The sequence below is a fragment of the Toxotes jaculatrix genome, chromosome 5, assembly GCF_017976425.1.
Source record: "Toxotes jaculatrix isolate fToxJac2 chromosome 5, fToxJac2.pri, whole genome shotgun sequence".
Lineage (NCBI taxonomy): Eukaryota > Metazoa > Chordata > Actinopteri > Toxotidae > Toxotes > Toxotes jaculatrix.
This window is the reverse complement of record NC_054398.1, coordinates 13,101,476-13,240,351: the sequence shown is the minus strand read 5'-3', so window position 1 is coordinate 13,240,351 and position 138,876 is coordinate 13,101,476. Positions and strand designations below refer to the sequence as shown.

Genomic DNA, 138,876 nt, shown 5'->3' with positions numbered 1-138,876 from the left:
CTTCTCTTTATCTCTCTGTCTCTGTGCCCTGCGTTCTCCCTCATGCACAGACAAGACAAAAGCCATGCTGACACTGTTTTCTGTCTAAATTATTAATGTCAAACCCTGATCTGGAAAAATCACTGTCTGAAGCACAGGTGCCTGTGGATAGGAAAGCTTCCATGGATCTAAATCGAATGTGCACAATGTGCACACATGGACACCCCTTTCATTAAGCGAGCTGAGGTGTATTTACTCATATCCCATGCTGCCTTGCTTTTCCAGCCGGCATCGATAGGCGCGGTCTGCTCTCCCTCTCTGCATTTCTATTGCTCTCACCCCTCCCTCTTCTCCACCCACCTTCATTTACGCTCAGCACAGTGTGGACCTCTCTTACCAGGGGCTGCTCTCTACACTACATCTCTCTCCTCCTGGTTTCCTTTGCTTCATCCTCTGTCCTTCTGAAACCATTTATAATACTCTCCTTTATTTGCTTCTCACTCTGCCCTTGTCTCACGCTGATGATATATGAGACGGGGGATTGGTGTAAAGGAGAGCTCTCTGCGCTGGATCTCTGAGTGGAGAGGTGAGGTGAGCGTCTGTCTTTCTCACCACAGTGGAGGAGTGCTTCAGGCTGGGGAGCATCACGGATGCAGGTTGCAGCCTTGGAAGCAGCGTCTGAACAGCCTCCGGCGAAAGGAGATAGACCCACGTGCATGCCTGGATGTGCTTTGTGTTGGGAGGCAGAAGGCAGCAACTGAGGGAGGAGAGCATTTAGCGAGAGGCACTCGAGTCACAGGGGTCTGGGGGAGGTGGGTGTGGGGTCTGCAGGGAGTGTTTTAAAAGTGCAAGGAGGAGTGGGGGTGTCTGCTGTGCTCTGAGATCAAAGAACTGGAAGGAAGGAAGACTGATTTTCACTCAGTCTGGAGAGACTGGGGAGTCTCGGGCTCTCCAGAGACTGTGGCATTACAATTAGAGACCAGAGGCTGTCTGCAGCACTGACTGAAAAGCAGAGGGAGGTGGTTAAGGACATACAGTGGGAGGACCAAGTCCAAGGACTTCTACTGGGCAGGGGTGAGCCTGCTTCCTGACTGAAGACTCAGAATAAGAGGACAGAGGAAGAGGATAACGAAGAGATTCCATCCAGGAAACTGGCGACGTTCCTGCTTTGCAAGAATTTATAAGAGGATCCCATCATGGCTGTCCAACTCATCCCCGAATCAGCCGTGTGTTTGCTCATGGTGAGTCTCGGAGGGGTATAGTATTGCCTGCGCTGTCTACAGGCTGTCTTTGTTTCTTTCTTCCTCTGCTGTGCCTTTCTCTCATCACTCTCTCCTCGTGCCAAATGCCCATGCAGCCACTAAAGCAAGAAGTGAGCTGTCATCACGTTAAAAAGAGATGGTGCTTGTTTGCTCCTCCCCTTTTACTACCGTCTACCAGTTTGAAATCCTCTGATAAGTTCTTAGTGATGATCAGAAGCTGCTTTCTGTACAAAAGAAATGTCTGTCTTTTGCATCAAACTCAGAAAACTCTAGCTTTTGTCTAACTCCTCCACGTGTTCAGCTGCTGCAGTGGTCAAGTGTGGGACAAATCCCTGACAGACTATTGCAGCCATGGGGGTGCGATGCTGAACATGGTGTGAGTGCATATATTATATACAAATGTGTAAGCAAAATGATTTGTGTGTGTTGCAGTGCATGTAAATGAGTTCCTAAAAGGTTGTGTGTGTGAGAGAGACAGTGATCAGCCTGTGATCATTTCCCAGCTTCGAGACAGTTCAGTTCAGTTACACATTGTAGAGAGAACAGTTTTGCTGCCTTCCGCTGCAGAGGATTTGTAGGATCTTGTTAGCGTAGAATCCAGTGCCTCATTGACATGAAACAGATTGGCTTGGCTTTCCCTGGTTCAGGCTGGTTGAGATCTGGCCATAGAGAGCGATGAAATAGAAACACACAACATGCTTAAATCCATTGAACTCCCCTTTCTCCTCTGTCCACTTGCACACTGAAACAATGGCAGTGTGGCTTTGCTGCATGTGTAGAATACAGATGAGGCACAGACCCCTCAGAAGATAAGCTTCAATGAATTGAATGGACACCCAGTACATGGGGTGATTTTGTATAAGAGGACGTGTTCTGCTCATTCTCATTCTATAGTGTTGGCATTCTGCAGTCCCAGGGGGAGTCATGCATCGCCACACTACCTGCTATCTCCACCTGTCATGGCTGTCTGTTACTATGGCGATAGGCCATGCACCCTACTTGGGTGAGAGGCAGCAGTAGAAATAGCAGGGTGGGAGAAGAGTGCAAGAGATGATGGACAGGGCAGGGAGAAGAATATGAAAAAGGAAGTGTGAGTGACGAGGGCTGCAGATTTCTGCAGAAACTAGCTCACTAAAGCAGATACTGTGAGATTTAAGATCGTCTCACGTTTCAGACAGTTGGTGTCCCTTGACTCCATTTTGCACTGCCTCTGCATATGTTAGCATTAGCATACGGGGCGTTACTTTACAAGTGCTTTTACTGTCATAGCTGACAGGCTTAAATTTCCTTGCTGTCACCGCAGATTTTTTTCCTGTCACCCCAGCTCGCACAGGAAAACTATTCTACTGTCACAACTTTTTACTGTCACTGTTGTCACCATTCTGAGCCAATGTGGTCTCAGCCACTTTGCAGTGAGCAAGACACTTCTCTGTGGACATCACTGGCCCTCTCTGTGTTTTTTTTTTTTTTTTTTGGGGGGGGGGGTGGAGGGGGGCCAGAGATTTAAATATGCTTGTTTAGCTCACCAAAGCTAAGGAATTACATGACTTAAATCTGTTGTGGAGGATTTTCCACATACATACATGCTGAACAAGATTGACATCAGATAACTAATTTCAGAGCTCAGTGATTTGTTCACAAAATCCATGGCATTTGTATTCAGGCTGACATGTTCGGAGCTTGAACCGATCTTAATTATTAATGGGAGTTTATGCAGCACATGTGTGTGTGTTCACATGTGTTTGTGTGTGAGCCAAGATTAATATTGATCATGCTTCCTGCCTCTGTGTTTATTAATATTTCAGGTGTATGAGTGATTATCTCCTGCAGTAATTACAGGAGGTGCTTTAAATAATTTGCACTGACAGCACAACAAATAACCTGCAAGATAGGTAGATAGGTAGATAGATAGATAGATAGATAGATAGATAGATAGATAGATAGATAGATCAGCAAGACTCTCATCAAGCTCAATAGAATATTTGTCAGGAAGTGTCTTGATTCAGTTACCACAAACAGGAAAAATTACATTTTCTCATCTTCTGTCATGCTTCCATTGTGGCTGCTACTAATATAAAAATGCAGTAAATTATGTTTTAGTTCTCCTCCGGGCTCTGTTGGTCTGGAACTAATGTGATTGGCCGAGACTTACACTAGCCCAGCAGTGAAATTGAATGGTCTCGTGTCAGTCATAGAGAATGGGCCAAGTGGGGGGAGACAATTGTATGAGAATTATGGCCACTATCCTAATGTTGTTATGAATGGGTTAGATCATTAAAATAGTATGACTGGGGGAAGAAACTGATGAATGAGTCCTGGAGGATTTATAGTCTTTTTTTTTTAGTGCAATTCATTTTCATAGATTAATTAAATACGGGCACATTTAATAAATGTAGGGGGATTTCACGCCAGTTGTATCTACATGGACAGATATAGCATCACTCAGACAGAGGGATGACAAGGCAGAAGAGATCAATAATAAGTCTGTCTCCACCGAAGACACACAGGGACATGATGTCATCTGATATAGGAACAGATCGCAAACTAGATGCTATCATTTGACCTCACTGGGGCACGCTATAGCTTACTCTCGATCACAACGAGTTCCCTTGTCTCCAGGCTTTATCCTTTACCTAAACTGGAACAAGCGACTACTGCATAAGTCAGACATCTATTTTGATCCCGGGGTTGTGTGACTGCGTATAATTCTTTTCTTTTGTGGTTCAAACTAATGCGTGTGCTCTTGATTGCAGGATTCCTTCAGTGCTTTAAATAAGAACTGGAGCAGCTATAGTCTTTGCCACCACGCTCATCACTTAGCTGATTAGCTCCATGCAGCTCTTAGCTATCTCCAATGGATACATCCTGGGAGGTGCCCTAAAGTGCCAACAAAAAGCAAATTAAATATGGGTTTTATAAAGAGTTGCTTTAAATCTGTACCTTTTAATACCTACAGGTAAATGACAGCAATGATCACAGTCTAAATTCAACAAGCTCCAGTCAGAAGGTTTATCATAAATTCAACACATCCTGATAAAGTGTCACATAGAATTATAATTAGAGAAGGGGATAAGGCTGCAAAAAATGGGAACACCGTTTTGCAGATCTCTTGTTCTGTCAGAGTGGTTGTCTTCTTTCCATATGCAGGGGCAGTTGTTCAACATGCACTGTGCTATCTGATACCTTGGGCTCTGCAAATACAGTTGAAAGAAAGCAGGGCAAGTTGGTATCTTGACACACACACACACACTGGTTAAGTGGATTATCTTCATATTGCCAGAGGGTTCTGATCTGCATACAGTGAGGAAACAGCAGCTCACAACTTTGTGTTCCTCAGTGATGGAGCAGTAGACATGTTGGAGGTCTTCTGTCGGCTTCCTGCATGAAGCAGCTCTGGTGTGGTAGATGACATCATCGCACACCTGCCAAAGCAATTATCGCGTCCATTAAACTCTAAGCGCGTGGATTGCACTCTGCCTTGTGTGAAGTCATGTTGATAACCTCATAATGGAGGTGTTATTTATACTCAGGCAAGCATCCAACTACAAACCTTTAGCTACGCAGAAACCCCAAAACAAAGACCTCACGTTGCCCTTCATGTTGGCGTCCATGTCTCTTCATTACTGTCCCTCATTAAATTATCCTGTCACTGAGGATGGAGACCAGATGACTCAGTGTGATCAAGCCAGAGGACTCATTCAACGCTAATCAAATCACTGCCCTATGACGTGATGTACTGAATGTTGGCCACATACATGTGACTTAATTGCAATGTGCATTAGCTTCTGCTTATCCATGTAAAAATCCCTTTGGAATATCTGCATAGTAGTACAGACAATGAAACATGGGTTTATTATCAATGTTTAGAGGTTATTTTTTTCCCAGTGTAAGGTTATTACTGCATTTTCCATTCCTGGTCTAATGCACACTACAATTGAGCAGCCAGCGTACAGGAGGGCAGAGCACCATGGGGGAGGGTTAGCAGAATGACATCATACTGAGATAATTGATTAATGTCCTGTAACAATGGCAGAAGAGGAGAGGCAACATTGTGTGTGTGTGTGTGTGTGTACATAAGTGTAGAAAGAGTATTTTGGACTTTTGGTTCACCTGGATGGAGCGTACACAGAGGAAATCCGCATATCCTTTTAAATCAAGATCTGATTGTGATTTCAAAGTTATTCTGCTGAGCTGAATTCCAGCCTGACTAGATTTCTATCTCTTATGGGCGATTGGTATAAATGAGAAGCACAGGCACAGATGGTACTTCATTCCTGCATATTCATTTTTTTATGCTGTTGTCTTACTTTCTGCCCCTTTATGTTCTTGTCCTTTTCCAGTGCTCTTGCACTTCCTCTTCCTCTCAACTTCCTTTTTTTGCTCATCTGAACACTTTTTTCCCCCCAATGATGATAATTAAAAAAAAAAAAAATGAGTTTACAGTTCATCATTTCCTTAATGCTGCAGTCTGACTGCAGCACAGTCATGCTTGAATGATGTTAGGAGCCAGTTCTGCTGATGTCAGCTAACTAAGCTCTGGAGTTTCTGCAGGGGAAAAGGAACACTTTCACTTTACAAAAGCTTTTTCTCTCCTCACCATGCTAGTTGTGCTCTCACTCTGCTCTTTGAAAAGTAATAGTCTGGCTATAGTTCTAATGTATATTATCTCAACACAAAAACAGCAGCTGTTTGATCTTGTCATTAGTCATTTGGCCACAAAGGGGCAGAAGACTTTTTATAAGACGGTATAACAGACACACCTCCTGACTGGGCTCCATATTTAACATCACCTGATTATCTCGTTTTTACTTTATAACATTATGGCTAACGTGTTAGCAAATCATCACGCAGAAATGGAGCAACACTACCGTCCCTCAGGAGTCGTGTTTTTGGACACCCGAAGAATGTAAGTCCAATTTCCACTCTCCTTTTAGCTCTGGTTTAGTCTCCGCCAACTCCTGGGGTTTGGGATAGCTAGCGAGCTAATGTTAGCTAGCAGCTAACTTTGCGTGCCATTTGTTGCTGGGCAGGTGCACACAGTGGGTTTAGTTTTAGCTTTCTGACAGAAACAAGGCTGTTGTTGTTGTTGTCTCATCAAACAACAGCCTTGAAACAAGGCTAGGTAGTGAGGTTGAGGCGTACATTAGCTACGGTACAAGTGAAGATGTTTAAGCTAGAACAATGAAATGTAAACAGGCTCCACACAAACAGAGAGATGTAATAACAAAATATTAGTAATGCAGGTTTATATTGTTACCTGGATGTTATATAATTACTTTCTTCAAGGTTGAATGTAAACATATTTGCTGAGTCCACAAAGTCACGGCTCAGCTTTGATTTGGACTGGAGCTTTGATTTTCTGGTGTAGAGCTTTGAAAGTTGTCCATGATCACAGTATTGATTGGCCCGTCTTTGATCAAAGGGGCATCATCAAGAAATCTTGCCTTAGGCTGGACCTGGACTTTGGTTGTAGTCTTTGTGAAATTTGTACATCACAGATTTTTTCCAAGTGAGAAGATGAGGAAATGTATAAAGCATGCAGGAGTAGCCAGCAGGAAGTGATGAAAGTGCATGAGTGTAAGTGAGAAATCGTTCTTACATCTAGCCATATGCATAAATGTATAGGAGTTAGTGTGTGGGAGGGAGTGTGAGTGTGTGTCTGTGAGAGAGAAACCGCAGCATACCATTAAATCTTTTGAGCTGTTTACACTGCAGCCTGTTTAAGGACTATTGATGAGCTGCAGAGGTGAAGGCGCCTCAATTCTAATTGACTTCACCGGAGTATCTGCTCGCTCAGCTGTGGTCATCTGTGTGTTTGTGTGTAGCCAGGGGAGGGTCTCAGGTGTGAATATGTGAAGTGATTTTAGTGTGTGTGTATTTGTGTGTGTGTGTTCTGCAGTCCTGCATTTTAATGCATGCGGCAGGCTTGCAGTGGAGTGTGACAGCGTTCCTTGTGTGTCTAATGGCCGACCGGCCGTGAGGATGGTTATCAGCTGAGTTTAGCTTGTGTAGGTGAGGTGAGGAATGGGTTAATGAAAGAGGGCTGTTGGCCATGCCTGTGTACCCTGGCAGATGCTCATCAAAGTCTGCTAGTGCTTCCCTGTGCTGAGCCTCTCTGCCTTCATCCTGATGTTTATTAGAGCTGTGCAGGTCTGTCCGGGCTGCCTCTGCAGGTGAACTGACGTGCACTGAAATTGCTCAGATGAAACATGGCTTGGTAATTATGCGATTCTTGAATCGATGCAGTTTGTGAGTGTGTGCATAAACATGGGCTGAGATGTGTATTTGCATTCACTGTAAGATAGTGGCCTTTTCATTGATTGAACCGCAGCATGAGAAAGAACTCGTTCTTGTCTTATCGCCCACACACACTCCTACGTTTACACACAACCCGTATTACTCACACATGACCTACTATATGGTGCAGTCAATCAATACTTTCAGAGCAAACAAAATGTTTAGATGAAATTCCTGCAGCAGCTTTAAGAGATTCCCATCTTATTTCAGTTGGCTTGCAGGATATTGTCCACAGCAAAACCTGCGTATGACATTTATCTGACGGCTGTCCCCTTTAGAAGGTCAAGCTGCCGTGGAAATAAACCTTTCAGGGTAGATAAATGAGGGTTTTCTCCTCGGTGTTGCAGCATCAAAGCACAATAAGCTCAGTGTATTCCAGTTTAATCAATCATGACAAAATCTGAGGCAAGCCTCTGGGTATGGTAGAGGCACTGCATTTACCAGCAGACAGGGGGTCAATAATTGTTCTCTGTCTACTGCTTTTTGTTATTGGTTTTGGGTGTTGTATCTTGCCTTTCATCAATGTGAACTGTCTTTAAACTAATTTGTTGTGAATTTTGGTTGTGAAGAAAAAGTAAAGCAGTCTGGGTTGGATTCATATTTTATCTGCTGCATGCTGGTGTTCATGTAATGAATACAGAAATTATTTTCCAGAGCAGTGGCTGTGTCACATTTGCAATGTGCCACCTCTCATATGTGCCAGGACGCAGGTTTAGGGGAGGGGCAGCAGGGTGGCATGGGAGGCGGGGAATAACAGAGGCACCAGGCGGTCTGATTGGCTCACCATCTGTCTCTGGGACCGAACAGATGTCTGAGTAGAAAGACCAGTCTCTGTTCGCTTCCAAATTCACTTTCTCTCCGTTTGTGTGCATGTCTGTTGCGGTGATTGTAATTGAACATGTATGTGTGTGTATATTTTTGTGTGTGCACTTGCTTCTGACGTTTCACACTCTGGTTGACATAGGTCCCAGTGGGGCTGATTGTCCTCCATATGGAGTGAGTTAACGGAGAACAGGTCCTTGTCATAATGAAGAGCTGTCTTGTTAGCAGTTTACAGGATAAACAGAAAGAGCCAGTGTGATGGGTCAGTCACTTTGCACATGTACCATATTATGTAAGGTTTATTGATGATCTTTTTCTTGAGATATGGAGTTAGAACTGTCACCTGCTTTCAAGAAGAAAAAAAAGTAAAGTATAGAGATTGACTTTGTTTTAATTCTGTTTTCACTTCACCCATTGCACCTGGGTTCTACCGTCCATCAGGATTAACTGCTTACTTAATTGCTTGTTAAAATTTTAGCTGTCAAAGCTGCACACAGGCAAAGAATTATGACATACTGCACACATTCCATATATACACACACTCCTGTCAGCTGAGCATGTGCACTTCTTCTTCCTCATTTTACCTCACTGGTAAAGAGAGGTAAAATGAGGTAAAATGGCCTGTTTTTACTATGCATTTTTTTGTATTCTGTTTTATTTCAACAATTGCAGTTTCTTTAATCTGTAATGTGAGATTGCATGTAGACAGTGGCTTACACTGTCTTTTGCCATTGAAAAAGAGCTATCCTAGATAATAATAATACCCATGATTACTCAAATATTCAGTGAAAAGTAACTGCACATTCTGAAAAGACAGCATTTTTGATATTTGTGTGTCTGTGGCAATGTCCATTGTGAACCTGTTATATCCACAGAAGTTGCTGAAGTATTGGTCTGCCACCTACCCTACCCCTAGTAGGGGTAGGGTAGGTGGTGGGCTTTCCATTTCCATTGCTTTACTGAGGTAAAGCTTGTGCATAAATAGTGAAACCAGGAGCAGGAAGGGAAAGTAGAAGCATCCTGTTTGCAAGAAAAAGCTATATGTTTTCTGAGAAATGTGTGTCATTTGTGGCTAAAGGTAGGAAACGAACACTTGCCATGCACCACTTCAAACTGCTGTTGTCTCATCAGTTTCTACAGTGAATGTATCACCGTGAATTACACAGTGAAATTTTTACACCAGTTTTTTAAATTACACTTTCACTGTATCATTGAATCACCAGTGAATGTGGTCCAGCTCAGAGACTGACTTTACAGTATCTCTTCTGTCTCTCACTTCCATTGACAAAAGTGTGGCCTTGGTTGTCCTAGCAACAGCTTCCTTAGTGCAAAGCATTTTGAAAAGACTTTTTTTTCTCCTTTTAATGCTCAGCACAAAGTTAATAAATAAAATCATCCTTAAATATACTTAAAGCAAAAATTATTTTCTGATTTCAAATTCATTGTTCCAGCTATATTAAAAAAAGAAAGAAAAAACAAAAAAGGAAAAAAAAAACCTGGAAATGTAGTTTCAGGAATAATGTGTGAAACTGACAAAATATCAGGCACATCCTAAAAATACAGAGACAAATAGAAAATACTTGGTGTATGTTTGCATTAGAAATCTGATTTTGAGTTCAAGTAAATGCACCTAGAACAAGGTCAGTATGTATGTATACATATGTAGAGATATATATACATGTGTGTGTGTGTGTGTGTGTATATATATATATATGTATGTATATATATATATATGTGTATGTGTGTGTGTGTGTGTGTGTGTCTGTGTGTATGTGTGTATGTGTATATAAAACAGCACCAACAATGACATGAGGCTGATTTGACCTACAAGAAGGAATGGTGTTTTTTTGTGGTTTTAAATACGGAAGTGGCTCAACTTTGTCACATGATAGCAGAGCTATGACAAGATTGAGAAAAGTAGGGCGTATATTACCACAATGCACATTTTACAGAAGACTGACTGTGGAGCAGTGGCGGAAGGAAGATTATGAAAGAACAGTACACAGCAGAGAGGAGGAGGAGGGACACATGCAGTAAACTGTGTATTGTAGCTTCTCTTGTCTGCCTCTAGAGGGAGATCAAAACTACTAAATCAGATCCAAATAAAGTCTCTCCAGAGGCTAAGAGGAAATTATTCTTGTGTGATTTTTTGCATGTAGTCTGTCTTGGCATTTATTCAGTTGGTCTGAGCACAGTTGCTCAGTTAAAATGCGAAACCCCTGCGGTTATGAGCAGGCCAGGGAGCAGGAAGGTCAGCAGTGGATGCTTCCTCTCAGCGTGTTACTGTAAATGGCATCTCCCCATGAGTCTCTTTGCATTTGTAAACACACCACATGCGGGGTAAAAGCAGTTCTTGATTGTAACTGTTCAGTGAAAGGTTTTTTTTTTGTCCCAGTTAACACAGCTGTGTGTTGCTAACAGGCTGATATGACTGATATCAGAGCTGCTGATTTTAAGCATTACAAGACCTTAGCCACACTAATCCCCTCTGTAATGCATAATATATTACCCAGCAGACACACACTAGGCAGCAGCCTGTAATGCCTCATAACCACAGCACATCTAAGCAAATCCACCTTTTTTTTTTTTTTACCAGCTCTTCTTTCATAATTATTGAAGCAAAATTTAAATGAAGTTAATCTGTAAATGCTGAGTATTAAAAACAACCTACATAAATCACATTATTCATGTCTGGTTTTGCTCCCTTCCTGTCTCTATGGGTTTTCTTCTGAGGGACTGAATACGGATGCTCATTTAAGGTCCTTTTTCTCGCAGACATTCACATGGAGAATATGTCCAGCCCACAGTCACAGAGCACAGGCCACTGAGCAGCTTTCTTTGAGCCATCAGGGGTCATGTTGACACATAGAGTCATCTTAGTAGCAGCTGATGAGGGAGGAGAGAGCATTTTATCCTTCTGTTCTCATCATCCCTTTATCGGGCCAGGCCAGGGTTGAAACCTGCAAACTGTCTGAATCCAGTGTCTGCTTTTCCGGCCTCTAGGTCTCTGCTGCTGGTGAAACTTGCCTGTTTTTCCCCACCGACAACAATATCTTGCTCATAACTTTGATGTTAACAGATGAATTCAGAGCACACGTATTATAATGTTTATCTAAACATTATAATACGGGTAATAATGTTTATCTAAACCTTTTTAAATTATTCCTTTAGTTGCAGCTCTGCCTCCAACAACAGTGGCATTTGTAGACAAAGCATTTTTATTTTGAAGGTAATTGACATTCCTTGCCATACCCTGCTGTTTGACTATCAGTGGAAACCAGTTAATACCATTTGCCATCGATGCCATTTTATTTTCCTTTTTGAATTGTGTCACCTTCTTTTGCACATCCTGAAACAGAAGAGCAATTTCACTCCAAGGAATCCCATTAGTATCTTCATGGCACATTAATGGGTGTCTGTTAGTGCTACGGACTCTTGGACTAGAATTCAATTATAGTCAGATCAAAGATACAAGACAACAAGGAGATGAATGTGATAAATAAAAATGGGTTTTTCTGTATTAATATTCCGGGAAGTCATGGGAAACCAAATCTGAGCTCGGTGTTTTCAGTATCTATCCTATTACTGTATCTGCCTTGCATGTGTTTTTTTTTCCACATTATTCATGATGACAGCAAAAATCAACTTTTGCCAAACAATATGCTCATTGATTTGTAATCCACTATATTGCATTTGTGATGTCAAATCATTGCACACTTTGTCATATTTTACTTGAGCTTGGGAAAGACCTGCATGCTTTGTTTGAGGATTAGCAGTAGAGGGCAGTGTGTGAATGCAGGTGGGCGATATGTAACAGGACTAGTCCATGCAGTACTGTGTGCCTGGCCATGCTGTGAGTGCAAGTGTACAGCATGTGTCAGAAATATAGAAATAGGTCAGATTTCTGTGGGTGTTTGTGCTTGAAAACGAAATCAGTATGTTGAACATGCGAAGCCAGAGCTGTGCGAATGGGAATCGGCTTTTCATGAGCCATTATATGAGTAATGACACGTGGTGGTGGACGATGAATCTGGATTAGGGGTGCAAAGATTGTGTGACCGTTAATGTCACAAAGACACAGAAAATGGTAATTTAGCCACGGTCACCCCTCAACCATGCTGTCACTCTATATGTCTCTCTCTCTCTCTCTCTCTCTCTCTCTCTCTCTCTCTCTCTCTCTCTCTCTCTCTCTTTCTCTCTCTCTCTCTGCAAGGCTCGCTGTGCTGTCTGCAGAGAATGCCGGTTGCCCCTGACAACAGTTGCTAGGAGACCACTCTGGAGTGACTTCATAGCATCGTGCACGCTTGCACCGTGGCTCAGGATGAATAAAACCAATTCACTTTTCCTTTCTCACACAAATGTACATTTAAATAAGGGCAAAATATGTAATAGCACCGAAATCAATACATCAGTGCACACGTACAGTATAGGATGGTGTGTAATGTTCTCAAATCAGTGCTGATTTGTGCTTGTAGTTATATGGAAGAGAAGCTTCTAAGCAGCTATGAGGTGTGTTCTTGTGGAAGAAATGTGAATGTAGTCGTTCCAGTGGTTATGTTTTTTGTTGAATCAGGGTAGAACAAGTCATTTCTAATCAGTGGGACCACAAAGGCTGTTTCTTTGACGCATGAAAGTTATGGAAATGAGATTGATTAAATATTCTCACTCTCTCACTTTCTATTGCTGCTGTTCTCTCTTGCCCACTGTCTCTCTCTCGATCCCTTATGTCCTTCTACTACAAAACCCTTCTCACATTACCCTCTCCCATCCATCTTTCTCCCTCTCTAATTCTCTCTCTCTGCAGTAGTGAGATAAGATGTTCCTCCCTCTGAGCTGTGGTGAGGTGTGAGAGAAGAGGGGGCTTTCCTTCTCTCCCTTTAACTACCTCCAGGACTGCAGGCCAATGAGGGCAGCCACACATAGCAAATGTATATGTCTGTGCATATTGGAGGACATTTTCTGTGTGTGTGTGTGTGTGTGTGTGTCTGCACTGGCGTATCAATGTGCATGTGCAGCATGTTTCCTGGGATTGCTGTTTAATGAACTTTAGATTGGATGTCAGACAAATTCCCTCTGGCAACAATCAGCCCAGCTCTCTCAAACATGGCCAGGACCCTTGGCTCTGGGAATGGGCTAAAGTTGTTTCGCACACCAATATATCATAGTAAATCTCAGCCTTGGCCATGACACCAAACAGCAGTAACCAATTGCGCTAAAATCTTGTTGAAAGCTCTTGGAGCAGGCACACACCTCTCTCAGTCTTTAGAAGTACGTAGTATGTGTGTGAGTTGTTAAGATATCACCGCCTATTACGGCTTGAGTAATTCCCGGATTAACCCATCCACTGTACCGCAGCTTACCTTAAGTCTCCACCAGGAATGAGGATTTTAAATATTTAATGATAATAATGTGGTTAATTGATTTAGATGGTAATTAACACTCTTCTTGGCTTCACAGAGACATACCTCACAGATCTGTCAATATTAATTTAGCAGATTTCTTCTTTTGCCTCAGTAAATAGCTTAATCTGGATGTTGAAATAAAAGGTGAAAGTTGATGCTGACTAAAAAAAAAAAAAAAAAAAAAATCACACTGTGTAACAAAGCAAACCGTGAATTGTTTTTCCGTTCCAGCACAGTGAAACATGGATGCCGCCAACTGAAATATATGCCCAAACATGTAAAACTTGCAACAGCAGGTTCCAGTCTATCTGTTTTTCCATCAGGCCACCCACAGTATTGACAGTGATTGTTAACAGGCACTCATGTTGTCTCTCCAACTCCCTCCTGAGTTGATGCCATTGGTCTGTGTAGAGAAGAAATCCCAGTCCGGTGCATGAGAGTCAGCAGCAGTTCCCTCTCTCGTGGCATTGATTTAGCTGTAATACTGTGGCAGGGTCACACACTGACTTATGGGTCCCTCTATTCCCAGACAGACGCCTGGGCGCACACACAGTGAATAGTGATGGATACGACTTCTCTCTTTCTGTTTCTTTCTCTCCCGTTATTTTGTCCCACTGGGCCGCCAACCTGCTCTTGTTCAGTTTGGTTACCTGGGTTGCTGGACCAGGTAAGTTTTGATACAGTCTTGTTTAAAACCACACATACACGCAAGTGGATATTCCCTGGATGAAATTCCACTATTAAATATCAAAAGCAAACTAAATAAGCTAACTAGAAAAAAAAATAGTGTCTGGCTAAATAAACAGCAAAGTATTGGAACAGTCACAATAGCAGATGGGACAACAGATTAAAAGACAAAAAGACATCAGGTTGAAGGATGGAGTTGGAGCAGCTCTAAAAGAAAGAAGAGAACCTCTTATGCTTCTTTTTCTTGCTGTGATGTAGTTTAATTGATAATCATTGCAATTAATTCCTTTGTTTCCCCATGAAGTTACAGTCTGTTTTAGCCGCGGCTAATTACCTCAGCCCATTGGACGTCTGCTTTCTGCTGTGTAATTGCAGCTCTCAGTAGAAAGACAAACAGCCCGAGAAAATTACACACCATTTTCACATTTGTCCATGATGCGGCCCTCCTATATGTACTTAATACAAGTACTGTTTATACAGTAACATTTTCATCTGGCTACACGAGACAGAAAAGACTGTAACTGGCTAAGCGAAATACCACCGAATATAGAAATCAAAAAGATAAAAGCAAGCAAGAACCACACAGAGTTAGAGCAATAAATCAACAGTCTCCGACCAGCGTGTGTCAGTTCACATCTGTGTGATGTAAAAACTCACAAGGGATTCATTTTGGGGGTCCAGCTGGGGACAGGAGTGAGGAGGAGGTGAGGGGAATGGGAGAGGGGGGATGGGGAGACAGAGGGGGTGGGGATGGGTTTAAGGGCAATGTGCAGTATATTGCTGTGTGCACTGCGCTGTGCAGTATTGTCCTGTGAATGTAATGGTTATCACCCCCTATATCCCATCCACCCATTCTCTCCTTTATGTGTGGCTATGTGCAGGTTTAATAGTGACTGGAAGAGGTTGGGGGCAGGGACAAGGTGTGTGTCTATGTGTGTGTTGATGTGTGTATATGTGTGGGATTCGCTGACAGGTTAACATTCACTGTCAGCAGCAATGTGTGATGGTGATATATGGGGTTGTATGTTAGTGTGGCTTGCCAAACACATGCACATCCAGCCTGGTAAAAAAAATAAATAAATAAAGAGCACACTTTCAACCTCGCTTCACCCTAAAACAATATCCTCGCTGGCAAAAGAACAGTTCTACTGAAAAAAAAATAAAAGCATCATTGTTCTCATAAGCGCGCTGTAGGCCAAGCTAAAGTAGCAATATATATTCAGCCAAGATTCGAGAAAAGAGAGAGTAACCAAATACAGAAAGGAACAAATGAAGCACTGTTTGAAGAAAAATAAGAAAAGACATTCTGGGAATTGTGAGGGGGTAAAGGTGCTCTAGGTTTATTTATAGGCTCACATTTAGGAGACTACCTTAGATCTACCACTGCTCTGAGGTCAGAGGTCAGCTGAATAATGGGACTTGAGCTCTTCCCACTGCCTCCCTATAAAGAGCTCTGCGGCACTTATCCAATTTTTACATCGTCAGTAAGTGTGTGAGAGAGAATTAGGGGTTGATATTGTGTGTGTCTGTGCCCATGTGTGTTTATCCATCTGTGTCTGTTTTGTGTCCTTGATGTGTGTGTGTGTGTGTGTGACATAATCATATGGTCTGATGGCAATGTTCTGTGTGAAGAGGTAAATTGTCTGATGTGAAGTGAACCATGGAATGTTCTCCTGTGGGAAATCTCCTGTTTAAATCTGCTTTATAAATGAAATACATGACTATGAACCCTGTTCATGGAGGTTCATTTTAATTAGATGTTAATTAGCTTAGTGATAATGAATATAAAGCATCAAATTTCACCTTCTAGGCCCCTGAGCAGTGTTTCAGTTCATAGGAATACATCAGCGTCTGATCATGCAGTCCTGAGTGTGTCCAATTAAAATTAAGACTTAAAGTTTTCATGTTTGATACAACATCAGTGTTTAAAGAACTCAACTTGGCACTACCTTTGTTATATCAGCACAAACACACACATATAAGGCCACAGTGGCCATGCCACCCGCAGGTTGAATGTTATTGATCTCGTCCACGCATTGTTGTGCTGAGATGTCTGTGTTGTCCAGGCCAGTCTGCGATCAATGCTGTTGTGCGACAGCAGGTTCCAGTCTATCTGCTTTTTTTCAGCGGTGCGATGGTAATGTGACGGTGTAACAGTCGCCATATGTTTTCAGCTTGTCAGCACGAATCAATCGGCAGGCAACTCAGCACCAGCTATGGGTATTCAAATGTATGTTAACACACACTTTAACACCAAATCATCATCAGACCCATTTGTGTTTCTCATGTAAAAGAGGTACTGATGTTTTTCCGTGACTGAACGTGGTCTGAGTAAGTGTTAAGTATGGATTCATTTCATTTATTGCTGCTTTACTCTGTGTGTGTGTGTGTGTGTGTGTGTTGTTGTTGTTGTTTTTTTTTTTAATAATCTTACGTTACCATGATAGGAAGATAGAGTTATTTGTGAATTCACATTTAGGGTGACATTTAAGGGTCATTGCTGTTAGTGACTGGTGTATGATAAATATGTGTGTAATGGTCTATGGTGTGTGGCATAGTATGTTATTCCGTGCATAAAAGCTAATGAAGGAGTCCGCTGTGGCTACTTTGGTTAATTTAATGCTTTTTTTGTCTTATCTGGGTCAATACAGAGGAACCAGGCTAAAAATAATTGAGAGAGAAAGAGGAGGATGGAAAGAGAGAGAGCAGAGAGAGACCTCTTCACTTGGTGTCACGCAGTCCACGCAGTGAGGCTTGTTGCAGTCATAAGACCTGAACCACGAGTGCCTTTTCACTACATAGCTACATCTAACCGCTTCGACTGAGAAAGGCAACGGGCACAGGAATGCACCGATTTTATTTATTTATTTCCGTTTCTAATGGTCTCACTGCTTCTCTGTGCTCCTACCCTAACGGGCATTGTTGCCACGGCAACGGCACACAGAGGTGATGATTTGTCCGTGTTTTCGTCCACTTATAAGGACGAACATTAACACACGCTTAACACAAACAGACACACACGCAAAGATGCACTTCCAGTGGCACTCAGCCATCACCCTTCAGTTTCAAGTCTTATCTTTAATGGCAGCTCTGTTGCACGGAACAATTCAGTAGCCTTTAGCGAACGATGTGAACATGGCATCCAACCACTATTATAACAGCCTACAATATGCCAGAAAACCTGCCACTTGTTAGGAATATATACATTAGGCTGTGGTGCAGCTGTAGCTTTGTGAGCGTGGCTATTTGTACGGGACAAGGTTTGTGTGAGTGTGTGTATTTGTGTGTTTGAGAGGGTGACTCATGCCTTGTCTATTAAGAGAATAGAGGGTGATCAGGTTGCTAGGCGATTAAGAGCCACTATTGTCTGGAGGGACAATAGTGGCCCCGAGAGTGCCCTCTCTTCTCTTTCTCTGTCTCTTTTAAAAATGTACATTTTGCCTGACCTCCCAGCTTGGGGCTTGGGCGGGAACAAGGAGCTGACAGTGAGCAGGAGGACTGAGAAAGAAGGATTGTGGGAAGCTGAGTGGATGAGCAGGGACAAAGTGGGAGGGAGAGGAAGAGAGATACAGAGAGAGAGGAGAGTGCGAGCAGAGGGAGAGCACTAGCAGGAGAGCCGTACCAAGAAGAAAAAAAAAAAGACCTGCAATCATTTGCCACATTGAAGGGAACAAATGTAGCTGGAGGCAGTGAGGGAGTGTGTGAGAGAAGGGGGACAGGCAAAGAGAGAGAGAGTGGGGGAGAGAGAGAGTGAGAAGGGAAGAAGAGAGAGAGAGAGAGAGAGAGAGAGAGAGAGAGAGAGAGAGAGAGAGAGAGAGAGAGAAAGACCTTTCATGGACATTGCACATTAAAACCACAGTGCTTTGTAGAGGAAGATCACAACCAACTGACAGGTCACCGGAAGGAGGAGAAGCACAGGAAGTTTGGCACTGCCCTCTCTCCTCCTGCTTCCCACTGTTTGTGCCTATGTTTGTGTGTGTGTGTGTGTGTGACGGACATACACACACACACACACACACACACACAGACTCTCTCTGTGTGCCTGTCAGTTCGCCGGGCTCTCTGGGTGGGTAGGGAGCTGCGTTGTAGAGGAGATGTTCGCTCTGAGGATGAGACAGCGTTTCTAACAGGATCTATTTGCGGACTGGGATAATACACTGACACAGCTGAGGGGATCCGAGCCCACCGGAACCAACCGAATCAGCCATGGAGGGACTGCTGTCTCCAATGAGGACACGGGTGGGTTGCCATGGGGATTGCAGAGCATCCTAACTACTGTTTCCTCCACAGGAATCCAACACCAGAATAGTAGGGAGATAGCAAGCCTTGCAAGCTGGTGGACTGCTGAAATGAATCAGTCTGTGCTGCGGTCGCCGTGGTGATGCTAGAACTCGAGCTGAGAAGTTTCCGAGCTGCCGGCGTTGCTAGGGGCGATGGGCAGAATGCTGGGAGAGAGTGGGAGACACAGAAAGTCTCAGTATAGAAAAATGTTAAAGCAGTGCAGAAAACTGAAATAGCGTAACAGTTTGCATGCAGTGTGTGAGTGTGAGTGCATTTATGTGTGCGTCTGTGCACAGATTAAAAAGCGGGTTGCTCTGAAAGAATGACTCAGTGTTCCAGAGTGGTGCCTATCTCCCTTCAGTACTAATCACTGGCCTTTTGATTTAGGGTAGAGAAAGAAGGAGCGGAGAAAGAGGTGCAAGGGAGAAACTGGTCTCAGTTTGTGCAGTGAATTGGGTGAATGTCTGAAAGTCTCAATTCACTATTGTTCTTATTATACATGACCTACTGTGTTACATACCCATGTCTGTCCAACATGGGTGCTTTTAGGTTGGTGTCTCAAAGTACACTGTGCTGGGCATCTGTGATTGTCTGTGTCTGTACCATACAGAAAAGGCTAATGAAAGAAGAAAATTATGTGTGTGTGTGTGTCTGCCTGGGTTGGTGAATGTGCGTTACTGTCAGAACACGCGAGCTTATTTTTCTGCACCCATGTGCTTGCGTGTGACATCCAGCACAATTGTGTGGACAGTAATGGACCCTGAGAGGTGTCTCCCTCCTAGCTGAGATTCGAGATGAAAACCTGTTTGTTCTGGCCGGGATTTTATGTTTGAGATATATCATAGTGATATTCAGTGTGTGTAATGTGTTGGAGAGGGAGAGTTAGCTGGATGTGGTAAGCACCGTAATATAGGAGCTGAAATGGTGTTATTAATATTTATAAAGATATGATTGCATTTTTGGAAGGAGAGGAGAGTGATTTTGTGACTGTAACTTATAGTTACAATCGTATTCAGACATTACTGTAACATTAGATTGACTCTGACATATAGTCCCGATCTGACATCAGCTTCGTGCACTAAAATAATATTCTTTTGCCTTTTTTTTTTTTTAGTCTCAGCTCATTCTTATTTCTTCTCTCCCTCCCTGTTCTCCCCAAGAGGACAGAGCTGATTTAGCAACCTGACTCTCTCTCATACATTCCTCCCTTCCCCCCTCCTTGTTTTATTACCACTGGTACAGACCTATACAGCCAAAAATAAATTTTCAATGCAACCTCCACCAACTGTATATGTGAAAATTTGCATATATTTTTAAAGTCTGTTTGATTGTATTCCAACACGTGACATTAGCTCAAAACTATATACAAGCTTGGATTTGTGAGGATGCTGAAAGGGTTAATCCACTGGGGTGACCTGATGGTGCTGTCACACATGAGTACACCCCTCTGTTCACCTCTCCTCTCTCACCTTTGCAATTCCCTCTTCTTCTGCTCTTTTGTTTCACTGTAGTTTTCTTTTTTTCTTTTTTTTTTTCCTTGTGCATCATGTGCCACACACTTTTTGCTTTTAAGCCAAGAGCGTGTATATCTCTTTCTCGCTTCTCGGCCCTGTTTGTCTGCCCACCTGCCCGTCTGTCTGTCTGTCTGTCTGTCTGGCCCTCGCTGTGTCTTTGGCAGTTAATATGAGCGCTGTAATTGGTATTTGCAGATCGGCCCATGATCTAATCCAAAGAGGAGTGTTAGCGGGCTGTTTGGAGATAGACTTGGCTTCAAAGATATGGCGTGGAATCAAGCCTGCTATATCTGTGCTGTCTGCCACCCTGACCAGATTTGCCCAAGAGCTGTGGGAATCATTTCCAGTGACTAAATGACTTTTGCATTTATCTTCATCAGCCACATTGAGCTTCACATGCCCCACAGTCGATCTGTGCATCTCAGCTTTGGCATCAAAGTCACTTTGGTAGATTTATGTGAATGAATCACAGCATGATGTGCCAGAGCAGGAGTCTCTCAAAGTTTACACTGCATAATCTCGCTTTAATGCGCTATTTCTCACTCCTGGAGATAAAAGGTGGAATCTAGTGAAAACAGTGACTTTGATTTGTGAATTTTTTTTTTCAGCCAATCTTTCTGTTCACTTGTAAACTGCAGCAGAGATGAGAAATGTAAAGAGGGAAACAAACCCCTGATACACAAACTGTTATAGTGCTTTCACAGTGGAAGCAGAGCAGTGTCAGGGTCTTTCTCAGTGGAGTGGAGCAGTGTGCACTCACAGCCAAAGAGCATCTGTAGTAAATCTGAGAAAATGACTCCAAAGTTCATCCCCTACCTTGATATAAAAAAAGTTGTGGCAGCATTCCATTAATAGCTTTTGTGGGATATTTTCTGTTCATATAAAACCAAAACCCAATTCGGTACCTTTCACATATCAAAAGACAAAAAAGATGATAGAAAAAAAATCAATTTCTTCTTGTCTTTGTAAGGCGTTATGCTTCTGGGTCCTGCTTCAAGGATGCACAAAAGGTGACCTCAACTCAAGATAACAGACATGAAAGAGGAAAAGCCTGTTAAACCTGCACCATTCCTAATCCTCAGCTCACTAAAGTAGGAAAAATTGTGCTGAGATGGCTTTGTAGGCTATCTAGTGAACTTTTAAAGAGTTGCACCCGTATCGCCTCTGCCTCACTCTGGCACATTTTCTATTTTTTTTTTTTCCCCTGTGCTCTGTATCGCTCTTCCTCTCTTTTTCTTTATTCAGGATGACAATAATGGGCAGTGAAGCAGGAAAATGAAATAAAACAAGCATCAATGAGCTGCGCGTCTGTGTTGCCACACAGTGCGTGCAGAATATCGTGAGCAAAGTAATCCCGTGGGAATCTGAAAGAAGTGGCCAATTTGTTGTCTTCAGTCTCCATAAAAGTATATTCCTCATTATTGTATATAGTGTCTCTTTAGGAAAGATGGCAGGGAAAGGACGTATCCAGACGAACAGAAAAACACACACACTGAAGAGAAAGATCAAGTTCCCTGTTGATATCCCCAGTTGTGTGTAATATATGCATATAGGTCAGTAGAGCAAGGAGCTCTAGCTTCACAGAAATCTTGAAGTGTGTGTGTGTGTGTGTGTGTGCGCGCGCATCAGTTCTCCAGTCAGCTCCTCTTGTGTGTCAGTGGATCAATAGGGAGTTGTTATCAAGAGATTAACCCTGTCAATGCTCTATCAGTCTAATCAAAGAGACTCCCCTGCTCTTCCTCTCTCACTCCTGTCATTTATCTGCTGTCTCGCTTTTTCTTTCGGCAGAGCATCGCTGCCTGTCTCGTCTCAAGGCTCCTTCCTCTTCAGGTCATGTTTGTGCACATGAGAGTATGTGTGTGTGTGTGTGTGTCTGTCCAGCTGCCCATGGCAGATGGAGCCATTATGGAAATGGCCAAGGGCTTGGACATACATGCACACTTGCCCACAAGTACATATTTATTACATTAAGGAATGGGCAGTTTAAACAACATACACACTTCTCACCTTCTCCTCTACTGTGTTGTCACATTAGCTCCAGTGCATCGCATCCGTATATGAAAACCATCCCAACTTGACATCGACCTGACACATCGTTCTCCCTCCCCCCAAAATCTCTCTCTAGCCTTGGGTACCACATGTTTTATTTGCCCCCCCTGCCCCTTTGCTCGTTTTTTTTCCCCCCGCCATCCATCCATCCACCTGGTTCATTAGCAGGCAGACGGCTGTCAGGACAGTTAAGGTCAGGGTGGCATGGAGGAGAGGATGGAGGAGCCAAAAGGGAAGTGACCAAACCCACATCCCTGAAGCCGACCGCCTCGCTGCTTGGATGAAAATAATTAGGAGAGAAAGGCAGGGCTGGTGGGGTTTGGATTTGCAGCACAAGGTGGGTCTGCCTTTGGCAGCCCACTCAGACACAGACACACACAGACACACACACACATTCAATACACAGCAGGTTGGCTGGCAGCATTTAAAGGCCAAAGTAAGCAGCAGAGGGGTGGGGGTGGGGGGGGGTTGTCTAGTGACTGGAACCACATGGGGCACATGCTAACAAACACACATGCTGATGCACAGACACACATACACACACTGATTGGATGTAGAGCCCCATCTCCCAGCTGTCATCTTAGCCTAATAAGTGCACTGTCAAGGGTAGTCTCTATTAGGGACAGTGCAACAATAGATTTTATGTTGCAAATGTAGTCACATCTACTGTGATTTAATTTAAAATAAAAATAACTGTAACCCAGCTGTCCCATTTGGGAAGAGAGCATATTTTTTTCATAGATTATTTATATTTACACTTGAGCTACAATAGAGATACATTCATTATTTGGTTTTGGCAATTCAGTATGGTGAAAATGATAAAAACTTTTTTGATTAAAAGCTAATTATAGTGAATGATATTTATTCACTTTATTATCTTCTGGTCTCTTGATAGAGAGGATAAAGACAAAGATCAGAAGTGTTGCTTTGCTGTGTAAGACGACACCAGTGGGATGCCGTGTAGACAGCGAGAGACTCCTACAGTTCCCTGTTTGAGGCTTTTCCTCTATGCCGCACATCTCCACTTTCCCCGTTTGAAGATGTGGCGCCGCGTGTCGGCCATACGCCATCTCTGATCCTGTCTTTATGAGTGTTTTTTTTTTTTTGAGCGTGCGTGTGTGTCCGCACATATGAGCGTGCCCTGCTGTGTCAAGCATGTCAAATGTGCTCTTGTCCCCTTGAAGAGGCCCGAACGATGAGATCAATCAGAGCTCAATTGAGCAACCAGAGAAGAAAACCAGTGATGCACTTAATGTTAGGTGTTGTCATGGAAACACAGGGTGCAGATTTTCCACTTCGTTGGCTGCCATCAGTCTACAGGCATTTTTAAAATTATTTCCAAGAAAGGCAATAGAAAAGATGGGAGGGGAAAATTAGTCAAGTGTCCACAGAAGACACAGCAAGTATCGTAATGAAAATTTCACACCATACTTAAATGAATGCATTTGCGCTTGTGTGCCAGCGTTAAAACCATGCACTTTAAAGAGCCTCTAGCAGTCGTATTATGTATATTGATTTTATCTGTGTAATTGCATAGAATAGATCGTCCCAAGAGATTTTTCTCTGTGCTGCTTTTAGCCTTTAGAGAATCAGAGCGGCAATTACACTTTCCTATACTGGGATGTAATTGCAAGCGTGCACACACACGTGCACAAACAGAAACACACACAGAGACACACACAGACACCTTTGATGAACGAGCAGAGGATTGGGGATGTCAACCCTGCTACAAAGGGTGACCCTGCATTGCACAGGTATCATACATCACCCTATCAGTAGATCTACGCAGCACAGACAATTTTACGCATACACAAATACACGTACATGCACTCACTCAAATACCCATTATTCTCTTATCTGCCTCAGCCACACGCACTTAAGAATTTCCTCCCTTTTTTATTCCGCCATTTTCACCTCAACCCAGCAAGAGACCCACCATTTCTAGCCCATTTGACCCTTCTTTTAAGCCATCATACCTCCATCACCATACGTCATCCCCCGGGCTCTGAACTGTGACCTCTTTACATAAGCAGAGAGGAGGCTGGCAGCAGTCAGTAGCACAACTCCTCGCATTTGATTGGCTGACCAAGACCTGGACCTGATGTCCATATTGTCCTGAGGGGAGAGAGAGAGAGAGAGAGAGAGAGAGAGAGAGAGAGAGAGAGAGAGAGAGAGAGAGAGAGGTGTTGTTGCAGAAGAGAGAGGAAAGAAGAGCATGCATTGTGGTACCCAGTATCAAATATACTAATTGCATCCATATCAAAAGAAAGGAAAAGAGAAACACACCGTAAAGCAACTTTTAATCCTCACAGTTGCTCTCCAGCAGCAACTGCCACTGTAGGGACTCAGGTTTAATCCCTGGCTGTGGTGTTTCTGGCTTCTAGCTTGGGCTCTCCTGTGAGCGTAATTGGCAAAGTAGCAAAGGATCATATCTCTGTATCTGTGTTGATGGCTAATACTGGTTGGCTTTGGAATTCATTTAGAGTCGATCACATGAACATTGTGTTAGTGCTTCCTGGTGAAGCTCCGAGCCGGCAGATGAAAAGAAGCAACCTGCAACTCCACGTGTATCAGTTGTCTACACCCCGTCCAGGCCAACAGAGGAGGTTAGCAGCAACAGAAACTACAGTGCAGAGGAAATATATAGCAATTGAACATTTTTGACCGTGTTGTGTTATGGATTTTCTGAAATATATTTCTTTTGTCTTTTTCTGTAGAAAAGCCTCCTGGCCCTCTTTTTTCAGAGTTCAGTCATTTCAGTTTAAAACGTGTTCAGAGCAAACAGCATGCACAGATTTTACATTTGCACTTTTTCTGCTCTAGTGCTCCAATGTCTCATTCATGATTTACATACACGACTGAGCAAGGGGACAAAGACACGCAACACTTTCACATACATACCTACAGATGCATTGCAGACACAAAATGTGCATACCCACAAACACATGCATGCACAGTGGTCAATTTGCATGCTCCATAACATCTACATGCTCAGCTCCAGACGTATGGACCCATATGCTGCTACCAGACAGCCTTATTGATGTTGCCTTGTCAGCCTCCCAGCAGCGAGGCTGAGGCAAGCAGGTTCAGAGCTGCTAGAAGAACGGATGGATAGATGGATGGATGGATGGATGGATAGGAAAAGGGGAAGCAATAGAATGAGAGATGCTGATGGTGAAGGTGCAAGAAAGAAGGAGGAATAAATCTGTTCAGAGGCAAATTGGACTTGGAGGGGGAAGGAGAATCTTTAAAGCCGTTCTTGATTTCCAGCTCTTGATTTTCTGAAGCAGTAGTCCATGACACCACTGGCAGTTTACCAATCTCCTCTGGCTTTACTGATCTTATTGGGGCTTCTCAGGGGGGAAATGCAGCAGAGAGGAACATGCTTTTAATAAATATTTCTGTCTAAAAGGGACCTACATCAGGGGATTGCTTCCAGTACGTGTCTGCACATATTGGCCGTCATTTCCCTAAATATTTTTCAGCTGGTGTGAGGAATCAAAATTTGATTTTCTACAATTCCAAGCTCACTCTCTTTCTTGCTTCATTTCCAAAGTATAGGTAGTACTTTGTGCTTTATTTGATCAGTTTTTTTTTTCCTCCCACCACCAATCCAGTTTTCTAGTTTCAAACACTGGGCAGTGGTTGCCAGGTATCCTATTATCACCCTTCTCCCATGTGTAGACAGCTGCCATTACGCTGAATTGAACCCAAATATGAAATCAAGGTTGCCAGATTGATGCTTATCCATCCTCTGAGGAATACTTACATCATCCTAAGCCTCTCGCTGACCCTCGTTGTTCTCATTACTGCTTGTTAGAACAATTAAATGTGACGTGTGTCAGATTTATAACTCACCCCTGTGTGTGTGTGTTTGTGTGTGTGTGTGTGCGTGCATGTACGTGTGTGTTGTATTCAGAACAGATGTGAGCATCTGCCATTGCAGTTAAGGCCATTAATACATGTCTAGAGGTGTTTGTATGTGGATGTGTCTGTGTTTTGGCAACAGCTGTTCTTATGTATTGTGTACTCTCTTTGTGCGTGCACCTCTGGAAGTTGTCTGACATGCCGGATTTTAAATATGCTTTTCTATTTATGAGTCAGTGTCAGTGTCTGTTTTCAGTTTAGAAATAACTAGTTCCTACTCTTAAAAGTTTGATTTGTTGGAGTTGGAGACTTAAACACATTTAACACTTACTTAAAACACACCAAAAAAGCTACAACAGCAGAACAAAAAATTCCTACATTGCATTGCATTAATCACATGTTGGCCTCCTGAAAAACTGAGCATTGTTCCCACATATAATCCTCCTTAAACTTTGAAACTTTCCACATTAGACACTTGTTTTTCCCAAATGCAGGACATACCTCAAGCTGCATGTTGACACATGTAGGGGTTGAACAAAGCTAAGGAAGTGCTTAATAATACATAAATACAAAGCAGATAATAAAGAGGAGGCTGACTCCTTTCATTCAGTACAACATCAGTCTCACATGGAACAAGTCCTGAACTGGGTGCAGTTGGGTGTAGGTGATTATTACGTTACTACAGTTTATATTTAATAACAGTTCTGCAGAAGTACCAGCTTTGTGAATCATAACATGTTTTTTGGAGAGACAAAAGTTTGTTGCTTCCCAGCAAACCAGGTTTGTGGTAACCAGTGTGTTGCAACTTTACTATTAACTCTTATCTCTATGAGCTTTCATCTACTGTTGTTCTGTTGCCTCCTTTGAAGTCATGGCCTGTTTTAAGGTCTTCTAAATGTGTTCAGTTCCCTTTCATGAGCAGTTTCTGTTATTTTGTCCACCTCCTGGAGCCTTTTCTCTGAGCCTTTCCCCAGCGAGACGTGTTCCACACTCTGACCACCAGAGTGCGCTGTGTGATGGGATTCCCTTGCCTTGCCCAAGGCTTCCTTTAATCATGAGCCTCATTACTGAAGTGTCCACCTCGGTTTCATTCATTGACGAAGAGCGGGTCCTCCTGGCCCTGCTGTTGAAGTGGTGTCTGTACTCCTTCTCGTGGCTCCTTGAGTAAAGTGTTGTGCTCAAAGAATCTCCTCACTGCTGTAAGTGAGCATTAGTCAGCACTGGTGGAGAAAAACTCCTGCCATCGCGTAAGATTCTTGGCTGTTAGATGTAACTGGCCACCTCCTCTTCGCCATGTCCTGTCTGATGTATGGAGCCAATAAGTGGAGGCCTTCAGCTCTAATGAGCAGAGATCTGCTGCTCTGCTGCTGTGTGTCAGTGCTGGTCGTTTGGCCCCAATAAACACCAAGCTTTATTGGACAACTCCACAGTTCCTCTCATCTGTCATCACAGACATGAGGGCTATAGTGGAGGGGACCAGGTGGGGAAGGAGGAGTGTGTGTGTGTGTGTGTGTGTGTGTGTGTGTGGTGTGTTGTGACCAGGGAACTGTATAATTAATGACCTCATCCTGCTCCTCCTGCTGTCCGAGAAGGGGACAATGAGACAGAAAGCAGGGGCAGAAAGTGAAATCAGAAGAGGGAAAATGGCAAGAAGGATGGAGGGGAGGACAGGAAGGGACAAAGAGATTGAAGGAAGGAAGCATATGTTAAAGGCTGCACTTGATTAATAATTATGAGTTTTGTCAGTGACCAAGTGGCCATCTCATTGCCCCCTGCTGTCTACTGGAGGGGCAATTATGTGGGATTTACCCCCCCATGCTCCATTCCACATCAAACCTCCTCCGCTACCCCCAGACCTTCATTTTTCATGTGTCCAATCGTCTGCTCTTTTTTGCTTCCCTTCCCTGTCGCGGCTTCAGCCGCTCCACTGTTCCCATGGCAATAACGGGAGCTGAATGTAAATAAGTGGCAAATACCAAGGGACGGGACCTTGACTTGGAGTGAGACCTGGGACTGATCAAGCCCTGCCTGTCACAGATCACATCTTTTTTCTGACTGCGGTGGAGGCGAGGAGGTGTAGCAAGGACAAAGGCAAGAGAAAGGTGGGAGGTGCACTGGTCTGTCTAACAGGGGAGCCCAGTGGAGACTGTGGCCCCGGGGGGAAGGGGGTCAGTCTGGCTTCACTCTGTCAGCCCACTCCCTCTCTGGACCCCCCCCCCCCAAAAAAAACAAAAAAAAAAAACAATAAACCCACTAACTACATTGCTGTGAATTTACATTTTACCTTCACAATAATGAGAGAAATGGCCTGGAGTAATGTCAGGAGGTGGAGACGATCTCCTCAAATTACATCCTTCTTTCCTTGAACCCTAAGGGCTCTCCTCCTTCTCCTCTTCCTCCTCCCCCTCCTCCTCCTCCTCCTCCTCTTCCTCTGTATGCTAACAAAGACAATCTGCCCGACTCGTTTGGCTAGCATTCGCCATTGGTTTGCTTGGCAGTGGAGGAGCCGGTACACCTGTCATAGGTGTGGGGCCCATCTGTACAGTAACAAGCAGCTTAGCCTCATGCCTGCAGCAAGAGGTGGAACTGGCACGGCCTGGCTTACTGCACTCCTGGGAGAGAGCACGCAAGTGTGTTGTGGATCATAGAATGAGTAGGTCATGTTGGCTCATTAGAAGAACGAGGAAATACAAGCGTGTATGAGTGTGTGTCTTTTGGCACGGTGTGCACAGGTGCATCCTCTTTGTACTTTGCATTTGTTTGTGCGCATACTTTGTTAGAGGTATCATAATGATTCATTGTCTATAAAGGAGAGTTGTTTAGTTACGAGGAGCTGAAAGGTTTATGGGGGTTACAAGCGCAGCTGCATCCTGCCTGTAGACAGATGAGTCTGAGGCAAAGGTCTAAGGGATGAAAATTGTTTGGCTTGAGTGTGAGGAATACAGGAAAACTTACATTAGTTAATGGGTTATTCAGCTGCTAGCTTCAGTGCAGAAACCATTCATCATTGTGCAATCAGAACAGCAACTGAAACAAGAACAAATGAGATTTTACAAGCATCACGGTAAACTGAATATCTTTACGTTTAGGATTGTTGGTTGGACAGCACAAGCAATTTGAGATGTCACCTTGGCCTCTGGGAGATTGTAATTGGCATTTCATCTATTTTTTGACATTTTATAGAATAAATGATCAGTCAGTTATTTGGAAAAGTAATCAACAGATGAATCAAAAAATGAATAATGAATAATTCATGGTTGCAGCCACATATGATGTTTTATTGGATATTTTGTAGGTGATGCACTCTTTAATCTGAGTACAAACAACCATATACTCTGTCCACATTATTAAAATGCACATATACAGATATGCACACACATTTACGCTAAAAAGTGTTAACCCATGTTTCCCCTCTTTTCCCAGTATCCCAGTGTTGTCCCCTGGGAGTACGATCATGTATAACCCATTTCCCCACATGATCCGGCCTGTAAAGATTAAATATGTATCATCAAACATTTAACGCTCACGCTGCTACAAACCAGATTCCTAATCGCATGTGGACTCAGGGTCAGGGGACTCACGTGCATGTCTTGATCCTAAGTTGATGTGAGTGTGCTGCTTGCACGCTAGAGTAATTCATAAAAACTGCGCAGGCTTGCAGGCAGACAGGCATGCCTGCTTACCAGAGTGTTAATTGTTAAGTCAGTGTTAGGGAAACAATGTTTTCTCATCCACTTAATGGTGTTGCTGGGTATGTGTGCGTCTCCCTGTGTCTATTTCTGTGCATGGCGTAGGCTGGGAAGCCTCCTCAGCACTGGGTAAAGTGGGCTAAGTTTACTGGGGCAGAAAATGCTGGAGCGTGACTCAATCCAGCGCCTTCATACAACCAGCCTCTAAAATATGCCTCTGTCGCATTCTGTCTGCTCACTGCCTCTCAGACACACACTCAATCTGTGGTGAGAGGCTCGTATGTAGGACAGAGAACACAGAAGTAAAGACTCCGACCAAGTTAGAAAAGGTGGAAGTGGAGTGTATACTTGTTTTATGAATGTCTTTTGGTCCACTCACCTGCGTATCAGGTGGTCTGTTCATTTGCTTTACTCAGATACCAAGTATGAATGGGTCTAACTGTAAAATCCAAGGTGACTTTCACTGCAGCAGGAATGACAGATAGATAGTAGAGTGCACCTGCCTCTATCCTCACAGGTCTTTCTAGAAACCACACACACACACGCACGCGCACGTACGCACGCACGCCTGCACCCAGAGAGACACATAAATAACAGGGAGCCATTCACTGTAATGTGCAATGACAGATTTGGGGTGCACAGTGACACAGCAAAAATTCAGATTACTAACAGTGCTGCAGAGAATGACTTAGCAGAATCCCTTTCATCTGCACTCTGCTGTCCTTCATCAGTCCGGGCTGCCAAAAAAACAAGGCACATGAATGGAGACAAAAAAAAAAACAGTAGAAGACAGAACGACTGTCAGCAAAAAGAGAAAAACTAATGAAAGACAGCCACAGACCTACACTATATGAAGATATGTTCATAATAATGGTGTCATGCAGAGTAGTAGGTATAGAAGAATGCAACAAAAGGGTAATAGCTCACAGTATGATGTACAGTGGCCTATTAAGTCATTTGAGGTCATTTGGCAGACGTGAACAGATGAGGTGAAGTGTGTTACATTCTCTGCAGACTTCAACACCTACTTGCCCAGTGTATGAGATTGGCAGTAAACCCTTTAGACAGTTAGCTGCAAACAGGTGCTTAAGAGGCTTTATCAACATGTCTGGAATAGAAACTATTTTTGAGTGTGTACGTATGTGCAAACCTCAAACCATCTGGAAGATTGCCCGCAGTTTGATTAGCACATATACCTATTCTCCCTGCCAGGTGGACATCACGATCGATCAAGCTCACACAGACACCCGCTCTGTACTCCTGCTCGAAATTAGATTCAAAGAGCAAAACTGTCCTCTGAGTTTTTGTTTTTTTTTGCTATGAATCAGAATCAGAGAGGCTCGTTAAACGTACTTTTGTGATGATCAGTCTGAGCTGCTGCAGTAGCCACCCCTCTGGTGTTCTTGCTGCTTACTGGATTACCGGGACAGACAGCTTCAAGGAGGAAAGTGGTGGTGGAGAAAGATGGAAAAATGCCTCAGACTTGGACAGCTTCAGCCTGTTTCACCGTAAGGTACTGATTTTAAGCTAACACTGGTTGATAGATCAAGTCTATGGCTTGGTTGTTTTAATGTTATGTATACATCATTTGTTGAATTATACCATTTCATTATGCTGTTCTATGTGTGTATACATCTATGTGATGGCTCCTTCTTTTACAGTAATATGCTCCTGTATGTGCATTTGTGAGTGTGGCTTGAATATATGTGCTTGAATATAATGTGTTTTTTTTTCTTCTGTGTATTATTGAAATTGGTGAGGTGATATTCAGCTTTCTCTGAGATGGCTGTTGTGAACACTGCACTAACGATTCATTCCACAACCTTCAATTACCATCTCTCTCTCACACACACACACACACACACACACACACACTGGATTACACACAGAAATCTGGGTTTTAACCCCAGCCGTGCCAAGAAGGAGTCACACTGGGACAGGCTGTCCTGTGTCACTTCTCTGTTGGGGGCTAAGCTCTTCACTAATGGCAAACACTGGTCTAGATAGGCTACCTGCCGCTCTCTACTCCCTTTACTGCATTCAGACTCCATGTGCCACCTGCTTCACAAGTCTTAGTGGCCATATTCTGTCCATCTTCACCATGCTGGAGGGTATTTATAATGCATGAGAGGCATGCAGATGAGAATTAGAGGGACTTTTCTGAGTTATTAATGGTGGATGTTACATATTCACAGCATTAGAAGCAACTTCAGGAAGACAGGAAAGCCTCCTCAGGGCAACAAAGGACTGATGGATTGGTGCACTCTGTCTTTAACACCCAGCAGTGTGTTTTATGGTGTCTATGTAGATGCTTACGTGTGTGTGTGTGAGAATCATGGCTGTGCAAGCGACTCGGTCACACCCTACTGCTCCTGACCACAGAGCTGCTGCAAGGACTGATGTGTGGCTGTTCTTGTCGACCTCACACCCAAGAGAGGGCAAAGGGCAAAGGTCACTGGCACTCTGGGTCTGTGTGGCTTAGGAGGAGAGCAGGAGGAGGACAGGAGGGAGAGATAAGCTTGAGAGTAATGTCTGTGAGAGACAGCTGAGAGAGCAATGATGCGAGAAAAGAGAAGTAGCAGGTGAAAAATGATTAAATGTGAAGCAAAAGAGTGAAGAGGTTTGATGTGGGGAGACAAGAGAAGATGGGAGCATCAGGTTCGATGGTCAGCTCTGTAGAAGTGCATCAAAAAATACTTTGGTTCAAGGGGAACCATGTATTCTTATGTCAAAAAATCAATCACCTTTTACCCGTTGGTTACAGTGTTTTGAATGGTTACTGTTGGTTCTTTGCAGGAACTTGATTCCGTAAATGCAGAGTAAACAAGAAAAAATCTGGGTGAAGAATTAGAGAAACCTTTTAAACACAGAACGACTTCTGCTGAAAAACCATAATTTCTTCACAATGTGTGTGCATAACTATGGTGTAATGCTGTATTTACAAATCCCCATGTGCATGACTGCTGTGTAGATGTAGTAATGTGGTGGGATGAAAATAAACCATTTTGCCCAAAGTTCATCCTTTTATCCCAAATAATTGAATCCAAGTTTTACTGAAACTGACACTAAAAGAAAGGTTAGTGGCTTCTATTAAGTTGTCGTTAGTCAATGTGTCAAGCTTTAAAATCCCTTGATCCTACATTTCCCATAATGCATCTCGATAGCATCTTTCATCAGACCCCTCCCTGACTGTTAAATACCCACAATCATTTAAATTGCAAGCCCCAAGTTTATGATACAGATTTACTGTCAAACGCTTTAAGTCTCGAATGTAACTCGCCGTGACATCTTCAGGGTTGTTTTCTGAGACTTGACAAAGTCAGAGGCAGCAAAGACATTATACAACTGTTTTCACAAGCTGAGTACTACTCTACATGACAAGTAGATTGACCTTCATGTGTGAAATCAGTGGAAAGCCCCTTTAAGGAAAAATACAGTTCTATCAGAGCCCGTCAGTTCAAAAGCTCTGGCAAAAAAAAAAATGGGTAAAGCAAATCCTTAAGAACCAGCATTTTATACCACTGGTAGATTTGGCTCCAAAGTATTTTAAGGGATGACTAAGAAATCTCCATTACTGACTAGTTGCTTGTACAATAAATGCTGGTATTGCATTAAACACATTACTGCAGTGTAAACTCATTCTCCGATTTCCTGACATAAGCTTATTTCCCCTGCTAACTTGGTTTCTTATGTGTGCGTAGATGTAGTCTCCGGCCTTACAGCTCATTACTATATAGAGTCATATCCTGTTTGGTGGTACAGCCCAGTCAAACTCATGTCCCCATATATCCCCCTCAGTCTGTCTCAGTCTCTCAGTTTCTTTATTTCGCTAAGTCTGGTTAACTGAGAGAGAATGAGGGGAGGGGGGAGCATTCCACCAGCACTGGCCAGAAAAACAAAAACAACCCCTCTCCATGGAGCGTCCCACCAACATCCCTCGTCCCCCTGCTTCCCTTCTTTTCTTGTTCTTTCCTTCCTCCCTCATTGAATCACTGCCCCTCTGCCATGCACCCTTATCCTCCCTCCCACCCCTCTCCTTCCCAATCAGCCCTCTACCCCACGTGCCCTGTCCTCTACAACCCCCACCCGCCCCTCCCCGCCTCTGTTACATAAGCTTCCAGTCATAGATCCAGGCCGTATCGCTGTTGATTTCCCCTTGTGTGTCTATGGGAGCCTCAGCATCCAGGACCAGCCCTTAATGAGGCAGTTACAAAGGCCCATTGATGAGAGGCCCAGTGTGAGAGAGGATGACCCCAGCCAAGAGCACCCAGAATTGGGCATGAGCTGCCCCAGGCTCTCACACAAAGACGTCCACTGTGGACAGAGACCTGAAAGGGCACAGACGAAAAAGAGGGAGAAAGGGGGGAAAAGAGGGAGGAGATGTCCCGTTCAAACAACTTAGAGAATGTGAGATAGAAAGATAGAAAGCTATCAAAAAAACGAAACAGACACATGACTTCATCTCATATTAGTTGCTCCCATCAAGCCTTATGCTTCCTCCTCCTCCTCCTCCTCCTCTCCTGTGCATCCTAGCAGGAACAGTGAGACCCACCCTCTGCCAGGCAGTTGTCAGTGTGTTCATCTCTCCCATGGATCATAACTCAGATCTGAACAGGGGACTACAAGGCTCTAGTCTGTCACAAATCGTCATCAGTGACCAAACGTTGCTCAAAGGAGCAATTGAAGTACTTTGAGGGGACCCCACAACCTTTTCTGAAAAATCCGGAGCACCGATCAGAATCCAGACGGTTTTCGGAGGAAAGTTTAGTGGAGACGTGTTTATTTATCAGATTTGGACTACAGCTGGTTGTTTGGGAAGCCACCCTGGATGGAGAATTAAAGGAGAGTGTGGACAAATTGGGCAGGACTGTTAGAAGCAGTCATGGCATTGTTCTTTGGAGAACTGGGATATTACATGACTGACCTGGCTTAACTACTTCCTTTAAGTTATCTGTCAATATCCCATAATAACACATAATAAGAGACAGGAAGAGAAGCAGGCTGGAAAGCCAGAGTTTGGGTCTTTATTGAGAAATTTGTTGAAAAACCTAAATCTCAGTTCTTATTTGGTGGCTTTTTTTTTTGGATCATAAGAACGATGACTCTTGCAGCTCGACTCGAAGACTTAGAGGTGACCCTGGAACACATGCTCATGGATGTTTTTGTAAGTTTGCTCACTTTTTCTTTTGTTTTACTTTAAATCACACTGTTTGTCCTAAACTGAAGCATTTTAGTCTTTCGTCACCATTGTTCTCTCTTCTCTCTGCTGTGACCTCTCCAGTGCATAATTGCATTCGGAGACCAGAGGCCAACATATGTTCGTGCCTCTTTCCAGATGGTTTCTCATTAATTGGCAGATGAAAAAAAACGTGCTGATTAAACATCAAACTCTGTGCTGAGAGAGAGTGAGGTCTAGGGAATAAACTGGCTGACCAAGAGTCTAACCTGGACTGCGTGGCCTATACATGACTCAACACAGGGTTAGCCCACTTAGTAAAGACTTTAGGAATGTTAGCTCAGCATGTGAGGAGCTTTCATCCAACCAACTCCAAAGTATTAAATCTAGATGCTGGGTTTAGTTATGCTTTCTGTGGTCTGCAGCATTCATATTTATCCGTGGATAGGCATAAACCTTTTCATTAGGAGTGAATGAACTCTCCCAAGTAAAGGAAGTGAGGATTGAGAATGAGGAAATGAGGGATGAAAAAGGAATGAGAAGAGAAGGAAAGCTTGATTGATGTGATAGTAATGTTTCTGTTGCCCGTGACGCTTGGTTAGAGGTAGATTACTCAGGCCCCTGTGGTTTACAAAGCATTCGGGGGCTGTGGGAATGAAAAACTGTTCCATGCTGCATCCCTCACACACACACACACATACACAAGGTATACACAAGTGAGCGCTCGCACACGTTTAGGTACAAAAACATAGTCATACTCAGGCACATGCAGCCTACCTCTGTACAGATACACACACGTTGTAAATACGACATCAGAATCCCCGGTTGCTTTGATCTGCCGGCTGCAGTAATGAGTTTGGTCGTTAAGCTGCTGTTTCTCTTTAACATTGTTTACAGGCACAGGCATCTGTTGGAGGGGACGGTAATCTGTCCTCTTCTGAGATATGATGTGCTTCCAGTGAACACTATCAGCTCTCATTCCTCTGCTGCAGGGCAACAATGTCAGTGATATATGCAGAGATTCGATGCCTGAATCCATCAACCTATTTTGGAGATTTGGTCATTTTCATACATCCAATAGATGATTTATAACCGCAGCAATAAAGATTAGTGTTTATGGCCAGAACAGGATTTGGATTATTCATGCTCTGCATGTGGGATGGAGAAATGAGAGTCAGGAAAATGCTTCCTTCCTCTACATTTCCTCTCAGCATCCTAATTAGACTGCTTATTTATTTATTTCTCTAATTGCTGGAAGAGGCTGGAAAACAGAGGGTTATCTGGCCACTTTGCATACTTAAATGAGAAATATTCAAATCGCCTGCACCCTTTCCAGCCGGCTTGCTTACATACATATGGCAATGCATGTGTACGTCCACATGCACACGCACACACACACAAACAAACACAATTGTTAAGACATGCAGACATGAGCTAAGAAGAAGTGTATTTCAGTGAACCATCAAATAAAGGCAGGGTGAATTAAATACTTTTATGAGAAGGCTTACCAGCAGTAGACGTGTGTCATGGACCAGGCATCTTACACTACTGAAAACATTTTTGTACCAAAGCAGGAAACTAGCAGTATTACTATACTCCATCTACTGAACTTCTGTGTAGAGTGAATGTTCAGTGAATCTAACAAGCGTAGATGTGAGTGTTCAGAATTTCTATATGTGTAAATTAACTCAGCTGGGCACAGAGACTGGAGTCGTTAGAAGAATATGAAGGGTCATTATAATAATGACAGCGCTTCTTCACCCGCTAGTAGAAAAGGACCTCCAGAGTCCTATCTATGCTGCTCATTGGCTCGGAGCAGCAGCTGAGTGCACAGCTATATTCAAGGGTGCACAGATATTTTCATTAGCACAGCAGCGTGTATGAATGATTCAGAAAAGCGGAGAGGATCCGAGGCTATGAACTTCCTTTTACAACCTCTTTTACTACAAGGAAAGGAGGTCACTATTTTGTTGCCTTGATTGCTCGCAGGAAGCTCGAGTCGAAGCGGAGTCGTTTGTAGCCTGTAGCTTTTTCAGGTCGACAGAGTTAAAGCACACGACTCTTACGCGACATGGTTACAAACTCATGCCCAGGAGTTTAAAACTCAGAAATCTAGTAAGAAAACCCATCAGCAGTGTTAAAATATGCTAAAAACAGGTTGTATTTTTTTTATAAAACACTGCCCTGCCATTTAGAGGAGAAATCATGTCTGTTCATTTTAGAGACAAAATACCAATAATTAGTGTTACCGTATAGCTTGATTTCCATGACGTTTGTGCCACAGAGATCTTATTCACATGTATATATCAATACTGCCACATACGCAGTGACAGGCCCCTTTGACATGAATAAAATAGTGACGTGATCTGTATCTTCTGATTTTTTTTTTGGTAGCTTCTGAAAAATGTCCCTTCATGGCGTCATATCGGCTCCTGCCAAAGCTGCTGTGTATTGTGCCGCTTGTCCACTGAGGTGTGAGGGGAGGACAGAGAGAGAGAGAGAGAGCGATGGCAGCTCCTCTTTCAGAGGATGCCTCACAGTCTCGCACAAAGGCTGACAGTCACGTCAGGAAATGAAGCGGCGTGATTAAAAATGCATTCAATCCTTGTGTAGTTTAATTGAATCTCCTCCTCATGCACCCCACAAATGTCTCCACCCCCCCCCCACCCCACCAGCCACCAGTCCTCTCCCCCAACATCATCATCCCTCATCTCTCACTCTTCTTCCCCCCCCCTCTTTTTTTCTCCTCCATCCCCCTCGTCTCCTCTGACAGAAGACCTCAGCTGGATGAGATTGTTTCCATCACAGCTGTACTGCACTGCTCTGCTCTGCTTTGCTCTTTTCAGCACTGTCTCCTCTCTTTCCAGCAGCTATAAAGCGCTATTTCATATCTTTGGGAGAGCTGGTCGACCACAAAGGGCCTGCGGTCTCTGCCAGAATTCTCTCTGCCAGGAGCCCAAACACTGTGACGCACTGATACCAAGAGCTTGTGCTCTCTCCACAGTGAGGACTGTATCACGACATTGTACAGTGTGTGTGCCTGTGTGCACACACATAACCTATTCTCCAGCATACTATTCTCTTTTAGCTGTAGATGTGTTGATTCAGAGGCTATCGACTGGGTGTAGACCGTTCTGTTATGTAATGGGTGTGTCCTCTGCCCAGTGACAAAACTGTTCAATTATAGTAAGCTGACCTCTCCTCTTCTCTCCTCCTCCTCCTCTTTCTCTCTCTATCCCTTTCTGTCTCTTGCTCTGCCTCTCTATATGACATTACTCAGTACTACACTACAGTACATTAATCTGATAGTAGTATTGATCTGTATCAGGGTGGAGTCAAAGTGTCAAGTCCTCTCAGGACCAAGGCATAACTTTGGAGAGATTCCAAAGCCTTTTGCTCTTCATCCTTGCCCTTTAAAAAAAAAAAAAAAAAACAGGCTGATGTTATGATGTATTTTTCATATTGTGAACAAAGCCAATGTACAGACCAACACCAGCCATCCCTCAATACTTTCCCTACTGAAAATATATTTGGGTTTTTGTGTATTTTTTTTGAAGTAATTTCCTAAAATAGCTGAGCATTATAGTTTATACGTTGCTCAAGCAGAACTAAAGAGTGCATATCTTAGGAACTATTTTCTGTTGCAGATTAATACATAGACAGGACTCACAGCAGAAGGACAGTGTACCGTATGTGGGACTCAAAATAAACTACGGTGCCCATTCATGCTAATGAAGAAACATGTCAGCGAACCAGTGAGCCATATGGGTTCACTGGTATGTTTTTAATAGTTTTGGACACAACAGTGGATCTCTGTGACACAGAGGAATAAGTCAAAATTAGGGTTTGGCTACATAGACAATACTTGAAAATGGCATCAGTTTGTTGCCGGGTTTTGACTTTTCATCAGAATTGCTGGAAAAAAGAAAAATATTAAAGAATATAGAAAAATATAGCATAGAGTAACACTTTATACAAAGTTCTGGAAAAAACACGAATTCCCTCCACAGTGAGACTCAGATTTGAATCATTTAGTCAGATTTAGCCATCCAACTGTTTCCCAGTTTCTTTTCCCGTTAGTCTTCTCTCTGACAGCAGAATCGTGCAAATAAATAGAGAAAAGACAATCATCATAAATTTGATCTAATTTTTATGCGTACGTCTATAAACTAAAAAGCTATTATCATTCAACCTTCAATTTCCATCACATGAATGTCCCACATTCTGATATCAACTGGTCCAACGGACACAGAGGTTTTCCAGTAGACTCGGTTGAATAATTCAGAAGCCTTGAATGCCGTTCACTGGGGCAAATTGCACATCTTGCGGGCCATTCAAGTCTGCCGCTACTCTCATAATAGACTACTGATTAGCCCATTGGAATGATATATTCTAATTCCATTAAGGAATCGATGACTATATAATAGCAGCGCATGAGTCTGGATGTGGACTGCACTCACACAAAGATATATTTTTTTTTTTTTTCAAGGCAACATTTACGCAGCTTGTCAAGGTTATAATCAGAGATGGAGTTGATATTTCAGTCTGTCTACATTCCTTTGGAGCCCATATCTGAAATGTTAATCATACTGAAAGACACACAACCTGATATAAAGTATGTGCGCACACCCACACATACACACACACAGTCACCTCACAGCAGGTTGAGCAGATGTTGTGCCGAGCGACATGATTTGACCAGGACGACTTGTCCCGGTGTTCCACCAAATCTCTCCGAAATACAAATATGTCCCAGTTTTCACAATGAGTCACACAAATGTCCCCATTTCCTCAAATTCTCATGGCCTGGCTGTTACCTTTCTGAGCATGTGAAAGTGTTTCCCAGGCCTTCTTACACAGGCGCTGTTGAGGGGATGATAATTGAAGTGGATGCTCCCCTGTGGAGAAGTCATTATGATTGGTTCTGGCCCGATGAAGGGTGGGAGGCCCTGCTTTCTGCTCATCTCACTCTCATGAGATAGAGAAAGACAACACTAGCATATACTTAGAAGCACAGACGGAATCACTTGGTGAGAAGTGAATTGAATTACACTATCATGGTGGTATTGTGTAGGCTGTATAACTGTTTATCTGTGTTTTCTGTGCAGTGGCGCTGTAACTCAAGCCTTTGTAATTTGTGGAGTCTTGAAACGTAAACATTCAGCCCCCTCCCTCAGCTGCCTGGGATGGGGCGAGAGTCCAGCTACAGGGCATTTCCATAAACACACCCACCCACACACTCACACTCACATACACACAAAAACACAGCGAGGAGCAAGGACCATAGGGATGAGTCAGACAGCCGTGGGCAGAGACTGGCTGGGTTATCAGGGTAAATTAATGCGTAACAATGCTGGGATTCTACAATTGAGAACCACTGCTTCTTATTATTAGAACGACGAACAAAGACAAGGCAGACGCACACAAACCAGACACACACACACACACACACACAAACACAGTGTACAAATGAAAACCAGACAATCCAGATGCTTTGTTTGCACCTCCCTCATTAGCATCTCTCATAACCAGGTACTGATCTTCTTTCTTTTTTTTAATTTTCTTTCACTCTCTCTTCTGGTCTACACTTTTTTCTTTTTTTGTAGAAATGTTTTAATACTGTAGCTGTTAGTTCATTTTGAGGACAGCTGCTGTGAGCTGATCCAGTACAGTGAGGCGTGTCAGAATTTTTTTTTTTTGCCTGATTTTTTTGAGTATTTTCCTGTGTCATTATATATGCAGTTTTGTGTTTCACATATTTTTATTGCCAAGTGTAAATCCCATTTCTGTGTGCTTGTTGACTGAAATGGGTCATTGTGCATCCAGCCTGAGGCATCAAGAATAGTAACATGTTGTTTTTTTTTTAGTTTTTTTTTGTTCATCCTGTCAAGACAAGGGCTTATCACCTCACAGGATTTTAGGCAGTGGAATAAAAAAAAAAAAAAAAATCTTTAAAGGGAAAAATGTGAGCTGCGGAAGAGAACAAACGAACCCAAACCATACTTAAACTGTTCAATTAGGAGAGTGTATTGTCATCTCCCTGTCAAGGTGTCAAACGAAATCACTATGAAAGCAGCGACGTTTTGTCTCCTGAATCAGCAGTGGCAGTTAATCTCTGTCATCAAAATCTGAATTAGCATCAAACACACACACACATACACACACCACAGAATACCAGTCAGTGCAAATAGAGAGAAATTAAACTTGTCTTTTGGTTTCCTTTTTTATATCCCTCCAGTATGCCATCTGTAAGACCTGGATGTCTGCAGACAAAGTTTATAAATAGCCCTCTGATATTTCTCATGTAGGCCACAGTCAATCACACGCTGATGTGGGCCAGGGTATTGAATAAATAATGCTTACTGGGGATTACCGCTGCAGATGATTTTTTTCTGCTGTACGCTTGTCGCTCGGTCCTAGCACAATGTGTGTGTTTCTGTGTGTGTAAGTGTGTGTCTGCGTATGTGTGACATATACAGTATCATAGTATCATGTCACTAAAGCCGTTCGGGGGGGGGGGGGGGGGGGGGTTCTCACTTAAAGAAATGATATGTGGGTGGGGTAAAGGCTTGTGTGGTTGCTCATTTTGACGGGTGGCTTTAATCTGATTTTGTTCCCTGTGACCCAGCATCAAATCACCTCACAACTCACTGGTTATAATCCAGACCTACTTATAACAACTACCTAACCTGCAGTTATACATGTGAACCCGCTGCACATATGTGCGTGCATATGTGCATACCAGACATCTGTATATGCCTGCATATGTATGTGTGTGTGTGTTGATCCACTTTAGTTAATCAGCTGACAGCTCAGTATTGATGTGCAGAGGCAAACAGAGCTCAGCAGTGAGTGATGATGAGAATATGACAGTAAGTCACTAGGTGCAGCTGTAACTCATGAGTCCAATAGCTTTAATGGACATGTAAAGACCACCGTGGTGGATACAGAGGACTGACTCAGCTCTGTGGCCGCAGCCATCATGGTGAAAGATCTCTGAGCCTTGTAGCTAAGAGTCCACTACAGTCACCGGAAAAAAAAATGTGGGAAAAAATTTGTGCACTTTTCTGCATACACACAATGAACCAAGTGATAGGATGATCAATATCTGCATGCATGAGCATTGTGCGTATTTGAAAGCAAGGATGCACACTTGTGCTTGCGTCTGTGTATGTGTGTGTATGTTCCCTTTGTGTCCTAGTCCAGACAGTGCAGAGAGAGAGAGAAAGCTGGATGTGGGATTTCAAAGATAATCTCCCTACCAGATGGCAAAACATCCCATATTCCTTTTGAGGTTCCCCACGTGATCCCCTGTAAGGGCTGGGTGTGTGTGAGTGTGTGTGTGTGTGTGTGGTGGGGGGTATATATTCTCAGACACAATTATTATTGGATCACGTGACATGAGTGCGTATGCTAATAACAGCCGTAACATCACATTAATCCAGTGACCTGGTTAAACCCCCCAACTGAAGGAAGTGAGTGTGAGAGGCAAGGAGGGGGAGCTGCCAGAGAGCTGGAGAAGAGAGAGGAGAGACAAAGCGCGCTCCCTCTCCCTCTCTCTCACACTCTCACACACTCATTCACCTCCCGAGCGGCAGAGTGGAGCGTAGCTGAGTGGAGCAGCATGGGCAGTGTTTTAACACAGAGGGAAACCGAAGCAGAGCGAGGCACATAGGACCGGCGTGGGGCTGCTACACCCACACACACGCTCACAACACACAAGCTTCTTTCCTCGTACAGACCCACGCGCAAGCTCGCGTGAATCCCAGCTGCCAGGCTGGACGGGACAGCGAGGACACCCACCTCACACACTCGCACACATGCTCACACACCTACGGACACACACACTCTGGAGCGTACTATGGTGGTCCAAGGTGCGGTGACACCCGGGAGAACCCGCCGGCTGATGCTTAAGCTGCCGGTAGGGACTCTTCGGAGGAACAGTGGAGAGAGGGTAAGACACAAGCTTCCCTGCATTCCTCTTTCTCACTTTTTTCCCTTCGACTCTGACTTTGTCTCTCTCTGACCGTGTCTTGCCGTGCTGTTGTGTGTGCAAGTGGGATTTAAAAAGGTCCTTGGCTAATCCAGGGAACGGTATTAGATTTGAGTTGGTGAAAAGGAAGTCAAGAGCAAAGCTTTTAATCTCTACAGTGGACAATGCTTCTCTATGTTTCTCTTACTGACAGCCTGAGTCTGTCAGTCCTGCCACGGCTCAGTCTCTGTCTCTGTCACTGCTAATGTATTCCACCGCCGTCCTCGGTTTTTCAAGGTTACATGGAAGTCTCACTGTGGGAGAGCGGTCTTTGAGTGCAGCTTGTTTGCCTGTCACTGTCAGCACAATTGAACTGACTTGAGATATGAGTAATCTTCCTTTTATCAAGCAAAGCTGCACGTAGCCTTGCCTTCAGCGTGATTTAAAGTGCTGGATCCTGTCCTGCCTGGGCTGTTTTACACAGTGAAAATCAGTTTGTCTGCCGGGGGCATCAGGAGCCTCAGTGTTTATGTTTTTGTGTAAATCTGGTGGTTGTGGGCTGAGCACTGAAGATAATAGTTTCCAGCGAAGCTTAGACATGGAATGTGTTCTGCAAAGTTAACCTTTAAGTTGTTGTAAAGACAGGCTGTTACCTGTCAGGTGATTCACCGCCTTTGCTCTTCAGTCAAGGTTGTTTACAGCACGAGAAAACTATGTGCGTGTGTGTGTGTGTGCAAACTGAAAGCACGACACAGGTTTGCAGCTGTGTAATTGTGTGTGATTCCCTCTGTGCATTCATTCTGCGATGTGTGTCATCACTCTTTCATGTTGTAAAAACACCGGTATTACGAGAATCAAACTTAAGTAGTGTGTAGGAGTGTGTGTTGAGGTGATGAGCCAGCCGGGCTTACTGCTCTTCCAAACTGCTTTCCTAAAGTCATGTGATGCTTCTAGGATCACACCGAATTGAATTTCATCTCGTTTTTTGAAATCTCTGCGCTCCCACTTGATGAAATGTGACTTTAGTTTCATTAACACACCGCTTTGAGTGAATGTGACTTCTAAATGCCTTGAGCTCTTCGGAGAATTGCCGCTCGCTTTGTAGTTTTCTCTTTGATTGAATGTGTGCACAGAGGATGCAGTAATACACACAAGCGCACACATTCTTTACACATGCTATCATAAATTACACAGTGTGGCTACTGTATATTGGATGAAACAGCTTTCACTTTAATAAGCTCAGACATACATATTCCCACCCTGCTTCAGCACCAAAATAACTGCTATAACCCTCACATCCCTGTACACATAAATACATAAAACACAACCTGATTCCTTTGCACAGGATCGCTTTTATAGTCCAGCTGCACTGTCAGAGAAAGTCCTCTCAAGTAAGAGAGTTGAGAGGAAGTGAAGTTCTCAGACGATGTAGGTTAGAATTTGTTCTGATCCTTTCAGGTGTCACTTTTCGAAGACTTCGGGATGAGCGTCTGTAATTTTACAGCGGCTGGTAAATTGATTAACTGTAATCTAACTGAATCTGGCTGCCTGTCATAATAGTGCTTGATTGGAGGAAACTAAGTATTCACCGTCCTTTTGAGAGAAGTAATTGCTACTGGTTGATTGGTTGGTGCCTGTGTGCGCGCACACACAATGCACACACACACACACACAGTTACTCAAATCACCTTAATTAATGGAGAAAAGCAGATTTTCTCACACAGGAATGGAGGGAGGTCTCTCTCTCCCCCCCCCCCCCCCTTTCTCCTGATTGCATTCCCTTTCTCTGCCTCCCATTCTTCTTGCAGCCAGCTGTGTGTGGACAGGCTGAAGAGGGGGATTACTTGTTGTGATTTACATGCACCCGCTCGCATTATTTTACTGTAGTGCTGGAAAAATGACTGAATGGATGGATGTGCATCAGCTTGCTGTGTACGGTAGTGAATGCATCGGATTTTCAAAAGAGTTATCCGTCAAACCGGAGATCAGTGTTTCTATCTATTAAAACAGAGAACAGTGTAAAGAGAATTTAAATCATCAGACTGACTGATTCCTCTTCTTGGTGTTGGCAGGTGAACAAAGCTCAGTGATCTACCAGTTTCTTCCCCAGAGGCTCTGTGAACTGCTTGCTGTCAGTTGAGTTGTGGCTTTACCTTCCGTGTCATGACTGAGGCTCTGAAATACTTTCACTTCTATACACAGCAGCAGCTATGTCCTGCACTGACTTGTCATGTTAGATAACCCATTGCGTTATCATCCAGTCTCCGACTTATGCAACAGCGTGAGCTGCGTAGAGGGGTACGTACATACAGAAAAAAAAATATTGACATAATCTGTATCTATATTGTAGTGGAAATGTTAATTGCTGCAAGCGTAGATCCAGTTGAAAGCATTTGGCACCCTTGGAAGCCTAGTTTCTCATATCTGTCGGCATTTTCCAGTGAACGTTCAGGGCTGGTGTGCATCCCCACTGGCTAAACACTTTTCTCCAAAAACCATTAGTATTCAGTGACTTGTTTGAAAGATATTTTAAAAATGAGTCCTTCAGATTGCTTTTCACCCTCTCATCTGCGCCCTGTCACATAACTAACGCAGATGAATTGTCTCACGTCTGTGTCAGAAGTTTCTGATGGATGTGGGTTTCTATCACAGTTAATTGAGCTATACCTATAAGGGAGAACATAGCCATTGTTGTTCACTGTCAACAGCTATGACGCACCGCTGTGAACAAAACATGCCTCATTAACCGCAGAACAATAAAAGAGCAGATGAACTTGATTTTTTTTCCTCCATGAATCATCATCTTTTCTATACCTCACCTTCTCCTTCTTGTTATTATGGCTCCGAAATCCAGTCTTCATATTTGGATTTCTCATGCCTCTCTCCCCAAAATCCCTTCTTTCTCTCCATCTCGCATACTGTTCATTACATCATTACAACAGTTCAGAGAAAATGAAAGTGGCAGGAATGAAGAAAGAAGTCGATGAGCCTGGACAAAGTGGGATGGAAAGGATAATAGATAGTTCTAGCAAAACACTGCACGTTGACAGTGAAATATCATGGTGATAAATTGCACAGTTGGTGTTGACAGTTTAAAACAGCTTCTTTTAGGGGTTGTTTTCTGTATAGATTACCTCAGTGAGCAGGCTGAATTAGGATTATCCTCTGCCTTTGTTATTCTGCTATCGTGTTAAGCTGCTCAGCTCTTATCTGTGAATTTAAGAACAAAAACAACAAACAAACAAAGGAAAGACTAGAAGTGTGTGTGTGTGTGTGCGCGCGCGCACGCACGCGTAGGGCAGGGGGTGTTAAAGAGATGAAAAACATTTCAGATTTTAGGCGGCTGAATCGCTCTCCGAGGAAACATGTTGTTGTCAGGGGCACCGTAGGGGAGCGAGGGGTTTAAAGGTGGGAGGGGTGAATCACTGTCAGAGAAGGAAAAAGTTCACACAGGCACACACATATAGAGGCGTGTACATGTGTTCAAAATGCACATTCATGAGCGGGATAGGAATGCAAACTGACAATAGCATGACTGTAATTTACCGCTATAGGCCTGACAGCTAGAAGCAGCCAGACAAGTGGTGAGGCAGGAATACTAATCGATCCTCGTTACCTTTAAACATCTTGTCTGCACCAATCACAGAGAAGGTCAGCGCTGGACTCCGGCGTTCTGCGGGTCACGTTGATACTCCGCTTGTTTCTCATCAGACTGATCTAATTGTCTCGATATTTGAGTCAGGACTCATTTAAGCAGCTGCAACGTTGATGTGGAAACCAAAGGAACAACATTAAAAATAAGTTTGTTTCATTTTTACCAAACAGCAGGTTAAAGCTTTGAGATTTTTTCCCCTACAGCTCTGCTCTGCCTCGCTACAGTATTGATTCCCAGGGATCTCAACCTGCCCCCAGGACTGTAGGTGAGAGAGCTGTGGTCAGTCAGTCCAATTAAAGAGACAAAGAAAAGGGGGAAAGAGGGGAAGAAAGAAAGAAAGAAAGAGGTGGGAATAACCGGAGCTAAAGGCTCCTGAAGGCCCCTCTTGCACCACACCCTGTTCAGCATGAAAGGGGACCCCCCTTTTCTCCCCAAGGCGGCTCAGAAGGAAGAATGTTTTTGAGCAAGGGAGGAGGGGGAGACAGGGGAGACTCCCACCCTTCTCTCCACCCCGTCTCTTTCATCACTCTCTGCTCTGATTTTTTTCTCTATCTTTTATTCCCAGTCCAAAATCAACCCGCAGACCTATAGACAGCACAGCTGTGTACGAGTTCAAAGTAAATCTGTACAGCGCCCGATCAAACAATGAGGAGATGATCGCCTATTGACTGTGAGTGAAGGCTGAAGGCAGTGAGCTGCTGATAATGTGTTTTCTCTATGGAGACAGTTTGCTTGCAGGGTATCTATGGTGAGAGTGGACTCCTCTGTCCTCTGCCAAAACATCCCCCAGTGGATGGATGGATGGATGTGTGTGTGTGTGTGTGTGTGCATGTCTGTCTGTGTTCTTGTGTGCGTTCCCATCCTCTGCCACCTCCATGCGCAGCTCAGAATGATTTCTTCATTATCTCTGCTTCTCTGTTCTCAGAAATGACTGCATTTCAACAGAAAGAGCACAGCAGAGAAAGAGGGGGAAAAAAAGAGGAGTGTGGGTTGATGGGAAGGAGTCTGTTAAATTCCATCTCCCCCAAAACAGGATGTGGAGACCCCAAAATGTTCCTGAAATATCCCAGCACAATCTGTGCCTTTTGTTAGACAGAGATAACACGACTCAATGAGAACGGAGGCACTGTCTGTGACTCACTCAGATGAAGGGGTTTATTCATAGTTTGTGTGTGAGTGTGTGTGTGTGTGTGCGTGTGTGTTGTATGAATTTGTCTGTGAATCGTGCAATGACAGAATAAGAGGAATGAAAAGGAAAGTTGGGGAGAAAAAGAAAGAATATGTGTTTAAGACTTTGTTGAAGATGTTGGATCCAGCAGGACTGTGTGTGTGTGTTGTGTGGTAGTGGTTGTGATGGTGATGGTAGGGGCCTGAATGACAAAGAGAGACAGAGCGGGAAATGGTTAGAAAGAGAGAGAGAGAGAGAGAGAGAGAGAGAGAGGTACAGTCTCTTGTTTTCCTGTGGGTGTACTGCAGTAACATAGTAATCCTCATTAATATTTATCTGCCAGGCAAAGTGGAGAGAATGATTAGCTTGAGAGTATGTGTGTGTGTGTGTGTGTGTGTGTGTGTGTGTCTCTACTTGAGCAAACCCCCTTTTTGTGCATGTGTATAGTATATTACAGCATATAACACATGAACTAGGTCAACTTTTATACTTAAGAGACTAACAAGTCCCGATACTTCAAAGGTTTTGTGTCATCATGGGGGTTGTTCATTGCACGCATGCACAATAAACAGTATTTTCATGTTAATTATTCCAAGACCACATATGAACGGGGAAACCAAAGCTCATGACATGCACATACAGTCTCTCTCATACACACACACACATATAGACACATATAGAAGCTCCCTGCTTTCATCTGCTCTCTTGAGCCACATTGCGTTATGCTATTGATTTTCCTGCTCGCACCTCTAATACAATCACATTAAACTGGACCGATCGGAATTGAATTTCAGGCTGGGTCTATACACTTATGTCGCTTATAATCTCTGTCACGGTGATACACAGTGACAGTGGTGTGCACGCGTATCAAATGAGCCTATAAGATAATGAAGCCTGCAAAAAAAAAAGCCAGATGCCAGTTTCGTTACTGCTTTAAACTTAGAAGAGAAGAAGTTCATCAGTTGTATGTCGGCGTCCTGTGCACTTTCTACTTTCTTGTACACACAAATGTTTTAGTGAATTTGTGTTCCAGAGTGCCTCAGTTGTGAATGTTCTTGTGAATTTATAGTGTCTGTGACCCATTTCCCTCCACTGCTCTCCCTCCCTCCCTCTCTCCTTCTCTCTCTCTCTCTCACGCTGACTTTGCCTGCACTCTAGTATAACACGCCTGAGTGAAGATCAGAGAGCAGGAGGGAGATTGAGAGATAGAGAGAGATATGAGAGAGAGATGAAAGAGGGAGAGACGGAGAGAAATAAAGGAAAGGGAAAGTAAGAGGGGCGGAAGAGGATATTGGGACCAGGAGATGGAGCAGAGATGAGCATTTACTCCTGATTTTCCTAATTCCTGCCTGTGTGAAGACTGGGATGACCTCACTCCTGACCGTGGACAGATTGGAGGTTTATTTATCATCATCAACATGTTGATCAATATATGTGAGAAAGAAGGAAATAACACACAGATTATCTCACTGTGTGGCTGTCAATTGCATCTGTCCATCACAATGCTGATTGTACCAAATAGTGTCCTCTCCTCTCCGTCTTATTACTATGGTAATAGCCTGCCAGCTGACGCTCAGGCGATGTCTGTTTACATCACAGGGCTCATACGACCTTTCCCAGGATTCAGAGGCACATTGTACACACACAGAATCATGGGAACAGTGCACCGTCATACCTAACCTCCGGCCTCCCTCCCTACCACAACAAATATTTACACCCCTCGTAAATTACAGTGGCTGAGAGGTGAATGTCTCCAGCCTTCGTGTGCAGCTCCAGCCAAACTCTGATTCATTTTGGAAAATTCACACTATAGGAATACCACACATTCCACACTGGTTTCTCAAGACACCACTGAGAGCTCAACATGAGGCCCTGAGATAGAGGGATGGGAAACTGGTGCTGTGGAATGAGCGATCTTGGAGCATGTGGTCGGTGAAATTAAGAAAATTTAAAGTTTATTGCATTATTGGGGATTAGGATTTTTTTTGTGCAATGAACTCTTCTGTAATCCTTTCAATTAGCCATCTGTCCAAAACATAGAGGGGGAAAGACAGTAGCAAACAAAGCCAGAGAGAAAGAAAATGTGTTCCCAGTCCCACAGCATCAATAATTACACAATTAGTATTAATTTTCTCATTGTGGGAAAAACTAAAAACACACGTGCTTTATTATACGTTTTATAGTATACTGTAGTTTATGAATGTCAGTAACTTACTCATGTTCGTGTTGACTTTCAGTAACAAACAACTGTTATGAGCATCATACAACAATTTGCATTCACGTACACGCTCACCAACTCAGCAGTACAGGATTGACCCTTTGCATCGATAAACCCCTTCATGAATCAGAGTGGACTAGGAAAGGCCATTTAATCCACCCACAGTCAGATTGGCTTTGGTTTGAAGGCAGAGAATTACTGTACAGTACAGAGTTATTGAATTCTCTATTGATCGTGGCTTTCTGAGGAAAATGAAAGGAAAGTGGAAAAAATGAATCACTTCAGCTGTATAAAACCTCTAAGCATTTAAGTTTTTTTTCTTTTTAAATGTTGAAATTGACATATGAGAAATCTGTAGTGACCCAGAAGATCGTGGACAGGCTGCCGAAGGTAGAAAATATATGTGTGTTTGACTTCAGAATCGTTTTAACATTTAAATTACATATAACACGGTGAACATTGATCTTTAAAGCTGTATTGTTTCAACAGGGCTGTTAGCGGCCAGAGTTTATAACAGACTGGCAAGGATATACACACAGGCACTGTGGGCTTGGCACAGCTTGAATGTGGGGGTTGTATTGCCTCCATGTGGCCATTGTTGCAAATGGGTGTGTGTAATCAAATGTAAAATAGGGGTTGATTGAGGATTTTTGTCTCAAATAAACAATTGAGTTTGATGTAATTATTTATATTAACATTCTATTCACATTCGGCTCGAGGATGGTGTGTGATGTCGGTTGGCTGGAGCAGCAGATGGGTTGGATATTCTTTAATTTTTGGAAGAATTTGATAGGTCAGGTCAGGATAGTCCAGCCTGGGAAAACTGGCTCAGAGGAAAAATGTTTCCTTTTTTAAATTCATTCTGGCTGAAATCCCAGTGCTGTTAGAAAGTAACACACTCATGCCTTTGGAGACCAAATGTCAGCATTTTTCAGTTCAGGGACTATTTTGGTCTGTGTATGCATGAATGCATGCTTTTGTATAGTATGTCTGTGTGTGTGTGTTTGAGTGTGTTTATACTTAGTGTTCAGTCTGACCAGGTGTGTGAGACCGTGTGCAGCCTGTAAGCACATCCCTCTCTCTTTGAAAAGTGAGGCAGTGAGTGAGAGAGAGAGAGAGGGTGAGAGGACTGGTTGCTCTTCAAGTGAGCTGCAGTATTAGAGTGCATATCGCTTTAAAAACAACTAGCAGTCAGGGAGACTAAGAGACCGGCTGCATTTCCTTAGTGGGAATGTTTGTGTTTGTGGCGCTGAGACCAACGGACAGAGGGTGAATTGCTTCAGTAAGAAGGAAAGAGAGAGGAGGAAGAAGAGAGGAAGAGTCAGCAGGGACCACTAGCTGTGTGGAACTGGGGCAGAAGGACAAGCAGGGTTTGACCTTGACGAAGCATCAGAACGCTGAATCCCAAAGAGACTGAGAGGACAGAGAGGGACAGAGACAGGAGAGGAGAAAGCCACAGGGTTATCCTGTCTCATTGTGGCTTACCTCTAGAGATGACCCAATTATTATCTATGGCCGCTAAGTGGTATCAAGAGGACAATAAAAGCTAATCATACTTTCTCATTACCTGGGCCTCTGTGGATTTTTACCTGTAATGGCTCACCTGTGCATATAAGGGTTTGCTGATGTGATACCTGTGGATATCCCACAGATATCAGCTTATACCACTGTACATTCCTCTGGAGGAGTGTGTCTATCAAAGAGAGCTTGTGGTTATCGCAGTAATGGAGGCAGTCTTGTTGGGTCTAGACGAGGCGGTCTGTACTCGGCAGGGTCTGCTGTGGACTCTCACCTCCACAGCCCTCAGACGCCTTCGTGTGCATGCCAGGAACCTTCCTGGACCCCTGCACCTATTACACGCACACAGGTGTGTTTCAAGGCCACTTTACCAGGTAGGCTGCACCCCACATACACACAGAACAAACATAAACTAGATGTTCATGTGTATATCCGTGCGTTCAAACGGGCACCGTGCGCAGGGCATATATCGCTAATTTAAACCTAAATAGATTTACATCTGTTAAGAGATACTTAATAGGGATTACATTTGCAACCACCTATTGCTGGTGTGCCTGCAGTGCCACCTGTTGACATGGGCATCCGGTACAGGAAACTATTATAAATGAATGATTCCACACTTGTGCCAAGGCCTGGGAGGAACCGTGAGACAGGGAGTGAGCAGATGAAGTGCTGCAGACCAGGTATGTCCTCCAGGCTATAGACCGGGGCCAGAGACAAGGGCAGGGTTAAACATGACTGATTTGTTTCATTAAGCACGGACGACAGAACTGGGTTAGGTGTTGTTGCAGTGCTCCTGCTTGGTGAAATGACACACGTAAGCTGACATAGTTTTATAACACATTACTCATGTGCATTTTGTTTTACATTGCTACCCCTGTGTAGGGCACTCTTTTGTTGCTGTTGTTGTTGTGTTCAGGATGCAAAGCCTTGACGGGAAGTTGTGTTGCTAGGGTCAGTATTAAGGAGCCGGTAACTAAGCTGTTAAGCTGGTAAGTGTTTCTGTGGATATGTGAAAGGGGGATGCTAGCACACAAAACACACAGAAACAGTTTTATAGGCTGTCTGGTCGCCATGCCTCCATCGTCTTACACGTTTAATCTAACTCCATGGTAACTTTTGATGCACTCAATGTGTCACTTTGCTTTAAAAGAACAGTTTCACTGGTTTGAATTATTTTAATTGCTTTATTAAAACCGACTGTGTCTTTTGTGCCTTGTGTTTGTCTAGCTGTGATTCAGCAAAATGGTTGCTCAGTATTCACTTCGCCATGTCTGGATCAGTATTCGGGGCTTTCATTGAGCCATTAGTATTCCCCAGGCATCTCACCTGCCCTGTATGCAGCTGGCACCACCAGGACAAACCCAACAGTCTCACAGAGAGAGACTCACCAGGCCCGTTGCTAGAAAACAAAGAGCATACACTGTAGTGCACGGCCCAAAATGATCAGTGGAGTAACTTAAATGCATGTACATGCACACATGCAGCGTATACATAAACATGAACACACTCACCAGATCTGTTTTCCTGTCTTTTTGCTCTAATTCCCTTTTTATCCTCATGAGGGGAATAAGCTGGATTGTTATTTTAACTTTTGTCTTCAAATGTGTTTTTATCTGGATCCCAAGTTAAAGCATCCTGAGGGAAGGTAACACAATCAGAGGAAACTGAAATAATATACCAGGCCTCCCTAAGACAAACCCGTGCTTAACAGCCCCTCCTGGTTTAGAGGCACACAAACGTCTGAAAGAGGCCAGGCTAAAAACACTTATCAAACAGGAGTCTTTAAACACTTTCCCAAACATCCTCTGGAAAAGTGCTTTGATGAGCCACAAACAATATCTCCCCCTGGCCTGATGAAGTGGTACAGTCCAAGGTGGAGCAGTTAATAGTGGAGGGAGTTGCAAAGGCAGGGAAGGAGGGGTCAGTGTGTCAGGCTGCAGGATGGGGATATCCCTGGCTCACTGCACTGCCTCTCTGCCTGGCTTCCTCTATTACTGTTAATGAGATACCCAGCCTCACACAACTGACACACACACTCACAAAAGAGAGAGAGAGAGAGAGAGAGAGAGAGAGAGAGAGGACTTAACTGTTTATGTTTTATTAACTTTTCCACCTTCTTCTTTTCTCCTAAAATGAAAATACATTTCCACACCAGTGCACTGATCTAAACCTGTTCCCCCATGTCTCTTTTTCCATTCTGACTCTCTATTTTTGCTTTTTTCCGACTTAAATTACTTCTTCATTTCTTATTTAAGTCTCTCTCTACTCTCTTTTCAACTCTCACTGGGGAAGGCATCCATCACCAGCAGGCCTACATACTCAATCAGGACACTAGCCCAGATATTTTTTTCTGCATTCCAGTGTGCGACACATATGTCAAGGTGATAATTTTATGCTCAAGGTGCTTTGCGTGTTGCATGGAGCGGCAGCACGTGTGACTGCGCTGTGGCATTGCATTAACCAGCAGGCCGCAACTTTTGTAAAATGTTGTTTGCTTGCACAGATGTGCTGTTACTTTTCTCATGAGAGAGCGCAGCCGCGTGTTCACACTTTCATACATCAGGCTGAGTAGTATTGACTCAACAGCCTCCAGTCACACATTTTCCTCTGGTGGTGTGACCCTTTAAATAGGGTTAGTCCAGACAAACGTGTGAGGGCAGTGCTCTGCAATGCTGCTGTGTTAGACAGGGTCTCTGGGTAATTGTTTGTCATTTCTCATGTTGCTCTCCATTGGCATTGATTTCAGCTGTGTACGTTGTATCGTTTTGCCTCTCATTTTTCTCACAACAGCCCCCCCCCACCCCATCCCAAAGGCAGGATATCCTGTGTGGGGGAAGAAGCTGGGATAAGGACTATAGCAAACACAGGTGGCTGGACTTCCCCTGAGTTGCAAGAGTTTTGTATTTATTTGTAATCATCGCTGTGCTGCAATTCAGAAGACTTTCTACAAGCTATCATTTTGTCCTTAAGAATGTGAAGTGACACGTTGTTAAGCAAAACTCATCCTCAGCAAGCTCAACATCCCTGTAGATCATTTCAGACATGACAAGATAAACGTCCTAGATACTCGGTCTATTTCCTGTTACAGTGCTTGCTAATAACAGTAGCTGACAGGAATCTGGTTCTCCCCGTCAACAAATAAACGATGATCCAAGCTGTTTCCTAGCAACACAATCCCACTGAGAAGTTTTATACATATTTTAAATCTTACATTATGTCACATCGATCATACATATTCATTACACCTTACTGCTGCGTTAGTCTGTTGGCTCTACTGCATCATATTCGGTATTGAAACCCAGGCCAGTTGACTCCCACTGAACTCATCTGGTCCCGTTTCCTGTGAGAATAGCTCTGTCACTGACCATATTCCTCTCTCACTGACGAGTCCCAGTCCATTATGATATGAGGCAGAGACACAGCAGCAAAGCCCTAAAATAACCAGGACACACAATCCTCCCTCTGTCTAGGAGCTGGTTCATTTGTGTCTGCTCAGTTATTTCTTTTGTTAGTGGTCTGATAAACTGTGGGCGCTCAGTCAAACCATGGTGTTTTCAAGCAAGTGGATTTCTTGGAAGAAGAGCCCACTGTGATTGCCAGCAGCTCCCCTGATTCAGGACATGACTGTACTCGATTCAGTTTGTTAAGTCTCTCTGACTCTCATGTTCAATTTATCATCCATTTGTTCTCATGTTGCACTGAAACAGATGTCAGTAAATAGACACAGGGAAGGCAGGCAGATATCCAGAATAGGAAACTTGCGTGTCCTTGCTAATTCCCAATCTTATTAATTTTTTCCTGTCTTCCAGCCAAATAATTATAGAGGTTGAAGTTGAACTTGTGACTTCCTACTGAAGAATTTTGATCACTATCCCTGTCTGGCAGCCATCTTTGTTCTCATTGCCAAAGTCAGGATCTGCATGTGAGAAAATCTTTTCCCAGAACTGACAGAGAAAGGTTTGGTGATGGGAGGGGTGGAGGGGCCAGTACGAACATTGTCTCAAATTTTTCCAGTGCCTTGCTTATTTTTTTTTTATTTTTTTTTGTCGTAATTTTCTAATTTGTTTGCAATTAGCTAGAGGCATGTTTGTGTTTGATATCCCCACACAGGCGCGCACACACTCACACACACAAACGCCCCTCTGTAGATTCTGTTGGTGGTTGAAGCCGTTTACGGTGTCTCCCTGGGGATAAGGTCTTATTTGCATAGTTTGTCTGGAAAACATTTCCACTTCTCCATTCCCAGGTTTATCAAATACCCAGTGTGTTAGTGTTAGTGTGTTTGTGTGTATGTGTGTGTGTGTGTGTGTACTAAAGAGAAAAAGGAACAGGGGGTAAGGGGCTTGTTGGTGGCTGAACGTTAGAAAAAGATTCCTGTAGAGATTCATCCGCAGTTCAACCGTGGGAAAAGTTTTCCTCAACACTCCGTGAATCAGAAATCGTCATCAAAATTTTATCTCTCATTCATATTTTGTTGATATAAATGTGTCTGCTGAGCCTAGAGGAAAGTTGCAGTGCTGTTACATGTTAAGCATTTAAAGCATGTTTAAATGTCATTTAGTTACTGTGCACCATAAGCTTCTTAGCCATGCCAGAATGTAATTTCTCTAGTAATGTGAGAATATGGCACAATACTTGATAGGATGGCCGCTCACTTCATTAATTACAGGCATCTGTATGCTTATGCGCTTACTTCCTCACACGTGTACCACACAGTCATCCCAGAGGACTAATCTCTGATTTAAGGCACAGTACTGAATGAAAACAGAATGGTATTTCTCCTTTGGCAAAGGAGAGTAACCTACTATTGCTACATGACACACAAATATATCCATAAAATAATGATTACTGACAGTGCTTTTTGATTTCATCCAACAGCACTGCCAAATATGAACACTTTCCCACATATCAGTTGCCATGTTGGAGACTGTTCAGATGTCAAACATGATAAAACAACACGGGCTGCAGTATCTGGCCTGGCTGTTTCATTGGGCCGAGGCTGAGCAGCGTACTTGATAAATCTGGCAGGTTTTGCTCTAAATCCTCGACGTGTGTCTGAGTTGTGACCAGAGCCACCAGTGATATGAGGTTTTTGGAGGTGGTCCTCCTCTGTTGAGTGAAGTGATAGGTTTAACTGTGGCATTAGTGACGGGGATATGAGGGTTTTATAATGTTTTAAGTTCAGAGGTTAGGGCCTCAGTATAGAATGGTAATCCCAGAGGATTACTAGGAGAATCTGGTGAATATCTGGGGAAATCCCTCTCAGGGACTCTCAGATCCTCTGTTTGTATGGGTATTATATCCTCTAGCAGTGTGTCCACATGTGTTTACCGAGCAGAGGTTTAAAGTTTTGTATGTGTGTTAACTTTTAGAGATGTGGTGAGGAAATGTCAGTGTTTTCTTTTTTTTAGCAGCAGAATATGTTTTTTTATTTTTAAACAAGAAATAAATAAATGAATCTTTGTAGATACAGGACAGTTTACTGCATCAGTCACATTGATGCTAAACAAGAGTGGAAAATAGGATCCTCACATGTTCGGACAAGGTGGAGCTTCCTCATTTGACTTCCCATGTATCTTTGGGGAGGAACAGTCAGTCACTGTGCTGTATTTAAAAAGTCATATGAGTCACCATTTAGAAATAAATGTGAAAAGCTGAAGGACCGCATGTTGGCTTCTCTCATGAATTTTCATTATAAGGCCTTAAACACTGCAAATGCCTTCAAATTCTCTGTCTCTCTCAAGTGTGTACACCTATAGGCTAAATTATGCATGGTTAGGGTTAGTATGTATAAGTTGGACACTCAGAAAACTGCAGGCAGACTCTATGGTGACTGGATTCTTAAAGCTAAATAATGAACCCAGTTCTCATCTGTAATTGTGGCAAATGATTGATCAGTTTTTTTTTTATTTAGTGAGCAAAAGCTTTCCACCTCCTACCTTCATATTCTGGCTCTCCCCGTGGTGAAACAGCCAAATGAAAGACATTCAATACCTTTACAATGACAGGATTCCCTTTGGACAAGAGGAATTGCATACACACACACACACACATGCACACATACCCACACAGACCACACATACTTGCCAAAGGGCTCTCCCTGCAGATGAGCTGGGTCATTTTTCATTACCCTGGCTCAGAGGAATCAAGTGTGTAGTAATGGAGCACAGTCTCATTGAGCCAAAGCTATGGAGGGATAAATCCCGACTTTAGAGTACGGTGGAGGCAGACCAGACAGGCCGCAGGACAGAGCCTGTGGAGCGGCATATAGCTCTTTTTCACTCCTCTATTTGTCATTAGAATACCTCAGACCAGATCCTGGGGGATGATGAAGGAAAGGTCTGTGTTCACACTGTCTCCTCTTATCTCTCCCTTGCTTCTGTTTTCTTTATTATGTTGCCTCTATTTGTCTGCCTGTCTCAGCTCCACTTTATTCCCTCTTTCTGTTCTACCTGTCTTCTTTACCCTTTTCAGACTCTTCCCCTGTGAATTCCTTTCCCCACTGTCTTTGCGATTGAGGCGTGTGTTTGTGTTTTTCTTTTGTGTACCTGTCCCCATACTGATCTTGCACATAAACACTCTTACGTCACCTGAGCCAGTGTAGCCGGAGGGAGAGAAGGGGGATGTAGGACAAAGGGGTGGTGAGGTAGAGGTATGGGGATCTGCCTTTGTAAAATCAAAAGTGTATGTTGAGAGGAAGGGTAGAATGAAGGGTTCCCTTGTCTCTGCTATCCAAGGATCCGTGATACTGTCGTCAGCCGAATCGAATCTCTTTGTGATGGAAACCTTCAATTCATGCCTTTTTACTTTATGTTTATACCCCTGGGTCAAACCTTTGCCTGTTACAGTGTCTTAGCATTGTCATACAGTGCCTCCTCGTCTAAGTGCCCTACATTTCTGGCAGAGAGTGCACGACAGAGACAGCTAGATCTCCCAGAAAGTTGTCATGACAACTTTTGTTTGCATCTTAGGCTGGAGAGCACCAGGGAGTGAGGCTGGTCAAACATTTATGCTTGTGTGTGTGTGTGTGTGTGTGTGTGTGTTTGTGCTTGACAGCGCAGGTTGTGTCCGTGCCACTCAGAGAAAGAACTAAGTGCTTTCAAAACCCAAGAGTTATTATGTGGATGGAAGCTCACCAAGCTCCTGTAAACACGGTACCTTGAATGATGTCGTTCTGTGGCTGTCTCCCTAATTAGCCTGGAGGGTCTTTGGAGTCCCTGAAGGACACACACACATACTCACACATAAACACACAAGGGCAAAATTAGCAAAGAATGAGGAGGATTTGGGCACACTTTTTTTTTTAAACCCTCTTCCCTGCTGTTCTGGTCTCAGCGTACATGTTTAATAGGCCAGTAGAATACATTAGGACTGTGACACATACACACACACACACACACACACACATAAACACACACACAGCACAGAGACAGGAGTTTGCAGACCGGACTGTTTAATATTCAGCATGCTAAATGATTAGGGTGTTTGGTATTCTATCCAGTCACAGGACAGGGAATAGAGGCCACTGGAGTTCAACAGCTCTGCAGTGCACAGTGCCCTTGAGTTTAGGCCATGACTTTTGTGTGTGTGCGTGTGTGTGTGTGTGTGTGTGTGTGTGTGTGTGTGTGTGTGTGTGTGTGTGTGTGTTGTTTATTTGCTTAAGAGAAATTGAAAGAAAGTCAGAAGAAGCAAGAAAGAGATAAAGAGTGGTAAAAGATGAAGATTCATCAATCAACACGGTTCAGTGGGTTTACAGACGAGACTAAAAGAGCATATACACACACATTCATGCACACACAGTATATACATTTATATATAGAATACTATAGGCAGTGCAGAACCAAACACCCCATTCTACGTCACCTTGTGTTTCTGCATGCATGGGCAGCGGTATCAGTGAACACAGGGTCGCTCAGGTCTACAGTGATTTCTCACTCTGTAAATTATAGATGAAGAGAGGAGGTGTAGGGGTAAAAGATCTTTCCCCTGTGAATGACTCACACACACACACACACACACACACACACTGACAGCCCAGATCCTTCCCAGATCAACCCCCATGATCACTAAGACTGTGTTTCATTGAGATAAAAGTCCTGAAGACATGACATCACTCGTACCTATTTGCCCCGAACCTCCCTGCTCTTCTTGTTAGTCTGTCAGTGCTCTGGCTCACCCTCCTACCCCACCCCCTCCATCGCTTCGTCCTCTGTCCTTCCGCAGAAGCTACTTTAGTTACTGAATCACCTCGGATCTATTTCATCCAAAACACAGAGCAGATGTATGGCCACATTTTCAGAGGCACACCCACCGAGACATACACACAGACACCCCCCCCCCCCCCCCCCCCACACACACACACACACACACAACAGTGGTGCTTATAATGGCTTTATCAACTTAGTGCTCTCTTTGGTTTGGAATTCAAGGAATGTCCAGCTTGTGTCAGCAAAGGGCAAACCTGACCAGAAGAAGAAAGGACGGCGGTTTGTCCCTCGTCTAGGAAACAGGCAAAGTAGAGTACTATTTTTGAATATTTTTTAAATGCAGCTCAGAAAAACAAGTGCAAACACATTCAAATTGTTTGGTAGCATGAAAGATGGATGACCTGCATACAGACTGACCACAGAGGCCAGTGGTGACTTGCTCTCAAACTGACACACTGTGGCGCAGTATCATCGCACATGAGCGGCTTTTATTTGCTTGGATGTCATCAAAGGAGACATTTGCTGTGGTCCAGTTCTAGAGGTTTCTGTATTAAATATAACTCCAGGCTCTATATGAGTAGCTGTGCACACGTGTACATCTGTGTGACCCAGTTATTTTCTGCCACATAGTTTTGGCATCAGGGAGAGCAACAGAAAAAAAAAACAGTTCATTATCGATTTAAAGAGGAAGAGAAAGGAAACAAAGGAGGAAAGAAGAAGGACGTGGACGTGAAGCCATTGACTGAACAGAGAGTGGGAGGTTCCATTAGTAACGTGATCTCATGGAACTGCGTTTAAATAACATGTCACTTTTGGGGACATTTGGCTCATCATTTCTACATATTTTAAGCTGCTTGTATGTTATTTAATTCCCTTTTGGTTAAAGTTAGGGTTAGAGGTTAGCCAGTAGATATATGATGTTGCGTGAAACGACATGCGAAAAGCAAAACATGCTTAGTGATGACATGCAAAAGAAATTGCCTTGCCTTTTGATGAGACCAGGCTGCCATCAGCAGTCTTTTTCTTGGATAGATCACCGGTTGACACCTAAATAGAGCTTCACTTTACAACACAAAATGACACTCACTTTTAAATCAATCACATAGTTATGCTGAGTATTCAGAAAAGCATGAGATTAATTTAAGATCACAATGTGACCTTTAGGTGGGGAAATTTGAAAAGAATGAAGAGAAGAATTTCAGACTATCAGGAATCTATCAAGGACAAGGTTTAGTGTTTTGACTACAAGGCATATTCAAATTTACTGTAGTTATTCTCTGCCTTCTTCCTCTAACACACAGCAAAGTCTTTATATATATACACACACACACACACTATAGATGTGTAGCAAAGATGTAAGAAGCAACTTTTGTACATCTTCTCAGCATGAAGCCAGGAGATGATGCCCATATCTTTCTCATTCATTGGGGATTGAGACTCCCCTGGGTGCATATGGCAGTGAGGCTGAACTTACAATGTGAAGGAAAAGATGGATTTGTGTGGAATCAGCACAACTTTTTGGAGTTTGGATCACACAAAATCTACTGCAAGGCATGATTCCTGATGTCTTCATTGTGCCTACTAAAACACCTCACAGCAATTTTCCAAGAGAAAACTTTATTTAAAATTTATAAGCATAAAATTCATAAGAATAAAATTCATAAGAATCTCCATCTGTCAGTTTTCGTCGAATTGTGATACAGCTAAAACTGTAGGGAAACATCTGAAAGAAAGGGTTTTTTGGTGAAGTCTGGGAATGGAGCTTTGTAGTAAAATGAGAACAAAGCAGAGTTGGCTACAGAAATATCTGCAGTTTGTTTGAAGTGCCAGTGTGTTTCTGATTTTAAAAACGCCCTAACTGGAACCACATTTCAGTCCCAAAGTCACTCACGGGCAGGGAGGGTGGAGCTCACACAGACAGACAGAAAAACACACACACACACACACACACAAACACACATATATATTTAAAAAAAAACAGAACAGATCTCAGATCTCTGGCAGCCAATCGTTTCTCTAGACATTCCTGGCTGCCTTTCCATGACCCTCCCTGCTCTCTCTCACTCTACTACTACATACATAAGGTACTACAAGTAGAAGAAGATGGGATTTGGCCTTGCTGTTATTTTTCCATCAGGTTTTCAATAACCCATCGAACTGAAACTGAAGAGTGTTTAGAGCTCCAGTATGTTTAGCTAAATCTTGTGTTGTAATCTAATCTGCACCACATGCAGATAGTGTTACAGTAAAACTGGAGATCATAAAGCTTATTCAGCTATAATGATCATAAATCATCATAGGGCTGCTTGTGTCAGACCATGCTTGTTCTCAGAGTGACGTATTTAAGAGTGTGTGTTTGTTTAGTCTCCATAAATATGGGAGAGACTGCAGACAAAGACAGAGAGCGAGAGCGTGGAGTATGTGAGTGTGTGTGTGTGTGTGTCAATCTTAACTGCCTACCGCAGCGTCCCACAGTCGGGGTTAAAGAGATTCTCCATCTTGCTTCAATTAACCGTTCAGCGCTGTTTATATCACATTCCACCAATATAGGTTACCTTTTCCAGCACAGACCATCAACCCTGTTCCCCCACTCGACCCTAAAACCTGACTCTAATACCCTCCGTCTGTTAAACCCGCCTCGCCCATTCAGATCTTTCCCCTTTAGGACCCCAACTCCATAGAAATACACCAGATCAGCACCTCATTACGACCACACCTCTGCCCAGAATAGAATCCCTCTGGCTCCATAACAAGGCTCTGCCAGGGCCCAGATATGTCACACCTACAAGTGTTTCTCACCTTGTGCCTCTTGGCAACACTCTCTGTGGGTCCTTGAAAGGTGACCATGTATAGGGAAGTAAAGGGGCACAAACACTGAACAAACAGCTGTGCAGTCACTCACTATCAGCCTCATTTCCTTTCTTCCTTCCTCTTCCTCTCCGTCTCATTTTGTGAATCTTACCCCCTCCCTCTCATTCAGCTTCTCTGGGGGTAGTCACATCTTTTCCAAACAGGAACAATGATTCATAAATTCTTGCAGTTTAAGTGTTCAGGATCTTCCTTGCTCCTCTCTTCTGTCTTTGTCACTTTTACCCTATTTCTCCGCTGCCTTCATTGTCCCCTTCTGTCTCCCCCTCTCTCTCCCTGCGCTGGTCAAACAACAGGGCCCTTGTGATAGCAAACTGAGGAAGCAACCAATAAAGGGAGATATGTATTTGACCGGAGAAAGAGAGAGAGAGGGACGGCTGTATGTATTAAAGCCAAAGAAAGAGTCATCTGGAGATGTTTAAGTTGGACAGGCCAGTTTCCGGTGTCTGGAACAGGCCAAAAATATCCAGAAACAGAAAAATCCAGCAGGAGGGGAAAGGATACACCTCCTCGTTTCTCATGTGACCTTCTACATTCAGCAAACTAAGCTGAATTTTGGGCTTGCAGCATAAGCTATGGTAGCAACAAGACTGTTCAAGCCAAGCACATTAAATTTAATTGCATCTTCGTCTTGCTTAATGTCTGGGAGGAGAGTATTTCTGATGAATTCCCATATTTAAGATTATGTGTTGCCTGTCGTATTTCAAATATGGTGCAACTGCAGCTGGCTCTGACAAACTGCACTTATGACACAGACTCTGAAAAGCTTATCTGAAGGCATACTATAAATGTATGTATACTGTACATGTGCTACATGTGGCCTCGCTCTGTTTTCATAACATGGGGATTACTCATATTGTAATACAATAATAGAACACAGACTAGCCTACGCTTGCCGAGTCATTCAAAGTCTTTATTGACAGTAGGTATAGACTTATCCCCTCCTTCACAGCACACATTAATATCTATTTATGGTACCAGAAACTGGACGGATTTTGTTATGTTAACAACTTGTGGTTTCAACGGCTGCTGCCCCAGCTGTGTAAGGTGAACACAAGCGCCCAATTTAGGTCATAAAAAAAAAGAGAGAGCGAGAGACGGAGAGAAAGTCAGTCCAACGGCTGCAGTGGACTGAAGGCCAGAAATCATTCAAGCAAGCCAAACCTGAGAGTAAGGAGATTTGTGTTTAAAAGTGTAAGACAGGAAGTGACAGGCTGGAGAGAGAGAGAGAGAGGGAGAGAGAGAGAGAGATCCAGCTGAAACTCCTACTCTCTTGCAAAATAGATAACCATCTAACCATGTTAGACTTATGGAAATCTATCAGAAATGCACATGGTGTAGACATGGTATATAAGAATACTGGCAAAGTCATATGAGGATAGAGTCTTTAAAGGGAACCTGTCCTCTCCTGCATTTCTGTAAGTGTAGCTGATTCCACAGAGTAGGTGATCACTGCTCATTGTTATTTATCAGCCGTGCATCAGTTGTTTTTTTAACGGCAGACTATTTTAGTGTGCTCTGCAGACACGGATGTCTGTTTGGGTTTGTAAGCACACACACACACACACACGGAGGGAGAGAAAGACACACACAGAGGGAGAGAGGTCTGCAGTTTCTCATGGCTGTGAGCTGCTGCAGAAAATTTCCCCTCATCCCCTCCTCTCCCCGCCCCCACATCTTGCCTCCATTATTCCGGTGTTTTCGAAGCAACTCCGGTGTGACAGCGAGAAACATAGCTGGCAAGTGAGGGCAGCCCGGAATACGGTCGACTGTTACCCGTGTCTTCCGGTCGTCCCCCTCGGTTGCTGACCGTTGGTACGGTCCCCTCGCTACCCGCACGTTAACACACCGTTTGTGCTCGGTGCCGGTAGCGAAAAGGAGGAGGAGGTTGGAGGTGGGGGGTGGGGGGGTCTTAGCCGACCGGGACTGGACCCGTGAGAAGCTTTCGGAAGGAGGGATGTGAGAGAGAGAGAGAGAGAGAGGAGCCAGCCTTGGAAAACGCTGCACGGTCGCCGCCTCTGTAGTGTTTAGAGGATACAGAGGATATACAGCGAGCTGCGTCGCCTGTAACTAACTAATGGTCACTAACATGGATGCTGATGTGCCTCCTCCCCTAGGCCGGCCGGGAAAAGGGGTGTTTTTTGATGATTTTCTGGCAGTAACACGACTCGTTTCTTTCTGGGATTAATACATTTTTTATTTTTTTTTTATTTTTTTTTTCTCTCTCTCTCCCTGTTGGAGCCGGGTTTTTGTGTGTGTCTGTGTGGGAGCCTCGCAGGGAGCATTTGTTTGCAAGGTAACTAAAGATAACGTTGCTGCCGTCGCTGGCACTGACCAAGCATCACTGTCAGCTGTGTGTTTGTGTGTGCCTCTGTAATTTTGGTGTCAGCTCCAGCGAAAATAATGAGACATTGTGAACATGTGTTGGGTTACATTCTTCGTTTTCACCTCTTTTTAATCTCACCGTTTCTTGCCAGTGAGTCAGGCCTGAGGATGGAGTTAGGTTACCCAGTGCAAACCTGACTGGTAATGGGGTCAGAAATTTTGGTTGGTTTATGTTTACAACATGCATCAGAGCTCAGTGTGGTGCTGTAAATAAATCCGGTGCTTTTAAGAAGACTCATGTCATTGTAAATAATGTGAAATATATATGGCTAAACACTCTCATGGTGCCACAACTACATTAACATGAAATAGTCCACACTTTCTGTGTCTTTTCAACCCTGTTTAATGACAGCAAGCTATTCATAGAAACTTTAGTGCATTTGGTTTCATGGTGGATAGGAAGTCAGCAGCATGTGTCCAATACCACAAAGTGAATTTTATGACTAAAACCAATAAGCGTCTGTCTCTGCCAGATTGGGCTGCCTAATTTTAGCCTCCAGGCAGCGATTTGTTACCTTGACGTTCGGGTTTGTACTATTCCCAGGTGCCCCAAGCAGAGTGTCTGTGAGAGTGTGTGTATTTGTGTTTGTGTCCGTTGTCTGCATTGCAGTTCAAAGTATTCTGCAGACGAGAGAGTTAAGTAAGATGTTTGGTCAGTCTGCTGTGGTCTTGTCCTCTCCTCTATCACATGTCCAGGTTCAGCAATGGAGTTAATTGAGAGAGAAGATTTGTTTAGCAAGCAGTATGTTTTCTGAAATTGTATATTTGCATACAGTCTAGTAACTTTGCACCAACCTTGGATATACTCACCATATCAGGGTTCTTATATTATCTACATTTGGTTGTATTGAATCATGTTTGCAGCGGCAGACCTACTACTCAGTAGTCGTGGTAGAAATTAAAATCACTGTATATAGTATAAACATGGAAAGTTTTGGAAAGGTAATGTAACTCCAAGACAGGAGATGAAAACAAAAGGCAACGTTGGAAAATTTAAGGGTGTGTGTGTGTCTGTGTGTGTGTGTGTGTGTGTGTGTCGCTGACTGTGTGCACAGGTGCACCCAATCTAAACCCTCAAACCACAGGAGATCAATGGTGAGTGGGAGGGTAAACTGAACCCTCCAAAGAAGCTAGAAGCCACACACAAATGCACACACACACACACACACATGCACCAGTAGTCATTGAAAGTTCACACAGGGATGACTGTTGAGACACAACTCTGTCACTCCTTTCCCTCTCTTTTTTTCGGGTGTCTTCAGCTCCCTGCTAAAGTCTCACCTCCAACCCGCCACCTCTATGCCAGTTGGCATGAGTGGTGAGAAAGTAGGTGTATGTTGTGCTTGTGTTGTGGACACACCCTTAACACATTGCTTGAGCCTCAGGTGGCCAATATGATCCTTCTCATGGTGAAGAGTTACAAACCGGTTACGCTTGTGCTCATGTTTATGGCATTTGTGTTCTGATAGGAGATCTCATCAAATGTTTGACAATGAGGATGTCTCTCTTCTTTCTCTTCTCCTTCTTCTCCCTATCCCGTATCCTTTCTTATCCCTTCCACACACACAGACACACACACACATCACCCCACCCCCCTTCGCCCATCTCCCAGATGTGAGGGAAGTGTGGGAGGAGCCAGGAGGGTGTTTGTGTTCCTCAGGGTCCCCACTTCCTGTTAGATTGTGGAGAAACTCCACATGTGCTGAAAACACCATGACACACAAACATATACTAGCATGCTGAAATCTCTGGCACAGTTTGTACATCTTTTCATGAAAGTCCTTCTCTGTTTGTGAATTTTTAAACCTTAGCTTTGTCTGTCATGTGAAATGTTCAGTCTAAAATGTATGTGGCGCATAATTCCCACAGTTCACTGTTTCATCATTGCACCTGCTTCAGTGTTTACGGATGAACTTGGCAGATGGATATTATCCGTTTTTTTTGCCAGACTATTCTGCAAACCTTGTATCAACAACACAGACAAACACGCAAGTGAACATTGTCAGCAGGCAGCTTCACTCATTGCGGTCATTGGAGTCCACTGATGGATAATGGATTTCCTGCTCAAACAGGAACGTGAGAAATGTCCCTGAGGAAGAGAGCAACGCAGGACGTTGTCTCTTCTGGCTCATTGTTTGTAGTTGGCCTACCTTGTCCTAACCTTGTTAAGACTTCACTGAGATACCACACAGACATGCTTGCCATACAACACGTCTCTCATACTAATTGGTGTGGGAATCAATGCTTCGTGTTCTTGTTTGAATAAACGGATACATGAGTTATTTGGAAGCTTAAGTAGTTTTCTTTATATGATTGCCATCAGTGGATACAAAAGTTTGTGCTTGATCTATATCAGTGTAAAATGTAATACTGATTTAAAGAATTCACAAGTATAATAACAAGCACCCTGTGTCTTTTTCTCTCTGTTTCTCAGATGACAGAGGGGAGGCGATGTCAGGTCCATCTCCTGGACGACAGGAAACTGGAGCTCCTTGTACAGGTGAGTCTCTCTTCCTCCCACCCTGTCTCTCTCTCGCTCTCTCTTTCCTCTCCTTCTTCCCTCTCTCTTTGCAGATTCTCATTTCTTTAGAGTGAGGGAGAAGAGATGTCTGGAGTCCTAAGGGACTCGATTACTGCTGACCAAGGGAAATTTGGTCAGCAGTTGGTGACTTTGCGCTTTCTTGATGCTCACCTGATCTCTCCACACACACACACATACACACAAAATCACACTTGGGCGTGAGTGCAGTAGAACCTGCCCTCATTTGCTCTCCCTGTAGAAGCTATGCATTGAGACACAGGGTACAGCCCTTATGATTTCCTAAACAGAAACCTTTCTTCATATATATATATATATATATATATATTTTATATATATATATGTACTCATCTGACTGTTTGTCCATCTGTATCTGTTGACAATGCCGCATGTTATTTTTCATATTTCTTGGAAAAACAAAGCAGAATACTGCCACCCTCCCCCTACTTTCAACCTTCAATCCTCCCAGCAGGCCCTTCTCTAGTCTTGACCCAAAGCAGCAGCAGCACCTGCAACAAACCAGTCTCTCTTTTGTTTGATATTGAAAAAAAAAAAAACCCACTCTTTTCAGCATGCTTTTTTCTATGTAGATCTGCTATGCTCTGTTTTCCGCTATCTATCCAGAGTTAAACCTGATTCTGGAGGTTTTTTAATGTCACACTAAACGGGAACATAATGTATTTTATAACACACATTACATAAAGTGGAGGTATGTTTTTTTGTAAATTGTGTGGCACTCTCTGTGTATTAACGTCTCCCTTCATTTGCTCATATTCTTCACTGACTGTTGATGACATTCATATTGGTCATCCATAAAACCCCTTTCATGGTTTGGCTTCAAATACCACAGTGTTTCTGAAGGAAGCGCTTTCCACTCTTCCTAACCTCCCATGCTCCTCTTGGGTCTGACTATTACCTGATTCCTCTGGAAAGAGAGAAAGACAAAAGAAGGTAATTGGCCTGGAACAGGAGAAGAGGAGCAAGTGGAGAATAGAAAGCCTGACGCAGAAACTCGGGAGGTTTAGGAGGAGAGAGAAAAGTGAGATGAGAGCTCAGGAATGGAGACAGGAGATGACAGTAAAGGGATGGAAATATAGAGGAGAAAATGGAAGGGAGAGCCGAGGATTGGTCTGCTGACTTTCTGATTTGATTACTCTGCCAGAACTGATCCTCTCTTTTAAATTGGTACTTCTTTCTGCTCCTCCTCCACTCTCTCTGTCTTTCTCTCTCAATCTCTCTGACTTTCCATTCTTCACCCTCCACATCTTGTTTTCTCACTCAGCTTCTTGCTCACCTTTACCTGCCTTTTCCCTGACTGCCTCTCCTTCTTAATCTTCAAATACAACTGCAGGCGCTGCCATATCTCCTCATCCATCCATCCTCTCTTCTGCTCATTATTCATCCCCTTGGCCACCAGGAAAGGAAATAAGCAAAAACAGTGTTGGAGAGATGAATAGAGACATTACAGTAGCCTTTGTTTTATGTAAAGAGTTTCACAGATACTTGAAATCAAGCTGTAGGTGAGAAAATCTTTTCTGTTTACCACAGGATGTACACAGTGGTAGCAAATGGTATTAGCAAGAGAGAAGACATTACAAAAAGGCAGGAAGAGCGGATGTTATTAACAAATCACTGTCATTTAAATCAGGACACTGCTGTCTTTCTTTCTCCTTCTCTCACTCTGTGTCCTTTCTTCTCTCCATTGGGCGGATGTACAGCAGGCCAGCCAGTTGTTAGTTGGACCACAGAGAATTACAATGTTATTCTTAGTTTTCCAGTCAACTTAGAAGCAGTCAAGTCCTCCACTCATTTGCAAAAAAAAAAAAAGGATTTCTTGAAGGGATGATCATAATTCATAAGCAGTGCACACAGTTGTATTTCTCAAATATTAAGGCAGTGCTCCAGCATTACACGCTCCACTGGGCTATTTCATCTCTTCACTGATCATTTAACAGCACTATGGTCAAGTCTGCCCCGTTGAGGTTTTCATGCAAGTTCCTGTTGCCACGCCATGCGCACCAGCCAGCGAATCTCTGAAAGGCTGGATCTCACTTCTGTCACTGACTTGTAACATTGACCAGCTGTTTAGTCCCAGAAGTCTCATCCACCTTTTTCCTCTTCCTCATCCCCTTCTTCCTTCCTTTGATAGTTTATGGAGCACCGCCTCATTGGCAGGGAACTACATGCTAGAGGGTCAGCACACCTATTGACCAGGTTGTAAAGATTGAAGCTAACCAGCAAATACACCGCTGGGTGAAAATATATGTCAGTCATATGGCTATCACTCCCAAAGGCTCGAGCAGTGGAGGGTAAAGAGTGAATAGGGTATAAGCTTCCATGCCAATGTTTATGTGAACGACTCTACACTGAAAAAAAAAAAAGACAGTTTGGGTTTTTCCTGTAAGATACACAGTGACTTACCATCAAGGAGAAGTGCTACAGCAGAGGTCTGTATACAAAATATTATCTAAAATATTAAAACCAGACCTTGAAGAAGACAATGAATGAAAGGCATGTAGCTAAAACCCTTTTCCTTTCCAATCCTTGGACTCTAAGGCCTGCCACTGATAAATCAGTTAGTGTCCCATAAATCTGAACAACACTGAAGGTGCCAGGGGCCTGACTAGCTGTTTGCAGAGATTGGGCTGTGACTTGCTGCCAGCCAGGCAAGTGAACTACTGTTGTGTGTTTGTCACTTGTCTGTGGGTTTGCCCTAGCATGTCTCCTCCTCACTAGCCACCTCCCTGTAATTCTTATGCCGTTAATTACCTGTGCTGCTGAGGAGGCACAGGCTAAATGTCTATTAGTTGTAATGCTGTCTAAGCTAGCAGAGAGCTTTACTGTCTGATAGATGGCTCCATGGTGTGTGTGTGTATGTGTGTGCGCGTACATAGATGTGTCTGCATTGTCTGGATATGGCTGGAGTCTGTGTCTTTATTATTGTGTGAGTGTTTAGTGTGCCATATCACTCACTATATTACCTGTCATTCACTGTCTGTATCACTGTTCGTATCTTCCACAGCATTATTACACATCCGTTAGGTATCTGCCGTCTCACAGATAAGCTGTAGTGTCAGGATATGTGTATGCGTGAGGAGAGGGTGAGTCGTCACTTGAAGAGAGAACCAAATTCAATTATGCTATCCAGTGCAGCCCATGTGATTTGTACAGTCTGCTTGGTATTCATAACAATGTCGAGGCAAGGAATCTCTGCCCAACCTTACAGAAGTTCTTTGCTTGTTCTTGTTTTTCATCTTCAGTCATGCATTTCTGATATTCAACAGTGTATCTGCGGTTTATTTTATCTTCAAATCAACTTTGTCCACGTGTCACTGTTCCCTGGCTCATTGTTTGCCATGCTGTGGTGGCATGGATGATGTTTAATTGATATTGTTGCCAAGTCAGTTGACTGCTGTGTGGTAATAAGAGACCACCACTGTAATGTGTCTCAGACTGAACCAAAACATGCATTACTGCTAATACTATAACGATAGCCTGTTACTAGACCTAAAATTTCCACATCTGAAATGTTGTGAACACTTCAAAGAGGCCTTGTGTTGCTCTTATGAATGGCTGCTCTCCCATTTGGAGAAACAACAGAGCCAGTGAGATCCTTTGTGGATGGGGCTACCAGTTTTTTCAGAAGCAGACAGATTAACATTTAAACATAGTTAAGGTCAGCGCTCATGATATATTAAACTACATGTAACCATAGAATAAATACTAAATTAACATATTCATGAGCTTATTCTTTGCAACAAGAGATGACTTTCTTATTCTTATTGTAGGTATGCATTTGGCAGAAGTAGAGTGACGTCAAAAGACGACATAACGACACAATCTAACACTGCAGCCCTGGTGCTTTCTGTTTACCATCATCATCATCTGGTTTATGAGTCTGATACCTCCAAAATTCAGAACACAGAATCAACCTATATGTTACTTTCTCCTCAAGCTCTCTCCATCGCTTCTGTTCTCTCCAGAGCCTTTTTGTGTAGCAGGATCACTGTAGGCGTCGTGCTTATATGAGATCTAGGTCAGAGGAGATGTGTGTGCGTGTGCGTGTGTGTGTGTGTTTGTGTGTGTGTGTGTGTGCATGCACTTGCTGTCTGCATGACATCACCTCCTTCTCTTTAAATAGCTCTTAGTAGCTTCTGTCACTGAAGTTGTAGCTGTGCAGTGAGCAGATAGCACAGGACCTCAGGGGGAGATTATTAAGAATGTGCACACTCTAGCACCCACTGCAGTGTGTGTGCGTGCACTAGTGTGTGTGCATATTTGGTTGCACACAGTATGTTTTCCTCTTGTCCTCCTCTATCCTGTGTGTACACTCCGCAGCATGTCTTCCTCCTCTATGTTGTGAGTAGGCCATATGCATGTGTACATGTATATAGCATCATATGTGCACATATGCATTTAGAGTTGTGTGTGTGTTTTTATATGTGTGTGTCTGTGTGTAATGAAAATGTAGGCAGCGAGGCACACCCATGGTTAACCTCAGGGTGGGGTGTGCTGTTACTCAGGATGTCACAAAACCAGCAGCATATGGCAGCAGTCCCCAGCCTCTGCTTGGCTTTAAGATGTTGTGATGAATGGAGTTTGTCACCACATACAGTATAGCTCGGACAGTATTCCACGGTATTAACTAGCTCTTATGCTAGCTGCAGCCCTCTCCCTGCAATACAGTCGTTCAGTCCAGAGCCATGACTCTGCAGTAGAGGTGTGGGTCAGAGAGGCGGAAAGGAGAGAGGGAGGGGAAGGGCAGGGTACCTGCACTGTCAGCAACATCCACACACTCCATCCATCTCTCTCGCGAGCTCTCTCTCTCTCATTTATCTCCTCCTCTCTTGCTCTTTTCCCCAGTGTTTGTCAGAATGCTTAGTCACCGCAGTAAATCAATAGCTGATAGAATACGTTAACATAAAACTACCACATGTACTTGTTCCAGTGAAACTAAACTCAGATAAACCACTACACTAGTACACAAAATTATAAGTGATAAGTACAACCATAAGAACAACAATACTAATAAATCTGTCTCCTTGCAGCCCAAACTGATGGCTAAGGATTTGCTGGACCTTGTGGCCTCTCACTTCAACCTCAAGGAGAAGGAGTACTTTGGAATTGCATACACGGATGAAACGTAAGTCACGTTCAGGCATTATCCATTTTCTAATACTTGTCTGGAGTCGGGTCACAGTAGCAGAAGGATCCCGAGGCCAGGCCAGATGAGATATGTAGTTTCTCCAGCCTGTTCTGGATTTACCCCAGGGTCCTCCTACCCCAGGGTAGATGTGCCCAGAAAACCTCAAATGAAAGGCGCCCAGGAGGCATCCTGATCATATCTCCGAACCACCTCTACTGGCTCCTTTTAACTCGCACAGCCCCTTCAGTTACTTTGCAAGGGTAAAGAGTTGTTCCATGTCCAGGTCATCCACAATTCGTCAACATGAATGCCTTTGAAAACTACAGTGCATGTGTTGTATCAGTGAACCAGAGCACTTCCTTCAGTTTATTTTGTTTATTGGAATGGGTTTGTCAGTGGTTCCCCATAACACTGTAACCACATCCAGACTATTAACAGTTACCTTCCTGTTCTGATAATCAGTTTCTATCAATGGAATTGTCACAGCAACATATTGGACATATACTAGAAAAAGACAATAGGCAGTATTGCAGTTAATGGTGGAACCAGTTGGGCTGGTAAACAAAGCAAAAAGGCCAATAGAATGGAGTGTACGTGATCATGGTAATGTGTTTATTTTGTTTCGGAAAACCAGTGAACTTGTTGGTTTCTTGAAACTCATGTCACTGACGCCATGATCAGCACAGTTGTAGTCATAGATGACAGAGGTGGAAAAACTGAAACTGGCCATTCACTGTCAAGTCTGAGCATAATGTGTAGCAGCAGGTTTGATTTTCAGTTACTTAAAAAAAGCCTAACCATGTTTAATTGCTTTGTATTTTGGGTTTATAATTGGAAATGTTTCTGCATGGCATGACTCCTCCTCTACTACTTTTTAAACTATATGTGCCCACTAATTTCTATTTGCAGTATTAATAAAGAAATCCAAAAACTGTTGAAAATACAAGAGCTGTGGCCAAACATGTGCAAGATGCTGCAAGTTAACATTAGAAAGATGCTGCACCATGTACAAAAAATGCCACTGTGAAAGCTCCAGTTGCCAGGACATTGTTTGAGTTTTAAATATAGTTTCAGAAATCTTGCACTAAAATGCGGCTGTTGATTTTGGCCTGTTTTTCTCCCGAGGAATTTCCAGTGTACTTTTATACACTTAACTGTGTTTGCTGTTTTTTTTTCTGCAGACGTATTTCGGCATGGCTCTTTAGATTTACTTAAATTTCCTGTTTATGGTTTTCACTCCTCTTTCTCTTACAAATAAAAAGGGTTTTTTCAGCCATAGCAGCCTTCATTCTGGTCAAACCAAAGAATCATAATCATCATGAATATCACGCTGAACCATAAACTGATGTACGATAAAAGTCCTGAGTTATAAAGGGTTGCGACGTCAGGATAAGGCTATGATTGTCCTGCCTGGAGGCTTGTTATGAAAACTGTGCTTGAAATGCAAAACTGACATTCAAATGAGTTTTGTTGTGTTTTGTGACCTAGAGAGACAGAAGCACCACAGGATGATATACAAATGATTTACATACAGGCAAACATTTCCCTGACCTTTGTGTCTGTCTTTTTTGTTTCATCTCTTGCACCCACTGATGTCAAGCAAGACTGACCTCTGCTCCATGGCATTTACAGTGCTGTGACACATTCTGTAGCCAGTGTCTGTCCAGCAAAGCAATGTCAGCTTTACAGTCTTAGTTCCCCCAGGATTAATTCTATGGTGTGTAGATTTGTTAGGTGTGCCTGGGGAGAACAGACGCCTCAGCTCTGACTGCTCAATGGTCAAAGAGACTGTGTGTGTGTGTGTGTGTGTGTGTGTGTGTGGTGGTGGGGGGGGGTTTGAGAGACAGAGACAGAAGGAGGGCGACTTTGAGAGAGATGTTGCTCAGTTGCTCAGGAGACCATGTAGGGTTACCAGGGTGACAAGCTGTCTCTGCAGTTTTCCTCTCTGCTGGTGAGGGACAGAGAAATGAGAGAGGGGGGGGGGGGGGGGGGGACTGAAGGGAAGGAATGGTAACACAAAAACAAAAATGTTGTCATGGGATGCCGTTTTTGCAGATCTTCGTTAGATATTCAGTCATCTCTGAATAATAGCGCTGATTGATTGTTTTGTTCTTTTGTCTCATCAGGGGCCATTTTAGTTGGCTGCAACTGGACCGCAGGGTATTAGAACATGAGTTCCCCAAGAAGTCTGGACCTATTGTCCTCTACTTCTGTGTCAGGTGAGTCTTTCTTCAGTAACTCAATCACCTCTCTTACACATGTCGTGGTCTCTTATTGAAGATGGTGTTCGAATGTGTGTGGGAAAGAGAAAGGGAGACGGAGAGAGCACATCTGTATTTGTGTATGTACGTGTATTTGTGTGGTAATGGAAACAGATTAATAAGGTTAGTTATGATGGGCCCTTATGAAATTGCTTTGACCCCCAGTGTTTAACTCCCGCCACAGGGCCTCTCAGCCAATCATGAACCTCTTAGACCTCATCAGTATGCCCTGCATGCAGATCCCATCACATACCTTCATACTGACTACTAAGTGCCATACTCCAAACAAGATAGCAGAATGCTTTCCCGTAGGGAGAGAAGCCTTATCATTGCTTGTGTATGTCAGAGCTGTGCATTTTTATGTAGAAGCATTTCAACAAACACAGTTGCAGACTAATGTAGAAGGTTCACTTGTCAATATAATGCTAAATAGGGTAGAAAATATTCTGGTATTTGACTCAGCATGTAATGAGTGTGATCTTATTATTGCTATTGCAGCATTTGAGTCCTCCTCAGTTAAAAGCCAACTGTTCTATGACCTGTTGTGACAGGGTTATGAAATAACCCCACAATCCCACACTCCTCTGCCAGCCCTTTGTACTGCTCATACAACGGCCCCACTCATACATAAAACACTCCTGACTCACACACAGGCGCTGCATCATGTGTGTATATGTGACAGAGATACATGGAGTACATGTTTGTGTGTGTTTTTTTTTTTCTCTGTTTGGGTGTGTGGGTGCTTTGTCTTCAGTAGGCTGTTGAAAAGGAAAATATAAAGGCACCTGACCCGAGAAGAGATCCTCTGATCTTTCTTAGCCTCAAATGAAAACACACAGCCCTCCCAACCCACTCTCTGCCCCAAAACACACACTGGCGCACATGCATACGCACACACAGGCGCTCTCAGTGAGAGTCCAAAAGGGAAAGCCAAGGCTTTGTTTAGGGTTCAGTGGTTCTTCACTGTCCGCAACACATCTCGATGATGTCATATGCACCCTAGGGACTGAGTCTTGGTTAGCAACGTACATGGTAACGTGACGCACATTGACGCTGCTAAACAATATCACTGAGCAGTCGTTTCCAGTTGACATTTACAACACAGCTCAAGTAATGACACAATGAGACGGCTGTATATCAAAATCCTATCCTTAGCACATAGACCTATTGTTCACCATATTTAGGGAACAATGGCATCATTGTACACTGTGACAAAAGATGCAAGATAAGTATTTGGTTGTTATTAATCGTGTTTTGGCCATCGCCTTTATCATTTAACCGTAAATGTGTGTGTGTATGTGTGTGTTTGTGGTGGTGGTATAGGTTGTCAGGGTGGGGGTCACTCTGTGTGTATTTGCATAGACTAATAGGTGTTTGAGGACGTGGTGGTGGTGCTGTGACATTGTGAACTTTGACACCATTTTGTGGCGTCACTCCCCCTTCTCTCCTGCAGTTCAGACCAATCTCTAACCTCAATCTCTCCAAATGTCACACTGACCCCCACCCCCACCCCCACCCGCCTGTCTCTCTCTCTCTCTCTCTCACACACACACACACACATCCCACCCTACTTTTTAGACACATATACCCACACACATATATAAAGATTCAGGGCTATAATGGAACAGCAATAAGCCCAAATGTCAGGCCTGAATCCATTATCAGTATGAACAAATTGTTTTCATTACCACAATATAAGGTTTCTTTTGTGTGTAGGTGGGTGTGTGTATGTGTCTCTGTGCAGGTGCATACACGTACATATATTTGCATGCCTATGTGGTATTTGTGTGATGCGTGTGTTCCCAGTAAATGCTAGGCAGATGCCCACCTCCTGCTGATTCAGTGGGTGCCTTTTTGCATGCTTGCTGCTGTGCTGGCAGTGTGTCTATGTCTCATCAACACTGTGGCTTTAATTAAATGTTCACACTGAATATTGACAAGGTTCCTCTCATTCTCTCTTGCAGCTCAATGGGTAACGCGATTTAAGCCCTCCAATATTGATCCTCCTACAGTCCCTCTCACTCAATACCTAAACACACTCAAATGCACACAGATGAACACAATTGTTTAAGTACGTTCATAAGAACTTGTTCTTAGGTCACATTATGCGTGTGACCCAAGGGATTTATCAAGTCATATAGAGTTTTTAATATGTCTGTGTATACATGTGACTTCATGTTTCTACTGAGTAATTTTATGCTAATTGTATGAGGGGGGTTTACAGAAGACATCACCTAAAAATATGTCAGGGGACACGTGAGAGGATCTGTACTATATAGCATCTTTTTGATGTACGTTTTCACCAGCGAGGAGCTAACAATGAATAGCTTCCTAGTGTATCATCCAAGCTCCCCTCTGGCTCTGCATGCATTCATGAGCTAAATTTAGACTGCATTATTATGTTAGTTCCCTGCTCACCGCTCTGCCAGAAGTGGGTTACTGTGCTTCTCTCTCCAGTATGTGACAGTGTGTGTGTGTGTCTATGTATCAGTACTGTATGTGCATGTGGAATCACTACACACTGCTGATGAGGTAGACAATTTGTGAAGTGCATCATGTGCACATTCAGTCTGCTTGTGTGTGTGTGTGTGTGTGTGTGTGTGTGTGTGTGTGTGTGTGTGTGTGTGTGTGTGTGTATGTGTGTGTGTGTGTGTGTTTGCACACGCATGCACATTCAGACTGTGGAATGTGCTCACACTCACAAACTAATAGTGGATCATTGCCAGCCTCCATGGTGAGAGAGAGAATTGGTTTAAGGGGAAGTGAAAGGATGTTTGGTATACATGTCAGTCTTTGGTATGGTGTGCCCCCCTCTGGTCTTTTTGGTCATTGCACCATTTCTGTCACATCTGCATAAGACATAATCATTTCCTGCATGTTAAATATTTTCTTCTTTTCGTTTATGAAGCAAAAACATAATGATCTTCTTTAAGGCTTTATACGATTCCTTATATGATTCAAGGTCAGCTAATGCCCTTGTTCCCTTTGCTGTTACAAATGTATTAAGGCTTTTCCTTTTTATGTTTTCAGATTCTACATAGAGAGTATATCCTACCTGAAGGACAATGCCACTATTGAGCTGTTTTTTCTTAATGCCAAGTCCATCATCTACAAGGTAAACGTATTATTTTGTTGCCATAATGTAAATTGCCAATCCAGTTTATTTGTGATAATGGAGGAATATATTGTTTATTCTGAAGTGCTGCACAGTTGGGATACTTTTAAATATTGTTTGCTTCTGGGTTGGAACACTGATTATGTGGAGTGCAGGGCTTGATGTTGTTACGAGCATGCCACTTTATTTGCTGATTTTTGGTTCTAAATGAAGAGATGCCATGAGAGGCCAGCTTGGACTGTGGTGCTCCACACTGATTTGGTGAAGCAGAAAATGTGGACCATTTACATCAGCTGTTGCCCATCATGTTATGTGCTGCACCACATTCTAGCAACTAGAGAACAGTCTGACACATTTACTGCCATCTGTCGGTCTTGAAGCATATTTATTTCAGCTGTTTAAATGGCATTGAAATTACGCCTTTAAATAGACACTAACAACAAGTTGCACAAAAAAACCACATGGAAGTATTTGACAAATAAACATGTATTTTGTATACTTAGCGACTGACTTAAAACGTCCTACTCAGAAATGGCCATTTGTATGTTTGTTTAAAGTGAGGGGAAACTGTCTTATTCAATTAACTCGTTCACATTTTGCCAGTAGTGAGCTGTTAACCCTACAGTTACCAACTCATTTCACTTGTCAGTAGTCTACCTACTAGATGTACTACAGCCTTGTTAGTGTACAATGATAAGCAGTTATTTGTTATGTCCAGAAGAGGGCATATGTGGCCTGAAGGAAAATAACTGACCAGAAATGTCCCAATAAAACACTTGTAGGAAATGATAATGTTGTATAAGATCCATTCTTTTCTGCCCTTGAAGTGGTGAAAGGTTTCATCAAAACTAAGTCCAGTAAATTTTAGTATAGTGTATCATCCAGAGCTAGCATTCCTTACTTGAAATGTTTGCAGTTTTGAATGGATCGTGTTCAGTATAATACAGAGGTTTATTGTATGTGAAGGTTATGAAGTGGATCCTTTCCTATCTAATGCTGTGACATAGTAAAACAAACCTAAGTTTACATTGGAGGCTTAAAGGTGCATAGGTTAAGCCTAGTTGTTACAGGCCTTCAGTTCAAGCACAGAATGCAAACATACATCTTACTGTAGTGTCCATTAGCAAGACACTGAAACTTGAATGGCAGTGGCTATGTGACTAAGTAATCAGAGAAAGACTGTTCCACGAACAGAAGGTGTCTGGTGTAATCCCACCACTACCTCTGTCACAGTGTCCTTGATGAAGATACCCGACTCTCACTGACCCCTGATAAGAACATCAGTGTGAAGTACCAGTGATCTCCTTATTAGCTCCAGTGATAGATGACCCTGATGACCTCAGAGGGGCAAAGGCAACCAGACAGCAAGAGAAGAAATGTCTAAATACTATATATCACAGTATTTTAAGTTAACATATTGCACATACACTGTAGATACAGCCGGGATATATAGGCCGGGATTTGCAGTCTTTGTTTGTATAAGTAGTGAGAAGCACTTTCTGCCGTGCTGTGGGAATGCATACAGTACAAAAACACACAGTGTGTCATGATTTGTAGCCACCCTCGGTGTACCACCCAGAGTGGGTTTGTTCTGTCTAGTGTTTCATCCTGGCTGTCTGATCTCTCAACCAATTAAGAGGTGGATTGTAAAGGGAACATTCCTGGCATACTTGACCCACTAGTCACTGCCCACGAACCCTTATCCTTTCCCCCCCTCAATGCACACATAGTATAGCCATGTATATGTACATGCACGTCGTTGGTGAATGTGTAAGTACATAACACAAACCAACACTAATTATCATGCAGTTAAAGAAATTTCAGAGCAGCCCAAAATCTCTCACACACTGGGACGTTAAATCATCCATGCTTGCACCTCTCCTTCTCCACCCTACTTCTTTCAGAGTATCCATTCACAGAAACAGAAGCAGTAATGCAATAAAAAAAAAACACCTTTGGAATATGTTTTGAGTAATCAGTAACCAGAGCATCCATGCCTACAAAACCCCCTCTCCCAACCCCCTTCACTTTACCCCTAATCTCTGAGCTCCATCCACACAAAGAGGTCATGAAATTAGAGAAGGGAGAGAGGAAAAATGAAGGGGTGGGGGGGTGGTAGGGAGATGAAAGGAACTACCAACCCATCTTGGAGAAATGGATGATGATCAGAGGCATGTCCACGTTTACTTCTGACATCAGCACAGGGTGTGTATTATTTACTCTGCCTGCAGAAGGAGAATGTGTCTCTCATGGCCCCTGTCCTCTCTTCTCTTCTCTTCTCTTCTCTTCTCTTCTCATTACAGGAGCTTATTGAAGTGGACAGTGAGGTCGTCTTCGAACTGGCCTCCTATATTCTTCAAGTAAGATAAAGTGTGTTTGTTTGTGTGTGTTTGTGTGTAGGTCTGAATGTCTGTCTAGATATCTTTTTTTTCCCTCCTAAGCTCCAGGACTTTTTTTCTCCTATCCCTTTCTCTGAGTATGTTAGTCCATTAACTGTGATACTGCAAGGTCATGTTACACATAGACTGGGCTGAGTGGTGTGTGTGTGTGTGTGCGTGTGTGTGTGCGTGCATGCCCTCTGTGTAGGTGCAGATGCACAGTATCAGGTATCTGCTCTGTATCCGTCAGAGGGTTCACTCCAGATGGAGGTTTAAAGTTTCTCTGTGATTCCAGCACAGCGGACCTGACTGCATGTTCACCTAGTCCAGCAGAACATAAACACATTTTATAGTCACATATCCATATACGTGAATTGCCCTCTCACTATTTTCCTCTTTCCCTTTCTGTTCAACAGGAGGCAAAAGGTGATTTCACCAGGTAAGGGCACTAGTAATCAACATATGTAATACACATGTATCTGCCATTGTTGCTAGGAGTGTTAAGATTTCAGGTCATGATTTTCTGATCATTGTCGATGACGGTGCTCCTTTAAAAACATTTTAGAGTCCTCTCGTATGGTAACTACAGTGAATATGAAGAGGAAAAGGCCTTGTTCACTTGCTCATCTCTATTAATGGCTGTGCTTTAGCTCATTTTCGATCAGGAGGTGGCCATCTTTGCGCCCAGATTTACTCACAAGGAAATCAAATCTGTAATCAGGTTGTTCCAGCCACGGAAAATTCCCTTATAAAAGTGAGAGTGCTGTGACAGACCATAACATTCACAAGGCCTCTGAAACCACACTGAGGACTCATATGCAAAATATAGTTCTATGGCAGTGGTTGTAGTGATGTAGCGCATTGTGAAGCATATTGGTGGTTTTCAGGGCCAAGTTTTTCTGACAGTCTTTCCGGTCTTTATCCTCTTAGTTGTATTGCTGTTGTTTTCTTAACTGAAAATCCAACATGCTGCCACACAACAGGTTTACAACTAACACAGCACTGTATTGGATGTGTGGTGACCCAAGTTACCACTCTTCTTTTCCAATATCTATGTCACATTTTCCATCTCGTCTGCTACACGTCTTCGCAAGTGACAGGAGTAGCTGGGTTAATACATGTGGATCCAGAAGAGAGGAGGCACAGACGGGGGACAATAGAGATGATATCAGTCATCTGTCTGTTTCTGTGTTCCAATGAGCATTGAAGTGCATCACTGAGAACTTTCTTTGTTTCTGAGCCTGATTTACATCCCTCCCTCTTTCTTTCATACCGGCCCTGTTCCACTTCGGTTCACTTGTTTTCAGCCTGTGCTGCGTCTCATGAGAAGAGCATGGGAATCACATGTATTTATGTGTGTGTGATGAAAGACAAAGTGTCTTTGTTGTGAGCGATTTCCTCCCACTTTAACACGGAGCTCGCCACAGGGACGAGGGCAAGATTTCCTAATATAAATTGAGAAAATGCTCAGCTGTTGATGACTTGGGTTCAGAAACATCAGCATACGTATCAGTCTTAAAACTTCATGTTAGTTAAATCCTGTAGCTATGGAGCTACAGTCATGTAGATGTTTCCTGTGAGCTACGGCCCACATCTGGTTCTTCAGATGTACATCTGTGTGATGTTGGCCTAAATGTGTGTCATCCCTCATGCCCTCGTCCCTTTGTTGTAGCACAGATAACAGACCACAGCAGCCATCACCTCTGACTTCATTTCCGCCAGTGAAAGGAGTAAATAAACACCATTTGCTGCAGAGGGCTGGAATGTGACACACTCTGGAGACATTCCTTTCACCCTAATCCCGCTTTCCTCACCCCTTGCTCCCACACACGTACCTCTCAAAAATCTTTATAGACCCTGCCCATTGTAATTACCATACACTGTACCACTCTTCCATATTAAGTTTCACTCTATCTTTCGCTGAAGATCCTCGAAAGTGTGAAAGTTTCTTGTGTTGAGCTCTTACCTGCCCTTTTCACCATGTACAACGCAGCCACATATACCTAATGAGTAGGTAAATGGGTATCAACCAATCTACACGCAGAGCTGCGCTCAGACTTGGTGGATGGGTGGATGGGATGGATCTCTTCCAGGGCTTTAGCTCATAGGTTGTCATGTTCCCAGGGCTTTCCCCAATCCTCCAGAGTCTCGGCAAAGGCTGGAGACTGGCTTGGGGATTAGAGTAGGGTATTAAGACCTCTTGCCACTGGAGGTCTGAAAACTGAATCCCAGGGCCAAGTCTCTTTGGCTGTCTTCGTGGTTCCGTGTCTCATTTACTCTGTCTTTATCGTTTTTCCTCCTCCATCCCTGTTTTTATCTCTTTTAAACTTTTTGTGCTTGCTCCTGTGTGTCTGTCCCTCTTTCCTCTCCTCTTTTGCCAGCTGTCTGTGTCTCTGCAGCTGTTCAGAAACAGACAGTGCCTGGTCTCGGAAATAGAGAGCATTTAGGCCATCAGTATTTGTTCCTTTCACTGCACTCTTCCAAAGTTAACATTTCAGTTCTGAGACAGTTGTGGGAAATATTCCGTGATTCAGCTTGTGCATGAAACTGTTAGGCCTACAGCAGAGAATGATTGCTCTTGCAGAAGTAGAGTTGACCATGTCTTGTGGTTTCTGCCTCCCAGTAATGATGCAACCAGGTCTGACCTGAAAAAGCTGCCTGCTCTGCCCACCCAGGCCCTAAAGGAGCACCCTTCTCTGGCTTACTGGTGAGAGACTAGTCCATTATCCAGAAAACCACCAGAATATTACACAAGCTCTCCTCTTCTTGTTTCCCCTTCCTTAATTATTTTCCTTTTTTCCTCATTATTGTGCTCTCTTACAGTGAAGACCGGGTCATAGAGCATTACAAGAAGCTCAGTGGACAGTCCAGAGGGCAAGCTATTGTAAAGTAAGTGTGTGTATGTGTCTCTCCTTACGTTTGTCCACTTTGTGGAAGGCTGTGTTCTCGGTAATCCTTACATGTCCTTCTTTCTGCTCCTTGCAGTTATATGAGCATTGTAGAGTCTCTGCCGACATATGGAGTACATTACTATGCTGTAAAGGTACAGTTTTACTACTCTGATTTTCTTTTTTTCACACACACGCACCACACACATTTTTGTTCACTCTGGACCTGCAAGCAGGCAGTTTGGGATTTGGAGATGGGATGGAGCTTAAAGCTAATGTTCTTTGTCTTTCCATCTGTCTCTGCCACTATTTATCCTTGTTTTCTTTCTGTCAATCCCACGCACATGCATAACTTTTCCTGAGGTCTTTTTTTGTTGTGTGTTTTAGGACAAGCAGGGCATCCCATGGTGGTTGGGTTTGAGCTATAAAGGCATCTTTCAGTATGACCACCAGGACAAGGTCAAGCCCAGGAAGGTGAGATGATGCTCCTTCTGATCTCCCATGCACAGTTTTTGGCTCTCCTTTCAATGAGCATTAATAAGTGAATCGACCTAATTTCCACAGCTTTTTTAATACATTTTTCAGCTTCTGTGTTAAGATTATGACCTCCAGGATATCTTTTCATTTTTGGGTCCTAATTCTTTCACTTTCTTTTTTAAAGATGAGTGCATGGTTCCTATAAATAATGTGCTGCTTAAGATGGCTATGTCATGGTCACCACCGTCCATTTGTTTTTATTCAGTTAGTCAGGATATTGTGTTTGGGGAAAGCATGAACAATGAAGTACAAATACTGCTGTCTGGAGACGTTCAGACTAGGAATGGTTTGCATCCTGTCCTGCCTTTATTTCTGTCTTTCTGTGGATGAAGACCTCCTCCCAGTCTCCGCACCCAGTGGGTCGTCTGTGAAAGCCTTTCTTACCTCACCTCTGACCCCCAGTCAGAGTCTTCAAGTCTGGCATTCAGATTTGTTTCATAGGGTGATAATGGGGGTTAATGGCATCCCTTCATACTGACTGATCACCAAGACACTCTCAGACACAAACAGCAATACACTGATGCCAGCGAACCCACACACTTACTATCAAATGCACACACACGCACACACACAATAACTGGACTGAACTCTGAACTCACCATCCTGATGAATACTTCCTGTCTGCCACAGCTTTCCTGTTTGCCACTAACACTGTGCAGTGCATGTGTGTGTGCGTGTCTTATTTAGTACATTCCAGTCTAAATGACTGTCTCACCAAAGAGCTCCGTTCCCGCGTCATTCCCAAGTACTCCAAATCATGTGGCTGCCTAGGTGAAATCATGTGTTTCTTTAGCACACAATGTGTATATTATGCATGCTGTTTGAAGTGAAAGATGGTGAGTTATAGCTTTCTATGAGGTAAATGCCACATGAAAGAAGGAGGAGGGGGTACATTTGAGAGAGGTGGAGGGAAGAAAGGGTTAATAGCATTCCCACACAAGTGACTTATCAAGCATTCAGCTGCCATAGCAACAGCCAGTGTGAGTCACTGGTTCGTTAAGCTTCAGTACTGACCCCCCCCACTTTTTTCTCCTCTCTCCGTCTTGCTTTTTCTCTTTCCTAGTTCTCCCTCACCCTAACGCACACACACACACACACACACCTTTTGGAAGAAGAGAAAAACTGGGCCTCCTCAATGCCAAGGGGTGATTGTAGTCTAAGGAGCTCGAGCCAAAAGAGATTTGTGGACTGTGTCTTGTTAAAGCACCATCACAAGTTCGACTGAACCCCCAGTGAACACAGTTAAAGTTTTTTTTCAGTGACAGGGCAGAGGAAAAACGGTGGGTGGTGCTGCTTTCTAAAGCTGTTTAGTGTGTCACAGGAAGAGGCTCATAGAGTTCAGCAGGCGCTTTCCATGTTATGTTAGTGATGAGAGTCATCCTTGTTTCAGCAGACTGGAGGAAGAGCAGCTGATTAGTCAATCAGCCAAGCCAGTCCAGTACCAGTAACCACTGACTCAGAGTGTAATCACAAGTTTGTCACTGTTCAAGCTGTCAGCACTGTGACTCAGTGAAGTGGAGGCAAAACACTAATTATGAGATATTTTGGGCTAATTACCATCTTTTGTCACAGTAAGAGTGGTTTATGTTTTCAACAAAAACCTTTTTATTCATCAATAAGTGACTAAGTGATTTCAAGTTGTGCTGTACAGTAGGTGTGTGTGTGTGTGTGTGTGTGTGTGTGTGTGTGTGTGTGTGTACTGGAGGCAGTTGTGTTTAATTAGTCTTTTTTACAAGGGGAGTTCCTGTTGTTTCTAAGTGCGGACCACATACTGCACCCTCCACATTTATTTGGGGATGTTAAAATGCTTTAACCCCTCTACTCACCACAGGCCACATGCAGACATGTACAGTACATACAGAGAAGGGTTTACAACCTAACCACACACCGTACTAATGCCTCATTAGTGTGTTCTGACTCATTTAGGCAGAGATTTTAGGGTCTGTGTGTTGACTGACTACCTAACTGATTGACTTAAGACTGACATTAGAGAAGCTTCTGTCAACACTGGGATGAAGCTGCAAGAGGGTTTCAATCAAATACAGCAAACTATGGTGTGAATTACATCTCACATACGTTTCACTGCATATTAATGTAAATGTTCTGCAACGGATTGAAAGTACACAACCGTTCACTTTATTCAGCCTCTGTCTGTCTTTCATTTAGCTCAAATAGGCAGCTACAGCCTGTTCGGATTAGTTTTTCCATAAATGTCATCCCTCCAAAACATCACAACCAAAACACAAACAACAGGAAGTGTCCCCCAGTGTGTATCTGCATCTCCATGACAACTGGTGGATATAGTATTACACACTAGAACCCCACCTATGGGTGAAACAATAGTCTTAGTTACCCTCTGGTCCAGTTCTAGAAAGGAATAATACCTTGCCTCACAGTTATACTGGCCTATGTGATTTAAATGTTCTATTCTTTCCAGAGTCCCCAGGGAGTCCAGTACGCAGAATAAAGGCCTTTACACTTTATCAGATCTGACCTTTTCATCTCTAATGGATGTGTGTTTAGGTACCGACACAGATATTATTATGAGACAGACGTGGGTCCATGCATATGAGCGCCTGTTTGCTTTGGAATAATGACCCGTCACTTCCTCTGCTTGTGTGTGTTTGTGCCATTAGTGTTTCACAGTCGAAAGGAATGGGATTCATAACATACTCACGTATACATGCACAAACCTCGCCCTAATAACAGAAGCACCCACCGGTTTCAACAGACTTCCTAAGAAAGAAGCTGTCAGCATGTTTTTATCAGATATCCAAGCTATTCACAAAGTAGTCACAAAGACTACAAAAGTTTCATTAACACAATAGGCTTATGTAACCGAAGAATTTTTTTGAAGCAGCACAGAATCACAACAAAAATGTCTAATTTTAAACTCTAGAGTGACTTTGTTGTAAATCATGTGACTGCTGATAACAGTGGAACACATGTACATATAAAGCTTATTCTGAAACATCAAAGTCCAGTTTCAACATTAACAGCAGCTCTGTGAGGACGGCTTAGTGGTCTCGTGCCTGAACACAGTTTCAAACACCTATCTTATCTTTACAGCTCTGGCCCACATGTAGCCAACACACACACACACACACACACACACACACACACACACACACACACACACACACACACACACACACACACACACACACAGAGTTGCTCTCTCCCTATCTACCCTGCCCGCTATATTTAGCACCATGCTACATTAGCACTTCACACTCCATTGAAAATGTACGGTACAGAAAGAGTTTTGATAAGAGCACCAGTTTGCTTCCCCCATGCTAGTGCACTACATACACATATACATACATACTCAAATACATACATTAGGCTGTGTTTACATACTTTTTTCATAAAAATTTCTCCCCCTCCTCCCCTGTCCTCCCTCCCCATCCCTCTCTGTCCATTGTTTTCCCAGGCTGTTAAAATTCCTGGGCTGTGACCTGTTCCTCCCTTAGCTCCCTTTCTTCTCTTTTCCTCCCTTATCGTGTCATAGCTGGGTCCTCTACTTTGTTTCTTTTCTCTGGTTTGTCAGTTCTTGCAGCTTGGTTTTACTTTCTTTGCTAATGGCTGGTGAGTGGCCATCAGAGGTTAGTGTGTGTGTTTGCAGGCCTGCTCCAGCTGATAGATGCAGGATAGATGCAGCTGATAGATGCAGGACCTCTTGTGTTCTGAAATAGCGCACACTCTGCCTACCTTTTCTCTAACAAGAAACAGACTCAGACGTGTGTGTGTGTGTGTGTGCGTGCACAGAGGTCTGACTAAACAAAGCAAGGGCATTTCATTTGCGGGGGCCACAGAAAGCTTCTTTCCCCCTTCATCACTCCTCCCCTGACCCCACACACACCTCCCAACCGCAGGGCCTGGAGCAGGAAGCACAGTCCCTTAGGGAGGGAGGAGGGGTCAGGAGTAGGGGAGGCATAAACGCCCCCTCCCTCCTCAGCTCTCATAGCAAAGCTCCAGGGGAGGAGGAAACTTAAGTTTACACACTTTCTCTCCACCAACACACACACACACGCACATGCCTACAGATGGTGAACACCCACCATCTAAAAACTTTCTGTTCCCCTGCGTCTGGGAGGATTTAAGATACACACATGCTGCGGAGTATATCTTGGGGGAAACTTTCTCGCCCAGCTGGCTTTGGCTTCATTTAAAGAGAAACTGATGGTTCATAAAGGGGACGGAAAAGAGAAAAAAAGAGAAGTTGAGGAGAGGAAAGAAAGCCTCCTCCCTCTCACGCTGTCTTTCTTCGGAGTGAGGTCATCCAGCGCAGGGATCCGCTGTGGACAGGACTGCCTAGTCTGGACCTGATCAGAGAGCTCCAGACTAGGTCCTCTTCTCTCCCTCAACCTCCATCTCTGTTCCTAACTCCTCCTCCTCATCGGCTTCCATTGTTTTCTCCTCCTCCTTCTTATCCATTGCAGTTTTTTTTTTAAACAAACTGGAACATACAGAGAAGAGAAAAGAGGATTTGGCTGAAAGCTGTGTGGATTTAATGTGAAGCATGTTTTTGTATGAGCAGCCCTGAAGAGCATGTCTTTCTCCGAAACCTCAGGTGTTCCAATGGCGTCAGTTGGAGAACCTCTACTTCAGAGAGAAGAAGTTTTCAGTGGAAGTTCATGACCCCAGGAGGTAAATTTATATCACAAATTTAAGCGACCTGTCAACTTGCTACAGTGCTTTTGTTGAAACATTTTGATTATATGTGCTTTTAAAAAAAGTTTAAAACTTGAATGGGTCCTTCTTTAGTCATTGAACATTATTGGTATTGAATTCTCGCCAGCTAATTTTTGGAAGTGATACAATTTTCCCTCAGTCATCGATGCATTCCAGTAGCATTTACTGTACATTACCACTGTGCCATATGTGAATGTGTGAAGACTGAAGCTACACACGGTGCACTGCAGGAAAGGAGAGATTGGAATCTAATTCCATAATGGTTGCAGCATTTGTCTTGGCACTAGAGCAAGATATTGAGGATGTCCCAGTGGAGCCTTACATAGATTGATAGGCTGATTATTAACACACTTGTGTGGCCACGTGCATGCACACACTCACACACACACACACACACACAGGGCAAACCCTTGATAGTCGAACACAGAAGGATAGATGGTTGAGCGATAGCTGTTTTGCGGAGGAAGTGACCTCTGTGGTGTTTATTTAACATTACTATATATGTGGAGTATTATTCTACAGACAGAGGGAGAGAGGGAGTGGGAGAAAAAGAGACAGACGGGGTGAAACAGAGAGCAGTGGTGTTTTCTTTAAAGGAAGCTGTCATTTTGGGTGAGTTGGTCTGTTGCTCAGCTACAGATGTGTGTTTAAATAAGGATGAGTAAACAATGGGGAACATCGTGTGTGGCTTTGCAAAAAATATCTCTATCGGGTTTGCTCTCTCAGGCCCTTTTGTTAATAGTAGTAGTAGTGGTGTTGGTGGTAGAGTAGTTGGATGTTTTCACTGTTGCAAATGTGTAGCTATCTTTTATATTCAGTGTATATAAGGAGGCCTTGTGTCCGCTCCAACTGTAGGGCGTCGGTGACAAGAAGGACGTTTGGCCACAGTGGCATCGCTGTGCATACTTGGTACGCCTGTCCTGCCCTCATCAAGTCCATCTGGGCCATGGCCATCAGCCAACACCAGTTCTACCTGGACCGCAAGCAGAGCAAGGTCAGTTAGTCCCACAACATGCGCAATTAAAATCCGCCACAGACCACAGATATGATTAGAAATGCACAACGCGACACAGCAAACCCTGCAAGCATTGTCAGTGGGAGTGTTGCCATGAAACCACTTAATGACGTGTCTTAACAAACCCTCTACGTTCTTGTCTGTCCAGTCAAAGATCCATGCAGCGCGGAGTTTGAGTGAGATTGCGATAGACCTTACAGAAACAGGAACTCTGAAGACCTCCAAACTGGCCAACATGGGCAGCAAGGGCAAGATTATCAGTGGCAGCAGTGGCAGTCTTCTCTCCTCAGGTCAGTATATATCTATAAATATATAAATGTCTGTGTGTATTTGAGAGAGAAGGAGACGGGGGGAGGGGACAGAGTAACAAACAGGAAAAGAGAAATACTGATATGCGAGTGTATGTGTCTTTGTGTTTGCATGTGTGGTGATGAGGGGGAGCCTCACTGACAACTGGAGGGACAGAAACAGCTGCTTCTGAAAAGAGGCCACTGAATCTCTTTTGAATGTTCTCACATGTACTGTACACACACCCCACCCAGTGCATTTCTGTTAGTATAGATTAGCACTCCCGCCCTCCACGTCACACAGAGTCTTCCTCCAGAGACCCCTGCCCCCCTCTAAATTTAGTGAGCGAGGGAATGAAAAGGGCAGCAGGTCAGTGTACTACTTTGCCACGGCTTTTAAAACAATGCTTATCTGTCTGTACGGATCACGTAATGATTGTGACAGAAAGATTTGTACATGAACTAAAATTAGAGTCAAGAGGAAAATGCCTATTTAAATCCAAACAGCCATTTAAGTGTGTTGCATGCTAGGAAAACACAGCTACTGTACCTGGTTAGCTACTGCAGCATTATTCACTTACAAAATGACATGCACTTGAACAAACCAGCATTATTTATGATTGAAGAGGTAAGTATGTGGGTCTAGACATAGCTGTGGGGTCAGCTATTTAAGGAATAGTACACTTTACTGACCTTACCAATCAATTACTGTTGTCAGGAAAGAAGAACCCTGTGTCAGAAATACTGTCCTCCATGCTCTCTTCACTCTCATCTGATCGGATCTGTTTCTTCCTTAACATCTCTTTTCTCAGTATAGATACATGTGCCCTTCCTCCTTAATCCTTCCCCTTTATCTCTTCAGCTGTCCTCTCCTAGTCTCCTAATCTCCCTGTTCTCTCCGCTCTGAGCTTCTCTAGTTCCGACCCCACCCCATATCATGCAGTGTATCTCTGTCTTATCTGTCTGGGTCTTGTCACTTGTCTCCATGGTGTTGTGTCAGTGATGCTGATTTCATGATCTGCTGCTGGCTCACTAGAGGCCGTCTTATTGCCCAGCAACATAAAAACGTCACAGGTGCAGTAATGTCGCTGCTATGCTCCTAGAGAACAAAAGGCAAAAAACCTTATTAACAGTGCCCAGGTCCTCAGATCTTCATCAGGTAAATCTCATCAAAACGGCGCCACACAAAAGCACCATACATATGTTTACAGTGGGGTCTGACCTGGGAGCTGACATGCTCTGATTGGCTGTGTATTTTGCTGGTCTGCTGCTTTTTTTGAAATCACATCCATGCCCCGTCCTTCACTGCCACAGGCAACACGTCTCTGTCTGACAGTGGCTTTTTAAACAGCCAGATCTTGATTATGGAGTTTGCCTGTTGAATTTGTGGCTGTAAATGAGGTGCTGGGGAAATATGGCTGTTTAACATCACTGAAATAAGTGCAGAAACACTGAAATAAAATATAGTTTTTTGCAACAATAGAGAGCCATTTAACATTTTTTGCTGCCACAACTGTTTCAGCAGTGGTTGGTTTTGTATTTTTGCTACATTTGACCGCGCAGTGAACCACATAGGGTCAACGAGAGATCAACAGAGAAAAACAGAATGTGTGTGTGCGGCAGTGTTTGCGTTGTTTTCAGCAAGGCATGTAACAAACAAGACTGGCACCATCTCAGGGACTTGGAAGTTGTGCGTCACAGACTTTGTCCTAAACTGCCCCTTCCTTGAAACACTCACAAACACACCACTAAAACTCCTTCCTTATCAAAACGTTCCATTCACTTCCACGTAAACATCCTGCAAGGCTAGCAGGTGCACACACAGTTTCTCCCTCCCCCTCCACAATCTGCCTCAAAAGAAGGCTCCACAACTCCAAACACACACACACACACAAACATATATGCTCCTGACTCATGGCCTCACATCATGTGCTGTCTGTACCCTACAGGCTCTCAGGAATCGGACAGTTCCCAGACAGCTAAGAAGGACATGCTGGCAGCGCTGAGGGCCAGGCAGGAAGCTCTGGAGGAAACGCTAAGACAGAGACTAGAGGAACTGAAGAGCATCTGCATCAGAGAGGCGGTATGAGAATACACTGCAAGATTTGGCAAATATTTTGAAAATCAAAACACTTATTAGCTCTTCTTTTCTAACTTTATTTCCCCGTCCCTCTCTCTTATTTCCCAGGAGCTGACAGGAAAGCTCCCTAAGGAATATCCTCTGGATCCGGGAGAGGAGCCGCCCACAGTGAGACGAAAGATTGGGACCGCCTTCAAACTGGACGAGCAGAAAATTCTTCCTAAGGGAGAGGTGAGGCTCCAACTCTCAGTTCTCCTCAGTAGCACTTTATCACACTCTCCAATCTCACCACACAAGCTAATTGAAAACAGCAGGTCATGTAGCTGGGTCGGTGTTTGGAACAGATACATAGGGCTACATGTACCTGAGCCAGGCACCAGGCTGCAGTAATTGGAATATGTTAAATGCAGTGCTGATTAGTTAAGAGTGTTTATCTGCTTTTAAGCCAGCTGTAATGTTAATGATACATTTAATAACAGAGGACGGGCATTAGAGATCACAACTGGTGTTTAAAAGCTCATTGCACATCAAAGGTTGTTGAGGATTAACCTCATTTAAAACCTCATACTTAATACTCTGAAATGGTATGATGATAAGTTGACTGATCCCTACCCATTTGTTAAGTAAGCAAAGGAAACTGAGATCACAGAAAAGCCACAGCCTGAGACGTCTCGGACGTTGTAAAAGTAGTTGTACTGCATCTTTGTCTTGCTGTCTTTTTGTGCCACGGGTAGATTTTCCAGAGCAGCAGAACTTCTAAAAATAGTCTGGCAGCATTCTCACCATAGGAAGTGGTGATAGTAGGATTGTGTGTGTGTGTGTGTGTGTGTGTGTGTGTGTGTGTGTGTGTGTGTGTGTGTGTGTGTGTGTGTGCGTGTGCAGGCATGCATGTGTGGGTGTGTGTCGCTGAGGTTGTATGCTTTGAAAAGAATCCAGGCTCACAATTTCACAAAACCGCCTTGCAAGCAGAAGGATGTTTCTTAATTTATCCTGAATACCTTAAACTCATATACACACACACAGAAGCAGAGGCTGCACTGGCGGTAGTGTGAAGGCACTGTTAATGAAAGGGATTCCTCTGAACTGAGGTAGTTTAATAAGATGTCGACCCAAGTGAATACATCATCGTTCTCTGTCTCTCTCTCTTTCTCTCTGGGGGCGAGTGAACTCATGTGTGTGTTGTGACGTATGAGGGCACACATTACATGCAGGCTGCAAACAGTGTGTGTGTGTCACAGGGCTGCCACGCATCTGTTTCCTTATCTATAATCAGACTCAAATGTTACTAATATACTATATTATACAACAATATACTACACTTATTTTGTGGTATGTAGATGCCACACTAAACACATATGCAATACACAACACATTTGCAGCATGTTTTACATTTGCAGCATGTTTTTCACCTTAAAGCCTCTGCTCCACACATCCCAGGAGAAGTGTAGAGGAGGAGAGGATGGATTGATGGAGAGGTGTAATTATTGGGGGACAGCGTGTCTCAATAGGGAATATCCAGTGGTGAGAAAATGCGGGACCGTAGCACAGATAAATGATTTCCTCAGTGTGTTTTCCCTGGCAAGGTTCTGTGTGTGTGTCTCACCAAATTCATTGCATGGGAGAGTTAGAGTCTGAATACGTGTCTGCAAACTAAGCTTTGTTGTTTTTGGATTGTGTGTAGATTTCTGTTGCTAAAACTGTGAGCGAATCCGGTGCCTTTGTGCTTGCTTGTGTTGCTGAGAGTTTTGCGCTCATGTTTGTGTGTGTGTGCTTATCCCAGGAGGAGGAGCTGGAGCGGTTGGAGCGGGAGTTCGCCATTCAGTCCCAGATTACAGAGGCAGCCAGGCGTCTTGCCAGCGATCCTCACGTAAGCAGTAAGAAGCTGAAGAAACAGAGGAAGACTTCTTATCTGAACGCACTGAAGAAGCTCCAGGAAATTGAGAACTCTATCAACGAGTACCGGGTCCGCTCTGGCAAGAAGCCTACGCAGAGAGCGTCACTTATCATAGAAGGTATCAATATACTCCTGTTCGCTGCGGGAAAATCAGATTTTCTTCATGGCACTTTATGTCTGTTAACTCTATGCCACCACACACATCAGTATTGTTCTCAAGTTGTGTTTAGAAGGGTAATAGACATCCACACAATAGATAGTGAGGCTGATACAACCCAGCACTGTTGCTCTTTTATACAACAAAAGATTTGTGAACATGAGGCTTTTAAGCTTTAAGATTTAATTGTTGTACAATTACTAACATCTTGCCTTTGTTTCTCGGTCCTATAGAAGCCAATATTGGTTCTGAAGACAGCTCACTGTCTGACGCACTGGTCTTGGATGATGGTGAGTCTCTATCCTTCTCATTATCCCCAGACATCCCAGCAATAACTCACTGAGACTTGTGCACTTTCTGTAGCTCATGATGATGATGAAATTTTATGTAATTCCATCTGAATTATAGAGTGCTCAGTCTTATCTCAATTATTTCTCTGTTTCAGATGACCCTCAAGTTACAGGTACCCCCACCTTCTCTCCAGTAGCATCACCTCACAAGGGCCTCCCTCCTCGGCCACCGTCTCACAGTCGGCCCCCTCCGCCGCAGTCCCTGGATGGCCTGCGACACCTGCACTACACACGCTCTGACTACGATAAATCGCCCATCAAACCCAAGATGTGGAGCGAATCGTCACTGGATGAGCCCTATGAAAAAGTCAAGAAACGCTCCTCTCACTCCAGGTATGAGGGAGTTTGTCTCAACTAGCCTTTCCGAACAGTGACCACAGTCTTACGTAAATGACTCAAATGCTGGTTGATCATGTTCCTGTGCGACACGAGTGTGAATGTTATAAGATTTACTAAAAATGATGCTTATTCTCTTTGCACCTCTGTTAAGTCACAGGCGTTTCCCCAGTTCTGGCAGTGCAGAAGCAGGAGGTAGTAACTCTCTGCAGAGTAGCCCCATCAGGAGCCTCCCTCACTGGAATTCTCAGTCCAGCATGCCATCAACCCCAGACCTGAGGTCCAGGACCCCACACTATGTACATTCCACTAGGTCAGTCTTTATACCTTCAGTTGCTTAATGGATACAAGAGTTACATCGCTGTGGTAAACATACCAGATGCCTAGTAATGACAAGTCTTTAAAACTCTGCATCCTTCTCATTTCTGGGCACCATGTGTTCCCCAACTGGATTGGGGTCACATGAAGTTTCGTAGCTCTGTTCCAGCCCAACTCATATATTCATCGTTTGCGATTCTTCCTCTTACTCCTTCCTCATAGGTCAGTGGACATCAGTCCCACACGTCTGCACAGTCTCGCTCAGCACTTTAGGAACCGCAGCTCCAGCCTTGAGTCCCAGGGCAAACTGTTGGCGTCCGACCCCGACGCACACCCACACGCCCTGGGAACGCTGGGCAGCCCTGACTTCTTCCTGGGCCCAGGACGCAACTCCAATGGCTCTGACCCACTGGACGACTGTTCATCCTGCACCAGCCAAAGCAGCTCAGAGCATTACTACCCCTCTGGTGGACCCCCCGGCAGCAACCCCAACTACTCTACTCTGGGAGAAGACTCACCCTCCAAAGCCAGGCAGAGGCAGAGGCAAAGGCACAGGTGGGGGAGATGCAGAGATAGAGGCTTTCTCGACACAGCTGCTATGTACTATATTTGAAGAAATAAAAACTTCTGTGAGATTTATGGTGTTTTCTTATGTTCTCTCTCCAGGTCTGCAGGTCACCTGGGTTCTTCTAACTCTGGCTCCATGCCAAACCTGGCAGCTAAGAACGGCTCTGGTGGAGGCTCAGCTGGAGGCGGGATGGGAGGGGGACACCATGGAGTTTACCTCCACAGCCAGAGCCAGCCCTCCTCTCAGTACCGCATCAAGGAGTACCCGCTATACGTGGAGGGCAGCCCCAACCCCGTGGTGGTGCGCAGCCTGGAGAGCGATCAGGAGGGCCACTACAGCGTGAAGGCCCAGTTCAAGACCTCCAGCTCCTACACGGCAGGGGGACTGTACAAAGAGGCCTGGGGGGGAGAGGAGGGAGGAGAGGGGAGTGGCCGACTCACGCCGTCACGCTCTCAGATCGTACGGACTCCGTCATTGGGGCGAGAGGGTGGTGGTGGAGGAGGAGGGGGGAGGGCAGCAGTGTCTGAAGAGCTGCGATGCTGGTACCAGAGGTCCTCAGGGAGCCTGAAGGAGAGGAGTCACTCACATTCAGGGTCCACTTCCTCCGAGACGGGGTCACAGCAAGGCACTCTGGGACACGGACGAGGGAGTAGAGTAGGGACATTCGCCAAGGGCTCACCGGGTAGGTTGCCTTCATTTGTTCACTTTAATCCCCTCTCTCATATGGAGAAAAAGAATCATACGTGCGTGAAAGCCTCGGGCTGTACCTGTTTATTTAGTTCAGTAAATGTTTAGTTTGTTCTGAGGCTATAACAACAAATGTCCAACATAAAAAACATTGCCCCGTGTGAGGCTCGAACTCACGACCTTCAGATTATGAGACTGACGCGCTGCCTACTGCGCCAACGAGGCTCACACTGGTGTACTCTCCATAAGTGAGAGACTGCCTCCATTCTGGAGGTCTTTGGTAATGACTGCTGAGTAGTGCTGCACGATTAATCTAATCGCAATCGCAATCGCGATATCACGCTGTGCGATTACGTAACCGCATAAAATACTGCGATTTGCGATTAAATGTAAACCAATGTGGAGTAATTGACGCCACATCCACACGCTGTGGGCAGCCGCAGGTGTGGTCACGTGACTACCCGGCTTTCAGCAAACAGTAGTGACTGACATGGAAGCTGAGGAGGAACACGATGGACGAGCTACGGAGCCCCTCTAGTGACATGGTCAATAAAATATTAAATTATGGCCACAAAGTAGCTATTACGTGCGCACGAAATACTAATTCGAGGCCACGTATTAGGTATAACGTGCGCACGAAATACAAATTTGTGGCCACGAAATAGGTATAATATGCGTGCAAGTAATACTATTAGTATCATTCCTGGACAACTGGGTAAACAAATCGAGCGCACCGTTTCTGCAACCTGCAATAATCTGCGCACGGGGCAGGTTGTGGTGACGATGCGCTCGATTTGCTTACCCAGTTGTCCAGGAATGATATTAATAGTATTAGGCGACCCTGAACAGCAAGACGTGCAGTGTAAAACCTGCAAAGCTAAAGTCGCTACGTCCCGAGGTAATACGACCAATCTCTATCAACATTTGAGACAACACAGAGAAAAATTCGACGAGCGCATGCAAATAAAAGCCCAACCAAGTAACGTGAAAGATAAAACTGAAAACCGCCTGAAAGAACCACAACGTACAATCACGGATACATTTTGAAAATATTTATTTATTTTTTAATATTTTAACTTTTGATATTAAGTTATTTGGAACAAACAGTCTATAATCTTCAGGTTTTGTATTTTTTTTGTGTCTCATTATTGTATGTGTTGTCCTTGATATTCAAGCAAGTGGACTCATGACACCATTCATTTATAGGCTAATATCGTAATCGCAATCGCCAATCGCAATATTGTCCACAATAATCGCAATCGCACATTTTCCTCAAATCGTGCAGCACTACTGCTGAGTAATTCAACAATTCACCATTTATATTAAATTTTAAACTAAGTCAAAAGGTATTTGAAACTATAACATTCAAATCACTGAGAGACTAAGGCTGAGTCCAGATGTCCACATTCTGTACTTGTGGACGAAAGCCTCGCAGACTTTGGCCACATCACATTAACATCAAACCACTGAACTGAAGATTGTGATATTGAAGGTGGCTGCTTTTTCCTTACTTGGATGCACATTTATCTGTGTGTCTCTGCTGCTATAACAACAAATCCAAATCTGGGCAACGTCCAATCTTTATGTTCTCTTCCTACACCATCTAAATGTACACATCAAAAATGAACTGTTTTTTGAAAACACAAATGGCACAGTTGAAGCAGAGTAAATCTTGTGCAGGTTACGTGGGAGTGAGTTGTGAGAGCTGTGTTCGACACGTCTTTGGTATCATACATCTTTTTAGATTAAAACAGCCCCTTTATGAGGGAAGATAAAGTGTAGGGAAAAAAAAAAAAAAACACATTGCCCCGTGTGAGGCTCGAACTCACGACCTTCAGATTATGAGACTGACGCGCTGCCTACTGCGCCAACGAGGCCTGTGGGGGTTGTTGCTTTATTGTCCTTGTGACACTGAGGTCATACCCCCCAACCCCATTTGTGAGGCATAGTTGGAATTCCTTTGCCCCTCCCCTCACTAAAGCCTATTTGACGTCTGCTTTCCCTGTGTTTATGTGTAGTTGTTGTTTTTTTGTGTGTCTCTATCTCACGCTGTATATGTTGTGTCTTATTCAGCACGACTAACTGTCAGTTTTCCCCATAGCTGCGTCCCCTCACAGCCAGAGGAGTATGACGCCCTCCAGTGAACACGCAGCCACACCCACACCCCCCTGTAGCCCCCAGCACATCCTCAACTGGCAGAGCGGGTAAGAGACGCGCCAACATACACATGAAGCGGCTAAAACAAGGAGACGAGACGTTTGAAGATGTGAATTCATCTTAATTTAGGACAAACTGGATCTTCCCCTCTCAGCTTCTTTCTCACCACCGTTGTCCAAACCTCACTCTAACATCCTCACAAGCTTTGACTGACTGTTGTTTTTCACTGTTGAACTAACCATTAAGGGGGATTTTGATGTGATTCTATGTTCTTACTCAAATTGTAACACTTCTCTTGGCTCGTCATTCAGTTCTGCCGTTCGTGTTAATGATTCACTCAATGCATCTTTGTTCTTTGTTTCTTCACTATTTTTCCTCCGTTTTTCATGTCATCTCTCACAACCTCTGGTTGTCTTGTCCTTATGGAGCAATTTTCTGTTTCCTAATATTGTCATTTCTTTCCTCTCTCTTTCTGTCTATACTAACCCTCCTTTCCTTGTGTGTGTGTGTGTCCTCTCTCCTGGTTTAGAGGCACAGCAGACTGCTCTCCTACTGAGGACGTCTGTCAGTCTCCCCCTCAGCCCAGCTCTGATGCATAGAGGTACTGTCTGTGGTCTTGGCCTCCCAGTGGTCTAAACCTGGAGTGTACTCTTGGGAAAACACAGCAGCAGCATAAGCAGATATTACCAAAAAAAAAAAAAAAAACCTCAAAGCAAACATATGATATGGCAGCAGTAACAAATTTGCCCATAGTCAGACTTTTATCCACAGTAATCTGTTCATACACAGCTTTAAAAGCAGTAAGAACTCATGCGACATGTTTACTAGTCACTTGTGTCATTATCTGTGGGGGGGCTGACAATGAGGAGGGTTCACAATTTCTTGCTCTTTGATGGTGGAGGTATTTGTGTCAGGTACTTCTTCTGCGGCTGTATCTGTATCTGATCTCTGCATGTGCTCTGCTCTGTGTTCTGACACTGTGGCTCATTCCCTACAGGGTTTACTAATAGAAGTACTTAACCGTGTGCTGTATGTGTCATAACAGAGAACATTCTTTAACAAACTAAAACTAAAAAAGCAGATGAACACTAGAAACCACGTAGATGGTAGTATTTAGAACAATTGATGAGTTTTACCTTTGGAAGTTTTTCTGTAAAGTCAGTGTGATCCCGTTCTCTCTTCCTCTGCAGGTCTTTCAGTGACAGCTGTTTTCTCAGCAGCCCCCTGTGTTCAGAGCTGGCAGATGTGCAGTGGTACGGACGCGACAAGGCCAAACCTGGAACCCTGGTCTGAGACCTTCCTTTAGGGGCCCGGAAAAGTCCCCATTGCCCTCTCCTACTGCCTCTCCACTGTCCCTCACTGCTACCCATCGACAACCAACAACCTCATCCTTGAAGCCCTACAAAAACCCTGCCCCGACCGGACTGGTAGACTGGACATGAGCCTTCCTCCTCCCTATATCCCGCCCTTTCATCCATCTCACCACCTCTTTATTATGCCCCCCTCTATCACAGCTCAGCCGGACAGGAACACACTCACTGGGCTCTGATAAGGGCTGATTTTACAGGACAGACTGAGAAATGCCACCTCAGCTGTTGAACTGTTGCCCTGCAGCACCGCAGAGCCCTTTCTTTACTCACCCTCTGCAGCGCATGTGACAGGACAAAGGGAAGTGATGGGAAAAGAGAGAGAGAGAGAGAGAGAGCACAGAAAAATATCAAACACACAACTCAAACACAACAAAATCAACATCAGCCATTCCAGGATCTGTTTCATATCTCATCTTTGGTCTCCACCCCCGCCCCCACAGCCTCACTAACTCCAGTGCACTGCCACCCAATCAGATGATAACCTGCTGGATTTGAGCCACCAGTTTAAAACCCATTTCCAGGCCCAAACGAACTGTGTTGGATTTCATCATTCCCATCAATGTTGTCTTTTTCCTTTATTTCTCGCTGCATATTTATAAGAAGAGAAGATGACACAAACTTTTCAAAAAAACAAAACAAAACAAATCTGGATTAACCAACATTTAGATGACAAATTCAGCTCCTCTCAGTTTTAACCCACAACCAAAGACAACTGCCAGATTGACTGGTCACACCAGGGTCCCTTGGGCTGGTGCCCCTGCAGAAAAGTGACTTGTCAGTCAACTGTATGAGAGAGAATTCACAGTGATGACATCGGGATGGTTTCTGGGACTCTGTCTGGGATCTTGATGAGGACTATAGCAATAACAAACATTGTACAAGTATATGAACTGGTTTGAATCTTCAGAGTGAATTGAAGCAGGCATTTCGCCATGTTCTCTGCCTTTTGATGCTTAGAGTAAAGGATCATTAGTGCATCACAGGGAGAATATGGAGTTGTGGTTTTGGGGTTTGGCGTTAATCTATGCTTTCTCCAGTGACTTCATCATTCATTTTTATTTAATGTCTTTGGTCTTTACGAGATTTCTCTGTCCATAACAGTTTGTTTGGCCGTGTGGTGGATTACGAACAGTTCTTGAGCCAGAGTGTGGAGGGTCGGGTCAAAGGGTCATTGTCTTTTTTTTTTTTTTTTTTTTTAACATGGCCACACACACAGTCACAGTTACATTCATTACATTTCATCCACCTCATATTTTTCATTTTCAGCCCTGACAGTAAAAGATGATTGGCTGTTGACACCCATTGACATTACTTGTAGTTTGATTTAGAGCCTGTTCCGTGATAAATCTCTACAGTGAATCTTTTTTGTTTTGTTTTGTTTTCATCACTAGCGTCTCTTCTTTGCCTTTGATCTTGGTTTCTCGGTTCACATCATGCTGATGATGTATCTGTCAGTCCCTTTGTAGCACTGTGTTCTCTCATCTTTCTGTCCGATTCTTCAGCATTAGAAGAGCATCCCAGCTGAACGCAGACAGTCTGAGCTCAATGCTGGGCGGAACGCACGCTGACAGTCAGAACACTTACATTCATGGGCACACATGAGTACTAATATATTTGTGCCAAACATGTTGGTGCTTTACATGTGTACTGTATTCAGCCCTGGAGCAGTGACTCCTTCGAGCTACAGACCCCTTGAAATCCCCACAGTCTACAGCCATTCTCTAAAACAGCAGCAATGCAGAGTAGCCAGAAGACACCTCGCATGCTCCTCTATAATTTGGCATCAGGGGGAAATTGTTGTTAGTCAGTCTTACTTTGGTCTTAAAGCACAACATGAACAGTGTCTATGAGGACTGGAGCTAGAACCACAGATGAGGCTTTAAATTATAGTTTTGTTTTTTTTGTTTTTTACAGTATATGGACATGGATGAGTTAATAATTAATACCCCGTTGTCAGGGCAGAAGAGAAGCCATAATCAGAACTGAGAAACCTCCTCTGAAATGGAGAGGATTATTTTCTCACGCAACCCAATCAACAATCAGATATTCAGAACAGGGTTAGAAAAGCACACCTGGTTTTGTATAAAGGAAGTAGAGCTCTGCATGTTTTAGCTGTCCCTGAATCATCTTCCCTCGACATGTGTTTATGTTGCAAACTAATGCTTGCCATTGTTTCATTGTTGCACAAAATCTGAATTGATCAGATGTTAATTTTAATAAGATCGTGACAGATTTTACATCTCAGTGACAGAGAGGAGTGGAGTCTCATTGCACCATTACGTCTGGACGAATGGTGTATCATGCTGTAATGCATGGGAGGAATGGTATGTATCTTACCCTGTCCCTCACAGTGGTGTTTTCTTTATGCACTGACGTCAGTAGTTGTAATTTTCCACTCCCATGCCCCCTGTGCATGGCTGGTTCTCCAAGAGTCATCCATCCATGCCTGGTCAGATTTGAAAGGTCTTTACCCAGGACTGGAACCAGCACTCACCATCTAATCAGAATTCTTAACTGTAATGTCTTCAAGTTTGACCCAGCTTTTCTCACTGAAAGTCTGTGCCCAGATTTTGTACGCTAAAGACACAATTCCCATGCATGCCATGCAGATCCAGTGACAAAGACCCTGAAGACATCCAGCATTCGATTCCTATACACTAACATTAGCACGTCTTGCTCCATAGTGTCGCCCCGTCCCCGCCCCAGAGAGTCCTGTTTTGACCTTGTGGTAATCTCTGACCCTGACGTGGTGAAGTGTGACGTCCCCTCCCTCTGTAGTTCCAAACACCCCATGTTTTCTGTGCTCCATAGAGATGTTTGAGGTTTTTGTAATACTCCAAGAGAAGTGAACTAACTCTTTTATCAGTCTTTTCCTGTAAGTACGGAGGGGCACTGTAAGGTTTTGTGGAGTTTTTAACATTCACATTCATTGTTTTAACAATGTTCCATTTTATAAGACCCAGTATTGTTTTTTTTTTTTTGTTTTTTTTTAGTTCTGACATTGTAACAACCCTTTCAGGTGCTACAAAATGACCAGTTACTGCTTTGTCACGTAGGATCTAGACATCTCTTCACTGTTATCAATAGATTCAATACCAGATGTGCAAAATGAAGCTTATTTTAACAGACAGTTTAATAGTAGAACACTTCCCCTACCAGACAATAGAGCATGTAACTTGATTTTATCAGTTCTGTTCAACTGTAACAATACATTAAAGGTGTTGTAGAAAAAAAAATGTGGAATTGATAAAAAAAAAACTGAATTCCACAGTTAATTTATTCTTTTTTCTATTAAAAATTTGTATAGTAACTTTACATTTTTCAAAACTGTGTTGTTGGAAATTGATGATGAATTTTCAAGATGAGAAGCCGTGGTGGTTCTTGAGAGTAAGAAAAATAAATTATTGATGAATGTTCTCAAGATTATGCCTTTGTCTGTTTTTTTCTTTTCCATTAATTAGACATCAAAAACTTGAAGTTATTTAGTTGCTCACTTCCAGGTGGCTCAGATCAAATTCTTCCAGGCTGCTTCAGCTGAAAGGTCAGAGTATCACTGAGGCTTATCAAAGGGAATCTCCATGTGCAGTCACCACTTCCGATCCTCCGGACACACTCACTCTCTTGTCATCACATCCAGGCCTCGGTTACTTCCCTTTCACACTCTGACCCTCCAACAGACGGAGAAGGAGGATTTCCTGTGCAGTCAAAAGATACACTCCTAAGATAAAAGATATTACTCATCACCCAGCAGCAGACCACAAAATTAAACAGCTGCACGTAAAGTAGACATCTAGGCTGATTTTTTTTTTTTTTAATTCCACACATTTAGCTGTTTTTGATTTGCAAGCCACTGTGTCACATGGGTTGGCTGTTAACTCAGATCACGCTCAACAATCTTTCTTTGTGTAAAGGCAACATGGAACCATTCAAGTGTACTGGCAGGAGATGCAGACATCTGAACCAATGGATTGTGTGTGCAACTTAACGTGTACACTTATGAAACACCAGCTACACAGGCTGTAAACACACACTCAAACAGTAGTTGTGATGTTTTTACCACACAGGAAAGTGGTTTCTACCAGAGGAATCAGTTGTTGTCATTTTCTTTGAGGACACCAAACCTCATCATCCTGAATTCTTTTATCCTCCTTCTGTGTCCATTTACTAATGAATCCCATGTTACTCTTTGTACTCGGTGTGTTCCCATAGCAGCTCTCACAACCAGGCAACAGCTGGAAGCTGTTAGCCAGACATGCCGTGAGAAACTAGCTGCTTTGTGTTTTTTTTTTCACTCACACAAGTCTGTCAGCATGTGTGTGTGTGTGGTGTGTGTGTGTGCTCTACAGGAGTGGTGTATGACCTTTCTTTGTGTTCTTAATGAAATTTAAATACTCCAATACAGACTAAACGCTTCTCTGGGACTGTACTCTGTGTAGTTTTGGACATCTATCTTTGTGAAGACCAGCTTGAGTTTTAGGCCATAAATGTTGTTTGTTAAGCTGGTTTTAGCTGCAACTTCGTTTTAAGGTTAAAATTAGGTTTAGTCCTACACTGTTACTGTAAGACACATTCACAATCTAATTTAGGTCAATAAAAATATGTGCTCAGGACATTAGGATCAGCACATGAAGAGATTACTGAACAAGAACATTTATTTACACTCAGTGAGATCAAAACAGTGAATTATAGCATGTATTCTATCTTTGACAGATCACGCAGCAAGTAGGCATCCACGGTCTAAAGAGAAACAATTTCATCCTCTGTTGTTACACTAAACAGAGGCCTTGGATCTGTGTATCAGACAGGACTTCAACATGACAAACTTCTGGCAATGCTGCCCTCTAGTGTTGACTACAGAGCAGCATCTGTGAAAATGAAAAGCTGGAAAGCAATGACAGTTGTAACAAAATTCTGTTAAATTATAGCTTTGTTTTATTAGCAAATCTACTGAGACATTGGTTTACTATAGGCTGTTACAGAGCTGTTATTGATGTGCAAGTTTTTTTGATATAATTTTTTATTATATCAAAACCTTCAACAAGAGTTAGTATGTAAACATTATTCGCAAATTTTAGTTCTATAGTCATTGTGATTCTATATATATATTATTATTATCTAACATGCAGTTAATTTTTGTAGCTTTTCAATTTGTTGATGCACATCATTTCTGAGAATCCCAAAGAAGAAGTTATACTAAGTCATGAGTCAAGCAGCATGATTTAATTTCATCACATCTGAAACATTCTTAAATCAGGAGTGTACAAACAGTTCATACAGTCCCTGGTCAACAACAGTGACTAAGTTTACAAAAGTTTTGCAAGCAGGTGTCATGACTAGCCCCTAAGGGGGCTGTTCTCTGAACCCTTTTGTTATGTTTTGAACTCTTTTGTGGACTTTTGGACTCTTGTTTAGTTTCTTAAGTTCTTTTGAAGTCATTGCCCTTGTGTATCTTGTCTTGTTTTACTTCCTGTCTTTGTTTTGTTTCCCTCCATTTGTGATTGTCTGCCACGCCCTAATTGGTTTCACCTGTTGCCCATTGCCTTGTGTATTTAAGTCCTGTCTTTTCTGTGTTCTTGTTGGTTCGTCTGTTTTCATGCCTGTTTCCATGCCTGTGTCGATACCCAAGTCTGTACTTGAGTCTGTGTCTTCCCCATGTTCTTTCCCGTACCTGCACCTGGGTTTTGTTTCTGAGTCTTTTTCTCCTGCGTGGATGATTTTTGGTTATATGAGTTTTGTTTCTTGACCCTGGACACTTCCAGTGATTTTTGGTTTATTAAGAGACTTTTGGTTCTACCATTCTGCCTGTCTTGAGGGTTTTTGCATTTGAGTCCAAGAGCTTGCCCTAGTTGTGACAGCAGGAGTGTGTCTACAGTAGTTTGAATGCATACATGTAGAGTAAATCTAAAAAATATGTTTTGGATCTTTTTATTTCAAAGACTAAATTCCACTTGGTCAAGTAGAGGTCCATTGGTTTCATCTGGATCCTGCCCAGCAAAGGACAAAAAAACAATCAGATGACATTAAATCCAACAATCAGTGACAATCCAGACTAAAGACTGTACTTTCTAAATTTGGTGTTTATTTCACAGGAAGTTTTCTTAGAGAGCAGCCTCCCACAAAACAACAGACAGGGGACAGAGTTCAACTATATTCCTGACTATTCAAGAGAAGATTCCAATGAACTGGAAATGACCACAGGACCCAAGTTAATGGTGAACCAATCTCTCTCATAGCCCCGGGTTGTTCTGTATATCCTGTCCTACTGTATTTACCTGTGAGAGGCGGCTGTAGGTCTGAGTATTGGGAGAACTGTAGCGTCGCAGGCCTCTCCAGGACAGGAAAAGTATGTAGACTGATGCCAGAAAACACTGTACAGTAAACGCTATGGAGCTCCCCTTTGCAACATATGAGCCAGCACGCTGGTGAAAAAAAACCCAAAGGGGAGCAAGTAAGGAAGACCACTTACTCACAGTTCAGAAGCACAAACTTTTCATAGCAGTTAGAAATTCGCTGTCATGGGGTACTGGTGGATCTCTTGATAAAAGCAAACAGAATGAACTTAACACAATTTCCATGTTTTTGAATAAACGTATCAGAAGAATTGTGGAGTTACCTGTTGGTACGTGCTGAGTGCAACAGGATGTGTAGCCCTGAGACTGTTGGCCAGCAGAGCAGAGAATCCAAACAGTAGACTGAAGAGGTTCAGACCCATCAGGGTGATTATCTATTTGTTGTCAATATGAAAACAAGTGAACCAGTTGATAAGATAAGCAGAAAAAAAAGTTATTTAAAAAAAGTTATAAAACAAGTATTTACCTTTATTTTATTAGGTTTTCGCTGAATCTCCACTGCCAGACACCCAGCAGCCATGTACTGTAACAACACAAACAGTTATGACCCAGTATTTGACTCTGTTTCTGTCTAAAAGATTTGCACTGTGTGGACTCACAAACAGGCTTGACCACACCGGTGTTGTCATGGAGACAGAGCAGTTGTAGCTCACACATGCATGGGTGACTGTGGTTAATATGCAAGCTAAAGCACTGAGTACTTGAACCACCTGAGGGGAGACACAGGGCATGAAGCAGGCAGACTGTTTGAAAGCTGATAAACAGTTTTAAGTAATGTTTTGGACAAGCACATGAACATGGCATCTCACCCCAGTGACCACAAGTCTGGTGTTAACCATGGTCCCAAACCAACGGTGAATCCTAGCATTTTCCAGCTCCTCATGATTGGTAACCTGGGTCTGTGGGCGGGTTGAGGGTGTCTCCTTAAAAAATACATGGTACAGCCCCTCCTGAAACATGTTCTGCATCATCTGTTGTGGAAAGAAAAAAAAAGATACATTTAAGGAAGACAGAATGGATGTTGAAAAAGCCCAACCCAGGCATACCGGTAATGATCCACACACACCTTTGATTCAGATTTCACACTTGATGTCAGTCTATGTGACCACTTACCTTCCCTTACCTTCCCCAAGTGTTATAAAACTTTTACTCCTTTATCCACAAGCCTTCATGTCAACAGAAAATGCCATCTAACTAAAATAAGAAACATTTAAACAGCCTTTCTCACTGCTGCTGTTACTCCTCAGTGTAGTGCTGTGTTTCCAGAGGGTCAAAGTTCATTTGAGTTGGTCAATAGTGAATGGATAAAGTTCACTCTTGAGGAAGTGCTTCGTGGAGATCATTGGTCATGACTAAAGAGCTTATCATCTTGGCAAAGTTTACTGTGCGTTTTAGAGATCTATTACCCATTCTCATAGGTAAACATAAGACTCATCTCATCCTGCACTCTATCCTTCACATTCGTATAGCACAAGAACCAAAAGACATACTAACATAAACACAGGACAAAACGTGAAGACATCAGTATCACAAGGAAAGCCTGGGCTCTTTGGACAAATCCCATTTTTATGTTATTGACGAACTCCTTCAGAGTCCTGAGACCTTCAGAGTCATCCATATTTAAAGGTACAATGTAAAGGATCAGTGTGTCCACAGAAAGACATATTGTTCCTACAGATAATATGGGAGCATAAAAAATCAAAAGAGGACAGGACCCACGATCGAGCCTTGAGGAACACCACAGGATAAATGCTGCGCCAAAAAGTGTAGTGTGATCCAGACTTTGAAAGTCCTGATGAACTACATTTAGCAATAAAGCAAATAAAAACAAAATGTATAAGTTAAACAAGTAAAAAAACACACATCATCATTAAAAAGATAAAAAGAGTAAAAAAAAAGAAGAGGAAAAGAAGAAAAGAAAAAACAGGATTACAAAGGTGATATTGATTTTTAGTCTGACCTCCTTTGACACATCTAAATTTCTGATTTGTTTTTAATGAGTGGCAGAAAGTGTTAGTGGTATCCGGCACATCCATTACATTATTAATAAATAGTGTAATGAGGTTTGGTGTGAATGAATGAAGTAATATATATAAAAACAAACAAACAAACCAGAAAAGCTAAGAATGTCGCATGAACAAAGCATGTGCATCTTCTCTCATCTCAGACCTCAACCAAGTCTGGAGAAAGCAGCAGAAGGCAGAAGAAAGAGGTCACACCGCTCCCCCTAAGACCTTAGGCAGATGGACACAAATTTGGACGATCTTTAAATACACATGGGCCTGTCAGACCCATTCAGTTTTTCCTGGCAGTGTTTCTGTGTCATTGTCCTCTATCCCTCCTGTGTACAGGTCAGCCAACCTGCTGAAACGTGGCCCCCACTGGGCCAGGCTCTGGTAGTCTTCCTCCTCATCTGAGTCTGAGGAGTTGATGGAACTGAGCGAACTCGCCTCAGAGCCAACACCTTCATAGTCAAACACCAGGAGAGAGTCATAAGGAGGAGCTGTGGGGTCACTGTCTGCAACACGCAAGTTCTAGAGGGGAAAACAAAGAAACATAACACTTATAGACATTCAATAAATGTTGCACTGCTACAAAATGCAGATACAAACATTTTTATTCATTTTATTTTTTCTAATACATACATTTTTAACATCACTCACATCTTCAATAAATTTGCCAATCTCCTCATTGGCTTGGAGTTGTAGACGGTAGCATGGGCGGCTCTGGACAGTAGGATACACATCAGTGCAGAAGGCCTCAGGATGGCTATCCAGCCCTCTGTGAAGCTGGCTCAGATCATACTCCTGAAGAAAAAAAAAGGAAACAGATTGTCAGTCATGCACCAATGTCCTGCTGGCCTTAGTTTTTATAACTCTCAAGCCTTTTTGACCACCCTCTGCTTTTCTCTGCTTATCTGCCTACTTCTCTTTTGATGACTGTAAGCCTGAATTGAACTGAACTCTGCCTACATACCCTTTAAGTCCAACTCTCTGAGCCTGAAACCAAGACCGTTACAGTGTGACTACCCTGTGCTCTCCATGCGTATCTGTAGCAGTCTTTTACTTGGTGATCTTATAAAAAGCTCTTCCCACTTGCATCCCTCACTTTTAAACAGAAAAAATAGTTCTGTTAGCCAGTGTAAGCTGACGTCTGACAACACAGGCGTCCTGTAGTAACAATTGCATTAAAGTCAACATCCCAAACAATAATTCTGGAACAATTTGCATTTAGTGCCATTCATGTTTTTTCTTCTCTTTCCCTTCTGGCTCTTACCTTGTCTTCTTCACCTCCTCCCTCTTCATCATAGTGAAAGATGCTGTCTCTGGGCACGTCTTCTAGAAGAGGGGCCTCCTTCTCTGACCTCCTCCTCCTCCTTCTCAACAACAACAGCAACAGCAGAAGCAGCACTGTGGTCAACAGAAAAAGAAAAGTAAGACAGTAAAGTGAACCAAAATTAAATTTAGAACTTGGGTTGATGAAGAGAGACCTGATACATACACAGAAGACCAAAAATTGCTCCCAGAACTGAGGCTGCCATGGAAGAAATGTGTCGATGTGGTGCAGAACGTGAGACAAAGCAGGTGGAAACAGCCCCTTCACACTGGCACACCTCTACATCCAGTGTGCTGTCTTGGTGGAGCATGCCAACATCATAGATACGCATGTGCACATAATAGTCCCCAGGAGACAACTTCCTTTTTGGGGCCAGGGCTGCTACATTGCCTGCGAGGGGGCAAAAGATGCAGAATGAATACTACAGGAGTCAAATCACAACTTCTGCATCTTGTCACAGGGCATGTGCATGTGCTGTTAGAAAGCTCGCTTGCTTGTGGAATTGGTCCTAATAATCCAGTTGATCCTGTGCTCTCCTTGAAGCTCCACAGTAAATGGTGCAGCATGACCTGGCCCATCCAGGTCCACTATATCCAGCAGGGCAGGAAATGGGTCCTTGTTGCACAGACTAACTTTCCTCTGCTTGATCACAGGGCAATGGTCATTCACATCTAACAAATTCACAACCAGAGTACCTGTCCCAGTAGCTGGGTTTGTATCTGGAGGCAAGACAAGTGAAGGACACCTCAGGATTACTGTTCAGTCAGGTTTAAAAATTAGTTAACTGTGACTATTTTGTAAGAATAAAAGTATAACTTTACCATTGTCATAACCCCAAATTACAACAGTGTATTGGCTGTCTTTGACATAGTGTGATTCTCTGTCCATGCTGCTTTTAACTCTGACTGATCCAGTGTCTTCATCAATACTCAGCCACCTGGCACTGTCATTGCGTATTTTATATCTAGAAGCAAGAGAAACAACCTGCTTTGAACTAAAACAGAACAGCGTACATGCAACCCTACAAAAATGTGTCCTCATGCAAACAGTATGTATGTATGTGTTTTCATTACCTAATGCTCTGCTTCCTGAGTATGTCTGGGTCTTTAGCTCTGAGGTCGACTACAGAACTCCCTATATTCACATCCTCTGAGATGCTCACATGGATCTTTGCTGGACTGAAAACAGGAGGCTCGTTCTTGTCCAAAACTGTTACGGTGACTGTGGCTGTCGAGGTAGAAGCAGGCCCAGAAAACGGCACCTCGTTCGTCACCACCACCTGCACAGTAAAGACGGGAGTGCTCTCGAAATCCAGCTCCTTGGAGGTGGTGTAGAGCAAAGAAAGAATTATGATGCAGCTGTAAACTGAGTAAAACAACAGATACTTTTAAAAATGAACTGATGTATTCTGACCTTGGTTGTTTTGAGGATTCCCTCCATTTTATTAGAGCCTGTGGTGATGTTGAAGTCTCCCCCCTCGTTGCCTTTGATTATTGAATATTTACTGTTGGCGTTTGGAGATCCTAACTCATCCTTGTCTGTGACCTTCAACGTTATTACCTCCACTCCAACCTCATTCTCAGGGACCGATGTGGACATCTGGGAGAAAGCAAGACAAAGAGGCTAAATGCAGTCACAGCTTAAACTTATTTAAACATCATTGCTTCATCAAGTATTTGGGCTTTTTTCAACTTACAGATGTGATGATGAATTGTGGAGCATTATCGTTGCTGTCAGTAATGCTGATGAGAACAATGCAGGTGGCCGTTAGACCGTCCCCCTGCATGTCAGCAGCTTCGATGATCAGCTTGTGCTCTGGGTGAGTCTAAAACAGGGAAGCCAGTTGCAGATGGAAATAAGGGATGAGAAAGTCCTGGAAAGTAGTGTTCACAATGTGTGATTTTTTTTTACCTCTCTGTCCAGTCCATCCGCCGCCACACTGATGGTTCCACTTACTGAGTTTATGGTAAACATGTCCCCTTTGGGCATTTGAGGCATTTGAGTCTTTATCCAGTACCTAATTATCGCATTGTTTGTCTTTGGGTCATCTTTATCCTCTGCCGTTACCTTTGTGACAATGTCACCTGTGGACAACAATTACAAAAAGTAACATGAAATTCACATTTTAGGAAGTAAAGTCAAGTTTAGAAGATTCCAGCTTTTATCTTTTTTTCTCACCAACTTCAGCGCTTTCGCTCACTCTGCCATAGAAAGGGTTGTGAGTGAACTGTGGAGCATTGTCATTCTGGTCAATGACATTGATAATGAGCTCCAAGGGCTCCTCAGCCTTTACGCCCTCATTCATTGCAAGGGCCCACAGCTGTAACACACACCACATTATATTTTAATACTACAGTGCTTGTGCAGAAGTATTGAGACATACTGTGGCTGAGATTGAGGTTATGCTTTGTTTTAGCTCACACTGTATTTGGCTGTCTTCTCCCTGTCCAGTGGCTGGGTGACGTACAGGACCCCCGATCGGCGATCAACTGTAAAGACACCCTCAGGGGGCTGATCAGCTCCTGGTCCGGAGATCCTGTAGGTTATTGCCACCTTTCCTTCATTGCTTGACTTGAGCTAAAGAACAGCGATAAAGACATTTTAGTCAAGAGGGATTAATAGATTTAATTCAAATGTATTCGATACTGTTTAATTAATTTATTGCTGATGTATTTACCTTCACTATAAATTTGGGAAATGGACCCCTGTCATTTTCTGGAAAATCAATTGCTGGAATGACCCACTCCCTCTTCATCCGCTTCAAACCGCCAGACACACATGGAAACTCAATGGTGGAGATTTGCTGGAGGCCCATGTCAGAAGTGTTCTGTTTGAATCAGAATGCAGGAGTCATGTCAAGTCAGATATTTATTTGTCATCTAATAAAGAAAGTTTAAGATATCAAAATTACCTCGACATTTCCCTCAAGGTTATTATTTCTTGTGTTTTCATTATTAGAGCAGTTGTTTATGTTGTTCAAGCAGCGTGGTTGGATCCCTACTGCAGCCAGAACAGCTAAACACTGAGGAACAGACAGAATGCAAATCAAATTCATCATAACAAACTGTAATATATATTCTTAAAAATAATACTGCTAATAATAATGAAGTGGGGGCACAATATTTTTCAGGTGTAGCAAAGCGTAAATGTTTTATATTCAAAATAATGAACTCACACACGTACACACACTAACACAAATGCATACATATATGGACATACATATACATATATGCACATATATAAAATACAATTATACAAAATATACATATGTTCATACATTCAGAAAAAAAACGATTTTGAACATTAAATTAAGACAAAAATATCAACATATCTACATGAAACAATAGATTAAAAACAAAATAATATACAGTTGGGTTGAACAGTAACAAAAATCTTCAGTTTTCTGTAAAGTAAAGTAAAATAAAAACAAAAAACAAACTGACCATGTTACTGCTGTGTCAAACACTCACCTGGACCTGGCACAGTAAAAAGAGCGCCGTCAAAGTCCTGCTGTTCCTCATCTTCTCCCTCAGTAGACACCCTACAGATCTGTCCTCCACCGTTGGTGCTTAGTTCCAGGGGCAAACTGCCAGGTTTTTGACATTTACTGACTTCTCTTCTTCTTGAGGGTTTTCCCCTTTTTCAGTCAGAATAATTAATTGATCCTTTTCCAGACCCACATACTGTCACCATTTTAAGTATTCACTCTTCAAAGCACCTGTGGCAATGGTAATCATATTTACTCTAGTTTGCTCCTGCTGATTCCAAGTAGTGTTTTCATTTTATCAGCGACAGGTTGGTGAAAAATGGGGGACGCTAGAGGTGACCTCAGGAACCATCAGACATGCAGGTGTGTTTGTGTTTATGCAGGCGCCACTTTCCACTCTCCCCTTTCAGAAAGTGATGTTTCTTCAACATGTTTTTGCAATTTTTTAAATTTTAATGAGGAACATCAAATGAGGAACCGCAGAATACATTACTAACATCATGGATCAAAATATATAATTTTACTTTGGTTTTTGTTTGCAGGATAATTGGACCGTTAGGGCTGAACTTTTTCTCTGGGGACAGCATGTTTACAAAACACAGGAGGATCAGATTGTTTCCCGTGACACTCAGCAACGAATAGAAGTTTATTTTGGAAAACTCCTGTTTCCCACACAGCTTTAGACACATTATACACCAGACTATGTTTTGCAAAATGTAAGTTGGCCTCTGACACTCACATTACATCACTTTTTACTTGAAATGTCTCTGTGAATCAGAAACACGCAAGCAAATTCAAATTATTTCTCAGTCGTTTAATATTAAGCATTTACACCAATTTCTTCCAATGAGTGTCAACTTAAATACATCTGACAATCACATTAAAGACAGTACATTTACACAAATTTAAAAATATCATTCACAGCTTACATAAACGTAAACAAAAAAAAATTGAGACGGATTGTCTAAAAAACAAGACAAATAGAAACATAAATGCAGACAAGGAACAAGACAAGGAAGTGAGTGTGTGCAATATTCTGTAGCCTTGTATTTACTTCTAAGAATCAGAGTGAGTCATGAATACAATGAAGGGCCAAAAAATGTGTATTTACACCTGATGAGTACTGTGGTTATGAATATGTAACCTGTTATAAGCCTACTGAACAGAAAAGTGTCTGTACACAATAAACACTGAAAACTGTCCCTTCAGTTAAAAACATTTAGAAATTAATGTATGTAACAGGTTGTGATTTGTATCTCAAAAGATGTTTTATCTCTGTCCAGCACTGTGAAAAAAAATAAAAAGAAAATCAAGAAAAAAAACAACAACATTCTGTTAACTGTGGTGAGGTCTGGCTAGGTCAGAGTTCAGATACACCACAATAGCTGTGATATCGTCCCTGTACATTCGAGCCAGGTCCTCTGGCAGAGCGAGCATAGAGGCCAGTCTCTCCTGGCACAGTTCACCATACTCCCCTGTGCCAAGTGCATGTCTGATGAGGTGTGTGGCAGCGTTGGTGTCTAGGGCGGGGGAGGCACGGGCCCGGCGTTTCAGTAAGAGTTCATGCATCTGACCCAATTTCAGCTGCCTCTCAGATGGAGAAACTGGAGCCTGGGAATAAAGAAGGGACAGTTAGAAATCTAATCTTTATAAAACTGTTCTTAATTCTTCTTAATCTTATAAAAGTTGTGTGCTGTGAATCAGGGGAATAACAATGACACGTCACTTTCACTCCGCACACAAACCTGTAGGTGAATTCCACTCAGGTGCTCTCCAACCAGTCGTACAGCCTCCTTACTATCTAGTTCATCCCACAGCCCGTCAGTGCCGAGGATCAAGAAGTGGTCCTGTGGTCTGAGCTTGTGATATGTTATCTCAGGTGTGACGTCCAGGTAGGGAGGAGTTATGTAGTTGGGTGGAGTGTACTGGTACAGGTTGAGAGAGTCGAGATCCACTCCCGATTCCAGGCTGGCTAAAATGCTTTGCTGTAACTCGCAGCTCCACTTGAATCTCACGTCACCAAACGCACGCAGGGGCATCAGAATCTGACAACGCAAGTTTAAACAAGTTTAGGACCAGTGACTTTTTTTCCTAAAATGTAACTGTTAACTCATTGTACAGTGCCTGTTGAGTTATGAAGACCTCTCACCCCAAGCAGTCTGTCATCTGTGACCACCGTGTCTCTCTCTGAGGGTGGGTGCTGGGCTCTGATCCGCTCCACCTCGGCATGGTTCTGTGAGTTATGGTCCTGAGATAGGGGTAAAGCGCTCCATGAACCGTCCTCCTCCCGCACCCCCAATACTGCTCGGCAGTCTCCAGCATTCGCCACGTGGATCCCGTCTGCTCCCACATGAGCCACACAAGCAGTACAACCGGCAAAAGCCACCTGAACAGATGATGATGCGTGTGTATCAACACTGTGTGGCCTTGAAAACACTGAAGCAGCAAAGAAAGGTTTATCTTATTACCTGTATAGCTGTGCTTTTCATCAGGTCATTGGAAAGAGGGACTTGAGCCTCCAAGGAGATGTCAACGTCGAGCCGTTTGAAAGCACAATCCAGAGCATCTAGAGGGCTAAAAGAAAAGGGAGATGATGGTGGCATGTAAAAGAACAAAAAGCAATTAAATGTAGACATGGACATGTATATTTACCTCATGCCTTCACCATGATCCTCACTGTCCAGTAATTCCTGCCAGAAAACTCTGAGGTGGTCGATGTAGAGTGAAGCTGATTCACGATAGTTGAAGTCTGAATGGTGTTTGTACCACTGCAAGATGGGAGGAACAGGTCTGCCATCTTCCATGCATCTCTCAAGCACCTCCAGGCTCTGTTTTGGCATCATTGCAACTGCTATGTAGTACAGCAGTCGCTCACTGACAGCCTGGGCACACGCCCAACCCCCATGGCCGTCAAACACTCCAAAGAGCATGCCCTTTGACTAGAGAAGATACATAAAACTCAAGTAAATATTACAAAAAAGGGGAGAAAAGTAGAAAGATGGATGTATAGACAGAGATGATGTATACCTGCAAGCAGGTAGCTGCACTGCGTCGGTCCTCATTAGGTGTGTTAGCAGGTAGCTGGTTACTTTCAAACTTTCTCACAGCACTGAGTCCCCTGACATCAAACTCTGGCACATTCACAATCTGAAACAGAGATGGACATACACACAGATATACAGGATTTTTTATTAATCTGTAGAAACAACAAGCCTTTTCACCCTACTCCTACCCCACTACTGTGCTTACCTACAGTAGGTTTTAATATCCAACATGTCTGTGTAGATAGTGTCAATGTCTTCTTCATACTGAAAAGAGACATTATGATATGTCTTACCTGCTCATTAGATCGAAGAATACTGTTGATTTGGACCCGGCTGAGCTGGAAGTCAAGATCCTGGCGAGTTGAGAGGTGTCGCCCTCGGGAAGTGACAAAGTGACAAAGTTGGGCTGGTCGAGGCTGATAAGATTGAAATGTTACAAGATGAGCATACTGAATAAAAAAAAAAAAAAAAAAACGAGAGAGAGAGACAACAACAATATAAAAATGCAATAGCCTGAGTTAAATAATAAATGATTCAGGGTACAAACCTGTAATGGGGTAGTAGAAGAAAGTGTCAGTGTGTAGCTTGAAGCTTTCTGAAGGATGCTGGCGTACACACGCCCAGACATCTCTAACACTACGATGTCGGCAGAGTGTTGTGCAGTTCAATCACCCTGATGTGTATACCAAGGGAAAAGAAAATGAAACAGGTTATAGTCATACCAGCACGATTCCTGTGAAAACACGACAGAAATGAGCTGACGTAATTAGATAGCAAGCTAGCTAGTGAATTAGCCATTCTTCTTCATTAACGCCATAATCAAGATGCTATAACGTTACGGTAATACCAAGCAGAATAACTCTTACTAAGAAATGTCCGTGATGTTTACAGGCGCGAGCTAGCTATATAACACTGAGCTGACAGCTCATAAAACGTGGAGTTGGCTTGCTAGCCGGCTAGCTCTGCTAACGTTTAACATATTAGGTACCTTAAACCAAAACCTGTACTTGAGCTAAACGTCTACACACAGTGATGTGGTATATATTTTTAGCACAACAAATAAATTTACAACTTACCAAATTCATACCAACTTTGTAACCCTGCGAATGAATCAAAACCAAGCCGATCGTCAAAACACCAACTTCATACGTAACGCCGACGTGCCACAACGTCTGACGTTGCCGTCAGACGCACAGTTGTAGACGCACAGTAATTCAGCCAGGCGGACTTGATTTTGGAAGAAACAACACTAGAAAAAAAAAATAATAAATAAATAAATAAATAAATAAATAAAAATAAACCTTTTAAACTTTTCTACTTCTTCTCCAGGCCAAGATTTTTATATGTAGAAAAACGAGGACTATGTGGACTCAGAGTGCTTTAATTCGTTAAAGTGAAAAACAAAAGCAAATAAACGACTGGACGTATTACCCTGAAATCAAAGCCAGTGTTTACTTGGAAATTTTTAATGAAAAGCACGAGCTCTATTTTTATATTCCATGTAATTTGACGTTGTTTATATTGTTGTTGTTTATTAATTGATTTATTTTTGAATTGTTTGTTGGAGATGGTACATGATCAACAGCGTTCTTTCATAAAATGGAATAAATAATATGTTGTTGAAGAAACATTGAAGAGGGAAGATTTTTTTTCTTTCTTTTTTTATTTTTTATTTATGTAGGTAGATAAGCGGGTAATACATCCAGGAGAGGTGTTGCGTGCTTTGAATCTATCATGGAAACTAACTTTACAAAAAAATAGGAATAAAGCCCCCTCCCTCCCGCAGCAAGCAAAATCATAAACACTGCATAACATATTTTTTCCTGCTGGATTTCTGTTAAATCGTGGCGTATAAACAGACACGCATAGTATTTAACGTTTGTCAGCTGTTTCCCTCCTCATTACAAGATAGGCACACCTGTACAATTTACTAGCTTTCATCCAACCATATTTGGAAGTAGTGGGCCACACCCTGTTTGTTTTTATGGTAACGTAAAGTACCGACGTTCCGTCACCAGGAGCAACGACTCGCGAAAGACAGAACGCGACAGCTAATGTTGGCTAAACTTTATGTTTTGTCACTTAAACTTAATTTAACCTTTGTTGTTAAGAGATGGCGGTTGGCTACTTATGAAGAAAAAGTTTGGACATTAGCTTGAAGAAAATTTGTACTTTGAAAGAGCGGCAGGTTTAGCCGAAGTGAACATTAGCGTGATTATTTAAGTTTTGGTAGCTAGCTTAGCTAAGCCGCTGTTTAAAAAAAGATAGCATTTTGTCAGCACAAAATAACGCGACATCTGAAAGTGGTGAATAGGACATGATATTAAATTAGCCATACTGTGACTTGGGTGATCTTTGGTCTTTGTTAATGGCTTTGAGACCACTGAGTAATTTAAAGAGTGAAATGGATAAGAGAGGGTCTTGCTCCAACAGCCGCAACAGTAAGTGACACCGTCGCTAATACCATAGCATAAATGTATTTGAAGATGGACGTAGCTAATGTTCCATTGTACTGTATTTTTACAAATGCATGTTTGGTTAACAAGGCCTTGCTAATTTTTTCCTTCTGCTTTCAGCCATAAAGACAGACCTCAGCTTGCTGCTGGAGTGTCTTAAGTTTCAGAGGAAATGTCCGGATTTACAGAAACAAGCTCTTCTCACCATTCACTCTATTTGTGAAAACAGAGGTAATTGTGAAGCTTTAATGACAGAAATATCTTTGCCCCCAACAATTTCATACACACAGCCACACCATACCGTTTTTGTTTGTAATTATTGAAGTGAATGATGTATTTGCTTAACCAGTATCACATCTTGACATGATACATTTCAACTGCCTGCTTCTTTTAATTTTTTCATTATTTCAGAGGATAACGTGGACCTCCTGAGAGAAATGGGAGGTGTGGCATTTGTGTATAACCTCTCCAAATCCAGCATTGTTCATTCAGATGTTAAGGAGACTGCCCTCTTTACTCTTGGAACGCTGGCAGAGGCCAATGGTAGGCATGTAAATATGTGACAGTTGCAGAATCCAGATTCAGAGCTGCATCTTGTGAAGGATCCTGTGCAGTCCAAGAAAAAGTGCACTTTGCAGCACTTAAAGCCTAGGATGAATGTGCACGTCCTCTCCAAAGAGATAGCTGCGCTTACAGAGACAAAAACCATGGATACATTTAGGCCCATAGTTAATCGCTTAACTTTTAAAAGCTGTATATGTATAGGTTGAGAAGGCAGGAAATTGCCCTTAACCAGCTGACAAAATGGTAAATAACTTGAGTTCAGGAGTAAATAATAGGTTACTTGCAAACTATATACTTTATTAATGACAATCTTTTCCATTTACCTGTAGATTGTGAGATACTAAAAGCTGCAGAGGACATACACAGGACAACTTTGTCACCCAGTTATCACATATTCATATTTGAAATGTTGGCATCAGAGGCCTGAACTGATATGCATCATATTCAAGAATTCAAGAGTCTTTATTGTCATTATGCAAGCACAACGAAATTTTACAGAGATTCCCGGCTTAAAGGCACACATATAAATAACACAAACACTTAAAAAAGACTTAGTGCAACTTAGTGCCAGTCCCAGTGTATGGAATGCTATGTATTTCATTTGAAAAGTGTACAGCAAGCCTGTATACTGTCATATGTGAACAGTACTGGTGGTGTTTTCAACAAATCATTTTAAAGTCAATTTTACACATTGGTAATATACTATTTATCTTTCCTTCTGGTAGTGTATTGCAAGAATTCCCTATGCAGAAAGGAGACATTTGCAGATCTGGCTTGCTGGTTGATGAAAGAAAACATCCCTCTGACACAGAAGAGAGTATCTGTCTATCTGCTGTCTGTGTTGGTGGCCAACAACAGTAAGATCAAGGCTCCTTTGCTGACATAATGAATTAAAGCATTGAAGCTACAGGATCAGCTTTGTAACACGTGCACTTTTTTCTCTCACTTTAGATAAGATTTTCTTTGGTTAAGTTCAAGCTCATGAAAGCAGTTTCATATATGAGGAACAAAATGTGGTTGGGGAAAAAAAGGTTCCTGAAAATGTGATCATCTTACCTTTCTTTAGTAGAGCCTTTGTGTCTCTCTGTGCAATTTCAGAATCAGGACAGACCTTAGTCCAAACCACTGGCTGTCTGGATATTCTTCTGGATCTTTTCAGGTACTTTTCAGTGATGTAATGGTTTGATATCAGTCTCACCAAATTCAGGTATGACAAAGATTTTGTTTAAGAAACCAACTCCTATAAGGACAAACATATAAGTTTAATTATATATATTTTTGCAGGACCACTTTTCCCCGCTCCACAGACGAAACTTCAGTTGTAGCTAATGCTACTTACGCCTACCAGCTCTGGGCATCTGTGTCAAGTGCCCTCTGTGGATGTGTCAACAATCCTCAGAATGGTAATGTCGTTTTTGTATTTGTGCCATGTATGGAAGTGTTAATCTGTAAAACAGTGATGTGCGTGCCATGCCTGGCCGCTACTTTCAAGCCAAGCCATTGGATACTGCATTTGGAAGTATCTGGAGTAAGAACAAAGCCGTTTTTGCTCAATTACATCTTTTGTCTTTCAGAGGAGGGTCAGCGTATTTGTGTGGCAGCCTTTCCCATAGTAAAAATCTGGCTTCAGCGGTTATCTCTGCCACGCACAGAGATTTTTCAGTCAATATGTTCCTTCATAGCAATGACAGTTGCCAACAACTGTGAGTGAGATTAAAAATAACTTATATTAAACTTGTTGGTTTTTTTTATTATCTTTGGGTAAAACATTCAAATAAAAAGTAAAATCCAATAAATTCAGTTTTTTAAAATGAATCATTTGTTTCTGTTTCTGCAGCCTATGTTCAGGAGAGTTTTTCTGCCTCGGGTGGTTTGGAAACTCTCACTCTCTCGCTGGTTCGTCTAGCTTCTGTGGCAGATACAAGCTTGTTGTCTTGTCAACTTTCTGTCATTATATCCAAGACCCTGTCAGCGTGTATTAATGATAACTGTGCGTATTGCTCTTTCACACATGCACATTGCACAATAACAGTCACACAAACAACCAAATTGTTTTCCTCTCCATTGACAGTGTACTCTTTTTAGCTGCTCTGGCTTCAGGTCTGGCTCAGTATGGCATAGTGTCCCATCTCATCTCCCTGCTGGCTAGCCCAAACCTGGACCCTGGAGACAGGCTCCCAGTTTTACTTACCCTGGGCCACTGCACTGAGGCCTCCAGTAAGACTGCTTGCATGCTTTTTGTCTTATATTCTCTGGTAGCTTGGAGTACGTTTCCACTTCATATTATAAACAGTTTAGAAAGTGTCACCCATTGCTACAGTTTTTAGCTGTCTTCCCTCCCTTGAGAGTACAACTTGAAATGTTTCTCAACTGTGTGTTTCTTTAGAGGAGCACCAGTCCCAGTTGGTGCAGTGTGGAGGCCTGCCCCTTATCATAACTTTACTCACAGAGGACATAAGCGAGGAGGTTAGGAAGGCTGCTACGTTCATTTTGCAGTCCTGCAAACAGGCCAGTAAGTCATGGCAATTTTGTTTGTATCATAATGCAACTATTTTGCAGTCATCGTAGTATCTTTTAAGATAAAACTCTAATTTGAAGAACATAAAACTTTTAATTTACCATAGCCTTGCACACTGCTACTCAAGTATGTTCAGCACGTGTTGATTTAACTTTGGAAACATTCAGTTATTTAAATGTGCGTTCTTACTCTTGTGTATTAAAGAGAAATGACAGATACTGTTGAAAGCATCAAATGGAGACTCTGGGTTCAGGGCGGTTCAGTGTCGCACTGTTGAGGCAGTGAAGACCAGGGTTCATTTCTGCTCTAACCCTTTTTGTGTGAAATATGTGTCACAGGAGTGTTTACATTCCCTTCACTTAACTCTTGCATGTTTGAATTAACAGATTTCCTCAGCTTTTCTGAGGGAGAACAATAGATCAAATGAATAGAGAGAATGAATTAATTAATAATTAGTGGGAAGAATGTCGAATAGGGAGTTCTCACAATGACTTGTTTGTGTTTACCTCTGAAGCCATGTCCTTGGCAGTGCCTGGTCTGATAGCGAGACATGAGAAGGATGAAAACACGGAGCCCCTTACAGACATGGACAGCTTCAGGAGCTCAGCCAGGGAGTTGCTGCGCAGGATTGACCTGCTAGAGAAGAAACAGGCAGAGGTTAGACATGTTAGACATGTATTCACACATTACTGCTGTTTAATGAGTAAGTATAGTATCATGGTGACTCATGATGTGTGCTAATGTTCAACTTTAGGAGGCTGAGGATAAGCAGGAAGACAAAGGCCCACAAACTTCAACCAAAGGGCTTGTTTTACCCTCTCTGTCTCCTGCATTACCTCTACCTCTGTGCCATAAATCCACAGCATATAAATACAGCAACACTCACAAGCATACAGAAGCAAGGGTTAACAACAGTGTTAAACCCCAAACTGTTAGAAACATGATCATGAAGGAGAATGACAGTGAACTGAAGAATATGAGCTCCAGTTTCAGTACTCAGGAGGAGAGGGCTAAAACCAGCGGAAGGGATGAGTGGTGTTCAGTGTGCAAGGGTACTGGAGTCTTAATCTCTTCTTATGCACAGTCACTAGAGGGAGGCACAGAGCTACAAACAGCACACAGGTTAGTGGAGTTAATACGTCTTAATCAGAAAAATTCGAATTAAATGATAGCTTTCATAATTACTTTTCCTTCTGTTTTTGTTTTTTGTTTAGTCAGCTGTTTAAGCCCCCCGCACCAGTGAGGCACAGTGTACCAAAAAAAAAAAAATGTCCTGATGAAGAAGGTAAGAGTCCGAGCTTCATGTCTTTAACACACTCTTAAAACAACTTTTTTTTTTTGCTTTGATTTTGTTTTCTGTAGATGTGTGGTTTATATCATGTTATTTTAAGTAATGTGTTTTCATGTTTAGAGTTACAAGACTGGGAGATGGATAAGGAGGGGGAAACCACAGCAGAGGAACGCTCACTCTCTCGGTGTGCAGGTAGGAGAACACAGATCTACCCCCTCAGTGAATTGTTTTCAGTCCTGTATATGAAATGGCTGTTGAGAGTTGAGAGACTGTACTGTATTTTTACAAGTAGTTTTTTTTTTTCATTTCTATTTGAAGTTATTTTAATGTGATTCCAGACATTTTAAGCACACTGTGGTTCTTATTGACCTTTACATGTCCAGGGTTACTGGAGAACCTTGGGACTGGAGGGCTTAGGCCACACAAGCAATCATAATTATTTTCATACTTCTGAGCTTTAAGGTGATACTCAGCTAATCAGTGTAAAGTCAATAATGGATCTTGTGTTTATTCTCCAACATCTCCTCTTTCTCCTTCAGGCTGTGTGTTGCCTTTTGAGAAAGTGACCAGTCGCACCTTTGCATCTCTTCAAAGCTCATGCCGTCACAGCTGTGACATGCACAAATCTCTCCAAGCAGCCACAGAGCAATTCAGGACTCGTCACTGCAGCCTTATGTTCAGGACAGAGAGCCAGGACAACACTGTGGAACTGGTAGACCAGAGCTCCGAGAGAGCGTCAGCAGCAGAGCCACAAAGAAACCGAGAATACTGGCGCGGTAAGCGGCTTCAACATTTGAATTTACACAGTAAAACCACCTTATCAGACAGTGTAGTTCCAGCCTCACAATCTGATTGGTCAGAGAGTACATTCCAGCCATACTAATAGGTTCCTGTAAAACACAACAGGATTATGAAATTGATTGTTTAGCTGAAGAGAGCAGTTTTATTTTGAATGAACTTATTTTTCTGAACTGTGGAGTGATTCTTAAAATTTGTGGTGTGTTTTTTTTTTTTTTTTTTTATTGCAGATTATTTACAATAATTAAAATTACAATATAACATCATGTCAGTCAATTTGTCATTTAAAACTACCACTTTATCACCAAGCACGGACAGGTAATTAACCAAGTAAAATGAATATCACAGAAAAGGCCCACAGCTACAATGAGGCCTACTCGCAATTGTGTCAACTGAGGTGTCACCTGCTACAGCTTCTGTGTGTACTCACTTTGGCCTTGGTTTGAAAGTTGTATGACAAACACCCAGTTCACAAGGTGATGCACAATGAAGGGCTTTGTACCACACGTGCACAAAGACACAATTCTTATTCTTATGGGTGCTCATAGTTACAAGACACCTGTGTGTGTGTGTGTGTGTGTTTTTTTTTTTTACATGTTCTATGTTTTGTTTTGGCTGTTCAAGTTCTACATTTTGTGAGCCTACTCACTATAGCCTTGTAAGGCTAACATTAGCTAACCTGTTACTGCAGCATGGGCTGAATATTACAGAATCTGGCAGCAAATATTATATACAGATTTAAAAACATGGGCGTGGGCTACATTTCTGCCTTGTGTCATAGGTACACTGAATTATGGTTATTGTGCTTTTATTTCTTGACAGCATTAAAAGGTTGTATTTGTAAAATATGGGGACTGGTATTATCCCCTCTGAAATTCATCTAAGTGCATTACCTCAGTCAAGATGAATGTATAAACTTTACCCCTGAATATATGAGATCCTGAGTGGAGTTGATTATATATGAGAGAACCTTTCAGACTGTACGCATACATCACGGGTGTTGCTGTTGTTCCAAACTGTTTATAGGGAACAATCAGTTTTATTGTCCTTGTCATTACTTTGTAACTGTTATTTTAATAACCTCATAAGGAAACACACTTTGTCGTCTTTAACTACTGCTACAAAATGTCTCATTTCTGCTCCACTGCGAAAGAGGTCTCCCTGACTCCCCTACGTAAAGGAGCTCTGAAAGGCAAGAGCTCGCTGCCAGAACAGCACTGGAGGAAGCACAATGGTGAGAAGCAAGTGAATTTTCATACAGCTTCTTAACACAAGGGTGTCTCAAAGGACTATAGGGAATGGACCTACCTGGATCTAACAAATCTGCAATAAATCATAAAATAAAATTTTGTGTGAAAATGAATAAATAATGCACAGGAAAGATAAGATGTCTTCTCAACCACGCAAGCCAATAGTATCTGATACAACAAAACTAAACAGCACAGTCAGGACATAACACATTAGTGCAGAAAGCAACTTGTCTGTCTCAAAAAGTTGTTCCTGAAAGCTAAACAAATGATCTGAATACTTGCAAGCTCTTGCCTGATATTATTCTGTGTAAGCCACTCATGCAACATACATTTTGGTGTGTGTTATTTTGGTGTTGTGTTCATCCACGAATCATAGGCATCGCTTTGACTCCACTGCGCAGAGGCACTAAAAAGGAGACAGTCACCTCTTATAACAAGACCGGTATGTATGTGATATCATCATAGCAGCATAGATTGTTGTCCCTTATATTTGCCATAACTTTAACAGGCAGAATCTTCTTCGTGATATCTGGTATCATCATGTGATACCTGATATGGGTGTTTACAGTAGATTACTTTAAGTTTGTGTGAATGTTATGATTGAGAGTCTGTGGTGGGAGCTGTCCTCTGCAGTGTGTTCTTGGCAGCAGACAAACCAAAGAGCAGAAGGAATGTTGAACTGCAGCCAGTGTTCTCACAGTACAGGCCAGAGCTGGTTCAGAGCAGCACAGCTGTATTAAGCTGTTTCACACTCTGTATAACACTGTGAGTGTGTGTGTGTGTGTGTGTGTGTGTGTGTGAGAGAGAGAGAGAGAGAGAGAAAGAAAGACTGACGGGGTGTGCTCTGATGCTTTTGTGTTATGCCAGTGACATAAAAGGGAAAGGAAAGGAATTTTAATGTTTTCTGCCTTATGACTTTGCATGTTCTGGGCTTGCTTTATAATCATTATACTGTAAAGTATATATGCATTTATTTGGTTATATTTTCCATCCAGCTCCTTTTTCTCCTCTCATTTTCCAAATTGCCTGTTCACGTGATCTAAGTCAGACTTTCTGTAGCCTAAAAGTTGCTATAGTGGTGCGATATGGATGCAGAGGCTCTGGTGTGGAGCGCAGTCTTTCTGTGCTGTCAGGCTGAGATTTACTGTATCTTTATACCTCTCAGCCAAATGCATTTTCCAGTGCTCACTTTGTGTGAGTCCACACTTAGAATATTTTTTTCTTCCACTGCACAGTCCACATTTTCATTCTTTCTCCGTCCAGTTCATCTGCTTTTTCCATCCTTCTCCTCTTCCCCTAATATACTTCTTTTCTGATTTAATTCTGTCCCTTTTCTTCTGGTCTCTTGCCTCCTCTTCATTCATCAGACATTCTTGTCTCTCTATATAATTATTTGTACAACAGCTGTATTAGCTATTATCAGTGATGTAATATCACTAAAGAGGAGTAGGGGAAGAGTGAAAAGAGTGTCTTATTGTGTATTAAGTCTGGGGCCAGTTGATGTGTTGTTGAGTAACAGAATGAGTTGCAAAACCTGGCCTCCTCTCAGTCATTTTGACACATACACACACACAAATGCAAACTGTTTTATGTTTCAGATGCAGAGAGAAGACGGGGGGATAATGGCAAACATCGTGTTCTTGATGATGAGCCGAAGACTAGCACAGATCACTGCTCCACTGTAAGAGTTTACAAAAATGTTTTCTGTCAAAAGTACATGTGTTGATATTTAAATGACTGGCCAGGTTTTCCAGCAGCTTTTTATTACCATGACTGTACACATGCATCAAATTTAGCTCCAACACTGCTTTGTCATATTAGTGCCTGCGCTCTGCAAAAAGTAATACTGAGATGCAAAACTGATTAAAATTAAAATCTCATCAATGGAACAAAGGAGAAAAGATGTTTGAATGTATACCCATATTTTACCAAACTGGAAAAAAAAAAACCCTGATTAGATTACGGGGATGCTGCATTTTGATTCCATACACAGCTCATATCTGCAGTGTCTCCTCAAGCTAGTACAAGTCCATTGCGTAAGGTAAATAGCCAGCGCCAAAGTAATGTTTATAGTGGATTTGTTAATTGACTAGTCAAGTTTAACCAGTGAACTGCCAGTAGTTAAAACTAAGTTCCTCTACTTTCCAGACCTGGCAAAGGTTTATCTTACTTTCTGAACAATATGAAAATCAACTAAAGCTTTCCTTGAAATGAGACAATAAAGAACTGGCTATATTTACTTATCTAAGTAGAAACAGAAAATGATCAAATTAATTGATCAAATAGATCAAATTCTTTTACATTATAAACAGCAGAGTCATAGCATAAGTCTTAACAGACCAGTACAAGGACTTTTGATACAATCCTTAGAGCTACACTATCATATCATTATAATGTAAATTGTGACACAAAAAGAGATTATGCAACATAAAATGTCAAGTGTCAGCCAACTGATTTTCACCATGTACTGGAGTAATTTGAAACCAGTTGCTGCCTGAAGGATGGGAAATTAAATAGATACTGTAGGATATGCTTTGCAGGATGGTTGTGGGAGTAATTTATACAATTTTTAAAGAGAAAAAAGTTAATGGGCTGAAATGTGCAAAACCACTGGTGGAGTTTAATAACATTAGTAACACAGGCAGCTTGGGTAGATTATTTTCAATAGGAATAACTAAACAATAAACAGATGTTTGTCATTTAGTTTGCTCCCATTTTTTTCAGTTTTGTTATATTTAGAGTTTTAATAACTCCACTATGTGTCAGTGGAGAAGGATTATCAGTTGAAACCGTTTTTTCTCTGCACAAGCACAGTATTGCAATCAGATAGCTTGTGAAAGGTTGAACTGTAGACGAGAGGTACAGGTATTACACTAAATGATTTAAGGTGTGCATCCAAGCACATGTGATTTCTGCCATAATCTGTGCTCTCCTATCCATCTGTCTAATCTTTACTCTCTTTTCTGTCGTTCTTATTGTTATTCTTAGAGAAGGAAGAGGAAGGATTTCAGCCTTGAGGAGGTGCACTACCTACTGAGCGGAGTAAAGAGATTTGGCTTCTCTTGGAACTCCATCTTGTGGTCATATCCCTTCCAACCTGGGCGCACCAACGTTGACCTCGCCAAGAAATACAGGCGGCTGACGGTAACAAGAGAAAATCTTGAAATAACGTAGTTCTTGTTTCAAGATAACTGTCAAAATGCATTGAGATCAACTGCTTTGCTTTCTCTTCTTGTTTTTGCCTTCAGAAAGGTAAAACCCAAGTTGCTGACTGTGCATTGTCAAAGTCCTGAGATCCTGGGGCAGAGCAATAATAATGGCCCTCTGGAAATCAACAGCTTTGAATGATCTAAAAGGCATTAATTCATTCTTTCCATCTTAAAACACTGTTTTGATTGTAAAAGTATCCAAAGCTTTACATATTCCATGTACTTCAAATATATTAGTACTCATTTGATTTTTAGTACTTAGTATATGGTTTGCACTCTTAATAATTAACAAATACTTCTAATTGTTTAATATATGTTATATATTAAAACAGTTGTTTGAGTGTCTTAACTTTCTCGTTTTCAGAAACTTTTTAGATTAAAAATGTAGCTGCAGACACTGTTTATGAAGTAAATGTTCAATGTCACTTGAGACTAAATCAGAAACCATTAGGACTTTTTGTAAGGTTGAATTTGAGCCAACTTCTGTGTGAATTATATGTATAACCTTTGAGTAGAGGCCATTTTAGTGAAGTCCTTGTTTTGCTGTAGCACTCTTGATGAATCACCACCACATTGTGCAGCGCCACTGTGTTGTCACATGTACTGCTGCCAGATTTGATTGCGATTGCACAACATTTTCAAGGGTTGTGGCAGTAAAAAGGCCAAGGGCCGATCCTGTATCACAACCTTGTTTAGGCCTGCTCAGATTGATAAACCAGTTTGGATAATATTGAACTTTAATTTTCAAAAATAAAGCCAAAAGGGTTTTTTTTTTTTTTTTTTAAATAGTCAAAATTAATCAGTGAAAAAAGTGATGTTCATTTCAGCAGTTATGAGCCAGAACTGACTATAGTCGGTTATGTTGTGTATTTGCATTTGAGTTTGGTAACTTTTGCTTTTTATTTTTAACAAGAAGATATTTTTGGGAAAAAACAGAAGAATAATCCAAAGGCTGTGGTTCTTGCACTTCAGCTTGGACCCAAAAAAGGAAAAAAAAAAAAAACTCCTTAAAAATCATATTTGTGCTACTTCCTTAACATACACTGTCACGGAAGCAAATACCAAGTTCTGTTTTCTTTGTTTTTGTGCTTTTGCCATCAGAGTCCATAGAGAGACAGGAAATAAGCAAGGAGAGGCGGGGGACTGAAGTCCAGCACTCTTGTTTATTGAGTTGAAAGCCTCTGGTATGACAGGAATCACAAATAGTGCAAATCATGCTGCTTATCTATTCTCGGTGTGCATCAAGAAGCAGCTAACTGTATGCTTCACTAAAGGCGAGCTTGACTGAGATCACTGTCTAAAGATCGCCTCTCCCTTTCCATGGGGACTCATCGGTGTGTTGCCAAAACCATGGGACTTACCCGGTTACCATGCCCTGAGGCGTGGGCTGTTTACATTAGGTGTGACTGGACAAGGCAAAATGTTTATTGGGAGAGGGACTTACTATAGATTAAATATCAATAATCTATATTGTGATCAGCTCCCCCTTGTCCATCTTGATGATATTGCAGAATCATTGAGTAGTCTTTCTGTCAAATTGGCAAATTCAGTAGTTATTTTAAGTTTAATTTTCAGGCAGGCAGAAGTGGCCTCTGAAACCAAGTGACTACTTTGTCAAGATGTTGGGATAGCAATGCAGTGAGGGCAGGGGGAGTGTGGTGGGAGAGGCATGTGAGGAGCAGATTTCTCATGGACTGAAACGCAGTCACATTCAAGACTTTTGACCCAGGCCCCCCGAAAACCTCCTTCCTCTGGAAAGAATGTGGCCTCGTCTCTCCCCCTTCTCCTCCCTCCCCTCTCGTCCTCTTTCCCACAAGACTGTGAGAAGGCGCTGTCTCTATTACATGATCTGCGCCATGTTGGCTAGAATTTGATTTCCATGTGTACACTGTGTCCCATACGTGTAATGGCATGTTCTTCATGCTCTGAAACGAAGAAAGCTCCAATTGCTCTGATTTGTTCATTGAACAGATCCCTTCTTGGCAATCACCCCTGCTGTTTTAGACCAGCTAGGTCACATTCCAGATTCAAAATGATGGGACGAGCCTAGAGTCACTGTACATCTGGAGCCTTGTGGTCAGAGGCCTAATGAATATTAAGTATCACACCAACTCGCCTTTATCTTAAACTTCTACTTTTCCCTCATTTATATTCTCTAAATATTCAACATACAATAACATTTCCTTTAGTTTAAAAAAAAAAAAAAAAAAAGAAAAAACAGGGTGCATGACCATAACACACAGAATAATGTTTTTTATTTTCACAAGCAAGCCACTACTTAAAAAAAAAACAAAAAAAAAACACACACACACACCCTTATTAAAATGCAATAAGGAGATGGTCACTCCTATTAGAGAAATATGGCAAATATTGTTAAGGCATAAATGTGTATTCATACTGGTATCCTTCTATATACTGTAGTCATACATGGTCTCCATCTTTGGTTGCATTGCCTCTGTCCCTTGCCTGTCCATTTGCATTAACTTTTGAGTTATCCGCTTCAAAAAGCTCTTACTTTTCCCTTTGCACTCAATCAATGTGATTTTTTTTCTTTAACACTCCCTTCTGTCTTTTTTGCTATTAGATTGTTATGTAGTAATGGCTTTTTCTTCAAGTCCCTACGAGAAATGCATTTAATTCTTGCTAAGTGATTTTGCATAGAGGAAGATCTCTGTTGTCAATCAATACACTTAAGTACACTTGTATTCAATGTCCTGTTTAAGCTCCTTTGCTCATCACCCCCACACAACATATGGCTGTATACATGTATTTAAAAAACAGCACTGGATCAATACTTAGTTTGGGGTGAAAATCAGTTTGTTCCAGAGCTCATTTGGCACATTTGGTTCATTTTGAAAGAGAAAAAAAAGTTTGCCTTTATTAGGCCACACAAGTGAAGAAAAAAAAAAAACCATTGGATCTGTAATTCTTTCGGAAGTCACGTGTAAGGTTAAGGAGGTTTCATAGAAAAACACCCATTTCACTTATTGCTTGAATTCTCTTCAGAGGATTCACATCAGCTCAGTAGACGTGCTTATGTCTGTGATGGGAGTGTCATCAGGGATCTTGACATCACTGGGAATGAAGTCAGAGACAAGGTCATTTCCTTTCAGCTCCAAGTTTTGTAGGAGCCCACTCACGCTTTCCACATTGACATCACTCACAAGCTGCTCTGAATTCTCTGTGGCCTCCACCTCCGTCGGCTTTTCCAGAGATTCTGTTGTTTCCTCCGACTTTCCCGGCTCAAACGTGGAACTCTCAGCAGCCTCAGCACTGTCTTGGCATTCCTCTGTCACTGGGATGTCCGAGGGCTCGTCTGCCCTGACTGGGTCAGGGATGGGAGCTGGGGAGGGGGGAGTGTTAACAGGTTGGGGAGAGACATCAGGGACAGCCAAGTCGATCAAAGTGGGTGAAGAAAGCGCTGGCTCGGGGAGAGATTCTTGTGTAAGCATGTCTGTCTGCTGCTCCAGAGCCTCAGCTAGTACTGGTACTGGTACTGACTCTGTGATGGGCTCAAGGACAGCCTCAACTTCTGCCTCTGGATTTGAGGTAGGCTCTGGTTCAGGAACAGGTTCTGAGGCTGGTTCTGGAGCTGGTTCTGGGACAAGCTGAGCTTCAGCAACAGGTTTTGATTCTGCAGCTGGTTCTGATTCTGGGGGCGATGGTTTGCTGATTGAGACCTGAGGCTCAGGTTGGACTGGAGCTGGGGTTTTCTTTGCCACAGGCTCTGGTTCAGCATCATTAAGTGTGGCTGAGGCAGCGGGAGCATCTACCAGTTTACACTCTGATATGCATTCTTCACTGGGTAAACGTGCCACTGGTGTCACTGGCTCCCCCACCACCACATCTAGATTCTCTGTCTCAGCAGCCTCCGGAGTCTGCGTTGTCCCAGACTCCTCTGCTGGCCGAGAGGCTGCTGGCTCCTCTGCAGTCTTCTCTTCGGTGGCTGCAGTTTCCCCACTGTTGGCTGGAGCGTCTCGCTTTCTGCTGAACCTGTTTCCCATGATGAACCTGTAAAGAAGTTCAAAATGACAATAAAATCATTTTTAAATTAATAGATGTCAAATTCTGTTCTTAAAGTGGTTACAAAAGGTAAATCTGAACTTCTTTGATTTTCAATTTTACTTAAAATTCCTGTACATGCAGGCATTGTATGTTAAGTTGGAGCTGCTGCTTTACTTCTAAATTCAGGAATACACAACTGTTAAAGATAACAAAAGAAAAAAAACAGAGAGAAACTTTCCTGAAGTTGTGAGAACTGACTTAACTAGTCGAGCAAAAAAATATCCCAGTTTGTGTGTGTTGGTACATTATGTTCTCTTGAAAACTTCCCGGACTGCATGAACAGCATGTGCTATATACAGAGCTGGGAGATGGACATGTCTATATGATGAATGTTTCTGGAGAGCCCGGGGATCATTGAAAGCTTTTGTTTGTTTGATTCTTTCTTTCTTGTTTGCTTTGCACTGGATTGCCACCTCACAAGGCTTTTTTTTTTCTCTTTCCATTAGAAATAAATTCTGCGCAAGCTCAGACACGCAGTGGAAACGATTGTTGCTTATTAAAGGGAAATTATAGTTTGTGGTTTCTCTGTGTTTCCATTTTCTAATTATTCTGCAAAAAAAAGAAGAAGAAAAACCACACCTCGTTCCAAATGTGCTGTCTGTCAGTGCCATGGACCCGCACAGTCACATGCAGCTCTAACAGTGTTATTATTAAACATAATGACATGATAAAAATCCCGATTCTAATTATTATTATTAACGGAAACAATTTCCTTGTGCAAACTGCTACAAATTGCTGGTCAAAGCAAAACGAACAAAGAAACTATTGCAGACAACCCCGCCTCCCTCTCGCTGAACAAACTGTTAAAACTGTCTAAACTGTAGAGAGGCGAAAACAACCCCTGCTGTAATTTGCAGTTAAAAATAAATAACGGTAACTGATGTGTAACCAACCTGTTGAACCCCTTTTTTTTGCGTTGCAGTAAAAGTAGAAAGCGTTGCAGATGGTCTCGCACTCTCGACTTGGAGAAGTCCGCGCGTCAAACTGCCTGTGGAAGCGCGCGCCAGCTCCGCAAACGCCGCTGCGCACCGTGCTCGTTCATGCGTGGCCTGTGTGCACGGCACCAACCCTCTGACCACCGCGCTTCCGGAGCCAGACTGACGTCGTCACCTCGCAAACACCAAGTGTTTACAGCAAAGATATAAATTAGACGTTTGTTTTTACTCGGTCAAACCTAAAATCCAGCTCTGAAATAGTATTTATCGAAAAACAAACAAAGAAACAAAGAAACAAACAAAAAAAAAACAACAACAGCCACATCCGTGTCAAAATGATCATCAGATAACTGTATTTGAACACTAGCCAGTTATTTGAATGTTGATTTCCTTGAAATGCAACGTGATCGCGATGGGCAAGTGGCCTAAATATTTAACTGGCCTAGTTAAATTTGAGCATAAAGCCCATGACACATTTATTGCTGCAGCACAGGTGTGAAGTTGACAAGCATCTCAGTCAAGGCTCGCTCCTGAAGATCATTCAGACCATAATGATGTAAGTTCATGCAGAAATTGTGAATTCTTTTTTCCTTTAAATGTCTTTTTTTGGGTTTTTTTTTGTTTGTGTGTATTTTTGATAACTGTTCTTATGATTATCTTGTCAAATGATTGTTTGTATTGATTTCTGTAAATATTGAATCTACAGGTCAGATGTCACGGATTCTCATCGGCCTGCGGTTTTCACTGTTCTCTCTGTGAGGAGTCCCACCGGGCGCTCCTTTTGGATTTCAGTGTTTCTCCTGCTCATCCTCATTCAGTTGTTCACCCTCTCCAATGATTTCGTCACCAGCCCCTTTCAAACTTGTCGAACAAATGAATACGGTAAACTGTGCAGCTACCCTGAAATGAATTGGCCGGCAATGCTTACCCTGTGTTTTTATGTTTCACTAGCACTGGTGGCCTTTGCCCTGCTGACCATGCTGTTAGCAGCCTACGCCAAAGATAGATCGGCACTGTGGTGCAGTTTGGCCTGCCAGGCTGCATCATGCCCACTCATCCTAATTGGCATTATTGGGTCTTTGCTACTGAATCAGTCTTATGCAACCTGGGAAGACATGACCCTCTGGTACTGTATCTGTGTGGGTGTCCAGGTTGAGCTGGTTATCTCAACTGTTCTGACCTGTGTGTCAGGGAGGAGGCTGACACCTGACTGGGAATAGACGGGCCCAAACCATCCCTGCCTCCACCAGGGTGTGTGGAATTTTTAGCGTGCGGGACAATTAACAGAAAGATAGAGTCGTTTTCATCTTGCTAACAGAAGGGAAACTTAAATCATGAGGCCAGAGTGCCTGATGCAGCTATAACCTTTTTGCCTCTTTTTTTTAATGATTGAAATTAAATTGTAATAATTGTATTATTCTGTTACATGTTCTTCCGTATGTTTTCACTAAACAGTGGCTAAATCTTTGCTTTGACAACTATGCTGATGTAAACAGTTATGACAAATGGCCTGAGACATATTATGATGAATTGTATTTCAGTTTACTTTCCTTTTGCTAAATCAACTGGAGCATATTGTTAACTATAATGTCTAGTTAACACAGTAAATGTAGACACAAAGAATATTAAGAGTATGCTCTATGATCTTCCAGTTCAGAATGGATGTAAAGGCTTTAATATGGTGCTTCACTGACACTGATTCCAGCATGGAAATCTTTTTATTTGCCCTCATACAGGTAGAGCTACAGTACAATGCCCAGTAAATCAATAGAAACTTGGTGTAAAGTGTTCAGTGCTTTGTTCATGGAAACTTCAGAAAGAATGAGGCTTACACACATGCAGACGTTAAAACATCTGTGGTAACAATACCACAACTTCTGCTTGTCTCACACTGAGTATCAAAGGATCAGCAGTATTATTTATCTATATATAACAGAAGTGTCCTGGCTGTTTAACAATCCCACTGAGCTGTTAATTTGATTAAGGCTGAGTTAACAACTGGCATTTACTCCTCATTTTCATTCAAAATTGTTGGTGATTAGAGTCAGTTTTTCCATAAAGTTCCTCTTGAGCCCGGCCAAATTTGAAATCCCAGTGTCACCAATTAAAGGATCAGTGCTCCAATTTATAGCTTTATGGAGGAGCTGTGTGGATCCCCAAGTACTGATTGGACTAACTCATTAAACTGTAATTTAGGAAACCCCGTATAAGAGAGGCTTTTTCCTTTGCTGCAAACACTTTACAAGGCTGAGTGTGCATGTTTCATTGGCACTCAACGAGGTTCATTATCAGGTGAAAAAAATTTCCCGCACAAGCCTTAAGGCATCATCCTCCTCTGCTGCATCTGCTGGCACCTGTAAGTGCTTCTCTCTTTTCTCAGCCTCCAATTCAGCATTAAGGAGGCCACTGTGATCCTGAACTGGTCCTGACCTCTGACCCTCAGGTTCCTGTTGTTGCTGGCTCTTGGTGTATGGCACAGTTTCCATCTCAGTAATGTCCAAGTCTGTTTCTGAAACGTATGTCATCTCAAGGGCATCACTGCAGTCTGAGGACTCCTCCACTAAAGCCTCTATAACTGGCTTTGCTGTTATCTTTGAAGAAACAGGGTTTTCTCTGACCTTCACGGTGGTGTCTCCTGCCTCAACCTGTTTGGACAGGACAATACACGTTTTAGACAGTAGTTCAGGAAATAACTTGCATTTTATATCCTTATATCTTATATCTTTTGCTCTTATGCAAGTTATCTTTAGGAAAACTGCAAGTGTACAAAATATGTTTTTGGTGTATTTGAAAAAGTGTAAATCATGTATTATAATCCAAATATATTTGATTTTCACACGTGATGCCTTTATTTTACATTTTTGGATTCTAAACAATTTCGTCATGTCCTCATTTTTTAAAAATTTCATTCACAGAAACCGGTCATTTCAGAAATATACTGAAACAAAACCGAATGTGTGAAATGTTCCACTTTAATTTGTAAAGTACAAATCACGATTGAGTGTTAACTTTTTATAAAACGACTGGACAAAAAAATATTCTGGTGTACAGATGCAGCACTCTGGTCTTGGCTTGTATGAGTTCATGGCGTCCTATCAGTTATATGTTAAATGAATTACACAATAATTAAAATTTAATTCTTTCATTCATCTGTTTCAATAGTTGACTTTCAGAACAGCGTTTTTTCCGATATGGAAACTTTTTTAAAGTTTAAAAAAAGGAAAGGAAACAGCGCCACCTTCTGATCAGTAAGAAGCGCCACATCCTCGCAGGTACCGTTGGTAAGAAACGACACAGCAGCTTCTACCAGCTCTTTCTCGTTCATACAGTAGAAAACAGCTCTGAAAACACACCAGCACAGTTGTTTGTTTCAGTGACTTCACAGACTAAATCGTACAAGTCAGACTCGGTTCTGTTATTGTTGTCGTGTACCTTGCAGCTTTCCGTTTCCTCCTCATGCTGCTGTTGTTCTCCAGCGGCTCCTTCTTTTTCACTTCCTGCTTCTTCTTTTCCATCCACGGCGGCAGCGCCCGGGGTCTCCCTGACATGTTGGCTTTATTTAAACCTACACAATCTTACAGTCGCGTGCACATCCTTAGTGATGTTGTGTTATTATCCACCATTTTTCTTTTTATTAGCGAACACAAAACAGAAACACCGAGGTTTGGGCATTGGCGAAGTCACGTGACACCACACTGGCTGACTGGGTCTTTAGCGCCACTTAGCGGACAAACACTTAAACAGCCACAAGAAAATGTAAACGGCAACATTGTTTTCTAAACACATAATTCCTGTTTTTGCATTTAGTTACTCTATCTAGGTTGTGTTTTATTAGTTCAGCCGGTCCATCGGTTGGTATCAAACCTTAAAAACAAAATTAATGATAATATGTTTTGTCTTTAATCGAATCTGCAAGCTAGTAACTGAAGAATAGAATTATGCAAAAATATGCCTTTGGTACTTAAATCGCAGGTTTTTCTGTGATTTGACTGGAATAGTGGCACATGTTCAAATTGTTTTTATAATCGTATAACTTATAACTTAACTGATTCTTGTGTCCTTACTGACTGTACTCCAGTTAATATTGAAAGGATTACATATATATTTATTCGTTTTACTGGTACAATAAAAAATGTATTGTGGTAAATGTAAGGCACAGTATAATATTCACAAAGCCATGGTTTTCAATGGTTCGTGTGGCTCTCACTGTCCTCACTCACTTCCATCTCTGCAAATGTACAAGTACACTTACATAAACACGCACACAGAACAAGTTGTAGTAGCTGGAATTAATCAGCGTTGCAGTAGTGTGGTGTGTAATTAAAACTGTGTTGCAAAGTCTCATCATCCAAAGTCACATCTCTCACTCTGGACTTTCTGTTGTCTGAAGCTATCTTCTTATTTTTAATTATTATTATTATTCATATTAAATTTCTTTGTTTTTATTCCCATTTTCCAAGATACGGTCAGATACCAGTAGTTGTTTGATACCTTTTTTTAAGTACTATTCTGGGTCTGTGAGGACATGGAGAAGCACTAATGGCGTCCAGCCCTGTGCCCCTCGTTCTTACTGACCAACAGTAGATAATCCATAGTCTAGTCGCATGACACATTTTTTTCTCACTTTTCCCTCTTTTCTCCTCTCTCTTTTCTGTTATCATCCTCTTTCAATCTCTGATGTCCCAAACAACCTTGTATCAGACTCTCACTTTCTGTCACTTTGTGCCCAAAGCTGCCTTCTCTCACTCAGTCCTTTTAATTATGTCTCTAAAGCCCCTTCCTACAAGTGCTTAGGCCTTGATTGCAAAGACCAGCTTTGTATATTTGACTAAATTAAAAAGCAAGGAAAAAGGGGGGAAAAAAAATCTCAAGGCAAAGAGCATGTTAGCAGCCAGATGCACGCACAATGTGATTTCCCCTAAAGCACTAAAGTTCAGCGCATTTTAGGAATGACAAGTAATCAGAGGGCTGAACTGGTATCACATGGAAAAAAATCCTCAAAATTTCAGAGGCACAGAGGCACTTTTTAAAAATAACTGCATTGCTGACCTATGTTTTGTCATTATATTTTATTTAATGCTCATTTCTCTTTTTTTCTGTAATGCTAGTTTCCAGTGAAAGAAACAATTACTTGTGTAACATGAGGGTCCCAGACAGCTCTCCTGCAAATCTGCATCCATCTCTTTCAAACCACAAACAGCACTATTGTTCCTCTGTTACTAGAAACCAAAATGAAAAAAATATATATTATCTATAACTCATCATCATTATTAACTCATTGCCATAATCTTTGAGGCACCTAAAGTGGCATTGGGCTCATCCTGCTCCAGGCTTGCTGCCACATCCACAGATCAGGCCTTGCTAAGAAGATTTCTGTTTGCTACTGGAGGAAGGCTTGTCGCTGCTTTACTTGCCTGCTGAATTTATAGGTCAAACGTGGCCAAAATGTCTGTGACATGAGAGCATCAGCACTGTGGTTTTGTTTAACCTTGCACTGATGTCAGGAGGAAGAATGTTCCATTTTAAGACTTTACTTTGAGTTTTGTAAAGAACCCATTTTTAAAAAATAATATTTAGAATTTCCAAAGACATTTATCTGCTTACATTTTATTTTCAGTAGGGCAGATGAGAAGCTATCATGTAGAAAACATGAGTGACCCAAGTTGACTTGGACAGAAATAGTTTTATTGGGAAAGTTCAGTGAGTAATTTTCACTTAATCTAATCTATATCTCCTCTTGCTTTCAGCATCGTCCTCTTCACATGGTTTTCTTGTT

General features: G+C 42.7%; 6 protein-coding genes and 2 non-coding genes across 19 annotated transcripts; 2 read left to right on the top strand and 6 right to left on the bottom strand.

Moving 5' to 3' along the window:
• Positions 1-42,688: 42,688 nt before the first annotated feature.
• On the top strand, positions 42,689-103,220 carry frmd4a (FERM domain containing 4A). Of its 6 annotated transcripts, none has more exons than XM_041039268.1 (25): positions 42,689-42,979; positions 67,454-67,519; positions 72,607-72,701; positions 74,831-74,923; positions 77,996-78,080; positions 80,384-80,440; positions 80,875-80,897; positions 83,082-83,165; positions 83,282-83,347; positions 83,444-83,501; positions 83,734-83,820; positions 88,457-88,533; positions 89,434-89,572; positions 89,742-89,883; positions 91,830-91,963; positions 92,069-92,191; positions 93,741-93,972; positions 94,245-94,301; positions 94,457-94,694; positions 94,852-95,010; positions 95,238-95,570; positions 95,682-96,265; positions 98,372-98,474; positions 98,957-99,028; positions 99,618-103,220. In XM_041039268.1, the coding sequence occupies exons 1-24, from the start codon at positions 42,887-42,889 to the stop codon at positions 99,024-99,026; spliced, it is 3,198 nt and encodes a 1,065-aa protein (XP_040895202.1). In that variant the 5' UTR covers positions 42,689-42,886; the 3' UTR covers positions 99,027-99,028; positions 99,618-103,220. The 6 variants fall into 6 exon arrangements, with proteins under 6 accessions (XP_040895202.1, XP_040895200.1, XP_040895198.1 ...); XM_041039266.1 differs by having other exon boundaries at positions 89,431-89,572; XM_041039264.1 differs by lacking the exon at positions 98,957-99,028.
• Positions 96,423-96,495, bottom strand: trnam-cau. The gene has a single exon. It is a non-coding gene; the product is annotated as a tRNA-Met (tRNA).
• On the bottom strand, positions 98,075-98,147 carry trnam-cau. Its single transcript has one exon. It is a non-coding gene; the product is annotated as a tRNA-Met (tRNA).
• A 2,039-nt stretch (positions 103,221-105,259) lies between the features above and the next one.
• On the bottom strand, positions 105,260-113,246 carry LOC121182651 (B-cadherin-like). Of its 5 annotated transcripts, XM_041039269.1 has the most exons (19): positions 112,954-113,246; positions 112,395-112,505; positions 112,161-112,310; positions 111,905-112,060; positions 111,662-111,803; positions 111,395-111,567; positions 111,180-111,308; positions 110,897-111,082; positions 110,557-110,801; positions 110,305-110,447; positions 109,978-110,202; positions 109,649-109,873; positions 109,424-109,557; positions 106,957-107,118; positions 106,747-106,857; positions 106,614-106,670; positions 106,411-106,521; positions 106,070-106,216; positions 105,260-105,781 (listed from the first exon to the last, which is right to left on the bottom strand). In XM_041039269.1, the coding sequence occupies exons 1-19, from the start codon at positions 113,002-113,004 to the stop codon at positions 105,728-105,730; spliced, it is 2,712 nt and encodes a 903-aa protein (XP_040895203.1). In that variant the 5' UTR covers positions 113,005-113,246; the 3' UTR covers positions 105,260-105,727. The 5 variants fall into 5 exon arrangements, with proteins under 5 accessions (XP_040895203.1, XP_040895204.1, XP_040895207.1 ...); XM_041039270.1 differs by lacking the exon at positions 106,747-106,857; XM_041039273.1 differs by lacking the exons at positions 105,260-105,781; positions 106,070-106,216; positions 106,411-106,521; positions 106,614-106,670; positions 106,747-106,857 and adding exons at positions 108,509-108,681; positions 108,793-108,954 and having other exon boundaries at positions 106,988-107,118.
• A 525-nt stretch (positions 113,247-113,771) lies between these two features.
• pdp2 (putative pyruvate dehydrogenase phosphatase isoenzyme 2) lies at positions 113,772-117,185 on the bottom strand. Its single transcript, XM_041039276.1, has 9 exons — positions 117,091-117,185; positions 116,562-116,687; positions 116,308-116,430; positions 115,998-116,117; positions 115,623-115,909; positions 115,439-115,544; positions 115,120-115,356; positions 114,716-115,015; positions 113,772-114,581 (listed from the first exon to the last, which is right to left on the bottom strand). The coding sequence occupies exons 2-9, from the start codon at positions 116,640-116,642 to the stop codon at positions 114,306-114,308; spliced, it is 1,530 nt and encodes a 509-aa protein (XP_040895210.1). The 5' UTR covers positions 116,643-116,687; positions 117,091-117,185; the 3' UTR covers positions 113,772-114,305.
• Positions 117,186-118,049: 864 nt separating this feature from the next.
• On the top strand, positions 118,050-128,435 carry terb1 (telomere repeat binding bouquet formation protein 1). 3 transcript variants are annotated; one of them, XM_041039274.1, is made up of 20 exons: positions 118,050-118,455; positions 118,591-118,701; positions 118,882-119,013; positions 119,760-119,891; positions 120,133-120,193; positions 120,319-120,437; positions 120,609-120,737; positions 120,872-121,024; positions 121,120-121,251; positions 121,421-121,546; positions 122,067-122,209; positions 122,307-122,674; positions 122,767-122,837; positions 122,964-123,035; positions 123,383-123,619; positions 124,795-124,875; positions 125,268-125,333; positions 126,490-126,572; positions 127,880-128,035; positions 128,140-128,435. In XM_041039274.1, exons 1-20 carry the CDS (start codon positions 118,383-118,385, stop codon positions 128,182-128,184), a joined length of 2,490 nt encoding a protein of 829 aa, XP_040895208.1. In that variant the 5' UTR covers positions 118,050-118,382; the 3' UTR covers positions 128,185-128,435. The 3 variants fall into 3 exon arrangements, 2 of the variants coding, with proteins under 2 accessions (XP_040895208.1, XP_040895209.1); XR_005894125.1 differs by lacking the exons at positions 127,880-128,035; positions 128,140-128,435 and having other exon boundaries at positions 124,797-124,875; positions 126,490-126,564; XM_041039275.1 differs by lacking the exons at positions 124,795-124,875; positions 125,268-125,333; positions 126,490-126,572; positions 127,880-128,035; positions 128,140-128,435 and adding an exon at positions 123,872-123,956.
• Positions 128,436-130,338: 1,903 nt separating this feature from the next.
• LOC121182557 (cell surface glycoprotein 1-like) lies at positions 130,339-133,209 on the bottom strand. The gene is made up of 2 exons (XM_041039138.1): positions 133,059-133,209; positions 130,339-132,111 (listed from the first exon to the last, which is right to left on the bottom strand). Exon 2 carries the CDS (start codon positions 132,102-132,104, stop codon positions 131,112-131,114), a length of 993 nt encoding a protein of 330 aa, XP_040895072.1. The 5' UTR covers positions 132,105-132,111; positions 133,059-133,209; the 3' UTR covers positions 130,339-131,111.
• Positions 133,210-134,702: 1,493 nt separating this feature from the next.
• Positions 134,703-136,784, bottom strand: si:ch211-127m7.2. The gene is made up of 3 exons (XM_041037395.1): positions 136,533-136,784; positions 136,339-136,441; positions 134,703-135,745 (listed from the first exon to the last, which is right to left on the bottom strand). Exons 1-3 carry the CDS (start codon positions 136,646-136,648, stop codon positions 135,389-135,391), a joined length of 576 nt encoding a protein of 191 aa, XP_040893329.1. The 5' UTR covers positions 136,649-136,784; the 3' UTR covers positions 134,703-135,388.
• Between the last annotated feature and the right edge of the window lie 2,092 nt (positions 136,785-138,876).

What these genes read in the sequence shown, in the direction of transcription:
- frmd4a (XM_041039262.1), top strand. Translation starts at nt 42,887, where the DNA reads ATGGTGGTCCAAGGTGCGGTGACACCCGGGAGAACCCGCCGGCTGATG. An exon ending in AACTGGAGCTCCTTGTACAG is followed by an intron (nt 67,520 to 72,606) that starts GTGAGTCTCTCT and finishes GTCTCCTTGCAG; the next exon opens with CCCAAACTGATGGCTAAGGA. An exon ending in CGCACTGGTCTTGGATGATG is followed by an intron (nt 94,302 to 94,456) that starts GTGAGTCTCTAT and finishes TCTCTGTTTCAG; the next exon opens with ATGACCCTCAAGTTACAGGT.
- LOC121182651 (XM_041039269.1), bottom strand. Translation starts at nt 113,004, where the DNA reads ATGAGGAACAGCAGGACTTTGACGGCGCTCTTTTTACTGTGCCAGGTC. An exon ending in AGAAGACAGCCAAATACAGT is followed by an intron (nt 111,804 to 111,904) that starts GTGAGCTAAAAC and finishes TGTGTGTTACAG; the next exon opens with CTGTGGGCCCTTGCAATGAA. An exon ending in AATTTGGGGTTATGACAATG is followed by an intron (nt 110,203 to 110,304) that starts GTAAAGTTATAC and finishes TCTTGCCTCCAG; the next exon opens with ATACAAACCCAGCTACTGGG.
- pdp2 (XM_041039276.1), bottom strand. Translation starts at nt 116,642, where the DNA reads ATGTCTGGGCGTGTGTACGCCAGCATCCTTCAGAAAGCTTCAAGCTAC. An exon ending in TTCTTCGATCTAATGAGCAG is followed by an intron (nt 116,118 to 116,307) that starts GTAAGACATATC and finishes TCTCTGTTTCAG; the next exon opens with ATTGTGAATGTGCCAGAGTT. An exon ending in GTGCAGCTACCTGCTTGCAG is followed by an intron (nt 115,910 to 115,997) that starts GTATACATCATC and finishes TATCTTCTCTAG; the next exon opens with TCAAAGGGCATGCTCTTTGG.
- terb1 (XM_041039274.1), top strand. Translation starts at nt 118,383, where the DNA reads ATGGCTTTGAGACCACTGAGTAATTTAAAGAGTGAAATGGATAAGAGA. An exon ending in TGTGTTGGTGGCCAACAACA is followed by an intron (nt 119,892 to 120,132) that starts GTAAGATCAAGG and finishes GTGCAATTTCAG; the next exon opens with AATCAGGACAGACCTTAGTC. An exon ending in CACCTCTTATAACAAGACCG is followed by an intron (nt 125,334 to 126,489) that starts GTATGTATGTGA and finishes TTTATGTTTCAG; the next exon opens with ATGCAGAGAGAAGACGGGGG.
- LOC121182557 (XM_041039138.1), bottom strand. Translation starts at nt 132,104, where the DNA reads ATGGGAAACAGGTTCAGCAGAAAGCGAGACGCTCCAGCCAACAGTGGG.
- si:ch211-127m7.2 (XM_041037395.1), bottom strand. Translation starts at nt 136,648, where the DNA reads ATGTCAGGGAGACCCCGGGCGCTGCCGCCGTGGATGGAAAAGAAGAAG. An exon ending in AGGAAACGGAAAGCTGCAAG is followed by an intron (nt 136,442 to 136,532) that starts GTACACGACAAC and finishes GTGTGTTTTCAG; the next exon opens with AGCTGTTTTCTACTGTATGA. An exon ending in CGCTTCTTACTGATCAGAAG is followed by an intron (nt 135,746 to 136,338) that starts GTGGCGCTGTTT and finishes CTGTCCAAACAG; the next exon opens with GTTGAGGCAGGAGACACCAC.